Source organism: Solea solea, chromosome 19, assembly GCF_958295425.1.
Source record: "Solea solea chromosome 19, fSolSol10.1, whole genome shotgun sequence".
In the NCBI taxonomy this organism is placed as follows: Eukaryota; Metazoa; Chordata; class Actinopteri; order Pleuronectiformes; family Soleidae; genus Solea; species Solea solea.
This window is the reverse complement of record NC_081152.1, coordinates 9,787,620-9,913,613: the sequence shown is the minus strand read 5'-3', so window position 1 is coordinate 9,913,613 and position 125,994 is coordinate 9,787,620. Positions and strand designations below refer to the sequence as shown.

At 39.3% G+C, this 125,994-nt stretch overlaps 4 protein-coding genes and 16 non-coding genes across 33 annotated transcripts; 17 read left to right on the top strand and 3 right to left on the bottom strand.

Annotated features, from left to right (window-relative positions):
• Positions 1-39,052: 39,052 nt before the first annotated feature.
• On the top strand, positions 39,053-39,134 carry trnas-uga (transfer RNA serine (anticodon UGA)). Its single transcript has one exon. It is a non-coding gene; the product is annotated as a tRNA-Ser (tRNA).
• Positions 39,135-41,063: 1,929 nt separating this feature from the next.
• trnas-aga (transfer RNA serine (anticodon AGA)) lies at positions 41,064-41,145 on the top strand. The gene has a single exon. It is a non-coding gene; the product is annotated as a tRNA-Ser (tRNA).
• A 1,340-nt stretch (positions 41,146-42,485) lies between these two features.
• On the top strand, positions 42,486-42,567 carry trnas-uga (transfer RNA serine (anticodon UGA)). The gene has a single exon. It is a non-coding gene; the product is annotated as a tRNA-Ser (tRNA).
• Positions 42,568-43,036: 469 nt separating this feature from the next.
• On the top strand, positions 43,037-43,118 carry trnas-aga (transfer RNA serine (anticodon AGA)). The gene has a single exon. It is a non-coding gene; the product is annotated as a tRNA-Ser (tRNA).
• Positions 43,119-44,458: 1,340 nt separating this feature from the next.
• Positions 44,459-44,540, top strand: trnas-uga (transfer RNA serine (anticodon UGA)). Its single transcript has one exon. It is a non-coding gene; the product is annotated as a tRNA-Ser (tRNA).
• A 1,340-nt stretch (positions 44,541-45,880) lies between these two features.
• On the top strand, positions 45,881-45,961 carry trnas-uga (transfer RNA serine (anticodon UGA)). Its single transcript has one exon. It is a non-coding gene; the product is annotated as a tRNA-Ser (tRNA).
• A 2,537-nt stretch (positions 45,962-48,498) lies between these two features.
• Positions 48,499-48,583, top strand: trnas-aga (transfer RNA serine (anticodon AGA)). The gene has a single exon. It is a non-coding gene; the product is annotated as a tRNA-Ser (tRNA).
• Positions 48,584-49,204: 621 nt separating this feature from the next.
• trnas-aga (transfer RNA serine (anticodon AGA)) lies at positions 49,205-49,286 on the top strand. Its single transcript has one exon. It is a non-coding gene; the product is annotated as a tRNA-Ser (tRNA).
• Positions 49,287-50,134: 848 nt separating this feature from the next.
• trnas-uga (transfer RNA serine (anticodon UGA)) lies at positions 50,135-50,216 on the top strand. The gene has a single exon. It is a non-coding gene; the product is annotated as a tRNA-Ser (tRNA).
• A 392-nt stretch (positions 50,217-50,608) lies between these two features.
• Positions 50,609-50,690, top strand: trnas-aga (transfer RNA serine (anticodon AGA)). The gene has a single exon. It is a non-coding gene; the product is annotated as a tRNA-Ser (tRNA).
• Positions 50,691-51,799: 1,109 nt separating this feature from the next.
• On the top strand, positions 51,800-51,881 carry trnas-uga (transfer RNA serine (anticodon UGA)). The gene has a single exon. It is a non-coding gene; the product is annotated as a tRNA-Ser (tRNA).
• A 1,073-nt stretch (positions 51,882-52,954) lies between these two features.
• On the top strand, positions 52,955-53,036 carry trnas-aga (transfer RNA serine (anticodon AGA)). Its single transcript has one exon. It is a non-coding gene; the product is annotated as a tRNA-Ser (tRNA).
• An 805-nt stretch (positions 53,037-53,841) lies between these two features.
• On the top strand, positions 53,842-53,923 carry trnas-aga (transfer RNA serine (anticodon AGA)). Its single transcript has one exon. It is a non-coding gene; the product is annotated as a tRNA-Ser (tRNA).
• A 1,356-nt stretch (positions 53,924-55,279) lies between these two features.
• trnas-uga (transfer RNA serine (anticodon UGA)) lies at positions 55,280-55,361 on the top strand. Its single transcript has one exon. It is a non-coding gene; the product is annotated as a tRNA-Ser (tRNA).
• An 850-nt stretch (positions 55,362-56,211) lies between these two features.
• Positions 56,212-56,293, top strand: trnas-uga (transfer RNA serine (anticodon UGA)). The gene has a single exon. It is a non-coding gene; the product is annotated as a tRNA-Ser (tRNA).
• A 1,963-nt stretch (positions 56,294-58,256) lies between these two features.
• On the top strand, positions 58,257-58,338 carry trnas-uga (transfer RNA serine (anticodon UGA)). Its single transcript has one exon. It is a non-coding gene; the product is annotated as a tRNA-Ser (tRNA).
• A 4,828-nt stretch (positions 58,339-63,166) lies between these two features.
• LOC131446129 (NLR family CARD domain-containing protein 3-like) lies at positions 63,167-72,182 on the bottom strand. Of its 4 annotated transcripts, none has more exons than XM_058617148.1 (10): positions 71,939-72,182; positions 70,104-70,274; positions 69,722-69,841; positions 68,721-68,840; positions 68,410-68,558; positions 66,221-68,024; positions 65,242-65,415; positions 64,887-65,057; positions 64,513-64,686; positions 63,167-63,978 (listed from the first exon to the last, which is right to left on the bottom strand). In XM_058617148.1, the coding sequence occupies exons 2-10, from the start codon at positions 70,250-70,252 to the stop codon at positions 63,966-63,968; spliced, it is 2,874 nt and encodes a 957-aa protein (XP_058473131.1). In that variant the 5' UTR covers positions 70,253-70,274; positions 71,939-72,182; the 3' UTR covers positions 63,167-63,965. The 4 variants fall into 4 exon arrangements, with proteins under 4 accessions (XP_058473131.1, XP_058473132.1, XP_058473133.1 ...); XM_058617149.1 differs by having other exon boundaries at positions 70,104-70,269; XM_058617150.1 differs by having other exon boundaries at positions 70,104-70,253.
• Positions 72,183-77,306: 5,124 nt separating this feature from the next.
• On the top strand, positions 77,307-85,318 carry LOC131446130 (alpha-synuclein-like). Its single transcript, XM_058617152.1, has 5 exons — positions 77,307-77,573; positions 77,701-77,730; positions 79,957-80,093; positions 84,143-84,232; positions 84,689-85,318. Exons 1-5 carry the CDS (start codon positions 77,453-77,455, stop codon positions 84,704-84,706), a joined length of 396 nt encoding a protein of 131 aa, XP_058473135.1. The 5' UTR covers positions 77,307-77,452; the 3' UTR covers positions 84,707-85,318.
• A 2,258-nt stretch (positions 85,319-87,576) lies between these two features.
• nop14 (NOP14 nucleolar protein homolog (yeast)) lies at positions 87,577-98,181 on the bottom strand. The gene is made up of 19 exons (XM_058618197.1): positions 98,012-98,181; positions 96,876-97,058; positions 95,801-95,935; positions 95,245-95,386; positions 94,504-94,643; positions 94,167-94,295; positions 93,949-94,071; positions 93,728-93,859; positions 93,244-93,613; positions 92,963-93,093; positions 92,785-92,870; positions 92,517-92,652; positions 91,902-92,003; positions 91,527-91,680; positions 91,284-91,443; positions 88,494-88,641; positions 88,293-88,411; positions 88,025-88,180; positions 87,577-87,930 (listed from the first exon to the last, which is right to left on the bottom strand). Exons 2-19 carry the CDS (start codon positions 97,056-97,058, stop codon positions 87,834-87,836), a joined length of 2,643 nt encoding a protein of 880 aa, XP_058474180.1. The 5' UTR covers positions 98,012-98,181; the 3' UTR covers positions 87,577-87,833.
• Positions 98,182-98,882: 701 nt separating this feature from the next.
• Positions 98,883-122,972, bottom strand: add1 (adducin 1 (alpha)). 11 transcript variants are annotated; one of them, XM_058616698.1, is made up of 18 exons: positions 122,829-122,972; positions 115,486-115,693; positions 114,556-114,718; positions 114,095-114,246; positions 113,773-113,853; positions 113,496-113,645; positions 113,252-113,395; positions 113,002-113,100; positions 112,468-112,641; positions 111,400-111,750; positions 108,454-108,549; positions 108,278-108,370; positions 107,888-107,905; positions 106,760-106,846; positions 106,015-106,171; positions 105,161-105,517; positions 104,158-104,250; positions 98,883-101,147 (listed from the first exon to the last, which is right to left on the bottom strand). In XM_058616698.1, the coding sequence occupies exons 2-18, from the start codon at positions 115,681-115,683 to the stop codon at positions 100,867-100,869; spliced, it is 2,694 nt and encodes an 897-aa protein (XP_058472681.1). In that variant the 5' UTR covers positions 115,684-115,693; positions 122,829-122,972; the 3' UTR covers positions 98,883-100,866. The 11 variants fall into 11 exon arrangements, with proteins under 11 accessions (XP_058472681.1, XP_058472669.1, XP_058472670.1 ...); XM_058616688.1 differs by lacking the exons at positions 106,760-106,846; positions 107,888-107,905 and adding exons at positions 101,577-101,630; positions 102,601-102,616 and having other exon boundaries at positions 101,042-101,147; XM_058616695.1 differs by lacking the exons at positions 106,760-106,846; positions 107,888-107,905 and adding an exon at positions 102,601-102,616 and having other exon boundaries at positions 101,002-101,147.
• Between the last annotated feature and the right edge of the window lie 3,022 nt (positions 122,973-125,994).

Genomic DNA, 125,994 nt, shown 5'->3' with positions numbered 1-125,994 from the left:
GTTGTCCTCATCATCGTTCACCTGTCCTCATCGTTCACCTATCCTCATCGTTTATCTGTCCCAATCATCGTTCACCTGTCCTCATCTTTCACCTGTCCTTATCGTTCATCTGTCCTCATCATCGTTCACCTGTCCTCATCATCATTCACCTGTCCTCATCGTTCACCTGTCCTCATCATCGTTCACCTGTCCTTATCATTCACCTGTCCTCATCATCGTTCACCTGTGCTCATCGTTCACCTGTCCTCATCATCGTTCACCTGTCCTCATCTTTCACCTGTCCTTATCGTTCATCTGTCCTCATCATCGTTCACCTGTCCTCATCATCATTCACCTGTCCTCATCGTTCACCTGTCCTCATCATCGTTCACCTGTCCTTATCATTCACCTGTCCTCATCGTTCACCTGTCCTCATCATCGTTCACCTGTGCTCATCGTTCACCTGTCCTCATCATCGATCACCTGTCCTCATCATCGTTCACCTGTCCTCATCATTCACTGCCAAAGTTTCACCCATTTTTTAATTCAGATCAACATTTTTGTATGTGGTGATGTACAGTACTTCCAAAAAAACATACTTAAGTAAAAGTAAAAATACAAATTCTCAAAGTAGACAACAAAACCTTCTCAATTACAATTCATTACTTTCCACCTCTGCACTTTAATTTTGGTATTTTCACACCCAAAAACGCTTTCCGAGGATCACTGAGTTTACCCACAAACACCCTGCCTATGTGAAGTTATGATAATTATGATGATATAATGTGCTAACCACCTCCAGTTTGTTCTCCCCTCGCACTGACAGATTGATGTTGGCCAGCGAGACTGTTCCCCACGGAATCCTTTCAAAACCATGAAACAATGTTGATATAACAACAATTCATTATGACTTTTATAAAATAAGTTGTCCAATAAGATTGGGGAGATGATTTACAATCTGTTGAGGAGAACATTCCTAATTCCTAAGCTGCAATATTTTCAGAGCCATCGAAATCACTTATACTGCACCAGACACACTGTCTTTTACTTGCTAAATGAACGAGCATGTGTAAACAATGATTTTTGTCTGAGGGCTTTGACCACAGGAATTTGTCAAACTCCAGCTATTAATCCTGGTTAAATACCAAACTTAGACAGCACAAATACAATCGTAAGCCAACATAGAACGCCTTAGCCTCACACTTTTTTATTGTGTTAATGTTGCAGCATCATTTCTTTTTACATCACTGCATTCTTCGTTGTCCGTGTGCGTTAACAATTAAAGTTTTCCGTAGCGAACGTGTTGCAGAGAATCAGTGTTGATTGCGAGGAATTATTTAATTGGGTTCCTTAGGAGTGGTGTTGTTGGATCAATATCAACATTTTAGCAGGAAACCGCATTCCAGAAAACATCACATCTGTCTACACTGTTTACATGTTTGTGTGAAACGCAGCATTTCCTTCCAGAAATCTGATTAAAAGCTGAAATTGAGCGGTGACTCATCAGAGGAATCCGTCTCTCTGTGACTATAATCCAAGTGTTGATCCGATTCATCACGGGCTTTTAAATCAACACTCGGATCCGCTAATTATTCACCGTCACCTTTGCTGTGGTTCGTCGGGCCTTCTCAGAAAAAACAAATCTCCCCAGTTGAGTGAAACGTGGTTTAAATAACAACGCTGTGATGATGTGACACTCGTCACGAATGCCAGTTGAGCACATTCCTGACACGATGCGTCACCTCGAGGCAGCTCCGAGGAACGCTTCACAAAATGAAACTTCTTGTACACTTAGAAAACCCAGAGGGGAAGCTCTGGAGATACTGTTTTGCCGTGAGCAGTTGATTGGACATTTGACCAATAAAGATGAGCTCATCATGAAGCAACATCTGTGGTGTAATGAGCGACTGCAAAGGTTCTGCTGGAGAAACAACGAAAAAAGTTGAGCCACTTTGATAACGTGGTTGCAGATTTGATGTGTTTCTCATTGCATTACCTTTTTAAAACTATGCTCCCTTCAAACCAATGGGATTAAACAGTAACCCTAGATTTTGTCTGCTGAAACAGCCACACATATGTTGTCCTCATGTCCACTTCATGCTTAAGGAAATGATGTTATTAAGACTGAATTCAAATCCACTGTAGCTCATGATATTAATCTGCTATAGAAAATACTATGTTTATTGTAATGTCCTCATGTAAGTACCCCGAATATTATTTATATTCCTATTTCTTACTCTTATTTTTACTACTTTAAATGCATGTACGGATGAATTCATGCGAAAGCTCTCCAAATATTTTGTTGCACCATAAACATGTGTACAATGACAATCAAGAATCCAATCTAATCTAATCTAAAACACAAAGTAAAAAAACAAAATTAAAAGTTGGCTGAAGCTTAAAGGAGCCAAAACTCAAAATGGACAAGATGTGGTTGCTTCTCTATGGTCGAGTAACTAATTGAAATAAAATCAAGGACGGATAAATAAACTTTCATTTTCATCCTGTACTGTGTGCATGAAACCACTTGTAGAATCACGCCTATTGTCAGAGTTTTTCTAATATAGTATTACAAAAGCCCAAAATGACCACAAACCCTTGTAATCAGGTCAAACCATGAAAGTAATATTTATGAACGAATCATCATGCCTGTCTACGAGTGTCGACAAACTGGACTCACAGCACCGCGTCATGACAACGTGCTGACAAGAAAAATACGTAATGTTTCTTTAACAAATCACGAGAAGAATGTGTGTGTGTGCACAACAATTGTGCAAAACTCTGTTGCCTGAAAGCAAAGCAGAGTCGGGGGCCGACCTAACAGAGTAAACAGCAGGTTTTTACTGTAGGTGCCATGAAGAGAGGAAAACAAATAACACACACACTCTGCTGTTAAGAAAACATATTTGCTCCTTTGTTCTTATGCCATGTAATAAAAGCCCAGTTGATTATTGTGCGTACAAAAAATTAAATAAACCTTGAGCTGAAGTTTATGACTCCAGACTTCCTGCAGTTTGGTAAGCAAACTGGAGGTGAGCGTCAGGGCAAACCCAGAGGATGACCTCACGTCAAACTCTTGTGTTCTTTTATGACACTGCATGGCTATTTCCTTTATCTTTATCAGTGAGGAGTGGCTCCATAGTGTTTCTCTCTGTCCTTTTTTCACTGGATTTCAACAACAGTATTGTACTCAGCAGTGCAGCAGAGGGATACTTGGTTGTGCATGACTTAGTAGTGACTGGAAACAGTGGGAGGCAAAAAAAAAACCCAAACATCTGTCATGTCATTAATAAATAGCTGTAACTGTATTGATGTCCTGTAGCAAATAGCAATATCACACTCCTTCGTGTGCTGTGGTAGTTGCTGCAGCAGTTGTATTTGAGCATCAACAGAACACATTTGTATATTAAAGGAACACTTCACCGATTTGCATTTGGCTTTGTATTACGAGAATAGGGCTAGTATTTTTTAGTATTCATTCTTTTCTTTGTTGTTGTTATTGTCCCCAATAGTTTTTCAATTTGGGGGGGGGCGTGAAAACATTTCTGTCCTCTAGGGGGAGCATGACAGAAAATAATTGAGAACCACTGTGTTAGCGTAACTGTTAGTAAAGATGTCGGACATTGTTTACGTTCTGGGATTGAGGTGTAAAAGAGTGGGTCTAAAAAGTGTGGAATTAGCGTTGTAGTTTCAAGCCTCGGAGAAAGTGTCACTGGTGGGCACGTAACAAAAAAAAGAATGAAGATATTTCTCTACTCAGGACAAACTGAGGTTGGGAAGCACAATTTTTCAAAAAACGCGACCCTTATTCTAGTAATATAAAGCTAAATGCAAATCAGCTACATTTTTCTGTAATTAAGTTGTGCTAGAATGCAGCAATAGACACAGGTAACTAAGTGCTAGTGACCAAGAGCTGTTTAACTGGGCAAAGAATTATATTTGGTAACTTCCGCAGACATTGAAAAACCGCAAGGTCTTGGAAACCAATCAGCCAATCAGCAGAGATCCAGCTATGTCACAGAAAGGATCTTCATGAAATTTGACCAATCAGTGGAGGCCTGTGACACTCGAAACATCAGTGCAGTTCCGGAAGGCAAAAAGTATGGCCAATGAACCATATATGGTACCTTCATGGGCATTTTTTAAATGAAAATAAATACATTTGAAAAATATCATGATATATTATGATTGTCCAAGCAGTTAATGGTGATCCTCCAGCTTTGCTTCCAAATAAGGTCGTTCTCCTCGTGGACACATATAAGTATAAGTACAGTAACTTGATGCATAAATGATGCTTTTGTTATATGACGCTTTAAGGTTTTCAGCACCTTATAGTGGGAATAATTCACAGTCTGATCTTTAACTTCAAAACCTAGCAACCCTGAATGCTTTTAAAGCTCTGGGGAAGACTTTGGAGTCCAGGCCAAGTGTTTCTAAGAGCAAGCTTTAACCCTTTACAGAGCCTCATTCAAATACTTATTAATTAAATGATTAAGAGTGTTATTGGAGGATATAACTTTTTTTCCTATATTCTTATATAAAGTGAAAGAAACATTTTTTTTTAGAACTTTATAGTACATTTTAGAACAGTGTAGAACAGCCTACATTTTGCATTTAACACCTAAAACTGTCATTATTTGGCGACGACTTGTTTCAGTGCACGCACACAAATGTTGCTTCCAGCTTTTCATGCCAAACAAACGTTGGCCTGAGTGACTGAGTGTCAATCTGTGTAATTTGTCTGACCCTCAGTCTGCTCTTACGTGTCACAAAACGTCACATGCATCATTGTCAATTATCGTTGTTTAAATATAACATATATACAGAGGGATGATTCAGCTCTGTTCTGCAGGAGAGAGAGAGAGAGAGAAAAAACATTTTATCGACACGTGTACACCCTAATAAAATGATGCAAAACTGTCAAGAGTGAGCTAATTTTAATGTTCAACTTGCCAAATCAAGGCACGTGGTTTTATTAGCACGATAAGACTCGGCGGCTTAATACAGTTTGACAGAGATTAGATTCAGGCCAGAAAAATGGGTGCAAACTAAGGATATCCTCACCGCACCCTGCTTCAGCCTGCTGCCTCATGGTCATCGCTATGCTCGCTATTTTTCCATCATTCAGCCTCATTCCAGGGAGAGAGAGAGAGAAAAAAAAAACATATTTATTTAAAACATGGAGGCCAGTTTGCACCTCCTTCACAGTTTTTAGCACATTTCACTGACTTTCTACTCTCCTCTGCCTGTTTTTGGTCTTTCTTTCTCACTTTAATCTCCGGCATGATGCCCCCTGTCCTGTGGTCTTTCTTCAGTGTCCATATGCTCGTAGAATTAAAAAAGAAGGGAATAGAGGGAGGGAGGAGATGGGCAGCTCAACCCTCCTCCTGAGGGAGCATCTGCTTCTCTCTTTCCCGTTGTTCAGTCGTTTCTCTCTCTCTCTCTCTCTCTCTCTCTCTCCCCCTCCCTCTCTTTCTCTCCCTTTCTCTGTGGACTAACGAACAGCTCTGACCTCAGACAGATGGATACATTACAGAAGAGCAACATGATATCAAACAAAACATGCAGCCAAATGACAAATCAGGTTAGGGACGTGGCCAAACTCCAGTATGGCTCAAACATTTGCAGATAATTGATACAACAATTGCCTTTTGCATCTTGTAATCTATCAAAAACATCTTTTCAACTCTGATTTCCTCTGATGTTGTGTTTAGGAATGTTTGAGTTAAAGTAAAGGTCATGCTCAGCAGGTGCTCCTCATAACGTAAACCGTGGAGTTCTGGTGCAATTTAACTTTTTCCTATATTTGGGGAAAGTTTTATTTTGGATTTTGTGCACCGGCCCCATGACCTCCATAGGAGGATCGTGAAGGGGTTATGGGTAATCTCCAACTCCATGTTGTTATTATTATGAGTCTTGTATAAAGTACCTTAACCCTTTAACACCTAAGTCTCAAAATGTACATCTGGACTTAACCATAAAAGGGCCAGAAAATGTCCTGTAGACTTAGTGCTTTTGCCAATTTTCCAGAATAATTTCCAATAACTGGCAGGTTTTTACAATTTACTAAAGTAGTGTATTAACAATTTAAAATGAAGAAAAACTAAAAGTTTTATTTAGAAAAAAACACTGCAGTTGTACATGAACACCAGATTTTGCATGTTAAATTTGGAATTTGAACAGTATAACACATATTTAAAAGGACATTTGTTTGAGTCTTTGTCTCCCTTGTGCAAAAACAGGGCCAAAAAATGGAAACTATGTACAGGCGTTTTTCCAACTCTCTCCTCTGGTGACAAAGACGCTGATTCTCCAGCTTCCTGCAACAGTGCAAGTGAAATTACCGTAATATCCACATGTTGGCTTTGACCTGTAACTTCTCAGCTTTCAGAAACTATTGGAAAAGTAGAAGTACAAGTATCAATACAAGTAAAAGTCTTAAAGTACATGATATTTACTGTACTTAAGTATCAAAAGTAATTTTGTGAGGAGCTATGATTGAGCCATGGTGGCTCTGTGGTAGGGTGAGTTGTCGTTCAAATGCGGGGCTGGGGTTCAATTCCTGGCTAGTCTATATATGTCCTTGAGCGTGTGAATGACAAAACTGTAGTGTAAAGCGAAGACTCGAAAAGCTCTATATAAATACAGACCATTACCAATTCTTCTTCTGATTTTATTTGGTAGTAACGAGTAACAAAGATAGTTAGAGGAAATGTAATGCTATGCTGTCATGTTCCAGCTGTGATCAGTGGCATAAGTGACGCGTAAGACATAAATAAAAATATCAGTATAAACTGTGGTTGGGCATTATGGCATTTCAGCAGTGTGTGTGTGAATGTCTTGGGCTTTTACTCTGCCTGCTGCCGAGGCTTTAACTCAATTGAATCATGGACTTTGACTGATGTAATATGTCTTTGCATTTTTTTTTTGTTTTTAGACGCATGTTTACTTCTAAATGCCAACCTGGATGCATGTAAGTTCTGAGTAATCTGATTTACAATCAAAAGATCAGATTTGAGACATTAGCTGCGTCTCATTCACTTGGAGTTTATTCTATAGAGAGCAGTAAATACTTTGTTTTGTCACTGTGGCGTGTGTGTGCATGTGTGTGTGGAGGGAGCTACTTTTTTGTTCCACTGTGGGAATTTTTGAGGGCACTAGTGGATGAAATTACAAAGAGAAAATAAACAGCACCATGGTAGGGAGTTATTTTGGACATCGCCGTCGAATGTGTCTCAGCAAGTCAGTAACATTTAACCCATGATTACTATCAGTAATCGGACATCTGGTGAGCAGGAATATGTTTATACTTTCACTTAATCCTTTAGCTAAATGTGAGCCTCGAGGAAAAGTTCAACAAGGAGGGAAGTCTTTACTAGAAGGCTGCAACTGACAAACTTAGCTTAGCATAAAGACAGGAAAGCAAATAAAACATAAATCATCTTTACCTTTTGAATAGAAAACATTTGAAATGTTGTTTGACTTTTGGAAAGAGCCAAGCAAATACTTCACTCCTGTTCTTATAGGGAATTATTTTATTTCTGGTAAGTTATTTTTACATACAAGATTATTGTATTTCATACTACGACGAAGTATTAGGGCCAAACTGAAAAGAACAAAAAAATGTAATCTTTTGAGAATAAAGTTGTAACACTACGAGTATAAAGTTGGAACATTACGAGAATTAAGTCGTAATATTATGAGAATAAAGTTGTAAAATTACAAGAATAAAGTGGTAATATTACAAGAATAAAGTCGTAATATTATGAGAATAAAGTGGTAATATTACAAGAATAAAGTGGTAATATTACAAGAATAAAGTGGTAATATTACAAGAATAAAGTCATTAATAAAGCAAAGACAATCAGGTGCAACAAGATGAGAAACGCAGAGCAATTACATTTTGAAATTTAATTAAATAATGATACAAAATCTCGTAGTATTACGACTTTATTCTCAAAAGATTTTTTTTTTTCTTTGTTGTTTGCCCCTAATACTCGTATATATACAACTACGTAGACTTACAAATAAAATAACTACTGGGGCGACTATCATGGCATGTTTTAGTTAAACCTAAATCTATATTGTCATTACTTGGGACAAACGTGGTGTTATATGGTGGCTTTGACTTTATAGCTGCTTACAAGTTGTTCACAGGACATTGTTCAGATAAAGATCAATCCTGTTTCTAACAAGTCTTCAATGAGTAACACTACATTTTCCAGATATCCATCAGTGAACAAACGGAGCAGCTGGAGTGTTACACATGCACTCAATATGTCCATAAATTACCCATGAGCCCCATAGCGGGCAGTTTTCCATGAGCTATCCCCAGAAAATGACTGATATAAAATTTCATATCTCTAAACGATGCTTTGAAACGTCCCGTGAAATGCATTATAGACTCGAGTTGCCCACGAGAGACCGAGCAGCTGTTTAACGTGAGCCAAGTAACAAATTCCACCACGAAAGCGCAGGCGACATGTAGTGTGAGTCTCCACGGGGGCAATAAATACTGTCATAAAATTATGGTAGTGTCAGTGTTTCCAACCTCCATGAAGAGAGAGAGAGAGAGAGAGAGAAGTGGCCTGAGGTCCAGGCACTTATGTCAGAGACAAGGACTTTTCTTATGTGACACATAAATTCATGTCATGTTTATATGCTTTTTAAAGCAGTTTCTCAAACAAATTCATCCACATTAATGGCTGCGGTTTATGGAAGAGTATTAGGGCCACATGTAAAAAAACAGAAACAACTAAAACAAAATCTGACTTTAATCTCAGAATTCTGACTTTTCTATAATCTCAGAATTCTGACTTTTTCTATAATCTTAGAATTGTGAATTTTTTCTCATTAATCTGACTTGAATCTCAGAATTCCCAGAATTCTGAGTTTAATCTCAGAATATTTTTTTTTTATATTGAATTTTTTTTTTTACATGTGGTCCTAATACTCTTCCGTAGTGGTTGGTGATGTTGTCATGCTTTTATTTTGCCCTCCTGCCAATTGTAAGAAATTATTTCATGTCATTTGAAGCCAGATTTTATTTTTTCACTTGTAGAGGATCTGAGCATACATTTTAAATTTCTGCTCACTGACTCCGCAAGGCGGGCTATTTTAATATTTAATAATATGGGACACTGGAAGTCACTTTATTGTATTGCAGTACAAAAGAACCAAACCCTGTGATCTTCAGTCATTATGTAATTACCTCTAAACTACCTTTACACTCCTCCTTTCTGACGACGTCATCACAGTTGCCCAAAATACAGCTGAGCGCTTGCATTTCATGTGTACAGAATTACTTCTGCAACCCCAGACTCCAACCCCCACCACCACCACCACCACCATGTCTGTTCTGCCGCGCTCACACAAACATGGAGTAAAATCTGCAGGGCACCATCCCCACTCTGCTGACTCAGGCCCACTCAGACCAGCTCCAGGGATGGGGAGTCGTCTTTCTGGCACCGGGGCGGGAGTGCGGATCTAAGATTGCTGGGCATCGCGCCACATGACCGCAGTATCACGCTCGCTTTTCTGTGTGTGATGCAAATGCACGTTGGTGAGATTTATTATCACTAATGTGACTCAAAGGACTTTCCTCTCCATGTGCTGGAGGTGCAAACAACATGTCTACTCTTGATTTCCACGTGCAGCCTCAAGGTGAAGGGTTTGGTCCGTTTCGTGAAACCATAAAAGCTGCTGCAACGCTGAGCTGCAAGCCCGATGCAATTGCATCATAGAAGAAAACAGATGTTTGTAACGTTTTACATCCAAACTATCTCTCCCTCATGATCCCTCCCTATGAGTTTGCCTCACTCCATTTCTTTCCTATGCACTCTAGTCTCGTATAAACCCCCTTCCCCCCTCCCCACCTCCATTTGATGTCAGCGTACCTTCTGGGCTTTCCCATGAAGTCGACTGAACGCACAGTGATGACGCACTTACCTAAGCATGATTGGAGGACATATAAACAAAGCAACATATCACAGCAACCACTTTCAGTGTGTTGTATATTGGGGAAAATGAGAAGAGGGAAAACAAGAAATAATGGCAAAATCATGCTGTTTGCTTGGCTGCAACGCTGAGCAGCACTTCAGAGGGAATCCAAGGAAACTCAGTAAGCATATTTGCTTTTCTCTCTAGAGGGCCCTTAGCATGTATTGAGAGGGGCTGGGGATTTTTGGCTGCTACGTGTTATCAAGTTTTATATTCAGAATTGTGCATGACAAGTTATCTGTCTGTTTTTTGTTTTTTTCGGCTCCTCATGTTCCACTCCTTCTCCTCTTTGCCTGCACAGACACAAGGTACATGGTTCATTACCAGTGTGAGAAATGGGAGCAGATCTCAGTGAATGGCTGTGTTTTGTAGTGAGGACTATACCAGATTTCTACTAATTACAGGCCAAAGGGGGTACAAGCTCAGCCCAACGGCTTAGCACACATCAGAGAGGAGAGCGCTCCTGCCCTTCAAAGGCTCATGAATGAACGTTTCCCTTAAACCGCAAGCTGCTAATATACTGTAAAGAAAGCTATATTAAGTGAAATATGAGGCAAATAGTGACTGTCAGACTTCTCTTACACAAGCCCCTGCATGTTCATGCTTTATCTGCTTAATGCTTTTTTTCTGTCTTACAACAGCTTTGCCTAAATCCTTCTGAAATAGCTGAGGACGAGTAAATACAAGACAGTTTTCTTCCTTTGTGTTCCTTAAAAGAAAAGTTATAATTCCACATTTTTAAAGCACATGTATTGTCCTTCTGCGATGTGCATCGCTTAGCTTGGTATAAACACTGGCACCAGGAAAAGCAGCACGGCCTTATGCACAAAAAAAAACTTAAAAGTAACACAAAAAAAACATGACAAACATGTAATTATGTTGCTGTTACAGTCGCTGATGAACAGACTTCTGTTGCCTTTGAACGGCACTGTGCTCGTTGTTTCCCATGTCTGCCTTTAAATCACAAATATAAGGTGCTTATTAAAAGTCAAGGAAGGATCCTGGAACTGCTGGATTTCAAGGACTGTTCCAAATTGCAGAATCCTTCATGGAGCGACTCCTTTTGCACAGAGACTTTACCAGGATGGGCCACACGGTGGTGTAGTGGTTAGCACTCTCGCCTTGCAGCGAGAAGACCCGGGTTCGAGCCCCGGTTGGAACAAGGGCCTTTCTGCATGGAGTTTGCATGTTCTCCCCGTGTGTGCGTGGGTTCTCTCCAGGTACTCCGGCTTCCTCCCACAGTCCAAAAACATGCAATGTGGGGATAGGTAAATTGAACACTCTAAATTGACCATAGGAGTGAGTGTGAGAGTGGATGGTTGTTTGTCTCTATCTGTGTGTGGCCCTGTGATGGACTGGCGAACTGTCCAGGGTATACCCTGCCTATCGCCCGATGTAGCTGAGATTGGCACAGCACCCCCCGCGACCCTCTGGTGGAGGATAAAGCGGTAGATGATGACTGACTGACTGACTGACTTTACCAGGATGCTGTGTATGCTACAATCCTTTAAACATGCATGTTTTATCATGCAAGATTATGTTTCAAGTTTTCAGCTACTCATCAATTCCAATCATTCAATGTGACTTGTGTTCCCAGAATGCTTGGAAAGAGTCTGTGGAAGGATCCTCTCTACTCCGGAAGGATCCTTGTATCTCATCACTTCTCATTTTGGGCACTACCTTCCCAAATGAGCAGCTGTTGTAACTGTATGACGTTGTCCAGGTGGTTTTGGTCCGCTTACGTGTGGTGTGAAAGTGAACCAAACCAAATGGAGGTTTGACGATCCCAGTGTGAAGTGCCCTTAATTCATATTAACCCTTAGTGCTGCACCCATGGTAATTTGCCGCGGGAATAATTCCGCAGAAATCACAAAATAGAAACTTTTTTCTTTGCTTTTTGTTCATAAAAACGAGCCAAGTGAACTTTGAACTGTGACGTATTTCCAAATTTCACAAATTCAATCCTATTTTTTGCTCAAGTGTGTTTTTATAGTTGGTGAAAATGAAAGAGATGTTTGTGCCTAGGCTGTACTGAAAAAATGGATATAAGACACTCAATATTGCATGTTCTTATTCTTATAGCCTCTGTATATACTGTATGTTTAAACATAGTCAGTGTAAAAGCAGCCAAAATGCTCTGTGTTCTCAGGGTTAAGCTATATTTTCCCTTGTAGAGAAAGCACGTGTTACTGACGACATCAACAATAGTATTGTTCAGTTTATGTAAGTCAGGACATTGTGACAGCAAGTCAGCATGTATGTACCCTGGATCTGAGGAAGCTGAAGGAACCAAACCATCATTTATTAGATCATTTACACCTATGCTCCCATCACCTATCAGAAGAAAAAGGCAAATGCATTGAAGTAGAGTCTTTCACCAATTAAGTATTGCCCTAATTCTGTACTGTCAGAAACCATATATGCAGTCTCAGGTGTTTTTCCCTAACAATGAGCAGTGAATGTAGTCCTGTAGTCCGGTCTAGTACGCTCACTTCCTCCTAAAGGTGCAATCAGGTGCTCCTCAGATTGTCCAGTTTCCCATGTTGGGAAGTACTTTTTCTATGTTAAGAGCATGTTTCTATTTTCAAGTGAGGGATGAAAAATAATGGTATATCCAGCATATTTGTGTATCCATTTACCTTTTTGAAGTCAATCCCCTGAGCATGCCCCCCCATCCCTCACCCCCCACCCTTTTTCTCTTTTCTCTCTCACACATAAACACACACCACGTACAATCTCAAGTACACACAGGTTGAGCAGAGTGGTGAAAGCCAAGCTTTCGGTGGGTTTCTTTGGGAAATGCCAGAGTTTCGGCAGAGGAGACTTGTCCATTTTTTTTTTTCCCACACCTGCTGCTTTGTGTCACTTTATCCCAGGACATCATCGGTGGTCACCTTACACTGAGATTCAGGATGTATAGGATGACTGGCAGGACGACCGCAAGTGCTCTAAAAATAGCAATAATAATAATAATAGAAAGTTAACTTGTAGATTCTGTTTGCTTGTAAATAAATAAATATAATGACTTCCAACAGAGGTACAGTGTTGCTTACATTTAATCAGGGAGAATGTTTTGTATTGTACATGACAAATATGATTCATTCTCTTTCAGCTTTCCCTCATATTACATCTACATAACCAGAGCAGCCAGTGCAGAAAGTGACATCTGACACCACCGAGGAGAAATGACCCTTTTCTCTGAGCCACAGGAAACACAAGGTACAATCTAGGCCTCTCACAGTCAGGCACGCTATCAAGCAACACAGCCCAAAGCTTGGGTTACCACCTTACCCTCCTCTCTTTGTGCATCTCTCCATTCAGAGGAAAGAAAGATAACTAGAGCTGCTTTAGGCCCTGGGGTGGGATTAATGCCTTTTACACTCAAGTGGCTTGTTGTAGTCGTTAGGACCATCGACGAATTAACAGGGAGGAGCTTAAAAAAAACCTTTGTTGATATTGCAGCAGAACACACTGGCTGCTGGTTCCCACACGGTTTCCTCCACTTTCGTATGGAGGAAAGGTCTACGCGACCAAATTCATGGACATTTACTCAAGCACGCTTGGGAAAACCAAACTTAATCTGAATGATTCTCAGAGCATAAATTTGTGACATAATTAAACACTTCTGAGCACATCACCAAAGAGGCGACTGATGCTGGAAGAACTGTTTCATCTATCTGTCCCAACTGGAGCTGTAATGTTTGGCCGAATAAATAGAGCTTACCACAAGCCCACTAATTAAACATGGAGACTTTTTCTTTTTTTTTTCTTCTTAGTGCAGCAGTGATTTGAATCATATCAGCATAGGTTAGATAAGGCTACATTTTTAATGTGTACGGCACAAAGAGCCCATGCAAACAGTTTGGAACGTAGAGAAAAATGTGTGAGAATTTTAATGAGTTTTGTTTCCAGTAAAAAATGTGCACTCAATCAATCATTTCCCCTTCGGAGAGCAGGACAAACAATCATCACACCATGGATCATTAGGAGAAATGGGCACTCGTCTTTGCCCGGCGAACCAGCTAAGTGTGGCAAGACCAACGCTTTCCAAGACCAAGAAGCTCTCATTAACATGATTTAATAACTAGAGGCACCAAAAATGGTGTCTGGGAGACAATGGCCTCAGGCTGAATTTATACAGAACTGTGACGGGCATCTGATTGAAATGTTGGGCAAAAAAAAAGAGGCCGTCAGCATGTCGCTAAAAGTCAATTTGCCACCGTGTTATTACAGTATTTCATTGTCAGCAAGCATGGCACGAGTGGGAAGAGTCAAACAGAGACACACACACAGAGGACGGATCATATATATATATATATATATATATATATATATATATATATATACACTACCGTTCAAAAGTTTGGGGTCACCCAAACAATTTTGTGTTTTCCATGAAAAGTCACACTTATTCACCACCATACGTTGTGAAATGAATAGAAAATAGAGTCAAGACATTGACAAGGTTAAAAATAATGATTTGTATTTGAAATACGATTTTTTTTACATCAAACTTTGCTTTCGTCAAAGAATCCTCCATTTGCAGCAATTACAGCATTGCAGACCTTTGGCATTCTAGCTGTTAAATTGTTGAGGTAATCTGGAGAAATTGCACCCCACGCTTCCAGAAGCAGCTCCCACAAGTTGGATTGGTTGGATGGGCACTTCTTGCGTACCATACGGTCAAGCTGCTCCCACAACAGCTCAATGGGGTTCAGATCTGGTGACTGCGCTGGCCACTCCATTACCGATAGAATACCAGCTGCCTGCTTCTGCTCTAAATAGTTCTTGCACAATTTGGAGGTGTGTTTAGGGTCATGGTCCTGTTGTAGGATGAAATTGGCTCCAATCAAGCGCTGTCCACTGGGTATGGCATGGCGTTGCAAAATGGAGTGATAGCCTTCCTTATTCAGAATCCCTTTTACCCTGTACAAATCTCCCACCTTACCAGCACCAAAGCAACCCCAGACCATCACATTACCTCCACCATGCTTAACAGATGGCGTCAGGCATTCTTCCAGCATCTTTTCATTTGTTCTGCGTCTCACAAACGTTCTTCTTTGTGATCCAAACACCTCAAACTTGGATTCATCCGTCCACAACACTTTTTTCCAGTCTTCCTCTGTCCAATGTCTGTGTTCTTTTGCCCATCTTAATCTTTTTCTTTTATTGGCCAGTCTCAGATATGGCTTTTTCTTTGCCACTCTGCCCTGAAGCCCAGAATCCCGCAGCCGCCTCTTCACTGTAGATGTTGACACTGGTGTTTTGCGGGTACTATTTAATGAAGATGCCAGTTGGGGACCTGTGAGGCGTCTGTTTCTCAAACTAGAGACTCTAATGAACTTATCTTCTTGCTCAGTTGTGCAACGCGGCCTCCCACTTCTTTTTCTACTCTGGTTAGAGCCTGTTTGTGCTGTCCTCTGAAGGGAGTAGTACACACCGTTGTAGGAAATCTTCAATTTCTTAGCAATGTCTCGCATGGAATAGCCTTCATTTCTAAGAACAAGAATAGACTGTCGAGTTTCAGATGAAAGTTCTCTTTTTCTGGCCATTTTGAGCGTTTAATTGACCCCACAAATGTGATGCTCCAGAAACTCAATCTGCTCAAAGGAAGGTCAGTTTTGTAGCTTCTGTAATGAGCTAAACTGTTTTCAGATGTCTGAACATGATTGCACAAGGGTTTTCTAATCATCAATTAGCCTTCTGAGCCAATGAGCAAACACATTGTACCATTAGAACACTGGAGTGATAGTTGCTGGAGATGGGCCTCTATACACCTATGTAGATATTGCACCAAAAACCAGACATTTGCAGCTAGAATAGTCATTTACCACATTAGCAATGTATAGAGTGTATTTCTTTAAAGTTAAGACTACTTTAAAGTTATCTTCATTGAAAAGTACAGTGCTTTTCCTTCAAAAATAAGGACATTTCAATGTGACCCCAAACTTTTGAACGGTAGTGTATATATATGGTTGGAGTGAGGGAGGACAGAGCTGTGGTGGAATGAAGGTCACACAGCACCTGTTTAACATCAGCAACTAACACCAGGAATATGAATTAAACCATCTGGGTACAGCTCTGCCCATCAGATTACTGCTTGGCATGCAGCTGCAGAGTGTATGTGTGTGTGTGCGTGTGTGTGTGTGTCACAGAGAGAGAGAGGCAAGGGCAAAAGAAGAGAAGCAAAAAGAAGAGAAACTAAATTTAAAAAAAACCAGCACTAATAGTAGGAAGTTTGCAATTATCATGTCTGACTAACATGACTCTATGGTTTAACCCTTCTAGGACCTTAGACCTCTTTTTTGTGTTTTCTTTATGGACGTCTTTGGCTGTTTTGATCCAGATTGTTTAGAATTTGGCAAGGTTGTGTATTTTGGGATGCATTTTGATATATGTCGTTGTTAATACAATGCAATCCGTTACACAATTCCTTTTTTTTTTCAATACACTGCCATTTCAATTTGATTTCAATATTTATTAAAAAATAAATTATTTTTATTATTCCTAGGTTTTGAAATCCCTTCATAGAATTTCATGTTTTATTGTTTTCCACTAGGTGATCTTATTTTTTTTTAATGTAATCTTAATCTACGACTGACAGGAATATTTGTTATATATGGTGAGGACTGAAGTGAATGATTCCATTTACCATTTGGAAAATAAAAAGGTTTTGTTGTTTTTTTGGGGGGGACACAGGAGGAGTAATGTTTACAAACTGACTTCTGCCCATCTTTGACACTAGTGATGCAGTAATAGTAAGACACCAGTAAAGACATGGGTCACTTCTGCAGTGATACAGAATAATGCAGTTCTTTTCTGCTGTAAAATTGCAGTTTTTCCACACAAAAAAACCCTCATCCAAGTCAAATAAAGGGCTTATCGGGGATCCATATACATGCATTGGTGTCATTTTTCTTTTTCCATTACCCTGTGTAATTAGGTTCAGTATAATAACGATAAGTTCAACCCAAAAAGTTGTCAATTTCAGCTTCATAGTGCACAGCCTTTCTGCTCAGCAGCTGTCGTTGATTTCTAACTTGGCACAGATAAACTTCTAATTATCTGTCCAAAAATGTCGATTGCTGGACCTGCTGCTTTTGTTATACTTAAAGAATGTAAGGACTGCAAAGGTTTATTCTTCCAGTTTCAACCATTGTGGTCCTCGATGACCAGTTTTGATTATTTCCCAGGAGACATTACTGTCAGTATTACTTTGCCAGTGAAAGTGGGCGGAGCTCTGCAGAAACACAGGCATAAACGTTGACTCAATATAAAAATGGACATGGTCTTCAGCTCCCGTTGTGAAGCCTCAAGATTTTAGATGTCACCAGGTGTGAATCACGCTGACGATTCACTCATATATGCTGTGTTTTATTAGCAATTTTTCTCAAAATGAGAACATCATTTACAAATTGACTTCATGTGCTACTGGATGGAAACACCTGAAACACATTAGCTCCTCAGAGAAAATGCTTACTGATGCTACAAAGCAGAGGACTCAAACTCGTGGCCCGCAGGCCATATGCGGCTCCCCCAAATCACTTTCTTGTGGCCCGCCAGTTGATATCAAGTTATTTCTGTATGATTTTTTATTAATATATTCAATTTGCATCATACATAGATTTATGTTGTGAACTATTTATAGTCCCATATAAAAAAACTTTTATTTTGATATTTTATTTTCTTGCTTCCAAAAAGGTGGACTTTTTTTTTCTTATTTTAACCATAAAAGGACCAGAGAACGTCCTGTAATTAAGTGCTTTTTTTCCCCCAGAATAACTTCCAGTATCTGGCAGTTATTTACAATTTACTGCATGTTTAAATACTGTCTTAACAATTTAAAATGAAGGCAAAGCAAAAACAGATTTTGCGTGTTACATTGAAATTGGAACAGTATGAAACATATTTACAATAACATTTTTCTCACTGTGCAAAAACAGGCCAAAAAATGGAAACTATGTACAGGTGTTCTTCCCACTCTCTCCTCTCTGGCGACAAAGACGCTGATTCCCTGGCTTCCTGAAACAGCGCGAGTGAAATGACCATAATAAGCACATATTGGCTGTGATGTGCTCTGTGTTAAAGGGTTAACTATATATGGTTATGGTTAGGGATAAAGCTTTGTGTTTGTGTGTGTGTGTGTGTGTGTGTGTGTGTGTGTGCGTGTGCCAGAGGGCGAGCAGGGCATTTTGAAAACAATGCTTCAAGTTTCTTGTTGTGTCACCCAATCTAATGTAGGCTATGCTATTTTAGCTAATCCCTTCTAAGATGATCCCCCCGGGCAACCATATGTAGCCCAACACCTGTTGTTTATCTCTCAGTCACCGGGGCACAAACAGCCGGTGAAACCCTGACAGTCATTCTCCAGGGAGTCGCGAGGAAGAACATGGAGGGTGACATCTTCTCTCCCCAGCTCTGTAGCCCACTCCCCACCCCCCAACCCCCCTCCATCTCCCTCCTTTGGACGCCACCACCGACAGCTGTGGAGTGGAGAGCGAGCCAATGACATCCTCAGGGGTAATTGTGCTGCGTATGCAGGGACTGAGGGGAGTAAATGAAGACGTGTGCAAGACATGACCAAAGTAACCTGGGGACGCAGAGCTCGGGAAAAAAAAAAAAGGTAAGACAGGGAGTGAAGTGAGGAGTGAAACTCAACACCAACGCTACCTCTATTACAGTCAAAGCAGCATCACCAGCTCCACATCTGCCTTTTAGCTTTTGGGTTGCTTTCGGTTTCAGTTTTCCCTCTCTGTGTTTTCCGTGTGTCCATGTGACTCGTGTTCATTTTCACTCGACAGCTCCCACCCCTGTGAAGTCACTGCCCAAAAACTATCTGTCAATCACAGTCCATCCATCCATTTTGCATCACTTTAAACTCCAAATGAGGATAAGCTGGAGCTGGAGCTGAGCCCAGTTGACATCGGACGAAAGGCAGAGTACACTCTCGACATCCAGAGACGAACAACCAACAACCGCTCTCACTCTCACACTCCTACGGTCAATTTAGAGGGTCCAATTAAACTAATCCCCAACTTTGCATGTTTTTGTACTCTGGGAGGAAGCCAGGGCCACACAGTTGGTGTAGTGGTTAGTACTCTTGTCTTTGCAGCAACCTGGTCGGAACAAGAAAACCCCATGTGTGCGTGGGTTTTCTCCCGGGTTCTCTGGTTTCCTCCCACAGTCAGAAAACATGTAGATTTGGGGATTAGGCAAATTGGATACTAGTGGATACTAAATTGACCGTGAGTGTGAGAGTGGATGGTTGTTTGTCTCTATCAGCCTGTACAGGATGTTCCCCCTCTTTTGCCCTATGTCAGCTGGGATTGGCACCAGCAACCCCCGAGACCCTCATGTGGAGGATAAAGCGGATGGATGGATGGATGGATGGATTATTTATTTATTTATTTATTTATTTATTTATTTATATATATATATATATATATATATATATGTATATATGTATATATATGTATGTATATATATATATATACATATATATATACAGCTGCATTCCAGTATGAAAGAGTTGGAGAATGGAGGATTGATAGTTTTGCAGCAGCTCAGTGAAGGCGTCACAGCAGAACACAGTGTGGCATAAAGTCAGAAGTCACAGTGAGTAGACGAGAGGGAAATATGAAAGTGGTTTGAGTCTTTATTTTCCCCCTCCTCTGTTGCCAAGTGCTTGCTCATTGTTTGAACTATTGTTTTGTTTGTTCCTTCTTCTTCTTCTTTTTTTTAAGATCTGGATCTTATGATGTTAAGTATGTATTTGCGACTCGATGCTATACCAAATAAATTGATTTGACAAAAAAACAAGAAGGTATCTTAATAATCAGTAAGCTAAACCAGGGGCAGAGTCTTGGTGGCCAAATCCTCTCATGATATGCAGCTCAGTTCAACTGGAGAGTCTGAACTATAACCAGTTAAATCTAGTATAGTCCAGCCTACTCTACTACAAAATGTAGTAGATTCATATATTATTCATTTGTAATGCAATTAATAACATTTGTGTTCTGTGACAGACTGATCAGCCAGAACAAATCACATAAAGCAGTGGTTCTCAAACCTTTTATACCAAGTACCATATGAGAAAACACCATGATCACCAATGTTAGAATACAGTGGCAGGAGACAGATTTATTCCCAATAAGATCATTTTCTCTCTCATCCTCCTCCTCCTCCTCCTCTTCACATGTACTTCTCACACTGGTATAGTGGAGATTGGATTAAGATGGAGAGAGAGATAAGGCGACTCTTATTATTATTTAATTTATTATGACATTTTTGTTAACTGTTTCATTTTCAGAGGAAGCTTGCGTACCACTGGTGGCACACGTACCACAGTTTGTGAACCATGGCCATAAATCTTTAAATCCCACCATTCTTGTATGGTGCTGCTGAAAGTGTTGACGGTTCACCCTAACATCAGCTGGTAAACATCCTGGCGAGCACCAACTCTGGCTGGATGATTTTCCCTGATACGCAGCACAACTGTTGCTTATTCTATTCCAGTGTGACGCTCGGAGAGACACGCAGACGGTTTCCTGGTTCCTTGCGGTTCCACCGTCAGCTCCGAGTGTGAGTGGGTGGCTGACTGATTGTTCGCCTGGCATTTCCCCAGAGACACGAGGAATGACAAAAACTTAGGAAAACAAAGGCACACCAAAAACCCCAATTGACTTGGACAATAAAAAGTCCCAATTAGCTACTGGCAATAATGATAATAAAAAATATAGTCTAGACATGCTGTATTGAGTAAAAATGCGGGGATTTTATGAGAGTGTAATGCACAGTTACAAAATAAAGAAGGAAAAAAAAGGCCTCCATGGCATTGTCTGTGATGCCAGTGACAGCTTATATGATCTGGTTTTATGAATAATAAAAACAAAGCTTTGCAGTTTTCGTGTTTGCTGATGAAGGGGAAAGTATGTTGGTGGGTGTGAGTGAAGTCTGGGTCAGAGTCACACGCTGGAAACACTTCAGCGTTTCATTACTGTGCCTACTGTTGTTTTATTGATATTGAAGTGGCTGTTCATTTAAGCTAACTATAATGAAGAGCCAGTGGATTTCAGGGCTGATGGTATAGTCTTCAACTGTGATTCTTGCTATGGGATTGTGTGAGAGTGTATCTCACATCTATGCATCTATGCATTAAAAAACCCGTGATTTTGGATGAAAGGAATATCTGGAGCTACACAGTAACAGCTAGTTGGTGTTGCATCAAGTTCTGAAATAAAGGCAAACAAGTTCTGTCTAAAAGTTAAAGGATCTACTCATCATATCTAATTGAACTCACTTAATACTGTTCCATTTTATGTTAAATCCAAATTTCATTTCTGCATGGAGTTTGCATGTTCTCTCCGGGTTCTCTGGCTTCCTCCCACAAGTCTCAAAACTTGCTATATGGGGATTAGATAAATTGGACACTGTGGGTGGATAAACCAGTTGTTGGCCATGGTTTAACTAACTCGAGGACTTGAGACGTGCTTGACTAACGACTTCAGCCTCGACTTACACTTGAGTAAAATGACTCGAAATGACTTTGACTTACGGGGTATTTACATGTTCTCAGATATCTAGGAGTCACCGTTACAATTTGTCGCTTGAAACACGGAAAACAACAAAGGGTGTCCGCTTTTGCAGACTTCCGTAACAAACCTGGCAACCGAAATGCAACAAAGGCAGGTAAAATGGGGGAAACAATCTTGGAGGGTCAAAAGCTGGTTGCCTAATATTTAACATGCATTTCCATGGTTTAATGTAGGCCTAATGTCAGTATTGTTTCCATGTTTATACGTTTCTATTTGTCTATTATTATTGTTTTTCTACAATGTTGTTCTAATTGAATCTATTGTATTCTATTCTATTGTGCTCTATTTAATTCTCTGTCCTTTAACTGCTGCAACATGTGAACCAGTGTGGGATCAATAAAGTCTAATCTAATCTAAAATAATCTAATTTAATCTAATTTTAGGTTCTGTAGTTTTATTTACTTTCATTTTTATTGATGTTAATTATGTCTCTTTTTTTTTATTAACAATTCAGTTGAATGGGAACATGAAGCAGTCCTTAAATCGTAACACAGTAACACAGTGTTTCTGTTACAGATAAAACTGTAGCAGTCTATTTCTTTAGCATATTTAAATGTGGAATATCTGGGAAATCACCTTCTATTTTCATATATTCATTGTGACTTTGGACTTGCTTGTGACTTGCATATCTATGACTTACTGTTAACTATTCCTTTGTCTTACCTGCGTCTTAAAAAGTGACAGCCTCTTTAAACAATTACTTATTTTAATTTCCTTTGTTGTAAAGTTGCCTTTAAAATCAAAATCACTGCAGGAGTCATTGAACGGTTTCAATGAATTGGGTCAAAACATGTGCATTAGTACGGAAGATTAATGAGTGTACTCAGTCTCCTGTTTGGAAATTTGTATCAGGGTCATCTTTGTAACAATGACTGTGAGCGGAGCTTCTGTCACATAACTCACTGTCTTTGTGTTTTAATGTGTAGAGACAGTGTGGCGATACTGGTTGTTGCCACAGCAGACACACATAAAACAAGTCATTCTGTAACTCTGTTAATCATTTACAGCATGAAGCAGATGTTGAGAAAAAAGGAAAAAAAGAAAACCCTGCTCTCTATCTTGTTCATTGTATATGATATAGTACGCTGAGGTGGCTCCAATGATGGAAATGTGCTCTGTTTTTCAAGCGCGGTCAAATGTAAAAAATCATCTATTTTTGTCGACCTCTGGTGAGGAGCTTTTCCTGATGTCTGCACTGTGCGGCTTCCCTTCGGCTGTCTTTGATCTTTTTCTGGAATCAAATGTAATGATTGTGGCAAACTTTGAAATCTGGAAACACACTTGCTGTGTCTCGTTGGAGCGTCTCCTTTGCACGACTTTCATTTCTCCCCCCCAACACGTCTCACTTGCTTTTTTTACTGCTGTTTGAAATACTGGAGAATTATTGTCATTAAGATATTATTCTTCATGTTGCTGTGACATTGTGTCTACATGTGACAACAATACTTTTATAGGTTTCTTACCTTAGCATGTCATAGATACTGCAAAGGGGGGGACACAAGCTCAGGACTGTACCAAACTTTAAAAATAAATCCACCCACACAAGTATTAGTGCTCCTCTGCTGCCGTTTCTCATGTTTCTCAAATGAGCAGCGTTAATTAAGCTGTGCCACACAGCAGCTTCCTCTGTGGAGTCCAAAAGTTAACGCTCTACTTCAACTCAGTCATTTAGATGCAGTCTTGATTGAGGTACCTTAAAGGGATAATGTCTTACCAGAAAATGACTTTGGGAGACATTGAAGTTAAAGTATAAGTCATTTACCGTACTTAAATATCAAAAGTAAAAGTACTTAAGTTTTAGAAGTAAAAGTATTTAAAAGGCTAGTCTATATGTGTCCTTGAGCGAGACACTTAACACCATGTTGCAGCATGTGAATGAGTATGAAAAATGTGAATGGGTGAAAACTATAGTGTAAAGCAGCTCATCAAGACTAGAAAAGCCTTATAAACACAGACTGTTACCAACTCTTCTTCTGACCTTTTTTTTGGTAGTAACGAGTAACAAAGGTAGTTAGAGGAAATGTAGTGGAGTAAAAGTTCACAATTTATTTAGAAAATGTAGTAAAGTGAAAGTTGCTAGAATTTTAATTAAAGTAAATTATTGTATCGCACTTAAGTGCAGTAACAAAGTATTTGCACTTTGTTACATTACAACACTCTTTGGATGTATTTTCTGTTGACATCTTGAATGAGTCGTTTGCTGGATATTGTTTCAGATCACCTCTCCCACCTGCTGTGTGTAAAGTTTTGCAACGTCCTTAAAATCACCATAGATTTGTGCACTTTTTCATTTCAAGAGTTGGACTTTTGTTGCTGTGTTTGTTGTTGTTTTTTTTCCCTTTTCATCAAACACACTCGTCAAATACCCGTCAGTGTACAAGGAAACGCTGATAAACACAGTCCTCGGTCCCAGCTGGGATTTAATGCATGTTAGGCTATAATGGCACAAGGGATGAGAGCAGAGCGTGTCTTTCATGTGGCAATATGTTTATTTGTTGGCGTTTAAGGGGACTATGCCTTTATGTTACTTAAATGGTTTTATGGGCCAATATTTCTATATATAAAAGAGATCCCTTTTTTTTTTTTTTAACCACGTGCCATGGAAGGGTTCTCTTTCATGTGCATTTTCCAGCATCAGTATTATTTGAAAGTTAATTGTCTTTCACCATCAGTGTATGCACAATTAATATTTTTATAACCTCTTTATTGATGGCAATGTTGAGCCGGTTCATCATTTTTGGTTACTGGTTGGTTTGTCATCAAAATCTTCAAAGTTTGCTTCCTCTGTAAATGTTTTTGTCTTTCCTTTGTGTTTGGTGCCAGTGGACAGACATTAGTGCGCTGATACATTAGAACCAACGCGGTTCATGTGGTGAACATTATACCTTTTTGGCATCAGTACGTTAACGGTGTCAGTGTGAGAGTGTGTCAACCACCACTTTGCCTCAGTCGACCTCAAACAGCCACAGTCAACGCAGCCACAAATTTTTTTATTTCAGTGCCACGTACAAGCACACCTCAACTTTGCCAACTGATGCTGCATCTGGTATCTGGTTTCTCCGACTTGTATGATGATCTTGTAATCTGATCATAACTCTGCCATGACAGGTAATAAAACCTTTTATTTTTATTTTCTTTTTTTAACTGATGCTCTGTGAAAGTGTGAACAAAAATGTTGTTGAATCTTCTGGGGCCGACCCATCTTTACAGATGTGTTATGTTGAAATCTGCATAGAGGACAAAGCAGCTGTCATAAATTATGACGCACACAGCACCAGTTGATACATGCATAAAAGGCCCAAAATAAGAGTTTATAATTTCAACTGAACAAAGAGTCTATTATAGCTGACACGGGCAGAGAGAAGACGCTGACTGTTGATATTTCTGTTTGCTTAAACTTTTTTTACTCGCAGTGAAACAACGTTAATTTTGGTCTGCGGGATGTCGGTGGTCTGGGATTGTAGAGCAGTGTGAAGAACAGATGTCTGAATAAAAATCTGTCCGAAAATGTGCAGCCCAGTTGAGACCATTGTGAATTTGTTCCCCAAAAAAAGGACAGCAGCTGTGTACTTTAAGTTTTTTTTTTGCTTCTGTATATTCAATAGAGCACAGTCATGACAGAAGAGGAGCAGCTACAGACACCAAACCTATTTAGCAATCAGCGAGTGCAAGAGGAAAAGAGAGAGCGCCCCATTCCCAGCCATAGCACACACATGGGAGTCTGTTCCCACTAGTGTCTTAAAATAGTCTCCAAGGGCTTTTCAATTATACAGGCCACGCTGTAAGAAGGGGCCCAATCATAAAACCAGAGTGTTTACCTCCTCTCTAAATCTTGCTGTGCTTTGATTAAGGGGACAGAAGACAGCTGGGAAGCCGGGATAGAAAGAACAAGACCGGGGGACAGATACAGTACCAAACGTGTAGGAAACACAATGAGAGCTGTAATTGTCATTCATCTGTGACCTGAGTCCACCGTAATAATGTCACCTCAGAAACCAGAACACTGGAAATACTGAGTGAAAACATGAGTGGGGAAGTTCATGCCACTGAGCAGTGTTGCCATGTAACAAAGTCATTTGTTACTGTACTTCAGTACAAACTACACATATCTGTACTTCACTCTGTTATTTAGATTTCTAACAACTTTTGCTTTTACTCCACTACATTTCCTCCAACTATCTTTGTTAATCGTTACAACCAAATAAAGTCAGAAGATAAAGAAGAAGCGTCGGTCTAATGGTCTGTTTTTATATATATAATCTAGATGAGCTGTTTTACACTACAAGTTTTCACCCATTCATACTCTGCAACTCCCCCTACCACTGAGCTACCATGGCTCAATCCTAACGCCTTACTTTTTAATACCTTCACTTTTACATCTAAAACTTAAGTACATTTTGTATCAGATAATTGCTTTTGATACTTAAGTGCAGTAAATGTCATATACTTTAAGACTTTTACTTTTACATTTACTAAGTTATATTATAAATAAAAATTAACTTCAACTGCTACCAAAGTCAATTTCTGGTCAGATACTCTTACCTTTATCACTTTAAGGTACTTTATACAAGACTGCCACTGAGTATAATATAAAGGAGCCTCACCTCTATTTAACTCGACAAAGTCAAGTTAACAAAACGACGAAGAACTGAGAGAAAGCAAAAAGGAAGGATGAAGACGCCGACTGCCGTTAAACACCATTACTGTTGGTGCTTTTCCATTCAAACAGTTCTAGCACAACTCAACTCTGCTCTACTCGCTTTCCAGAACTTCATAGTACGTCCTCAACGTGGGCGTGGTCGTCATGGAAACACAAACGACACAAACACACTGGATCCTCTCGTCAGCCACCAGACACAGGAACGTCTGCACCTCGTCAACGGTCCTCCGCGTATGTGTGCGGACAGCAGCCGTGTGTGTGCTCGCTGTAACACTCTGGCCCGTTTGATTCTTGTGCCGGGCGTCGCGCTCGCAACTCTTCCAGTGACGACACTCTCTGACCAATCAGTGGCCGGGGAGTCTGTCCACGTCACACGTTAGTATCGGCTCAGCTCGCTTGGAACCTCGCCAAAGTAGGTACCAAAAAAAGTGCCAGGTAATTAGGGTTGCCAACCGTATTTGAAAGATTTAAGACGCGTTCCAGATATGGAACAGATACGGAACACACGTCAAGTCAGTACAAAACCATGACATCTGTCTGTCAGTCTTTCCTATCCAACAGAAAATGGACACTTTTCCATTGGTTTTTCCGATTCACTGCGAGTCCTGCGTATCGTAGCAACGGAGACGTGGCGAGATGTAAAGGTAAAATGGCAATGGCAAGAGGAGGATACTGCGCAGGCGGAAAAAACAGATGACAATATAATTATATGAGTATATATTTCAACTCATATTTGGTTGATAGAAACCTACATACATAGGAGCACTATTGTTGAACTGTGAAAGTGCAACTTTCAACTGCCTCGTAAAGGCCAATATGTTCCTTAGTTTCTTATCAGGAACTATTTTCCTTAATGGAAAAGCAAAAAAAGAAGTTGTGCCAAACCTGTATAATGGAAACAACGCTGATAGCATGCAACAAACATCACTGTTAAACTTGAAATATGTAGGATCCAGCTCATTTATTATGATTTAAACGTATATAAACTATTATAATAATACAATTATATCAGGTTTCTATGTATTTACATCTACATTAAGTCCATCTTGTTGTTTATTTAAAAACTTATTTACGGTTTACACATGTTGTACACGTATGTTGTTTGAGTGCGTGTTTAACTTTTGGATTGTCAGTTGTCAGTAATAATGATCTTTGTGTGCAGGTTGATTCTTACCCAATTAGAAAAAAATGCCTGCAAGAAACTATTATTAGATGAAGAAGATGAGGAAGAAGAAGATCACGTCCTGCAGTAACCCATGGACGTGAATTTGCATGTCACACTCTGTGCCTTTAGTTTAATGTGTTTTTTTTAGTCTTTGCTTGTGTTCCCAAGAAACAAGCTCGACCTGTTTGGACAGAACTGCGTCTCAAACAAATAGGACATATTTCTTTTAGCACACGTTTTCATTCATGTTGAGATCAAGTGAGTTCGGTTGAAGGACTGTAGATTAATCCTTTATTATTTTATTCAGTTTGTTCATTAAAATGACGTTCGATCGTTTAGGTCGAAAATCATATGGATATGCATTTTTGCACCTCGGACACAAGATTGTGTCCATTTTAAATTTTTATTTATTTTTTGTCTTTAAATGTGGGACTTGGTCATAAATCATTGATGCTCATTTAAGTGTAAATCAGATTTTTGTTGATCTTTAATTCAGCAGGTCAACCTCAGCATAAACACCCAATCTGATCTTTTTCTGCTGGCTGGATGCTCGGGGGGATTATTTTTAACGAGCCTCTGCTCACAGGAGGTAGATCATCCCTGATCAATATTTCAACGCATAAATTAACATTATCCAAATTGATTAACTGCTGTAGGAATCCTTTAATGTTGTTTATCAAAGGAAAGGTCATTTGAAGTATCTGGCTGTCCAACAGGGTCTCTTCCTGAGGACTCCACAGGTAGACACGGTGTAATATTGATCAATGGTTTAGCTTAGCATAGGTTTATGATCATTAACGATTTGTAAGTAAATGTTTTCTCATCCCTCCTGGGACACGGTAGAGCAAACGTCAGCGCTTGTGGGGGGGGGTTCAACAAAGAAGAGAAACATGGGTTTCTATTAGAAAAAAAAAGAAGAAGCAAAAACTGAACCGAGAAAAAGCTTAAATCATCAAAAGTGCTGCATGCAAATCCAAGATCGCATCGGGGAGAAAAACATCAAATCTATCTGCAGAGCTCGAAGACTCACGGCTCACAACACGTCTCGCCCCTGCAGCTGAGTAAATCCATTGCTTTGACTGTGCTGATGTGAGGTTCTGGAGGGTTTTTATACACTTTTGATCAGTGCAGTAACGTTAAAAAAGACGCATTACGAAGACGCTCCAACACATAGGACAATTAAAGATCTACAGCGTTGACCCAAACCTAAATGTTTAGTGTCACATCATGAGAAACACAGCATGATCTTTTGGTCTGATTGTGCAGAACTCGCAGAACATATGCTTGATTTGTGAACATGGACATCAGCAGATGTAATCTGTAGATTATTTTCTTGATTATTGAATCAGTCGGTGGAAAAAATTATGAAAGATGTTCAGCCATTTTCCCCAAACCTCAAAACGATGTTTCGATGTTATCAATTGTCTTGTTCTGGCCACAAACCTAAATTATTCAGTTTGAGTTATTTCTTTGTTATTATGGAGCAAAGAAACACAAAAATATTCACATGCAAGAAGCTGGAAAACCAGAACGCTTGTTTTCAGCTCCTCTTCAACCACTTTATCCTCCACATGTGGGTCGTGGGGGGCTCTGGTGCCAATCCCAGCTGACCTAGAGCGAAAGACGGGGTACACTCAGGACCGGTCGCCAGAAAGGCTGCATAGAGACAAACAACCATCCACTCTCACATATGGCTAATTTAGAGTCTCCAATTTGCCTAATCCCCAAATCTGGAAACCAGAGAACCTGGAGAAAACCCACGCACACATGGGGTTTTCTTGTTCCGACCAGGTTTCTGCATAGACAAGAGTACTAACCCGGGGAGAACATGCAAACTCCATGCACAAAGACCCTTGTTCCAACCGGGTCATAAACCCAGGTTTTCTTGCTGCAAAGATTATTAAAAAGTTATCAAAATTGGTGACGGTTATTAAGTAATCAATTAATAATCGGTGCAGGCGAGACCAGTTTGTACAACAGAGCATGATATCATAAACCATGGCAGTGACCGTGACTGTCAATAAAGAAACATATGATGCCTGCCTGCTGCTGCATTTGGCACATAGGAGGTAAGATGACGCCGCAGAGTGAAACACAAGCATGACATTATTTTATAAGACACTGGAGAAGAGAGGAGTCGCCTGAAGCAAATCACAGCGATCCTCAGTCGTCCTGCCTCTAGTGGGCAAAGTGAGGGACAGTTGTCAGAGAGTTAATACAGCCAAAACATGTTTAGTTTAATTATATGTGCATGAATCAGCACCCTGAGAACTGTTTTTTTTTTTTACTGATACCCTTAAATCAATAATGCAGCTCATGAGTGGAAAGTCCCCGTCCTGAATGATAGATGTGAGAAGACAATAAAGTCATCTGAATAAGCATTTTTTTAACAAACAAAAAAAAAAATATCCCACCAGCTGACAAGGATTGTTCTTTTTTGCTTTTCAGGCCAGAGAACCTTCCAGTCTGTGATCCATCGAGGAAACATGGTAAACCAAGGGCAGAGGCATTTGTGATTTGTTTTTCTGAGCGCAGTGACTGCAGTGACTGAAGTGACTGAAGTGCCATCAGAGCGCTGACACAATCCTTACCATCTGTGTTGTGTGTGTGTGTGTGTGTGTGTGTGTGTGTGTGTGTGTGTGTGTGTGTGTGTGTGAATACAGAAGACACGAGATTTGATGTGTTTTGATATGAGGTCATGCAGGGTTTTCAGTTTTCTGTCTGCAAATGCAGTGTTTCTCAACTCACCGGCCTCTCATTTCATCTGCTGAACATTTGTTATTTCACTCCACAGCGCCTGTCCACTGGGATTAAATATTGATATACACCCACATTCATATAAATCTGATATGTAGGGTTAGGTAAACACATAAAGAAGATTTGTGTATGGATGACATTGTATCCCCACACTATGATATTATTCAAGATTTGCTCAATCAAACTGTAAAATGTTTTTCTTGTAATAATATATATATATATATATATATGTGTGTGTGTATATGTATATATATATATATATATATATATATATATACATACAGTAAAAGTTGAGAGTAACTCTGATGCGTCAAAAATGCTCATATTAAAGCACAGGCCAGATCTGAGGTCATGAAATTCACAAGGCACCGCACAACACTTAACATCACAATGAGAGAGAAAACTGTGTCGCAATCACATTCCGCGTTGCGAGCGAGGTTTTCAAACACAGTGCAGCCCTCCTTGTCTTTCACAAACATAAACAAGCCTATGGTTTGCAGCTCATTCATGAATCTACGTCTCCCTGCATGCAAGCGTAGGTCTACCGGGTCTGACTCAAAGCCAAGGGACGCCCTCTTTTCTTTTTTTTTCTTTCTCTGTCTCAGCTTTTGCACCCTGTGGAACACACACTCCACCCAAACAGTATCACCATGGCGACACACATAATGTAAGCCTTTAAGGTGTGTGTCTGTGTGTCTTTTTTCCTTTTCTCTCTCTCTCTCTCTCTCTCTCTCTCTTATTTTTAGCGTCTCCACCTCTACCTTTGGAACATGACAACGTTTGTACGACAACGTCAGCAGATAAGGGGTTCCCCCCCCACCCTCCAAGGCCTCTGGTCACCCAGGCAACATTCCTCACAAACATCAGCCCAGACATGAGCTTGCATACCAGAGGATCTCCCAGGAACTCCGAGAGGCTTTCCTGACATGTTGTTGTTGTTGTTGCTATAGTAGTGGCGGCCAGCCAGCAAGTGCGCACAGGTGAAAGCAGGTACAGCCAAACTGCACCTACACCTCTCCCTGTCACCATCCCACAACACACTTATATATATATATATATATATATATATATATATAGCGATAGACAAGGACACACCTGAAGGACGTCACATCTGATATGCCTCTGTGGGCTGGTACCAAACATTACAACCTGCTTTTATGTTTTTGTTGTAGATATAAACAACGCACCAATTTGGCACCTGCGCTGACTTTATAAAGAATCGTTTCAAACACAATTCACTTGCAGCATCAGAAGAGCACTTTGGAAGAGTTGAGTTTTCTGGCCTGACCCTTGAGAAAAGTGCACGCTTGCGTGTGTGTGTGTGTGCATATATGATTTGTCATAGTCACTAGGGAAGCAAGAGGCTCGCAGTCGTTCTGTGCAAACACAAACCAGGGCCATCTGCACGCCTGGATTCCCTCCAACTGCAACACTAGAACACACACGCACACACACACACACACACATTACATGATATCATGAACTGGGTGTCAGTGGCTGTAGCACCTCATCCTTTTCGGTGTAAACGTATACGGTTTGGGACTGGAGCAGATGGAGGTTGTGTTCCATTTAAAGAAATGAACAGCAAATGAAATCATTACGGTGGAAATTAAGCAACCGCTCCTGCAGTGTTTATGATTATTCTACACCACAGAGATGGCGGATTTGATATGTTTCGCCTCGAGTCTTGGTTTCGCTGTTGTTGGGTAATGTTGAGAAAACAAGTGAAACATGTTGTTATGAAACAGTGACTGATGCTGTGTAGCAGCAGGCCAAAGTGAAAATGCCTCTTTCCCTGCCAGAGATTTGTATTGGAAACCACAGATCCATGGCAGAGGACTACACACAGGCCTTCCTCGCTGCACTGCACAGATCCAGTTCCACAGAAGAATGTGTGTATTGCGTTTGATTATGTGTTTGAGTATGTGCTTTTGCATGTGTAATGGCACGCCCAACACGATTTTGGGGCCTAAAACGACCTTGTTTGGTTTTCAGTCGCGGCCTGAACTGTGGCTGTACCTGTGTTGTCTTGTCAATTTCACAGCGAGACATTCGAGAAAAGAACAAAGACAAATGACGTGCAACAGGTTGACATGTGACGAACACGCTGTCATGGTGGAGACGTGTGAGTCTCCACTCCAGATGACGGTAATTCATTTGGCAAATGCGGGGCAAAAGTCGGATAATTTTTCCACTGCGAGTCTAAAGTCGTCGCATCAGTCAAATGTAAGCCGCTCTGGAAATGTCAGGGAATTCTTTTTTCAGGCATGGACTCATCCCAAAACACCAACTTGAGTCTTCCTCCTACCATCCACTCCTCCTTTGTCTTCTCTCATCTTTAATGGAAATCTTTTAAAGAAGACATCCCTAACTAATTAAGACCTCAAGGTTGGGCTCTTGGTCCAAGTTGCTGGGATACACCAACAACAGCAGTGGATTTCCCAGCTGTATATACTGCAGTCAGCCATCCATCAAGCCCATCTCCTCCAATCTCAAACTTGCACAGCGTCTCTTTGAAACGATGGCTGTAGACGGAGAAAGAAAAACATATTTGATAGTCACAGAGTGCGAGCGAACACTTGATTCGAGACAGTCTGCTGTGTCTTCTCCTCAGTCATCCAGGCACCGCATGGATTATTAGTCACTGTGTGTCCAGATTGTGCTGCAGCGTCTTGAGCTGCGGCTCAGACTGTCATTTAGTGCAGAACTCGTGTTTACTCAGAAAAAAAAGCCTTTTACTTTGTTAATAGCAAAAACAAACCCCAAAGGAAACACTTGTCGCTTTCTGCGAGTTTACAGAAAGGGCTGCCTCCTTAATGTGACACGAAACCGAGAGCTTTTAATTATTTTTGAGCAGTTGTGTGAACACTACACGCCTATACGTTAAATGGTATAGGTACTCACACAACAACAGATTATCTTAGACTAATGTTTGTCTAGACTCACTTTTGTACACTTGGGTGCAGGAAGCTCAAACAGCCTGAATGTATACTTCACTTTTACTTCTTCACCAAGAAGATATAACAAAGAGATGCAATTTTAACCACATAAAAACACTACAAAACACCTGTAATTGAAGGTGACATAGACCGGAAGCTCCAATTAACGCTGCGTTTTTGTGTGTATCTGCGTCATTACCTCGTTTATGAAACCCTAAAGTTTCAGAACAAACAGTTCAGCCACTGCTGAGAAAATAGTGTTGTATTGTTTTCCTGGGCTCTGCGAAGCGGATCGACACTTCCTTAATTTGATGTCGTCATCAGAAATCCTCACCACCGTAGCGCCTCCCGGTGCGGGCACTAGTCCGGGCACATCCGGTTGCGTACATTCAACCGCAGAAGAAGAAGAAGAACTAGTCTCGTTGTAGCTGCTGAGATGCAGAGCATCCACCGTGCCAGAGGGGGAGCTGTGTATCTGAGCGCTGGCCTATCTATTACGTCACTTCCAGGTACCTGGCCAATCACAGGACAGTAGGAAAGCTCTCGTTGGCTGGCCAATCACAGCAACTGTTTGGTCTGAAACAGCGCGGCTGACGAGAGCGTCAGCGAGGAGATATTTTGATCGGCTCGTTTGCAGCGATTAGGAGGTTTTTAATCATGAAAACAAGTTAATATATGTAAGTAGACCTCCATAACTAACATATATGTGTGATACAAGCATTCTATGTCGCCTTTAAGCACTTTTTAGTCCAGAGGAACCGATTACATCCATTCTTTGACTTCAATCTGATCTTCAGGTGTCTGTGTTTTGCCAGGTGCGTATTTAGACGAGGGTTTTTGGGCTTGCATTTCATTAAATGCACTAAATAACCAACCTTTTCCAGTCGTCAGATATGATGATTCACTGTTTTCATTTTAGTTTTTCTGTGGAATATTCTAAAAACAAAGTGTGATCCATTTCCAGTTGACAATTATTTTTGTTTACTCAACCTCCAGAGTGATGATTAACACACGCTGTACTACTGTCATGAACCTTTATTGTAAATCAGTACATTCAGACATTTGAGGAGCCTTCCATGTTCTCCCTCACTCGAGATTGTGAAAGAGATTTCATCCCTTTCATCATCTCATATCATTTTTCATCCTTTTTTGTCACACTGCCATAACAACATGTGCAGTATACATCTTGACTCTCCGCATCAGTCATTCAGCTGTATGGAAACCGTACAGAGGTAGCATTCCTTTATTGAATTCCTGCTCTCTACAGTGGACTCAGTGACCATACCACCTGCCCAGGCTGGTTTTTTTTGTTGTGTGAAGCCCATCACAGCTGCAACATTTCACTTTTTTTTACCCCTGAGATCTGTTGCAGAGATTTAAAGCATGTTTATTTAATGTGTGTTGTGCCTTTTTCTGAACTTTTACTTCCACCAGCATTTATATAAAAACTCTATGGTCAGTTCAACTTATTAAAAGAAAATATGTGTAAATTACACAATAATCTCAAGAGTAACAAGACAGCTCTGTTTAGCCTACATCAGTTTACATATGGAGGCAAGGCTATGACATTAACCACTGTGTTATTCTAATATGTTATGGCACCATCTAGTGACAATTCTGCAGCAGTTGCAGGCACTTCTTATTACAAGAGTGCATAGATCATGCATTCATCCATTGTCTACCGCTTTATCCAACACACGGGGGTCACAATCCCAGCTGAAACAGGGTGAAAGGCAGGGTACACCTGGGGGAGAACATGCCGAAAGGCCCTTGTTCTGACCCCAGCATAAGATCATGATCTACTTAAAATGCAACACAAGACACAATATTGTTTTATCTTCCATCTTCTACCACTTTATCCTCCACATGAGGGTCACAGGAAGGTGCTGTAATATTGTTTTATATTATATACCTCAAAATGGAAAATAGGTCAAGGCCCTGAAAGAATTCTACACCGCTTACAAAACATCTGTGAGACTGTGAGAACATCCAGGTGGGAAAGTTCAGGCAGTAACTGACGTTGGTCAAGTGTCTAAAACTCACGGGGGGGAAGAAAACTGCTGTGATCTTGAAAAGTATTGAGTAAGGTAAGGTAAGGGTTGAGCTGTGTAATCAGGTGTCACCCCACTTATAATTACCTTAGTCACAGAGCTCACTCCCTAAAAACAATCACCGTGGGTGAAATTCAGCAAACCATCCCTTATATCCGGGCATGACTCATTAACACAAAGGCATTGTGTAAACTCTCAAGTCAAGGCAAACGAATCTATAGAGATGAAAATGAGTCGCTACTCGACTTAGACCTCACCTCAGGTGACCCTGCAGAGCTTTCTGATTGGACGACACTAAGTCCATATTCCAAATGTTCTCTTTAATTCCTTAAACAATTTCGATTTCACTCATGTTTAAGATAACCAGGGATAATTACTTAATCCCAAGTTTGTCGCTGCCTCACTTTACGAGCGTGGCTCTTATGCTTCCGCCTGTGTCGCCACAGACACAAGTATTTCTCACAGACAGAGAGAGTCACATGGAGCAGATAGACTTAATCAGAATTACACATTAAGGCTTTAATAAACTATAATTTACAAAATACAAAACCAAAAGTTTGAGATCGATGGTTTTCTCAAACCTGTTCTTGAACAAAAACAAAAGCAGAACATAGTACATTTTAGACAACAAAAATACTAGCAGCAGAATTATTATATTATATTATTAAATAATAAAATTATTAAGTAAAATCAGGTAAAACATCACACCAGGTTAAACAATCTGGAATAAATACTAGATACAAAACCGACACAAAACCAATCTAAATGTAACTCCTTTAAATCAACAATCGTCATCTGCACGGTAACCACAACAAGACATTCAGGACACATTCATTGGACACAACAAATGAGCAAGCGCAACACAAATGATCACGTCTTCACCTTTTTGCAGCTGCACCCACCCTCAGATCGGAACATCCACCAACGCCTAAGCAGTGACTAATTCACTGACATGCAGCCATCGCTCGCTCCTACTCGGCCTGCCAAGTGTCTGATGATTCAAAGTGTGGACGACGTCCAAGCAAAGGCAGTGAGAGTGAGAGTCTGTGAGCCATTATTGGGATGATGCATCATGAAAAGAAAACAAAAGGATAATGATAGTGGGATAAATGAAGAAAGACAAGTGTTTCCCTTGTTTTTGATTAATATGTAAATACTTAAAAAGCAAACAGGGCAGATTCCAATAATAACAATGATGATTATTGCTCTTTGTTTACATAAATATTAAGGAGATTAATCCATGCGCCATTTTAGACACCTAGGATAGAACAACAGCACATACAGTATTTTCTACAGTTTTAACACCAATAATGATTTTCCTACTCAGGAAGTCCTCTTGTAAAAACACAGAAGGTCAGTGATGGTGACAAGCATGTTAAACAATTAAAAGTGAGTCAAAATGTGCATTTTATGCTGCCCTCTCAGAGACAGACATGTATGAACTGACAGTGTGACTGTTAAGACACTGTTAAGTCAATATACTAAGAGTGATCACTGGCTTTTAAGGTCTCATTCATCTTGGTGAGTTGTTATGACCCACAGGTTAGTATGTCGTCCAAAATGTGACAAAAAACTCATACTATAGTATGTCGTCCAAAATGTGACAAAAAAGTCATAGGTTAGTATGTCGTCCAAAATGTGACAAAAAAGTCAGAGGTTAGTATGTCGTCCAAAATGTGACTAAAAAGTCATAGGTTAGTATGTCGTCCAAAATGTGACAAAAAAGTCATACTATAGTATGTCGTCCAAAATGTGACAAAAAAACACAGTCAAAAGTGTTGTTGTGGCCACTGCTAAGCAGGTCCTAACACAATCCTAACAGGTCCTAACAAAGTCCTAACAAGTCCTAACAAAGTCCTAACAAAGTCCTAACAAGTCCTAACAAAGTCCTAACAAGGTCCTAACAAGTCCTAACAAAGTCCTAACAAAGTCACACCTCCTCCAAGCACAGAAAAGAACGTTCCTAACCAGAGGGGCAAAAGAGCCAATCAGATTCTGAGAAAACTCTGCATGGGCGGGATTGGACGGCTACAGTGTTGTCAACTGCATTTGAAACTTTTGACACTCATTCATCCATTCTGTGCTGGAAAAGCACCTTGTAAAAAATGTAAATAATTTGTAGAATTTACAGTATTTGTTGTTAAGATTTTTTTTTATTTATGTGAAGTGTTAAATCATTTACTTTAAGTGTTTAATCATTTGCAAAAAAAAGTCAAAAAAAAATCAAACAGTTGCAAGTTCACAACATGTAAAAATATAGTTGAATTTTGCAGCTTTTTTTAAAAAAAAGAAAAAAACAGAAGTGCAAGCAGTTGCAAGTAAAATAGAGTTGATTTGCAACTCTAAGAAGCTAGGTACAAATCCAGGCATTGATTCATTCTGTTGAATAATTTTGTAATGTTGCTATGGTGAGTGATATCTAAGCCAGGTCCCCCACAATAAAAAGAGAAACCTCCTGGTTAAATAAAGGTTAATTAAATAAAGAAGAGGATGACAAGTCCTGACATGCACACATCGTTCACACCCACACATACATCACTAATGTTGATATTATCTTTTTACGATTTGAACCAAGTCACCAAGTGCAAATCAAATCAGTCAAAAGGTCATTTTTTTATGGATTAATTTTACTTGTTTGCTTTGACATTTTGGTCATTTTATTATTTTTTTATAGCATTTTGGAATGCTTTGAATAAAGTATATTTTTTTATTTTTTTAAAACTACAATGCAAGAATATGAATTTTAGAAATAAATACTAATTTTGTGATAGATCATCTGATGGTATAAGAATTGAAGCTGAAATTTGAAATATAAATAGTGATTTTTGTGATCGAACATCTGATGGTGTAAGAATTTAGGGTGAAATTTCTCTTTTTTTCTCCTTTTGTATGTCTTTTTCTCTCTTCCCCCTTTCCCTTTGCCTACAACGATATTTAACAAAGAGAATAAATGGCATAAGAAGTTATAACTATAGTATGTCGTCCAAAATATGACAAAAAAGTCTCAAATCTGAATAAAAAGTCACACTATAGTATGATGTCCAAAATGTGACAAAAAAGTCATTCTATAGTATGTCGTCCAAAATGTGACTAAAAAGTCATAGGTTAATATGTCGTCCAAAATGTGACAAAAAAGTCATACTATAGTATGTCGTCCAAAATGTGACAAAAAAGTCATAGCTTAGTATGTCGTCCAAAATGTGACTAAAAAGTCATAGGTTAGTATGTTGTCCAAAATGTGACTAAAAAGTCATAGGTTAGTATGTCGTCCAAAATTTGACTAAAAAGTCATAGGTTAGTATGTCGTCCAAAATGTGACTAAAAAGTCATAGGTTAGTATGTCGTCCAAAATGTCACTAAAAAGTCATAGGTTAATATGTCGTCCAAAATGTGACTAAAAAGTCATAGGTTAGTATGTCGTCCAAAATGTGACTAAAAAGTCATAGGTTAGTATGTCGTCCAAAATGCGACCAAAAAGTCATGCTATAGTATGTCGTCCAAAATGTGACTAAAAAGTCATAGGTTAGTATGTCGTCCAAAATGTGACAAAAACATCATAGGTTAGTATGTCGTCCAAAATGCGACTAAAAAGTCATAGGTTAGAATGTCGTCCAAAATGCGACAAAAAAGTCATACTATAGTATGTCGTCCAAAATGCGACTAAAAAGTCATAGGTTAGTATGTCGTCCAAAATGCGACAAAAAACTCATACTATAGTATGTCGTCCAAAATGTGACAAAAAAGTCATAGGTTAGTATGTCGTCCAAAATGTGACAAAAAACTCATAGGTTAGTATGTCGTCCAAAATGTAACAAAAAGTCATACTATACTATGTCGTCCAAAATGTGACAAAAAAGTCATACTATAGTATGTCGTCCAAAATGTGACATAAAATCACTGTCAAATGTGTTGTTGTGGCCGAGTGGTTAAGGCGATGGATTTGAAATCCATTGGGGTCTCCCCGCGCAGGTTTGAATCCTGCCAACAACGATGTCATTATTCAGCGAAGACAAAAATGGCATAACAAGTCATACTTTAGTGTGTTGTCCAAAATGTGACAAAAAAGTCATCGGTTAGTATGTTGTCCAAAATGTGAATAAAAAGTCGTACTATAGTATGTCTTCCAAAATGCGACAAAAAACTCATAGGTTAGTATGTCGTCCAAAATGCGACAAAAAAGTCATTCTATAGTATGTCGTCCAAAATGCGACAAAAAAGTCATACTATAGTATGTCGTCCAAAATACGACAAAAAACTCATTCTATAGTATGTCGTCCAAAATGTGACTAAAAAGTCATCGGTTAGTATGTCGTCCAAAATACGACAAAAAACTCATTCTATAGTATGTCGTCCAAAATGTGACTAAAAAGTCATAGGTTAGTATGTCGTCCAAAATGTGACAAAAAAGTCATACTATAGTATGTTGTCCAAAATGTGACAAAAAAGTCATAGGTTAGTATGTCGTCCAAAATGTGACAAAAAGTCATAGGTTAATATGTCGTCCAAAATGTGACTAAAAAGTCATAGGTTAGTATGTCGTCCAAAATTTGACTAAAAAGTCATAGGTTAATATGTCGTCCAAAATGTGACTAAAAAGTCATAGGTTAGTATGTCGTCCAAAATGCGACAAAAAACTCATACTATAGTATGTCGTCCAAAATGTGACAAAAAAGTCATAGGTTAGTATGTCTCCCAAAATGTGACTAAAAAGTCATAGGTTAGTATGTCGTCCAAAATGTGACAAAAAAGTCATAGGTTAGTATGTCGTCCAAAATGTGACAAAAAAGTCATAGGTTAGTATGTCGTCCAAAATGTCACTAAAAAGTCATAGGTTAATATGTCGTCCAAAATGTGACTAAAAAGTCATAGGTTAGTATGTCGTCCAAAATGTAACAAAAAAGTCATACTATACTATGTCGTCCAAAATGTGACATAAAATCACTGTCAAATGTGTTGTTTGGGCGAGTGGTTAAGGCGATGGATTAGAAATCCATTGGGGTCTCCCCGCGCAGGTTCGAATCCTGCCAACAACGATGTCATTATTTAGCAAAGACAAAAATGGCATAACAAGTCATACTTTAGTATGTCGTCCAAAATGTGACAAAAAAGTCATAGGTTAGTATGTTGTCCAAAATGTGAATAAAAAGTCATACTATAGTATGTCTTCCAAAATGCGACAAAAAACTCATAGGTTAGTATGTCGTCCAAAATGCGACAAATAACTCATAGGTAAGTATGTCGTCCAAAATGCGACAAAAAAGTCATACTATAGTTTGTCGTCCAAAATGTGACTAAAAAGTCATAGGTTAGTATGTCGTCCAAAATGTGACAAAAAAGTCATAGGTTAGTATGTCGTCCAAAATGCGACAAAAAAGTCATAGGTTAATATGTCGTCCAAAATGTGACTAAAAAGTCATAGGTTAGTATGTCGTCCAAAATGTGACAAAAAGTCATAGGTTAATTTGTCGTCCAAAATGTGACTAAAAAGTCATAGGTTAGTATGTCGTCCAAAATTTGACTAAAAAGTCATAGGTTAATATGTCGTCCAAAATGTGACTAAAAAGTCATAGGTTAGTATGTCGTCCAAAATGTCACTAAAAAGTCATAGGTTAGTATGTCGTCCAAAATGTGACAAAAAACTCATAGGTTAGTATGTCGTCCAAAATGTGACTAAAAAGTCATAGGTTAATATGTCGTCCAAAATGTGACAAAAAAGTCATAGGTTAGTATGTCGTCCAAAATGTGACTAAAAAGTCATAGGTTAGTATGTCGTCCAAAATGTGACAAAAACATCATAGGTTAGTATGTCGTCCAAAATGTGACAAAAAAGTCATAGGTTAGTATGTCGTCCAAAATGTAACAAAAAAGTCATACTATACTATGTCGTCCAAAATGTGACATAAAATCACTGTCAAATGTGTTGTTGTGGCCGAGTGGTTAAGGCGATGGATTAGAAATCCATTGGGGTCTCCCCGCGCAGGTTCGAATCCTGCCAACAACGATGTCATTATTTAGCAAAGACAAAAATGGCATAACAAGTCATACTTTAGTATGTCGTCCAAAATGTGACAAAAAAGTCATAGGTTAGTATGTTGTCCAAAATGTGAATAAAAAGTCATACTATAGTATGTCTTCCAAAATGCGACAAAAAACTCATAGGTTAGTATGTCGTCCAAAATGCGACAAATAACTCATAGGTAAGTATGTCGTCCAAAATGCGACAAAAAAGTCATACTATAGTTTGTCGTCCAAAATGTGACTAAAAAGTCATAGGTTAGTATGTCGTCCAAAATGTGACAAAAAAGTCATAGGTTAGTATGTCGTCCAAAATGCGACAAAAAAGTCATAGGTTAATATGTCGTCCAAAATGTGACTAAAAAGTCATAGGTTAGTATGTCGTCCAAAATGTGACAAAAAGTCATAGGTTAATTTGTCGTCCAAAATGTGACTAAAAAGTCATAGGTTAGTATGTCGTCCAAAATTTGACTAAAAAGTCATAGGTTAATATGTCGTCCAAAATGTGACTAAAAAGTCATAGGTTAGTATGTCGTCCAAAATGTCACTAAAAAGTCATAGGTTAGTATGTCGTCCAAAATGTGACAAAAAACTCATAGGTTAGTATGTCGTCCAAAATGTGACTAAAAAGTCATAGGTTAATATGTCGTCCAAAATGTGACAAAAAAGTCATAGGTTAGTATGTCGTCCAAAATTTGACTAAAAAGTCATAGGTTAGTATGTCGTCCAAAATGTGACTAAAAAGTCATAGGTTAGTATGTCGTCCAAAATGTGACTAAAAAGTCATAGGTTAATATGTCGTCCAAAATGTGACTAAAAAGTCATAGGTTAGTATGTCGTCCAAAATGTGACAAAAACATCATAGGTTAGTATGTCGTCCAAAATGTGACAAAAAAGTCATAGGTTAGTATGTCGTCCAAAATGTGACTAAAAAGTCATAGGTTAGTATGTCGTCCAAAATGTGACAAAAAAGTCATACTATAGTATGTCGTCCAAAATGTGACAAAAAAGTCATAGGTTAGTATGTCGTCCAAAATGTAACAAAAAGCCATACTATACTATGTCGTCCAAAATGTGACAAAAAAGTCATAGGTTAGTATGTCGTCCAAAATGTGACTAAAAAGTCATAGGTTAATATGTCGTCAAAAATGTGACTAAAAAGTCATAGGTTAGTATGTCGTCCAAAATGTGACAAAAAACTCATAGGTTAGTATGTCGTCCAAAATGTAACAAAAAGTCATACTATACTATGTCGTCCAAAATGTGACAAAAAAGTCATACTATAGTATGTCGTCGAAAATGTGACATAAAATCACTGTCAAATGTGTTGTTGTGGCCGAGTGGTTAAGGCGATGGATTTGAAATCCATTGGGGTCTCCCCGCGCAGGTTCGAATCCTGCCAACAACGATGTCATTACTTAGCAAAGACAAAAATGGCATAACAAGTCATACTTTAGTATGTCGTCCAAAATGTGACAAAAAAGTCATAGGTTAGTATGTTGTCCAAAATGTGAATAAAAAGTCATACTATAGTATGTCTTCCAAAATGCGACAAAAAACTCATAGGTTAGTATGTCGTCCAAAATGCGACAAATAACTCATAGGTTAGTATGTCGTCCAAAATTTGACTAAAAAGTCATAGGTTAGTATGTCGTCCAAAATGTCACTAAAAAGTCATAGGTTAATATGTCGTCCAAAATGTGACTAAAAAGTCATAGGTTAGTATGTCGTCCAAAATGTGACAAAAACATCATAGGTTAGTATGTCGTCCAAAATGTGACAAAAAAGTCATAGGTTAGTATGTCGTCCAAAATGTAACAAAAAAGTCATACTATACTATGTCGTCCAAAATGTGACATAAAATCACTGTCAAATGTGTTGTTGTGGCCGAGTGGTTAAGGCGATGGATTAGAAATCCATTGGGGTCTCCCCGCGCAGGTTCGAATCCTGCCAACAACGATGTCATTATTTAGCAAAGACAAAAATGGCATAACAAGTCATACTTTAGTATGTCGTCCAAAATGTGACAAAAAAGTCATAGGTTAGTATGTTGTCCAAAATGTGAATAAAAAGTCATACTATAGTATGTCTTCCAAAATGCGACAAAAAACTCATAGGTTAGTATGTCGTCCAAAATGCGACAAATAACTCATAGGTAAGTATGTCGTCCAAAATGCGACAAAAAAGTCATACTATAGTTTGTCGTCCAAAATGTGACTAAAAAGTCATAGGTTAGTATGTCGTCCAAAATGTGACAAAAAAGTCATAGGTTAGTATGTCGTCCAAAATGCGACAAAAAAGTCATAGGTTAATATGTCGTCCAAAATGTGACTAAAAAGTCATAGGTTAGTATGTCGTCCAAAATGTGACAAAAAGTCATAGGTTAATTTGTCGTCCAAAATGTGACTAAAAAGTCATAGGTTAGTATGTCGTCCAAAATTTGACTAAAAAGTCATAGGTTAATATGTCGTCCAAAATGTGACTAAAAAGTCATAGGTTAGTATGTCGTCCAAAATGTCACTAAAAAGTCATAGGTTAGTATGTCGTCCAAAATGTGACAAAAAACTCATAGGTTAGTATGTCGTCCAAAATGTGACTAAAAAGTCATAGGTTAATATGTCGTCCAAAATGTGACAAAAAAGTCATAGGTTAGTATGTCGTCCAAAATTTGACTAAAAAGTCATAGGTTAGTATGTCGTCCAAAATGTGACTAAAAAGTCATAGGTTAGTATGTCGTCCAAAATGTGACTAAAAAGTCATAGGTTAATATGTCGTCCAAAATGTGACTAAAAAGTCATAGGTTAGTATGTCGTCCAAAATGTGACAAAAACATCATAGGTTAGTATGTCGTCCAAAATGTGACAAAAAAGTCATAGGTTAGTATGTCGTCCAAAATGTGACTAAAAAGTCATAGGTTAGTATGTCGTCCAAAATGTGACAAAAAAGTCATACTATAGTATGTCGTCCAAAATGTGACAAAAAAGTCATAGGTTAGTATGTCGTCCAAAATGTAACAAAAAGCCATACTATACTATGTCGTCCAAAATGTGACAAAAAAGTCATAGGTTAGTATGTCGTCCAAAATGTGACTAAAAAGTCATAGGTTAATATGTCGTCAAAAATGTGACTAAAAAGTCATAGGTTAGTATGTCGTCCAAAATGTGACAAAAAACTCATAGGTTAGTATGTCGTCCAAAATGTAACAAAAAGTCATACTATACTATGTCGTCCAAAATGTGACAAAAAAGTCATACTATAGTATGTCGTCGAAAATGTGACATAAAATCACTGTCAAATGTGTTGTTGTGGCCGAGTGGTTAAGGCGATGGATTTGAAATCCATTGGGGTCTCCCCGCGCAGGTTCGAATCCTGCCAACAACGATGTCATTACTTAGCAAAGACAAAAATGGCATAACAAGTCATACTTTAGTATGTCGTCCAAAATGTGACAAAAAAGTCATAGGTTAGTATGTTGTCCAAAATGTGAATAAAAAGTCATACTATAGTATGTCTTCCAAAATGCGACAAAAAACTCATAGGTTAGTATGTCGTCCAAAATGCGACAAATAACTCATAGGTAAGTATGTCGTCCAAAATGCGACAAAAAAGTCATACTATAGTTTGTCGTCCAAAATGTGACTAAAAAGTCATAGGTTAGTATGTCGTCCAAACTGTGACAAAAAAGTCATAGGTTAGTATGTCGTCCAAAATGCGACAAAAAAGTCATAGGTTAATATGTCGTCCAAAATGTGACTAAAAAGTCATAGGTTAGTATGTCGTCCAAAATGTGACAAAAAGTCATAGGTTAATTTGTCGTCCAAAATGTGACTAAAAAGTCATAGGTTAGTATGTCGTCCAAAATTTGACTAAAAAGTCATAGGTTAATATGTCGTCCAAAATGTGACTAAAAAGTCATAGGTTAGTATGTCGTCCAAAATGTCACTAAAAAGTCATAGGTTAGTATGTCGTCCAAAATGTGACAAAAAACTCATAGGTTAGTATGTCGTCCAAAATGTGACTAAAAAGTCATAGGTTAATATGTCGTCCAAAATGTGACAAAAAAGTCATAGGTTAGTATGTCGTCCAAAATTTGACTAAAAAGTCATAGGTTAGTATGTCGTCCAAAATGTGACTAAAAAGTCATAGGTTAGTATGTCGTCCAAAATGTGACTAAAAAGTCATAGGTTAATATGTCGTCCAAAATGTGACTAAAAAGTCATAGGTTAGTATGTCGTCCAAAATGTGACAAAAACATCATAGGTTAGTATGTCGTCCAAAATGTGACAAAAAAGTCATAGGTTAGTATGTCGTCCAAAATGTGACTAAAAAGTCATAGGTTAGTATGTCGTCCAAAATGTGACAAAAAAGTCATACTATAGTATGTCGTCCAAAATGTGACAAAAAAGTCATAGGTTAGTATGTCGTCCAAAATGTAACAAAAAGCCATACTATACTATGTCGTCCAAAATGTGACAAAAAAGTCATAGGTTAGTATGTCGTCCAAAATGTGACTAAAAAGTCATAGGTTAATATGTCGTCAAAAATGTGACTAAAAAGTCATAGGTTAGTATGTCGTCCAAAATGTGACAAAAAACTCATAGGTTAGTATGTCGTCCAAAATGTAACAAAAAGTCATACTATACTATGTCGTCCAAAATGTGACAAAAAAGTCATACTATAGTATGTCGTCAAAAATGTGACATAAAATCACTGTCAAATGTGTTGTTGTGGCCGAGTGGTTAAGGCGATGGATTTGAAATCCATTGGGGCTTCCCGCGCAGGTTCGAATCCTGCCAACAACGATGTCATTATTCAGCGAAGACAAAAATGGCATAACAAGTCATACTTTAGTGTGTTGTCCAAAATGTGACAAAAAAGTCATCGCTTAGTATATTGTCCAAAATGTGAATAAAAAGTCATACTATAGTATGTCTTCCAAAATGCGACAAAAAACTAATAGGTTAGTATGTCGTCCAAAATACGACAAAAAACTCATTCTATAGTATGTCGTCCAAAATGTGACTAAAAAGTCATAGGTTAGTATGTCGTCCAAAATGTGACAAAAAAGTCATACTATAGTATATCGTCCAAAATGTGACTAAAAAGTCATAGGTTAGTATGTCGTCCAAAATGTGACAAAAAGTCATAGGTTAATATGTCGTCCAAAATGTGACTAAAAAGTCATACTATAGTATGTCGTCCAAAATGTGACAGAAAAGTCATAGGTTAGTATGTCGTCCAAAATGTGACTAAAAAGTCATAGGTTAGTATGTCGTCCAAAATGTGACAAAAAAGTCATACTATAGTATGTCGTCCAAAATGTGACAAAAAAGTCATAGGTTAGTATGTCGTCCAAAATGTGACAAAAAAGTCATAGGTTAGTATGTCGTCCAAAATGTGACAAAAAAGTCATACTATAGTATGTCGTCCAAAATCTGACTAAAAAGTCATAGGTTAGTATGTCGTCCAAAATGTGACAAAAAAGTCATAGGTTAGTATGTCGTCCAAAATGTGACTAAAAAGTCATAGGTTAGTATGTCGTCCAAAATTTGACTAAAAAGTCATAGGTTAGTATGTCGTCCAAAATGTGACTAAAAAGTCATAGGTTAGTATGTCGTCCAAAATGTGACTTAAAAGTCATACTATAGTATGTTGTCCAAAATGTGACTAAAAAGTCATAGGTTAGTATGTCGTCGAAAATGTGACTTAAAAGTCATACTATAGTATGTTGTCCAAAATGTGACAAAAAAGTCATAGGTTAGTATGTCGTCCAAAATGTGACAAAAAAGTCATACTATACTATGTCGTCCAAAATGTGACAAAAAAGTCATACTATAGTATGTCGTCGAAAATGTGACATAAAATCACTGTCAAATGTGTTGTTGTGGCCGAACAAAGTCCTAACAGTTCCTAACAAAGTCCTAACAGGTCCTAACAAAGTCCTAACAAGTCCTAACAAGTCCTAACAAAGGTCCTAACAGGTCCTAACAAAGTCCTAACAAAGTCCTAACACCTCCTCCGAACACAGAAAAGAACGTTCCTAACCAGAGGGGCAAAAGAGCCAATCACAGAAAAGAACGTTCCTAACCAGAGGGGCAAAAGAGCCAATCAGATTCTGAGAAGACTCTGTGTGGGCGGGATTCTGCTTTTGAAACTTTTGACACTCATTCATTCATTCTGAGGTGGAAAAGCACCTTGTAAAAAATGTAAATAATTTGTAGAATTTACAGTATTTGTTAAGATTTTTTTTTATTTATGTGAAGTGTTAAATCATTTATTTTAAGTGTTAAATCATTTGCAAATAAAAAAACAGTTGCAAGTTCACAACCTGTAAAAATATAGTTGCATTTTGCAGCTTTTTAAAAAAAAAAGAAGAAAAGAAGGGCAAGCAGTTGCAAGTAAAATAGAGTTGATTTGCAACTCTAAGAGGCAACACTATTATTGCCTACTATTATTATTATTTAATAATAAGAGAAACCTCCTGGTTAAATAAAGGTTAATTAAATAATAATTAAAGTCCTGACATGCACACATCGTTCCCACCGACACATACATCACTAATGTTGATATTATCTTTTTTACGATTTGAACCAAGTCACCAAGTGCAAATCAAATCAGCCCAAAGGTAATTTTTTTATGGATTAATTTTACTGTTTGCTTTGACATTTTGGTGATGTTATTTTTTTTTTAATAGCGTTTTGGAATGCTTTGAATAAAGTTTATTTGTTTGATTTTTTTGAGAATAATATGAATTTTAGAACTAAATAGTGATTTTTGTGATAGAACATCTGATAGTATAAGAATTAAAGCTGAATTTTATGTATAAATAGTGATTTTTGTGATAGAACATCTGATGGTATCAGAATTAATGATGAATTTTATATATAAATAGTGATTTTTGTGATAGAACATCTGATGGTATAAGAATTTAAGATGAGTTTTAGTAATAACTCGTTATTTTTGTGAAAAAACATCTGATGGTATAAGAATTTTAGATGAGATTTAGTAATAACTCGTGATTTTTGTGAAAAAACATCTGACGGTATAAGAATTGAAGCTGAATTTTAGAAAAAACTCGTTATTTTTGGGATAGAACATCTGATGGTATAAGAATTTAAGATGAGTTTTAGTAATAACTCGTGATTTTTGTGAAAAAACATCTGATGGTATCTGAATTGAAGCTGAATTTTAGAAATAACTCGTTATTTTTGTGATAGAACATCTGATGGTGTAAGAATTTGGGGTGAAATTTCTCTTTTTTTCTCCTTTTCTTTTTCCCTTTTCCCCCTTTCCCCTTTTTTTTTTTTTTTTTCCTTGCCCCCCTCTAGCAGTCCCTTTTGCCCCATCCTTGGCCGAGTGGTTAAGGCGATGGATTAGAAATCCATTGGGGTCTCCCCGCGCAGGTTCGAATCCTGCCAACAACGATGTCATTATTTAGCAAAGACAAAAATGGCATAACAAGTCATACTTTAGTATGTCGTCCAAAATGTGACAAAAAAGTCATAGGTTAGTATGTTGTCCAAAATGTGAATAAAAAGTCATACTATAGTATGTCTTCCAAAATGCAACAAAAAACTCATAGGTTAGTATGTCGTCCAAAATGCGACAAATAACTCATAGGTTAGTATGTCGTCCAAAATATGACTAAAAAGTCATAGGTTAGTATGTCGTCCAAAATGCGACCAAAAACTCATAGGTTAGTATGTCGTCCAAAATGCGACAAATAACTCATAGGTTAGTATGTCGTCCAAAATGCGACGAAAAAGTAATTCTATAGTATGTCGTCCAAAATGTGACAAAAAAGTCATAGGTTAGTATGTCGTCCAAAATGTAACAAAAAAGTCATACTATAGTATGTCGTCCAAAATGTGACCAAAACATCATAGGTTAGTATGTCGTCCAAAATGTGACAAAAAAGTCCTAGGTTAGTATGTAGTCCAAAATGTGACAAAAAAGTCATACTATACTATGTCGTCCAAAATGTGACAAAAAAGTCATACTATACTATGTCGTCCAAAATGTGACATAAAATCACTGTCAAATGTGTTGTTGTGGCCGAGTGGTTAAGGCGATGGATTAGAAATCCATTGGGGTCTCCCCGCGCAGGTTCGAATCCTGCCAACAACGATGTCATTATTTAGCAAAGACAAAAATGGCATAACAAGTCATACTTTAGTATGTCGTCCAAAATGTGACAAAAAAGTCATAGGTTAGTATGTCGTCCAAAATGCGACGAAAAAGTAATTCTATAGTATGTCGTCCAAAATGTGACAAAAAAGTCATAGGTTAGTATGTCGTCCAAAATGTAACAAAAAAGTCATACTATAGTATGTCGTCCAAAATGTGACAAAAAAGTCATAGGTTAGTATGTCGTCCAAAATGTGACAAAAAAGTCATAGGTTAGTATGTCGTCCAAAATGTGACAAAAAAGTCATAGGTTAGTATGTCGTCCAAAATGTAACAAAAAGTCATACTATACTATGTCGTCCAAAATGTGACAAAAAAGTCATACTATACTATGTCGTCCAAAATGTGACTAAAAAGTCATAGGTTAGTATGTCGTCCAAAATGTGACAAAAAAGTCATAGGTTAGTATGTCGTCCAAAATGTGACTAAAAAGTCATAGGTTAATATGTCGTCCAAAATGTGACTAAACAGTCATAGGTTAGTATGTCGTCCAAAATGTAACAAAAAGTCATACTATAGTATGTCGTCCCAAAATGTGACAAAAAAGTCATACTAAAGTATGTCGTCCAAAATGTGAATAAAAAGTCATAGGTTAGTATGTCGTCCAAAATGCGACACAAAAGTCATACTATAGTATTTCGTCCAAAATGCGACAAAAAAGTCATAGGTTAGTATGTCGTCCACAATGCGACAAAAAAGTCATAGGTTAGTAAGTCGTCCAAAATGTGACAAAAAAGTCATAGGTTAGTATGTCGTCCAAAATGTGACATAAAATCACTGTCAAATGAGTTGTTGTGGCCGAGTGGTTAAGGCGATGGATTTGAAATCCATTGGGGTCTCCCCGCGCAGGTTCGAATCCTGCCAACAACGATGTCATTATTTAGCAAAGACAAAAATGGCATAACAAGTCATACTTTAGTATGTCGTCCAAAATGTGACTAAAAAGTCATAGGTTAGTATGTCGTCCAAAATGTGACAAAAAAGTCATACTATAGTATGTCGTCCAAAATGTGACAAAAAAGTCATACTATAGTATGTCGTCCAAAATGTGACAAAAAAGTCATAGGTTAGTATGTCGTCCAAAATGTGACTAAAAAGTCATAGGTTAGTATGTCGTCCAAAATGTGACAAAAAAGTCATAGGTTAGTATGTCGTCCAAAATGTGACAAAAAGTCATACTATACTATGTCGTCCAAAATGTGACAAAAAAGTCATACTATACTATGTCGTCCAAAATGTGACATAAAATCACTGTCAAATGTGTTGTTGTGGCCGAGTGGTTAAGGCGATGGATTAGAAATCCATTGGGGTCTCCCCGCGCAGGTTTGAATCCTGCCAACAACGATGTCATTATTCAGCAAAGACAAAAATGGCATAACAAGTCATACTTTAATGTGTTGTCCAAAATGTGACAAAAAAGTCATCGGTTAGTATGTTGTCCAAAATGTGAATAAAAAGTCATACTATAGTATGTCTTCCAAAATGCGACAAAAAACTCATAGGTTAGTATGTCGTCCAAAATGCGACAAAAAAGTCATTCTATAGTATGTCGTCCAAAATGTGACTCAAAAGTCATAGGTTAGTATGTCGTCCAAAATGTGACAAAAAAGTCATACTATAGTATGTCGTCCAAAATGTGACTAAAAAGTCATAGGTTAGTATGTCGTCCAAAATGTGACTAAAAAGTCATAGGTTAATATGTTGTCCAAAATGTGACAAAAAAGTCATACTATAGTATGTCGTCCAAAATGTGAATAAAAAGTCATAGGTTAGCATGTCGTCCAAAATGTGACAAAGTCATACTATAGCATGTCGTCCAAAATGTGACAAAAGTCATAGGTTAGTATGTCGTCAAAAATGTGACAAAAAAGTCATAGGTTAGTATGTCGTCCAAAATGTGACTAAAAAGTCATAGGTTAGTATGTCGTCCAAAATGTGACTAAAAAGTCATAGGTTAGTATGTCGTCCAAAATGTCACTAAAAAGTCATAGGTTAATATGTCGTCCAAAATTTGACTAAAAAGTCATAGGTTAGTATGTCGTCCAAAATGTGACAAAAACATCATAGGTTAGTATGTCGTCCAAAATGTGACAAAAAAGTCATAGGTTAGTATGTCGTCCAAAATGTAACAAAAAGTCATACTATACTATGTCGTCCAAAATGTGACAAAAAAGTCATACTATACTATGTCGTCCAAAATGTGACATAAAAGTCATACTAAAGTATGTCGTCCAAAATGTGAATAAAAAGTCATAGGTTAGTATGTCGTCCAAAATGCGACACAAAAGTCATACTATAGTATTTCGTCCAAAATGCGACAAAAAAGTCATAGGTTAGTATGTCGTCCACAATGCGACAAAAAAGTCATAGGTTAGTAAGTCGTCCAAAATGTGACAAAAAAGTCATAGGTTAGTATGTCGTCCAAAATGTGACATAAAATCACTGTCAAATGAGTTGTTGTGGCCGAGTGGTTAAGGCGATGGATTTGAAATCCATTGGGGTCTCCCCGCGCAGGTTCGAATCCTGCCAACAACGATGTCATTATTTAGCAAAGACAAAAATGGCATAACAAGTCATACTTTAGTATGTCGTCCAAAATGTGACTAAAAAGTCATAGGTTAGTATGTCGTCCAAAATGTGACAAAAAAGTCATACTATAGTATGTCGTCCAAAATGTGACAAAAAAGTCATACTATAGTATGTCGTCCAAAATGTGACAAAAAAGTCATAGGTTAGTATGTCGTCCAAAATGTGACTAAAAAGTCATAGGTTAGTATGTCGTCCAAAATGTGACAAAAAAGTCATAGGTTAGTATGTCGTCCAAAATGTGACAAAAAAGTCATAGGTTAGTATGTCGTCCAAAATGTAACAAAAAGTCATACTATACTATGTCGTCCAAAATGTGACAAAAAAGTCATAGGTTAGTATGTCGTCCAAAATGTAACAAAAAGTCATACTATACTATGTCGTCCAAAATGTGACAAAAAAGTCATACTATACTATGTCGTCCAAAATGTGACTAAAAAGTCATAGGTTAGTATGTCGTCCAAAATGTGACAAAAAAGTCATAGGTTAGTATGTCGTCCAAAATGTGACAAAAAAGTCATAGGTTAGTATGTCGTCCAAAATGTGACAAAAAAGTCATAGTTAGTATGTCGTCCAAAATGTGACAAAAAAGTCATACTATAGTATGTCGTCCAAAATGTGACTAAAAAGTCATAGGTTAGTATGTCGTCCAAAATGTGACTAAAAAGTCATAGGTTAGTATGTCGTCCAAAATGTGACTAAAAAGTCATAGGTTAGTATGTCGTCCAAAATGTGACTAAAAAGTCATAGGTTAGTATGTCGTCCAAAATGTCACTTAAAAGTCATAGGTTAATATGTCGTCACAAATGTGACTAAAAAGTCATAGGTTAGTATGTCGTCCAAAATGTGACTAAAAAGTCATAGGTTAGTATGTCGTCCAAAATGTGACAAAAAACTCATAGGTTAGTATGTCGTCCAAAATGTAACAAAAAGTCATACTATACTATGTCGTCCAAAATGTGACAAAAAAGTCATACTATACTATGTCGTCCAAAATGTGACATAAAATCACTGTCAAATGTGTTGTTGTGGCCGAGTGGTTAAGGCGATGGATTAGAAATCCATTGGGGTCTCCCCGCGCAGGTTCGAATCCTGCCAACAACGATGTCATTATTCAGCAAAGACAAAAATGGCATAACAAGTCATACTTTAATGTGTTGTCCAAAATGTGACAAAAAAGTCATCGGTTAGTATGTTGTCCAAAATGTGAATAAAAAGTCATACTATAGTATGTCTTCCAAAATGCGACAAAAAACTCATAGGTTAGTATGTCGTCCAAAATGCGACAAAAAAGTCATTCTATAGTATGTCGTCCAAAATGTGACTCAAAAGTCATAGGTTAGTATGTCGTCCAAAATGTGACAAAAAAGTCATACTATAGTATGTCGTCCAAAATGTGACTAAAAAGTCATAGGTTAGTATGTCGTCCAAAATGTGACTAAAAAGTCATAGGTTAATATGTTGTCCAAAATGTGACAAAAAAGTCATACTATAGTATGTCGTCCAAAATGTGAATAAAAAGTCATAGGTTAGCATGTCGTCCAAAATGTGACAAAGTCATACTATAGCATGTCGTCCAAAATGTGACAAAAGTCATAGGTTAGTATGTCGTCAAAAATGTGACAAAAAAGTCATAGGTTAGTATGTCGTCCAAAATGTGACTAAAAAGTCATAGGTTAGTATGTCGTCCAAAATGTGACTAAAAAGTCATAGGTTAGTATGTCGTCCAAAATGTCACTAAAAAGTCATAGGTTAATATGTCGTCCAAAATGTGACTAAAAAGTCATAGGTTAGTATGTCGTCCAAAATGTAACAAAAAGTCATACTATACTATGTCGTCCAAAATGTGACAAAAAAGTCATACTATACTATGTCGTCCAAAATGTGACATAAAATCACTGTCAAATGTGTTGTTGTGGCCGAGTGGTTAAGGCGATGGATTAGAAATCCATTGGGGTCTCCCCGCGCAGGTTCGAATCCTGCCAACAACGATGTCATTATTTAGCAAAGACAAAAATGGCATAACAAGTCATACTTTAGTATGTCGTCCAAAATGTGACAAAAAAGTCATAGGTTAGTATGTTGTCCAAAATGTGAATAAAAAGTCATACTATAGTATGTCTTCCAAAATGCAACAAAAAACTCATAGGTTAGTATGTCGTCCAAAATGCGACAAATAACTCATAGGTTAGTATGTCGTCCAAAATATGACTAAAAAGTCATAGGTTAGTATGTCGTCCAAAATGCGACCAAAAACTCATAGGTTAGTATGTCGTCCAAAATGCGACAAATAACTCATAGGTTAGTATGTCGTCCAAAATGCGACGAAAAAGTAATTCTATAGTATGTCGTCCAAAATGTGACAAAAAAGTCATAGGTTAGTATGTCGTCCAAAATGTAACAAAAAAGTCATACTATAGTATGTCGTCCAAAATGTGACAAAAACATCATAGGTTAGTATGTCGTCCAAAATGTGACAAAAAAGTCATAGGTTAGTATGTCGTCCAAAATGTGACAAAAAAGTCATACTATACTATGTCGTCCAAAATGTGACAAAAAAGTCATACTATACTATGTCGTCAAAAATGTGACATAAAATCACTGTCAAATGTGTTTGGGTGAGTGGTTAAGGCGATGGATTAGAAATCCATTGGGGTCTCCCCGCGCAGGTTCGAATCCTGCCACAACGATGTCATTATTTAGCAAAGACAAAAATGGCATAACAAGTCATACTTTAGTATGTCGTCCAAAATGTGACAAAAAAGTCATAGGTTAGTATGTCGTCCAAAATGCGACGAAAAAGTAATTCTATAGTATGTCGTCCAAAATGTGACAAAAAAGTCATAGGTTAGTATGTCGTCCAAAATGTAACAAAAAAGTCATACTATAGTATGTCGTCCAAAATGTGACAAAAAAGTCATAGGTTAGTATGTCGTCCAAAATGTGACAAAAAAGTCATAGGTTAGTATGTCGTCCAAAATGTGACAAAAAAGTCATAGGTTAGTATGTCGTCCAAAATGTAACAAAAAGTCATACTATACTATGTCGTCCAAAATGTGACAAAAAAGTCATACTATACTATGTCGTCCAAAATGTGACTAAAAAGTCATAGGTTAGTATGTCGTCCAAAATGTGACAAAAAAGTCATAGGTTAGTATGTCGTCCAAAATGTGACTAAAAAGTCATAGGTTAATATGTCGTCCAAAATGCGACAAAAAAGTCATAGGTTAGTATGTCGTCCACAATGCGACAAAAAAGTCATAGGTTAGTAAGTCGTCCAAAATGTGACAAAAAAGTCATAGGTTAGTATGTCGTCCAAAATGGGACATAAAATCACTGTCAAATGAGTTGTTGTGGCCGAGTGGTTAAGGCGATGGATTTGAAATCCATTGGGGTCTCCCCGCGCAGGTTCGAATCCTGCCAACAACGATGTCATTATTTAGCAAAGACAAAAATGGCATAACAAGTCATACTTTAGTATGTCGTCCAAAATGTGACTAAAAAGTCATAGGTTAGTATGTCGTCCAAAATGCGACGAAAAAGTAATTCTATAGTATGTCGTCCAAAATGTGACAAAAAAGTCATAGGTTAGTATGTCGTCCAAAATGTAACAAAAAAGTCATACTATATAGTATGTCGTCCAAAATGTGACAAAAAAGTCATAGGTTAGTATGTCGTCCAAAATGTGACAAAAAAGTCATAGGTTAGTATGTCGTCCAAAATGTGACAAAAAAGTCATAGGTTAGTATGTCGTCCAAAATGTAACAAAAAGTCAAACTATACTATGTCGTCCAAAATGTGACAAAAAAGTCATACTATACTATGTCGTCCAAAATGTGACTAAAAAGTCATAGGTTAGTATGTCGTCCAAAATGTGACAAAAAAGTCATAGGTTAGTATGTCGTCCAAAATGTGACTAAAAAGTCATAGGTTAATATGTCGTCCAAAATGTGACTAAACAGTCATAGGTTAGTATGTCGTCCAAAATGTAACAAAAAGTCATACTATAGTATGTCGTCCCAAAATGTGACAAAAAAGTCATACTAAAGTATGTCGTCCAAAATGTGAATAAAAAGTCATAGGTTAGTATGTCGTCCAAAATGCGACACAAAAGTCATACTATAGTATTTCGTCCAAAATGCGACAAAAAAGTCATAGGTTAGTATGTCGTCCACAATGCGACAAAAAAGTCATAGGTTAGTAAGTCGTCCAAAATGTGACAAAAAAGTCATAGGTTAGTATGTCGTCCAAAATGTGACATAAAATCACTGTCAAATGAGTTGTTGTGGCCGAGTGGTTAAGGCGATGGATTTGAAATCCATTGGGGTCTCCCCGCGCAGGTTCGAATCCTGCCAACAACGATGTCATTATTCAGCAAAGACAAAAATGGCATAACAAGTCATACTTTAGTATGTCGTCCAAAATGTGACTAAAAAGTCATAGGTTAGTATGTCGTCCAAAATGTGACAAAAAAGTCATACTATAGTATGTCGTCCAAAATGTGACAAAAAAGTCATACTATAGTATGTCGTCCAAAATGTGACAAAAAAGTCATAGGTTAGTATGTCGTCCAAAATGTGACTAAAAAGTCATAGGTTAGTATGTCGTCCAAAATGTGACAAAAAAGTCATAGGTTAGTATGTCGTCCAAAATGTGACTAAAAAGTCATACTATAGTATGTCGTCCAAAATGTGACAAAAAAGTCATAGGTTAGTATGTCGTCCAAAATGTGACTAAAAAGTCATAGGTTAGTATGTCGTCGAAAATGTGACTAAAAAGTCATAGGTTAGTATGTCGTCGAAAATGTGACTAAAAAGTCATAGGTTAGTTTGTCGAAAATGTGACAAAAAAGTCATAGGTTAGTATGTCGTCCAAAATGTGACTAAAAAGTCATAGGTTAGTATGTCGTCCAAAATGTGACTAAAAAGTCATAGGTTAGTATGTCGTCGAAAATGTGACTAAAAAGTCATAGGTTAGTTTGTCGAAAATGTGACTAAAAAGTCATAGGTTAGTATGTCGTCGAAAATGTGACTAAAAAGTCATAGGTTAGTATGTCGTCGAAAATGTGACTAAAAAGTCATACTATAGCATGTCGTCCAAAATGTGACAAAAGTCATAGGTTAGTATGTCGTCAAAAATGTGACAAAAAAGTCATAGGTTAGTATGTCGTCCAAAATGTGACAAAAAGTCATAGGTTAGTATGTCGTCCAAAATGTGACTAAAAATCATAGGTTAGTATGTCGTCCAAAATGGGACAAAAAAGTCATAGGTTAACAAGTCGTCCAAAATGCGACTAAAAAGTCATAGGTTAGTATGTCGTCCAAAATGTGACTAAAAAGTCATAGGTTAGTATGTCGTCCAAAATGTGACTAAAAAGTCATAGGTTAGTATGTCGTCCAAAATGTGACTAAAAAGTCATAGGTTAGTTTGTCGAAAATGTGACTAAAAAGTCATAGGTTAGTATGTCGTCGAAAATGTGACTAAAAAGTCATAGGTTAGTTTGTCGAAAATGTGACTAAAAAGTCATAGGTTAGTATGTCGTCGAAAATGTGACTAAAAAGTCATAGGTTAGTATGTCGTCCAAAATGTGACTAAAAAGTCATAGGTTAGTATGTCGTCCAAAATGTGACTAAAAAGTCATAGGTTAGTATGTCGTCCAAAATGTGACTAAAAAGTCATAGGTTAGTATGTCGTCCAAAATGTGACTAAAAAGTCATAGGTTAGTATGTCGTCCAAAATGTGACTAAAAAGTCATAGGTTAGTTTGTCGAAAATGTGACTAAAAAGTCATAGGTTAGTATGTCGTCGAAAATGTGACTAAAAAGTCATAGGTTAGTTTGTCGAAAATGTGACTAAAAAGTCATAGGTTAGTATGTCGTCGAAAATGTGACTAAAAAGTCATAGGTTAGTATGTCGTCGAAAATGTGACTAAAAAGTCATACTATAGCATGTCGTCCAAAATGTGACAAAAGTCATAGGTTAGTATGTCGTCAAAAATGTGACAAAAAAGTCATAGGTTAGTATGTCGTCCAAAATGTGACAAAAAGTCATAGGTTAGTATGTCGTCCAAAATGTGACTAAAAATCATAGGTTAGTATGTCGTCCAAAATGGGACAAAAAAGTCATAGGTTAACAAGTCGTCCAAAATGCGACTAAAAAGTCATAGGTTAGTATGTCGTCCAAAATGTGACTAAAAAGTCATAGGTTAGTATGTCGTCCAAAATGTGACTAAAAAGTCATAGGTTAGTATGTCGTCCAAAATGTGACTAAAAAGTCATAGGTTAGTATGTCGTCCAAAATGTGACATAAAATCACTGTCAAATGAGTTGTTGTGGCCGAGTGGTTAAGGCGATGGATTTGAAATCCATTGGGGTCTCCCCGCGCAGGTTCGAATCCTGCCAACAACGATGTCATTATTCAGCAAAGACAAAAATGGCATAACAAGTCATACTTTAGTATGTCGTCCAAAATGTGACTAAAAAGTCATAGGTTAGTATGTCGTCCAAAATGTGACAAAAAAGTCATACTATAGTATGTCGTCCAAAATGTGACAAAAAAGTCATACTATAGTATGTCGTCCAAAATGTGACAAAAAAGTCATAGGTTAGTATGTCGTCCAAAATGTGACTAAAAAGTCATAGGTTAGTATGTCGTCCAAAATGTGACAAAAAAGTCATAGGTTAGTATGTCGTCCAAAATGTGACTAAAAAGTCATACTATAGTATGTCGTCCAAAATGTGACAAAAAAGTCATAGGTTAGTATGTCGTCCAAAATGTGACTAAAAAGTCATAGGTTAGTATGTCGTCGAAAATGTGACTAAAAAGTCATAGGTTAGTATGTCGTCGAAAATGTGACTAAAAAGTCATAGGTTAGTTTGTCGAAAATGTGACAAAAAAGTCATAGGTTAGTATGTCGTCCAAAATGTGACTAAAAAGTCATAGGTTAGTATGTCGTCGAAAATGTGACTAAAAAGTCATAGGTTAGTATGTCGTCGAAAATGTGACTAAAAAGTCATAGGTTAGTTTGTCGAAAATGTGACTAAAAAGTCATAGGTTAGTATGTCGTCGAAAATGTGACTAAAAAGTCATAGGTTAGTATGTCGTCGAAAATGTGACTAAAAAGTCATACTATAGCATGTCGTCCAAAATGTGACAAAAGTCATAGGTTAGTATGTCGTCAAAAATGTGACAAAAAAGTCATAGGTTAGTATGTCGTCCAAAATGTGACACAAAGTCATAGGTTAGTATGTCGTCCAAAATGTGACTAAAAATCATAGGTTAGTATGTCGTCCAAAATGGGACAAAAAAGTCATAGGTTAACAAGTCGTCCAAAATGCGACTAAAAAGTCATAGGTTAGTATGTCGTCCAAAATGTGACTAAAAAGTCATAGGTTAGTATGTCGTCCAAAATGTGACTAAAAAGTCATAGGTTAGTATGTCGTCCAAAATGTGACTAAAAAGTCATAGGTTAGTATGTCGTCCAAAATGTGACTAAAAAGTCATAGGTTAGTTTGTCGAAAATGTGACTAAAAAGTCATAGGTTAGTATGTCGTCGAAAATGTGACTAAAAAGTCATACTATAGCATGTCGTCCAAAATGTGACAAAAGTCATAGGTTAGTATGTCGTCAAAAACGTGACAAAAAGTCATAGGTTAGTATGTCGTCCAAAATGTGACAAAAAAGTCATAGGTTAGTATGTCGTCCAAAATGTGACTAAAAATCATAGGTTAGTATGTCGTCCAAAATGGGACAAAAAAGTCATAGGTTAACAAGTCGTCCAAAATGCGACTAAAAAGTCATAGGTTAGTATGTCGTCCAAAATGTGACTAAAAAGTCATAGGTTAGTATGTCGTCCAAAATGTGACTAAAAAGTCATAGGTTAGTATGTCGTCCAAAATGTGACTAAAAAGTCATAGGTTAGTATGTCGTCCAAAATGTGACAAAAAAGTCATACTATAGTATGTCGTCCAAAATGTGACAAAAAAGTCATAGGTTAGTATGTCGTCCAAAATGTGACTAAAAAGTCATAGGTTAGTATGTCGTCCAAAATGTGACTAAAAAGTCATAGGTTAGTATGTCGTCGAAAATGTGACTTAAAAGTCATACTATAGTATGTTGTCCAAAATGTGACTAAAAAGTCATAGGTTAGTATGTCGTCCAAAATGTGACTAAAAAGTCATAGGTTAGTATGTCGTCCAAAATGTGACTTAAAAGTCATAGGTTAGCATGTCGTCCAAAATGTGAATAAAAAGTCATAGGTTAGTATGACGTCCAAAATGTGACACCAGGAGGCGCTACGGTGGTGAGAAGAGTGGTGAGGTTTTCTGATGACATCATCAGCATAGGGAAGTGCCGATCCGCTTCGCAGAGCCCAGGAAAACAATACAACACTATTTTTTCAGCAGTGGCAGAACTGTTTGTTCTGAAACTTTAGGGTTTCATAAACGAGGTAATGACGCAGATACACACACAAACGCAGCGTTAATTGGAGTTTCCGGTCTTTAACAACATTAGGTTATTTGTCAGTTTGTTAAGTCCAACCACTTATCTTTAACTAGCTGACGTATATGCATATTTTTTTAAAACATTTTTGATTTTTTTCTGTGTTTAATTAACCTCCAGAATCACTTGAAATTCAAACACAAGGACACTTGTTCTTCTCAAAATAGAGTTCTTTATATTGAAAAACATGAATACCAGCAATAAAAACATGTACAGACTAATAAGCAGTATTAGCTGTAATCATGTATCAATAACATGGGAATAAAAACTATATAGTACTTTATAATCTATCTATTATACATATACACACACACATACATATATACATATATATATATATATATATATATATATATATAGTATTAGCTGTAACAATAACATGAGAATAAATAAATACTATATATATTATTTAAATCATTTCAGCTTTAAACCATAATTTTCAGATAGTAGATGATGACGAAAGTTTTACTTGGCAACATCAGGAAACTGTTTTTCTGTGCTGCCCTAAGACACATCAGACTGGGCTCTTCTAGTGTTTGTTTTACCTTTGCTTTGGCTGAAGGGCCAGTCTGTTTGTGTTGCTATGGAGACACAAAACCACACCTCAGTCAGTTTCTCTGGGCTCCTCAGCAGGTTGAGGAGAGTGGGTCACTGTGTGGTCTGGTGTTTGTTACTGGACATCAGTGATGGCAGGAGCTTCATCAGCTGAGGACACAGGAGCTGATGTCTCAGGAAACAGGTCAGTGTCTAGTTCAGGACCGGATGCAGGTTTTTCCTCTGCTTCATCCAGACTGTCCTCCAGGTCACTCTGGATGGCCACAGGTTCAGCGGAGCTGGTCAGAGAAGTAGAGTTAGTGTCTGATTCTTTGTCCTCCTGCAGTCCAGACTCCTCATGAACATCTTCAGCAGTGGTGACGTAACTCTCTCCGCCCTCCACAGGTACCACAGTGACAGACTGAGGCTCAAACATTTCACAGATTTTTGCTGCTGCTGTCTCTGCGATGGTGCTCAACAGTTCAGCGTCAAAGGACAAGAGCTTTTCCATCAGGACGTCTTCTGTGTAACGCTGTCTAACTGTCTCCAGGATGAACAGGACCATGTTGTCTCTGGTGGAGCGGGAGAAAGGTGCGAGGAGGAGCATGGAGGACAGAGCAGCAGAGACCTGGTCCTCAACTGCTTTGGTTGCTCCTACAGCAATTTTGCTCAGTCCCCTGGAAGGCATGTTGAGAGCGGTGTCTTTAGGAAATTCCCAGAAACCCTGCAGGACTTTTGGAACCACTTCCAAGACGACCTCCCGTGGACCCATCGCTTTGGACTGTAGGGGCTGCTTCTGCCGCTGCTCTCTCAGCCTCCTGGCGTAACTCTGTGCCTCGCTGACGATCTTGGGGTTTCGAAACTGAAGAGGGACGTCCTCGGGAAAGTCAAGCAGCCGTTTTGCTTCGGCCGTTACGTCCCTCATCTTCATACTCGTGTTCACGTGCCACACAAGCTTAATGAGAGGCTGCACGTCCTCGTCGTAACCCTCCACTTTCCACTCCCACAGCTGCACTCTCATGGTCTGGCGTGTCTCCTCCGCCAGCAGTTCACACATGTCTTCATCAGTCACTGCAGCTGTGAGCTGATGTTCCTGCTGAAGCCTCAGTAGTTCAAACATCATGGCCGTTTGAAACTTGTAGGAGCAAATGTACCAGCAACCGTCCACAGCCTGCTCGTATATAGGTGTTTCAAACAGCACACGGATGGGCTGGTAGGTTCCTCTGCTACCTTCAATAAAAGTCATGGCTGAACGGTACAAACTATGATTGGTTTATCAAACAGGAACGAGCGAAGTTGCAGGTGTTTTTTGGAAAACGTCCACAACAGATGAGGAGTAACCGCTGCTGCTAGTCGCTATGGTCAGCAAGTTTATATTCGAGCGGATCAAAGGACACTTTACGTCACACAGTGTCGCGCAGTCTGATTGGTTGTCCGTCGTCACGTGAGTGAGTACAGCCAACCGTTGCTGTTAGCTAAGCTAACCTTAACCTTAACTTTAATCGTTAGCCACATCGCAACTAAATACATCATGTTTCAAACAAAAAATGTAACCCCTACCTTAAGTATCCCTTCATGTAGAAATGCTAACACAGAATAATTTTTATTATTGTTTTAACCGCTTTCCGTTCAACAAATTAAACATACGAATTAACTTTTACAGACTGCTCCAGAACTCCAGAACTTTCTGTATTTCAACTGCACTCGGGTACTTCTTGTAAACACAACCGACCGAAAAAACTGGAGCACGCTGAGCTTGCAGTGATTCTTTCGGTGATGTATAGTGAAATACAAGGTGGTGTCAACACGGGATCTTTTATTCTGAAACGTAAACCGGATGTTTTATTTTCCTCATTTCTCTCCCGCTCGTGCTGAATTCATGCGGTTGTGCTGCGGCATCCGCGAGAATAGAAAACCTTCCGCTACATTTGATTCATTTGTCTTTTTTGTTCTAAAAGGAAAAAATAAACAACTTATTTGATGTAGTGAAATTTTAGATGAACATATTATCTTCAAACACTATAGCCAACACAGGATGGGCAATATTGCAAAAATTCCAAGTAAATACAGAGTCAGTATTTGCAGATATCACAGCTGTTACTTTTTACATAAAAAGCAGCATTTAATATGTTAAATTAGAATTTTGAGATTTTGTGAATTAGGATCATAATAAAACACAGGACGAAGGATGTTAGGCACATAAAAATACTTTTATTAACTAACTCAATATTTGCAATTTGAAATTGGACACTTTAAATTGACCATAGGTGAGTGTGAGAGTATATGGTTGTTTGTATCTATGTGGCCCTGTGATGGACGAGCAAACTGTCCAGGGTGTACCCCGCCTATCACCCTATGTCTGCTGAGATTTGCACAGCTCCCCCCGCAACCCTCATGTGGAGGATAAAAGCGGTAGAAGATGGATGGATGGATGTTTGCAATTTTATCAACAAACTCAATTTGCGAACATGACACAAAAACACAAAATTAGTGTGGTTTAAATTTTAAAGTTTTGTTTGGTTTTTGTTCAGAAACAATTTAACAATTTATAAATATAAAAGTATATGGTACCAATAAAAAAAAAGTGCAAAAAACTAAACAAAAGCAAACAAGCTTTACAGTACAGGTTACTACTAAGAATGCAGTACTAGCTAAGCTACTTTTATTGATTCACCTGCAGGTTGTAGCTGCACATAGAATGTTTCTTTGTACTGGCAATATTTTATGTTTTGTATGCTAATGTTTTCTTTGTTTTACAAAATCCTGTGTATGACAACTACCTCAGAAAAAGCAAGAACAGTCAAGCCTTGTGTACTTATTAGGACTAATGTTTGCTGGCTGTCTAGCGCTGCACAAGTTCACGCACTACAAGGACAGCACAGCGACAGAATAACGACACCATCAGCGTTTGTGTTTGCACTTCAGATGACTTTTGTCCCAGATCTGCTGAACCTGCAGCACAGAGCAGGACTCAGGATGAAGAGCATCTTCATGAAGATTACCACTTCCACCTGTTGGGAGAAGAAGACAGAGGAGAAGAGCAGTAAGTCAATGAATATGTCATTGTTTGTAACTTACCTCGCAAAGTCTTTTTTAACCCTAACCTCACTAACACTCACAACAAATACCAGTGTTGTATCTCTCCTACCGCTGGGGGCGGGACATAAGAAATGCTTCTGTGGGTCATATTTTGGGGTTCAGGTGAGTTAGTGCCTGTGTGTTTTTGTATTTGTTGCTTTCTGAGGACCATTTTGTCCTCGAATCTTTAAAGGGTTTTTCAGGGTTAAGTCCTGGTTTTCAGGGTTAAACATTTAGTTGTGAAGGTTAAAGTTGGGGCAAAGGGAATGCATTATGTCTATGATGGTCCTCACTATGAATGCTGCACGTGCGTGTGCCTTGTCTGATTGGCCGACTGTTGTCACTCTGTGTCTTTAAGTCCAGCCATGAAGCCTGTCACTTTTCTGCTCTCACAGCTTCACTGATGAAACACTGAATCTTTGCTCTGACACTGATTAGTACAACACTGACTCGAACACTCTACTGACCTCACAATGTCCAGTCTGTAGTCTGGACTCTTCACAAGATCAGACAGAGGCTTCACTCCTGAATCCTGCAGATGGTTCTCACTCAGGTCCAATTCTCTCAGGTGGGAGGGGTTGGATTTCAGAGCTGAGGCCAGAGAAGAACAGCCGATCTCTGACAAACCGCAGCCACTCAACCTGAATAAAGAATAAAACATGAGACTTTAGACAACAACTGTTTGTTTGTGTGCATATGTGTGTGAGTTTGTGTCTGGGAGTGTATGAGAGAGAGTGTGTGTGTGTGAGAGAGTGTGTTTCATTTATTCATCAGTGAATCAAAGGAGTTTAAACGTTAATGAAATTAAAGTTAAAACAGCAGCTTCAGTGAGTGAACTCACTCCAGAGTCTCAAGTCTACAGTTTGGACTCTCCAGTCCAAAACACAGCAGCTTCACTCCTGAATCCAGCAGCCTGTTCCAGCTCAGGTCCAGTTCTCTCAAGTGGGAGTTGGACTTCAGTGCTGATGCCAGAAAAGAACAGCAGCTCTCTGACAAAATGCAGCAACTCAACCTGAATAAAGAATAAAACATGAGACCTTAGACCACGACTGTGTGTGTGTGTGTGTGTGTGTGTGTGTGTGTGTGTGTATGTGTGCATGTGTGTGTTTATTTTATTCATCAGTGAATAAAATTAGTTTAATGTTAATAAAATGAAGGTTTAACAAAACAACAGCAGCTTCAGTCAGTGAACTCACGTCAGAGTCTCCAGTCTACAGTGTGGACTCTCCAGTCCAGAACACAGCATCTTCACTCCTGAATCCTGCAGGTTGTTCCAGCCCACGTCCAGATCTCTCAGGTGGGAGGGGTTGGACTTCAGAGCTGAGGCCAGAAAAGAACAGTTGATCCCCGACAATCTGCAGCGACTCAACCTGAATAAAGAATAAAACACAAGGAGTTGCTCTTTGAAACCAGTCAGTGTTTGATCATGTGTTCAGAGCTGAGACCATGATTTCACACCGAGTCTCTGAGAGTTCACAATAATCCAGTCTGTGATTATAGAAAAGTATCAAACCTGAAAAAACAGGAGAAGATATGTTTTCATCAACATCTTCTCTTGTTTTGTTTGACATGAAATATCTTTCATGCTCTTCATGAACATGGAGTCACAGTGAGGTGTCCATCATGTCCACAGTCTGAGTGTGTGGAACAGACCTGGGACCTAGACTCATGACAAACTCAGACATGTTGGTTCGACCCAGCCCAGAAACACAGACCCAATCAGCACTGACTTCACAGCTGACGGCTATTAACAAGCTAACGTCACTTTCATACTTTGCCTACTCTGTGTCTTAATGTAAAGTCAGCAGACTTCTCTGGATCTGATCAGGTACTGGTTCTAGGTCATTGGGTTTGGTTTGACCCGTCCACAGTGGAGTCTAATCAGGTTTAGGTGAAACCAAGAAGAATCAAAGTCACATGAAGTAAAAGGTTAACAATGAAACATTAACAGTAAATAACAAAATCAAGACAAGTGTTTTCATTCAGTTCAAAGCAACAATCACAACCAGCTGACAAATCTTTACTTTGAACTTTCCTCATTTAAAACATCTCCAGAAAAACACAGCTGACTCACAAAGTGAGAAACATTTGAATAATTTAATAGTGGCTATATGTGATAAACCAAACCATTAATCATCACTGTTTGATAATGTTATTGATCATGTCTGAACTTACCGAGCCTTTCTGCAGTTCCTCACAGCTGCCATCAGTCTGTGTTTTCCCTTGTCTGATGAGCTGTACTTGTCCAGGTCCAACTCATCCAGAACCTCCTCAGACATCTGCAGAACGTAGGCCAGAGCTGAGCAGTGGACCTCAGAGAGTTTCTGTCTTCTGTCCTTTGACTTCATGAACTGTTGGATCTCTTGATGCACTGATTGGTCGTTCATCTCTGTCAGACAGTGGAAGATGTTGATGCTCCTGTCAGGTGAGATGTTGTCTGTGTTCATCTTCTTCAGGTTCTTGATGACACTCTGGATGATTTCTGGACTGTTCTGAGTCTGGCCCAGCAGACCTCCTACGAGTCTCTGGTTAGACTCCAGACAGAGTCCATGAAGGAAGCGAACAAACAGGTCCAGGTGACCATTTTCACTTTGAAGTGATTTCTCCGTGGCTTCTTTCAGGAAGTCGTCAAGTGAGAAGTTTCTGCTAAACCCGTTTGAGTCCCTGTCTTCTTGTCTGAAGAAGTCCTGCAGTACTTCTGTCTTCCTGTTGGTGAAACAGTGGAACATGTAGACTGCAGCCAGAAACTCCTGAATGCTCAGATGAACAAAGCAGTAGACCGTTTTCTGGAAGATAACACACTCCCTTCTGAAGATCTCCGTACAAACTCCTGAGTACACCGAGGCCTCCGTCACACTAAGACCACACCGCTCCAGGTCTTCTTGGTAGAACATGATGTCTCCTTTCTGCAGATGTTCAAAGGCCAGCCTCCCCAGCTTCAGAAGAACATCCCTGTCAGCCTCCATCAGCTCCTGTGGACTCGTCTCACGTCCTTTATCGTACTTGTTCTTCTTCCTCTTTGTCTGAACCAGCAGGAAGTGTGAGTACAGGTCTGTCAGGGACTTGGGTAGCTCTCCTCTCTGCTCTGTGGTCAACATGTACTCCAGAACTGTAGCACTGATCCAGCAGAAGACTGGGATTTGACACATGATGTGGAGGCTCCTGGATGTCTTGATATGTGAGATGATTTTGCTGGACAGATCATCTCTGGATCTCTTCCTGAAGTACTCGTCCTTCTGGTCGTCAGTAAAGCCTCGAACTTCTGTTACCCTGTCAACACATGTAGGAGGGATCCGACTGGCTGCTGCAGGTCGGGAAGTTATCCAGATGAGCGCTGAAGGAAGCAGATTCCCCTGGATGAGGTTGGTCAGCAGCACGCTGACTGATGACCTGTGTGTGACGTCAGAAACAAGCATCCTGCTGTTGAAGTCCAGTGAGAGTCTGCTTTCATCCAGGCCGTCAAAGATGAACAAAAGTTTACAGACAGCGAGCTTCTCTGCTCCGACCTTCTGTAATGTTGGATGGAAAACATGGAGCAGCGTGAGAAGACTGTGCTGCTGATCTCTGATCAGGTTCAGCTCCCTGAATGAGAGCAGAATCAGCAGATTCAAATCCTGGTTTTCCGAACCATCGGCCCAGTCCAGAGTGAACTTCTGCACCAAGAAGGTTTTTCCAACACCAGCGACGCCATTGGTCAGGACAACTCTGATGGGTCCCTGCTGGTCAGGTAAGGCTTTAAAGATGTCGCAGCACTTGATGGGAGTGTCCTGGATGATCTTCTTCTTGGAGCTTGTCTCCAGCTGCATCACCTCATGTTGAGTATTGACCTCTTCACCCTGTCCCTCAGTGATGTAGAGCTCAGTGAAGATCCTCTTCAGGAGGGTTCTACTTCCTCTCCCCTCAGTTCCTTCAGTCACATGTTCAAATCTCCTCCTCAGACTGATCTTATGTTCATCTAGAACCTCCTGCAGACCATCTGCTGAAAGACAAGATACAAAGTCAGACTGAAGAAAGAATCTGAGCAGCTGATGATTATTTTCATCATTGACAGAAAAAAAACAAACTGACAGTGCCATGTTTTTCTGTGACATTGTTGGTTTGTTGTTTGTTGTCAAATGAAAAACTACAGTGATTTTCACTGTAATGACTGGAACAACTTTATTCTGAAAGACTGAATAATTCTATAATAACTGTGATGATTGGGAAGAAAAGAGAACAACAATTATATAAAAGCAGGGAAATGAAACCTTCATTACTTGAACCTGCAGGGGGCAGCAGAGAGTTAAACTTCATGAGTTAACAAGAGTAACATTTTTAACCTTCAAACATTTTTCTCCTGTTTTTCCATTTTGTAGGAGTCTTACTCTGTACACTGATGGTCTGTGGTCCACATCCTGTCCTGGGTCTTTTCCCATAGCAGTGACTACATCTGGTGGAGACTGGATCCTTCAGGATCTCCTGACACACAAGACAGCAGGACGTCTGGTCGTCCACAGAAACAGCAAACTTGTGTCTGTGAAGACATTTCTTTATTACCAACATGTCAGTGACAGGTGGACATGCGTGTGGCTGAGACAGTGAATGAAAACCCAGTTTGTTGACTGATGCAAATGTTGAGCATGCGTGTGATTGTGAGGACACAGATTTGGTTGTGAATCTACAAACCGTCTCTTACTTTGTCTCTGAGGCTCCAGGTTCACGACTGAAGCTTATAGGGTTACCCATGGACTGGTCACTCTTCACAGACAGACAGCTGGGTCCTGCAGACTCAGCTCTCCGTTTCTGGTTCTGACCTCTGCAAACACAAACAGGTTTTTATCCACATCACATCCATCACTGATGGTGGTCTTAGACACTTTGATAAAAAACAAGCCTCAGTGTGACTTCCAGAGTATGGAGTGAAAGGAATGATCTCGACAGAGTCAAAGAACTGAATGATTTCATTTCTAGATTTGATGATACACATCCTACACCTTCATTGACTGATTTACAGCTTGTGGCCACTGATCTTTGTGTAAAAATTGCTTCTAAAAATGGGTGTAGAAGCAGTAACTCGGTAAAATTACATATATATGTTCTGATGGCACGACAATTCTGAGTCTTTTACATGCCGATGACAGTACCTACCTCTGTTACAGAGAGATTGACTTGTTCAGGTCGTGGTGTACAAAGCATCATCTCGTGCTTAATACTAACAAACAGTCAGGTTTTAATTTGTTTTATGTAGCTGTAGACCTAATCATTGTAATCTTTGTAGTAGAGCTGCAACTAACGATTATTTTCATAATCGATTAACCTGTCGATTATTTTCTTGATTAATCGTTTGGTCCATAAAATATCAGAAAACCTTAAAAAAATTTGATCGGTGTTCGTCAAGCCTGGAAATGATGATGTTCTCAAATGTCTTGTTATGTCCACAAACCAAAATGATTCACTTTTAATGATTTCTTTGTAATTTAATTAAATCTTCTGTTTGTATTTGTTCATATTATGTCAGATTTTGCATTTGTGTTTAACACACAACCAAGTCTGTTGTTTTGTTGTAGGTGCATTGATTGCAAGTTTTCTCCTGACAAATGTTTTTATTAGACGGTTGGTAAACCAGCTGACAGGTACATTACTGCCAGCTGTAATGATCTGCTGCTAACACGCTTCACTGGACAAACTGTCTCTTACTTTGTCTCTGAGGCTCCAGGTTCACGACTGAAGCTTAGAGGGTTACCCATGGACTGGTCACTCTTCACAGACAGACAGCTGGGTCCTGCAGACTCAGCTCTCCGTTTCTGGTTCTGACCTCTGCAAACACAAACAGGTTTTTATCCACATCACATCCATCACTGATGGTGGTCTTAGACACTTTGATAAGAAACAAGCCTCAGTGGTCAGTGTGACTTCCAGAGTATGGAGTGAAAGGAATGATCTCGACAGAGCCAAAGAACTGAATGATTTCTTTTCTAGATTTGATGATCCGCATCTGACACCTTCATTGACTGATTTACAGCTTGTGGCCGCTGATCTTTGTGTAAAAATGGACTAAAAATGCTTCACCGTCTCTTACTTTGTCACTGAGGCTCCAGGTTCACCACTGAAGCTTAGAGGGTTACCCATGGACTGGTCACTCTTCACAGACAGACAGCTGGGTCCTGCAGACTCTGCTCTGTCCTTGTCTTCCTCCACACAATCACTTATCTGCTGGACTTCAGTCATCCTGACAAAGAAACAGACTGAGCTGACACACAAAGAAAAACAGGAGAGTAAACAAACATGAAAATATCCAGAGTTATAAAAAAAAGATCTGGGCCCTGTTGCATTAGAGTAGAATTAAATTATCTGGTGAAAGTGATGAAACAGTTGATATGTGAAAAAAGCAGTAACTTTTATTAAGATCATAGAAAAAGCCTGGCAGATAATTGCAGACAGACTGAATGTATAAATAGTCCCAATTTAAATACTTGCAATATTTGAGCAAAATAACTTATATATATATAAAAACGCCCTTTATCTTCATTGTTCTTATTAGTTTTAGCAAATGATCTGCTTACCTATCACTACTCATATTTGCAAATTAGTTACCTCTCAGTTTGATTGAAAGTCTGCAGTGGAAAATCTCATTCACATTTCCTGGAGGACGTTTGATGTGGATCTGTGTTCAGTCCAGTGACCAATCACACGAGAGAAAACTGTAACACTACATGAGTTCAAGCTGTTTTATGAAATCTGCAGTTCATGTAACTTGCATGAAGCATAATCTTCTGTGGCCACTGAAGGTGACTGAGTGACAGATTTGTGTGCTACAGCAGCCTTTGACCAGTAGATGGTGCTAGGCTACTCTGCTTGTATGTTATTGAAGGAGTGTCCCCGGCATTAAAGTCAGCTGACAAGTGTCCATTTGAAGATTAGAAAATTCCACACAGTAAAAGTACATTATTCTACTTGTGCATTTCATTACTCAAAAAGTACATACTTCTTGTGAATTAAGTACAAGAAGTACCAAGTCCAATAAAAGTGGAAGAATAAACTACAAATTAAATTTAATTGTGGATTTTATAGTACTTAAAAAAAATATAGACAAATATTTATATTGCAAGTGCGGACTTTGACCCTGGATTTCTCCAGAGTCCAGAGTAAAAGTACTTCATAGTACTTTCTGCATGAAGTAAATAACTACTTACTACTTTGTCCAATAAAATAGAAACCATCAACTATGAATACAAATTGTGGATTGTATCCCTCATCAAATTTAGACAGACAGTGTGAATCTTGTTAATTCTAAGGAACTTTGACCCTGAATTACTCTAAGTGATAAAAGTGCGCAATAAAATACTGAGTCCAATAAAATTTAAACCATAAACTACGAATGAACATAGTGCATTTTATACACTACTTCAAAAAAAGACTGAAGTCCTCCTCAGTTTTGATAAAGTCAACTTTGACCCTGGATTACTAAAGTAGTACAAAACTTTTGAATTAAGTACTAGTACTTAGTCTGATAACATTTAAACCACAACCTACTAAATATGTAATTATTTTCAATTCAATAATGTGTTACTTGTTTTATTTATTTTTTTATCAAAATGCTCATTTATAATCGTTTGTGTTGCTATTTTAACATCTTGTTCGCTTTTGATGGGGCTTGGCCTGGACCGCGTTAATACAGTTACGCCAGGTACCGCCAGGTGATCTTATCAAAAGCGACTGCATCTTCTTTTTTCAATGACCTATCCCGTGTTTCATCACTTCATAAATTTCAAGTCAGGACGAATTTAGTAGCCCGGGTTAAATCTCGCTTTCAGCCTACGTTCGGGCGAGAGGGATTAATGTTTGTTCAACACACAAACACACACACAAATCATGATGTATAGTCATATATTATCATCATAAACCCTCACTCACCCGTCCTTCTGCTGCGCAGTTAAAAATGACGACGACGACGAAAAACAGCCAAAGAATAGTTTCACTTTCACTTCTCCTCCCTTTAGATTTCCTGGAAACCACACCAATAGTTTCCTCTGCGGTTCGTCACTAAACTGGAACTGGAGCTTCCTCAGTGAGAGAACTCTGTCTTCGAATCCTAGATATTAAACGAGGCTTCATGAAGCTTTGACCCCGTCTGGGCGTCAACAGGCACATTATTGAAGATTCATTGAGCACTTGGGCGACCTCTGCTGGCACAAAAGGTGGTTGTACAGCCTTGGAAAAGTGAAAAATGACATAAATGAAGCTGAAGTCTGCTTATGTGTTCAGTCAGCTGATTGTGTCGGTTGCTGTTCTTCCTTACTTTGTAAGGTATCTTAAATTAAATGTTCACTTTACCTAAGTAACTTAAATGTGCGGGCCCAGGAACCATCAGAGGAAGTGAAGTCTACAGTTCCACTCAGGTCCAAACTTTCAGTTCTGCTATAAATGAGTGGGTTGATGACGTTTTAAATCATAAGACATACAGTAAATCTACTTTCATTACTTAATTAATTAATGGAGTGGAGGATTATTTTACCCACTCTTCATATTATCTACCACTATCATCGTCAATACTGCATTCAGTGATTCATCACTATTACTGATCATTTCTGTTCCAGTGCACCAATTGAATGTTTTCATTATGTATTCCATGTTAATAGTTTATTTAACAAATAACCATTTTTATACCTAGTAGTTGTTGCCTGTGTGTTCCTCTGAAGTAGAACATTGAGACTCAGTGAATGATTATGATTGAAAAAATAAATATCAAAAGCTGGTTAATTGATTTGAGTAAAATCAAAGAAATGAAACATATGTTAAATAAAAGGACAGTCAATTCTTTAAAGGATTGTGATCTGTCTGCTCAGGATTCAGTAACCAAGCAGAGAATTGGCCTTTGACCTATTCCATTAAACTGCTTTGTCCGATGAAATCAAAGAAATAAAACACAAAACAAACCAAAACAAAATGCTTAAATGTGCCCGAGAAATTATACAAACATACAAAGTGATGAATGTGCAGAGACGGTAAAGTATCAAGGAGTATCAAAACTAGAGCTGCAGCTAACGATTATTTTCATAATCGATTCATCTGTAGATTATTTTCTCGATTAATCGTTTGGTCCAAAGAAAACAGAAAACCTTAAAACATGTTGATTGGTTTTCGTCAAACCTGGAAATGATGATGTTCTCAAATGTCTTGTTTTGTCAAGATGATTGTCAAAATTTTTGTCAAAATGATTCACTTTTAAGGATTTCTTTGTTATCCAGAGCAAAGAAAGTAGGAAAATATTCACATTTAAGAAGCTTAAACAATCGGAAATGATGTTTTATTAATGAAAAAAGTTTCGAACCGATTAACCAATTATCAAAATAGTTGTCGATTAATTTAGTAGTCGATTAATAATTGATTAATTGTTTCAGCTCTAATCAAAACCAAACCAAAACAAACTCAAGGTACCACAAACACAACTAATTCCATTTCCACTCATGACATAATGATGTGCGATAAGTGTGATCATGTTAGTGGTTACCTTTTTTTAAATGTTAAGTGCTGACGTCTTCTGGGAGATGTGTGTCATAACAACTCACCAAATGGATGAGATATTAAAAGCCAGTTGTCACTCAAAGTAGACTTAACAGTGTCTTAACAGTCACACTGTCAGCTCATCCATGTCTGTCTGTGAGAGGGAAGCATAAAATGCACTTTTTAGACTCACTTTTAATTGTTTAACATGTTTGTCACTATCACTGACTTTCTGTATTCAAGTATAAAAAATCAGTATTGGTGTAAATACTAATAATATTTACTGTATGTCTTGTTATTTAAAACAACAATAACACACTTATTAATAGCAAAACTGAATTTTTTATGACCTACGTGGAACTGAAGACTTCACCTCTGATGCTTCCTGGGCTGCAAAGTTCAAGTCAAATTCAGGTGGAATTCTCCAGAAGCATCATTTGTTGCCTAGCAACCACAGTTCTGCTGCTCTCTCTCTCGCTCTCCCTCCCAGTTGTTTTGGTGGTAATGATCAAATAATCACGGGTTTCCACATGTCTAACCTGCTGCCCTATAACAGCTAATACTGACTTTCATCAATTCAAACAGCCTTAATAAAGTGTTATAATGCCTAACCTTAACCTAACGGTAATTCAAGTAATAGGCCTAAACTTAACCAGTTCCTCAGAAACCAGACCAGGTTTCTGGTTCCTATGAAAATGCCAGAAAAGGTGAGTGAATGAATGATGGATGAGCAACATTAATTAACTGAAAGATACAAAATGTCTCCCATGAATAATAAGGGATGTGATTAAACATTTGTCCTATAGGCCTGCTCACGATGAGATGAGCTTTTAACGCAACTGAGAGAAAATATATGACTCACAAACAGAATAAAGTGTGTATGAGTAACACATGAACAATATCAAAGTGTGCAGATACTGAAATGCTTAGAAGTATCAAGAGCATCTTCTATTGTAACGTCCGGTTCACACTCAGTAATGCTGGCTGCCAATGAGCATCTGTGTTCTGTGGAATTCTGTGTTGGTGCCTGCTGACCCAGTTTACAGGTGCATTACCACAAGCTACTCGACTGGAGTGTGGATCAATAGTTAAGGCAGAATACAATGATTTCAAATAAATCTCGAGAGACCAGAAGACTCGCCATACTGCCAAGATACTGTGACATGAGCTCTTACCACACCTCTGATGAATGGCAGTCACTGGAGACATTCTCTAATTGTTGTGTATCCATATTTTATATTTAACTTTGAATCAATATTGTAACCGGTACCTATTCACAATAAGGGTCATCATGTAAAGGTCATGCACTTCAGTGCACTAAAGGCAATAGAGCACACAAAATGGTGAATTAATTTTGCAATTTGTTTTGTGTACCATTGAAATGGGACCCAAAAAAGGGTCCCAGGAAAGTATTTTATCTTATAGGCGTTCTTTGCTGCGAAGAAATGATCAAGTAAGAGTCAATAAATGCTTCAATACTGTTTTGTTGACACAACAAATACCATTAACATAACAACATCTGTATTATATTGTATGAGCTATCAGCGAGACTCACGACTGTACACATTCATAGCATGACTCACTTCCACTGTGGCCTTTTGATGCTCAGCGCTAAAGAGAACAAATCCACACAGACCTGCTGCGTAGCTGCCGTTTACATCTCACTCACATCAGGGGAACACTGGGCAGTCCACCACTGTGGTGCTCTGTGTAATTACTCAGCTACTAATTGGTGGTTCTTCAACAGATGCATTCAGCTGAGTGATGATTGTAAAGACCTTTCTGCACCTACACACTGTGCACAACCTACGTACAGAGAGCGCTACGTCATTTGTGTGTGTGCTGGTATTGTTGCCACTGTAGGCATAAACACTGACCTTGTCAACACCATGGTGACCAAAACCTGGTCCTAATGAGGCAGAATCTCATTTCTGAGGGTAAAATTATAGCATTTAAATGTGCATTGTGATTGTAAGATGAGGTTAAAGTTAGGTTGGACTTGTTTTGTACGTTTTGTAAGTACGGTATGGTACAAAAATACAAGGAGGGAGGTAATGAAATAAATCATAATATAATATCATATCAATGAATGTACGGCAAAGTTACAGGCCACTTCCTGTTTGTGGCAAAATGGCGGCTAAATCCAAAATAGCTGTCTTCCTATTGGGTAAAGTTTGTAGATCAAACTAGATGTTCAAGGTCAGTCTCTTGTGTCAAGTATGAAGTTTCGAGCAGATTATTCTGCTCAGATGAGTTTGTTAATTTACAAAATATGCAAATGGCTAAGATGGACATCAAATGGCCGACTTCCTGTTGAGTTGAGGCCATGGACCCAATAGACCTTTTTGTTCATCTTAGGTTGTTTCCACCAAGTTTTGTGAAATTTGGTGCAACTTAGTTTCGGCTTTGTCCTACCAGGTTTCACCTTTGGGGGCACTTTGGGGGCCATTTTGCACCACTTACACTTACATATTTTACAAATGCCATTTCTGATTTTCAGTCCGCTTTCACCAACATTGGGATCCTTTCGGAAAGAGAAAAAAAAATCAGTGTTGTATGTACAGAAAAGAAGGTATTGGAATTCTGAGAATTCTGATTGTGAGTGCTCAGGTCTTAAAGGAGACATATTATACCCTATTTCCCCAAGTTAAAATAGTTCCCTGGTGTCCTAATGAACATGTCTTGAAAGAATGGTGTCCACGGTTCAGAGAAGCGATCCCTCCATGCTTCTCCCAATGGTTAATTAGAATTAGAGCCAGAACAGTGAATAGGACACATAGTGTTCGGGTGAGGCTGCAGTGTCCTAACAAGAATAACTGCTCAAACCTGAGGAGCAGCTATTCTTCAAACTTGAGAATCATGAGGAACAGAAGTCCTTAAAAGACAGGTGACACAAAATGGCTGATTTTAGGGTTGTTAGGGTTAGAATTAGTTTTGTCTGAACTCTATACAAAATCTTCCCTTTTTTTGTGAAGATAAATAATTTAAGGTCAAATTTGTTAAATCATCTCCTGGGCCAGATACTGATACTGGCGGGCCACTTTTGGCCCACGGGCCACCAATTGCTGACCACTGGTTTAGGTTAATGTGCAGGGGAATGTATTCTGTCTATGAGTATACTTTTGAACATAGCTGTACAAGGATACGCGCGCGTGTGCGTGTGTGTGCTGTCTGTGCGCGCGCTCTCTCTCGCATCAGCAGCATCACTGACTATCGTCGCTCCTTCTCTTCTCCAGCACGGAGGCGTGGGTCGTGGGAGGAGGCGTCTGTCAAACCCGTGGAGCGTCTGTCCTTCTGTCTGTGTGTCCGTGTGCTTGTTCAGAAGAAGACACACACACGCACACACACAAACAATAGTAGTTTGGAGACAATAAACCGGTTTAGCAGCTCTTGTGACTGACTCTAATCCCCGCTGTCATCCCGGAACACTCGCACAGTCTCGCCTCATTAAAGGAAGTTGGAGCAAACAGGTGCGTGGACCGCGAATCTCTCTGATTTATTTCTTACTCATTTTCCTTCACTGTCTATACGTGTACATTCACAGCAGAGATTTTATGTCATGTTCCTTCTCGCACTGGAAGGCAGTGCCGCCTTTTATTTCATTTTTTTGTTTTTAAATGAGTATTATTTTTGATTGTAACCTAATAGTAAAAACCCATTCATCCCATTCATGCATTCATTCCCAGCTGTGAGCTGTAATTCCTACAGGTGGCTTTAATCTGTATAGGAGCAGCTTCTATCAGCAGCAGCTCACATGTTCCAAGAGACGGTGATAGTGGTTTCACGAATGTGTCAAGGAGAGAAGTAGGGCGGCGGCGTCGTTTAGTGTTTGTGTGTGTAAGTCGTTTTAATACCGAGTCTCCTCTTTGTTCCATCCTCGCAGCTGCGTGTGTGTGTGTGAGCGAAAGTGAGGGAGCAGCAGCCATGGACATGGTAAAGAAGGGTTTTACCAAAGCCAAAGGTGGAGTCGTGGCAGCGGCGGAGAAAACCAGGCAGGGAGTGACCGGAGCAGCTGAGATGACGAAAGATGGGGTCATGTTAGTCGGTTAGTAGGTACTGCTTCTGCTGCATGGCAAATCATTCGATGCATAGTTTTTGTCTGGGGGAAAAAAAAAAAAGTTGAATAATTATAATGGACTAATCAAGCCTCATCTGCATTCCCCCCCTTTCAGGCAACAAAACAATAGATGGTGTCTCAACAGGTAAGAGCATACTTTTCTATTTCATATTTTTCTTCATTTCAAATTGTATTTGTACATCACCAAATCTCAACATACTAGACCTTATTATGTCAAGGCATTTTCCACCTGGTGTCACTGGAGAGAAAAAATAATGAATGATGAGAGGTGGAGGACTTCAAAAAAAGGGGGAGGAGAAAAGAAAAGTGATTGAGGTAGAGATAGAAGAGAGCAGGAGCAGATTTAAATTCCGTAATATTATTTTTTGAAAGCCATTTCTAGGTAAAAGAACCACAATTTAAGTGAATGCATGTCATTAAAAACATATACACGTAGATCTTAAAGGTCCTGTGTGTAAGATTCAGTCAGTTAGAATTTCGATTTTAGTCAGACTAAGGCAATCCTAATGTTTTCCTAATGTCATGTAAAAACACGTTAGTCTGACTAAAATCGGGCTAACATACCTGGATAATCTGATTCATAGTCCGATTACTCCTGTATGTATACGCTTAGTCAGACTGGAGTTGGACTTGGTGTTCTGTGCATGAACTAAAACTTCCTCCCCGGTCTTTGACCCAGATAAGGTAGTAGGAGACGGCGTATAGAGTGCAGTACTGATGCCGGTAAGGAACAAACAACGCAATGGCGTCGATGAGATTTATGCTTTAGAGCTACAGCACGATCCATCTCGTCGTTTCGCCGTTTGTTTTTCTGATGATAAGGTCAACAGGAAACTGATTTAATGCACACTAGCTTGTAGCGAGATACAGCGCCACCTATGGAGGCGGAGTCAGACGTACATTGCCAGAAATTGTCCTCTACATATATACTCTGCGAGTTGTTCTTAGTCAGACTACGGCCTTAGTTTGATTAATTCTAACAAATGACATCACCACAATGGCCTTCGCGTACCAGAGAGGATGCTTTTCTTCTTTAATAGCACTGTACACTGTAAATACATGATGGATCAAGATGGTGGCCTCCTTAAAACAAGGCTCTTGCCTAAGGTCCATAATGAAGCCTTACTTTAAGGCTGTGAAAATAAAAAAAGTATTTTATTTTAAAGCATTTATACACATATACTATAATACTGATTTAGCATATCGAATTTAGGCAAATAAACCCATATGTGTTACACTCTGGACCTAAATTTGGAACAAAATGTCAAAAATATTGTTATTTAGTCTGAAAAAATGGTCTCTGCTTGTGTTTTTTTTTAGTTACGACTTGTATACAGACACAAAAGCAAAACGCGTATAATGTCACTGGGTTCTCCGGAGGTTAGAAACTGAGAAGCGATGTAACTCTGCAGGTGAGAATCCGTGTCATATTTCACCGCCCTGCTCTGCCTTACTCCCCGTGGGCCTCGCCATTCTTCACACACAACAAGCAGAGAGAGGCCAATGGAGACTGTGCACTGACGGCATCCAGGGAAAATGGTCTGTGGTATCCAATTCATCACAGTCAGGGATTATAAGAGAAACACAATGGCGGAGCGTCTGATTAAGTCCTCAAAATAGGGGAGAACGGACGAGGGAATGTTCATGTCAAAGGTCTGTTACACCAGTGATGTAGGACATTTAAAATCAGAGACGTTCCATAGCAAGGAGCAGCCAAATTAATCGTTTTAAGTCTACATTGGCTTGTTGAGCCCCTTATGATCCTATATCACCATAGTCCTGCCTCCTGTATCTATTTAGTAAATCATGAGGAAAAACTACAAAGATAAGTGGAGAATCATACAAAATTGAAGATTATTACTGGCTGTGATTTCTTGGTTGAGAATAGGCCAAAACGAAGCATTAGATTAGGCTAGATTTTAGTGATAATAATAACAATAGTAAACACCTACATGTACAGTAAAATGCTGGGAATTATAACAAAGTGTTCGGATAAAACTCACTTCAACAAATGTGAACCAAATTCATTGTTTAGACAATTGGAGGGTGAAACCGTCAAAGGCTTTGTTCCTGATTACATTTAAGGTGTCAACCCATTTTTCCTGTTTCAAACAGGCAAAACGAGAACAAAACAAAACTCTTTGTAACGATCCCCACTTAAAGAACACAGCTTGTAGTTAATGCAATTTCTGTAACCTGTTGACATCTATCCCAGACACTTCACTAAAGGGCAGCGCCACTTAAATTACATTTCCTCCTAATATCGGTGTAAAGTTGTCCTCACAGGTAGAATAAACCCTCCTGAATTCCCCCTCCCTTATTCTCCTCCTCCCTTTGTTTGTACATGCAGTTGCAGGTAAAACTGTGTCTGGAGTATCTCACATGGGTGGAGCTGTGGTTACCGGGGTTACGGCTGTGGCCCAGAAAACTGTGGAGAGCGCAGGCACCATTGTCACCGGACTGGTCAAGAAGGATCCAGCCAAACCGGTAAGACAGCGACATCTGAATGAAAAGGAAGAAAAAGCATTAAACCATGTATATAGAATATTTGAAAACAAAAAGACGAAATGTTCTATATATTTTGAGTACTTATATAACGCAATGCATTTCCAACACTTCAAACCCATATAAAGCTGTCGTCCTATTCGAGGAAATTGATTTGGTTTTAATGATGTCATCTACCTTTTTGGACAATTCTCCAAAGCATGAGGAAGGAAATATTCAGTATTACTACTGTAGTGAGCCACTGTGGTTGTTTCAAATATTGCATTGCGTCTATTTGACTCTAATGGATCACAATTAGTCAGTGCCGTTTGCTGCACGTTCTGCAAACGCACAGGGGAAAAAACAAACCATAATGAGAAGACAACAATTCCCATGATCCCTCACGAGTCTAGTCTGGTCAGGAGGGAGATAAAGAGTCCAACATTTAGAAAAAATGCTATGATTTTTAACATTACATCACATAACTATATTTTTTGGCCATTATTTCACAGAATGCAAGTGTCTTGCATTGACATGGATCAATGTATAGTTCAGAATTTAGACATAATTATGATACAAAATGACCTACTTCTTCAAAAACATATACTGTAGAAGTAGCCTCATTATGACTTAATATTAGAGCATATTAGAGATTGAGACCTCTGCTAAGGAGTATTTGTGTTAATATTTGATTTTGATGTAATTAACGGTGAGAGTGAACATGACTAGAGTTTAAGTGTAAAGGTCGACGTCTAATTCTAGCTCACTATGATCTGTCAGTGACAGCAGGTGTAACGAGATCATCACCCAGTGATCTGAGATTATCAAATTAGATTGAATCATTTCCAAAGTGTTTATAAGTCAAATGTGACGCTGCCTCGTCGTTCAAACTACCAAACGTGATATATTGTAGGTCTCGTCGGGACTGTCACACTGGCAACACTGACCCCTTACATATTCATACACTGTTGCCATGGTAACACACTCACCCAGATGCTCACTGCATATACACTTTGTGCACAAATGCAACCGTTTCATCCACATTGTGCTCCTATTTCGTGATATATTTCTTTCTCTTAAGGGTGAGAGAATTTCGCTTCAAACTTAAATGACTCAACATGACGGACACAAACCCATTTGGAAATCGTACTTTAACGCTCGTTGATCGATTTGCTGCCACTGGCTGTCGGCTATTAATCGCCGCGGTGTCACGTCGGCCTCCTGACCTTGAGTTATTTTCATCACTTCTGCTTTGAAATGAAAAAGCCATGATGTAACCTATCGTTGGTGCGACAGCTCGGCTGCTCTTTTGTCTTAATGAGCAGCCGTTGAACGTTTAGCAAATGTGAACATATCTTTCTATTTTACTCTAGATTTTGTAGCCATAGTCCAGATTAGGAAATGTGGGCATCCGTCAGAGTGGAGGACTTATATAAAAAAAAAAAAATAGGAGGTCTTGTGGTTTTATCTAATGCACACAAAAGGACGGTGAGGGGGGGAGAATGTGCCAATGGATAAAAAAAGGGAACAAATGAAACATTCACAATCATCTGCTAAAACAATACAAAGAAAAATAAAAACAAAAATGCACCCATAATTCCACTTTGATTATCACACCAGTGAAACATTCACACATTCATAGTCATATTTCCAGATTGATAGTGTTAAACTTGGATTTAATTTGATTTCCTGTAATAATGAGCTGCTCGTCTCATCACCTCGTTCTGTGATTAGCAGGAAATAAGTCAGTCAAACGTTTCCTTTGGCTCGTCGACTGTGTTTGTTTGCGACGCTCTCGCTCTCCTGTTCTGTTATTAGCAGGAAAAACATGGGGGGAATGAAGGAATCAACAAAATCAGCAATAACGCACCGATGTGTGATTCTAGACAACAAATGGTCCTGGTCATCCTGGAGTGTGAACAGCCTCATTATGAGTAAGACAAACTGGTTCGGAAGAGCAGATAAACAGGTGGACAAACGGAGAAAATGATGGTCTGATTAAAAAGGGGGAAATCGACTAATATGCGCACACAAAGTAACAGACTGTCCTTATTTAACCATTGTTTCATGCCACTAATAATAATTAAATTGAATTAAATTGAATTGAAAATTGATGCCAGGCTTAGAGTGTCCATCATAGATTGTTTCCTGTATCTGACACACACACACACTGGCATAAAGGTGGAAAGGAGGACGCAGGGTCGTGATTAATCTCGTCATCAGTGTCAGTGATTCATCTGCTGCTGGTGACTCATATCAGGAGACGAAAGATAGAAAGACAGATGAGAAAGTGACCTCAGCAAACAGGTCTCACTGCCCCAAGTCCTTTCAGAAGCGTGCGATAACAGAGGCTGCTGCGTTTCACGTCCCCCAGGAAGTCACCTGTGCTTAGAAATCGCTCTGAAACATACAGACGACCAGCGACTGGATCACACACTTAAAAAGTACATCTTCAACTTTTAAAAATGAGATCTGACCTCAGTAGAAATTGTGTGTATCGACACATGAACGCGACTCTGAGTAAACAGGTCTACAGAGACAGAGAGTGAGTGCAACATCTGCTGTGAGGTCACATGTGCACATCAGTGCACCGTGGCTGCGCTCCCCATTAGGAAAGGTCACATCAGTGGCATCAAAGCATCCTTTGAGCTCAATAGTCAAGTCAACATTAGTTCTAGAGCACATCTAAAAACGACCAAGTGCTTTGCAGAGGTAAAGGCGCGGCAACACAATAGGCATAAAACATAAAATCAATAAAAAAAAAAATAGTGACATAATAAATGGGGGCCGCTACAGAAAATGCCCGGTTCTTTTTTAGTTGGGATTTCGTCAATCTAAAAGCAGCCTGTTCTTAGACCTCAGAGCTCAGGGATGGGGCGTGAAGATAAAGAGGGTTCAGAGAGGTAAGATGATGTCAAACCATTAAAAAAAAACAACAATAATATTTTAAAATCAATCCTAATAGGAATAGGAAGCCAGTAGCAGTAGGAGCAACACAGGTGATGTGATGCGCTCTCTTTTCTTTTTTGCCTGGACGAGCTGGAGTCGCTGCACAGATGACCGGTCTAAACCAACATGGAGAGAATTACAATAATCCAGCCGATAAAAGCATAGATTAGAGTCTCTAAGACCTTGTGAGGGAGATGGGTCTTCACCTTGGCGACGAGCCCTAGTTGAAAAAAGAGGGACTGAGATTATATAGGAGAGCCATCACCCTGACGTCATGCTCCTTCATTAGCACTTCCAGCCTTTCTCAGCAGCCCACTCGCACCAAAGTGACCGTCAGTTATCATAATGACTGTTGTGAAATTATTGTAATTAGGTGGTAAGAGCGCAGTGAAGTGTGTGTGCATTTGTGTTTGTTTTTCCATCACTGCTTCCAAGTGTGTGTGCTGTGGCCAAGTGGACACTGGTCACACATAATAACAAGCTGAGCTCACATGTTGAGCTTCACAGTTGACAGAGGTCACCTGTAACCAGGATGATAGCAGCTGTCACTGACAGCGGTGTCTAATTATAAAATCATTTACAATATAGAGCTACAGACGTCATGTGACTCGGTTTCTATCCACTAGAGGATGATTGGACAGATAGATTTTTTTGTCCCAATCTGGTCCTTCTGACAATCATGGGTGCTTCTGATTTGAGGCCGATATGAACAGATAATCTGGCCTAATTATCCTGTAGTGTAAGGGATTAAAAGACACCCAAGTCTTCCTGATTTCAAATCCTAGGTATGGCTGTGGTTCACTGTCTGGCCTTAGACAGGGACATACAAATTCTCCCATTTACCAAACTCATCATAACATTATTCTAACTCAAACATGACTTTCGACAGGATTTGATGATCAATCATAAATCACATCTGTATCTAGGCGTCACAGTGGCGAGGAGGTGCATCTGTGTTTGTTCTGCTGATTATTTCCTTGAGTAACTGTTTATAAAAATGTCCTTTTTACTGATGGACAGTCCAAAAACAATGAAATATTCAGTTTGCTGTGTAAGAATAAGAGACATGTAGCCGACCTGCTTCGTCCTTTTTTCCCCCCCAGACTGATGACGCTGCCGCTGCCGCCGCCGCAGTAGAGAACGTGGCAGAGTCACCGGTGGATACTGAGCCTGCTGACGCTGAAGCTACTGAGGTAAGACAATAAATATGTAGCTGCAATTGATCACTTCACAGACAGACAGACAGACAGACAGCGAGAGAGACACGTTTGTTTTTCACAGGTTGTAAATACTATATATAGTCAAATCAGCAATAACAAGACTGAAGAATTAAGGGGGAAACAGGAACCTTTATCATTAGATTGTTGAAATAGTTATCTATACTGATGTTTTAATCTATAATGCACATATAATGGCGAGATTGTCCAAAAATGTTGGGAAACAATATAAAAAAAGCCATAATTCTGAGATTAAGACAGGATTCTGACCTTAAACTCAGAATTCTGGTGTTTTTTTCCTGAATTTTGGTTACCAAAACAATGTTCATGTGTGGCCCTAATCTGATCCAAAGCTAAAAAAAAATGACCAAAACTATCTAAATGATCACATGACAGTGAGTTTCACACAGTGTCCCCTCTTCTTTTTCTCAGGAGGACTCCGACGACTGAGAGCTTCACAATCAAAGATCAGCGAAAAACATTCCATGTCGCTCTGCCAAGTCCCGTCGTGCCTCGTTTTGGTCCTTTATGGAGTCTGTGCGTGGTGTCTGTGTGTGGTTTGTTCTGTGTGTGCGTGCGTTCAGCGGAGTAAATGTGTAACTGTTGTATGGAAAGTGAGATTAAGTGTGTGTGTGTGTGTGTCATTTGAGACCAGCTGTCATTTACAGTGACTCCCTCCCACTGAGAAGGCCACCTGGTCACTGCATGCGTGTGTGTACGTGTGTTTTCTGTGTGGTCAGTCGCTGTAACGTGGAAAAACCACCACGATTTACCACTTCAAAACACCTAAGTGTCTCAAAATAAATCAAATATTTCCAGAGATCTGGTTGAGATTAAATCAAAAGGATATTCTCTCTTTTTGTTTGTGAGCTGTCACTGTTTTTGTTTCTTGTTTGTTTTTTTTGCGGTGGAACAAATTTTGTGCGTTCATACTCTTTAAGCTATTGCTGCTATAAAAAAAATGAATGAATAAATATATATATATAGATATCATCATGACTGGACTTTTGAAAAACAAGAGCATGTAAACTATTAAGTGTTGAATAAAAAACGTGAAAAATCCTTGTTTTTCTTGACTTTTTTTTTTTCTTAAATCGCTGTGTTGACATGTTTGCAATGCGACCGATATCCAAGGTTATTATAAAAGTAATGAAATAACGTAAACTAGAATTGGAAAAAAACATTTTCAATAACTGAAATAAAGATAAAAACTACAGTTTATGAAACAAACAAGATAAACAAACTGAATTGTGTTTATAAAACTAAAACTAACCAAAATTGTAGCAAAAAATGTGCTTAGTTTTCGTCTTTGTAAATTAATATACATAATCGCATAATATATTATGCGATATTGGTCGCATAATATATATAAATTAATATACATAATAATATACAATTTCATCGCAGAACAACACATTCTAAAGTGTTTTTAAACACACCACATCCAAATATCTTCAATCTCTGAATGTAGGGAGCTTTACTAGAGCCGTACCAATTCTGTTTTTTTTTTTAAGAATGAATATGTGTTGACATAAGCCGACAACATGCAGCAACACAGCAATAATCATGTATTGAGCATGTGCTTATGAACAGGTTGTGGTTTTAAAGATTTCATTATCCTACATGGATGGGTATTTGTAAAATATACTAGGCTACATTTGTTTTTTTGGTGCATTTTCATTAAAGCAAAATGTCTTTTGACGCTGGATTTAACACAAGTTATTATTATTATTATTATTATTATTATTATTATAATAGGCTCCAGTATGTAATAAGACAGAGGAAATTGACACGGATCAAAAAATAATTTGCAAACTCCCATTGCATCCCTCCACCTGTGCTGCTCCCTGAAAACAAAAGTTTGGTATTTTTGCTCATTTATTCTCAAGTAAATTAATAACAACATGAAAACCTCTTGTGTAACGAGTGTCACATTTCAGTATAAAAGAACTGTGGAGTATAATCCATACCTGTGGAGCAGCTCCAGATAGGAAACAGTGGAGACATACAGGATTGTTGGATATTAGGCCGTGTAAGATGAATAAGTTGAGTGGAGGCTCATCAGCAGAGGAATGCTGCTCTTCAAGGCGGACGCAAGGCCCCGCAGGCGTTAAATCACGAGTGTGAGCTTGAATTAAAGAAATTGTTGACGCTCTACCTGCTGAGAAAAGGAGAAGCTGAGAACCACATCATCTAAAGCAGGCGGAGGAGATTTTGACTTTTAAATGCAGAGTGGGGGATATTTCAATACTTTGTTGGCTGTTCCAACACATCCACACATTTACCAGCACTAGAAACTAAACCATTCAAGTTTGAGCAGCACTTCCTGTCAGACTAGTCAAGCCATTCCTTTTAAAGTCTATTTCCTGTTTAAATCACACATGTCATGTGAGCATGGTATGACCTCATAATACTTACTTGGCCTTAATACAGAACCCAACTGTAGATTAATGTATTATCCTTAATGGAACTATTAATGTATTAAAAGGTGAATTATAGATTAAGTCCATAATAACTTTTCATCATAATGAAAATCAGGTGATTAAGAGACAGAGAATGACACCTCTGCTCCTTGTCTGCGCTGTTTACAGCAAACTGGGTCCCCTTGGCGGAATGATTGCTACTCCAGCACCAGCAACAACTGCCTGAGCTGCAAAGAAAGCTAAAGACAAGAGAGTCAGACATTAAACGCATCAGCAGAGGATCAGAGAGAGAAAGATTACCTCAGGTCGTCCATTCCGTGCTGATCAGGCGAGAGGACATTCCCATAACACAGGTATTTTAATCATCTGTGGATAAAACTCAACAGGACACCACACACACCCACTCAACCATCATTTCCAACTCCTACCTTCACAAAGGAGATTCAAAAGTATGAAATGCAATAAAGCCCGCTTCAGCAAAAGCCTAATACCTTTTGCTGAATCTCCACCCTAAACAAAACAAAGCCATATATGTCATGTACATTGTGTGTGTGTGTGTGTCTGATCTTTTCATGTTCTGCAACATGTACAGAAATTGTGAAAACCAATTTCACCAATGGGACAATAAACGAACTAATCTAACTTTTTTGCAGCTTTAAAAGATGCTGTTGGTCCATTTTCGCTTTAAATTCATCTTTTGAAAAGAAAATCATATGCAGTGTTCCAAGAAGAATAGCCATGCAAACCTGTGTGTCTTTGTTTTGTTTCTGCCTGAACAGAAATCCCAGTTGTACATAAAGAAATTACTTTTAAAATTTAATTAGATTTGTAAATGACTTTGTTTCTTCCTTGAGTTTGTCTCCTCACATTTTTATCACGACTAAACATCGGACACCATTAAAGATAAAAAGACATTTATTTTTCTGATGGAACAAAAAGGGAACTATCTGCAGTCAAATGTCTACACCAGAATACTTAACAACTCGATCCCGACAGCTAGTATTTAACTGTATAAAATGCATGTTAACAAGTTGAGTTTGTCGTCATGATCAAACTGGATCTACACAGTTCCTCACATTTGAACCTTGCACACGCAAAGCTGAACACGAGTCTGTATGACAGGGAAGAGAAGACGGAGAAAATCATCCCCCTCTTCACTTCCTCTTCCTCTTCTTTAAGGCCTTCCACTCTCCCTCCTGAGTGGCCAGGCTGCCCATAAGATCCTTCACCTTCCTCTTTCTCTCAGCATCTCTAAAACAAAGGAAGTGGAAAATGGTTAGAGGCCTTTTACCACAAATACTATAATTCGCACACATGTGTGAAAACTTTCACGTTTCATCTGTACCTGCTCATGACTTCATTGAGCTTCTCTGTGGCCAGGAAGCGCGAGTCCTTCCTGATCTCCCTCAAAGCTCCTTTGAACTCCTTCTTGTATTTGTGTTTCAGTCGCTCCTGCTCTTTCTGCTCTTTGGTGCTGCCACGCTTCTTCCCGTAGTCCAACCTAACAGATATGAAAAAGGCTGGTGAGATATCTTTTAAAAAAAAAAGGAAATACGTATGTTTAATTCTTGCTTCTGGATTTTGACACAGTCTTAAAGCACATGACTGCTTACACTTCAACAATCTTGGGAGTGAGCAGCTTCAGAGGGATAGGTTTCTTCTTCTCAAACACTAGTGGATTGTTAGTGACTGAAACACTGCTGATGACCTCCAGGATCGTACTGTGAAGCTCCTGCCACAGCAAACAACAAACATTAATGCAACTGAAAAAAGAAAGACTGGGACAAATGAGTCTGTGATAGTCTGTTACAAACCTGTAAAGGCTCTGGTAACGTTTGAGCTAAAAGATGTTTGAAAAGCAGCGTTCTGATCGGTTGGAAGATGTGTGGAAAGGATGTGAGGTCTTTGTAAAGCAGGCAGCAGCGCTTCACCAAGTCCAGGCAGGTGGACAAACACATCAACCTGTGGAGAGAGAAACAGAAACACAGATTCATTTTATTATTAGATCACCTGGCAAACTAATCAGTGCCCATATGTTGGAATACGTTAGCATTAGAATCTAAATTTCATGTTACAGCAGTGCAAGTAGTGCTTTTGTTCACTCTAACCCGCCCAGACTATTTCTCTCTCTCCAGCTATGGCTTCTACCAACACACTGACAAAGGCATTGAGGACAATCACATCTGTACAGCATTAAAAAACATGTTCTCATGAACAGACATGACATTTGTGTGTATTGGCATAGCACGGAAAAATTAGATCTAATCGTCAGCGATGGCCACTGAGAGACCAAATCTCTCAGAGCAGATGTTAATACATAAGCGACACTGATGAAATAACAGTGAGGTACATTGACTACGTCTTTTATCAATATCTTAATATTCAGTCTTTCCCTAATATCAACTCTGCTATATACTATATGGATGAAGAAACACAAACTGCATATAAACGTGGACGTAGCCGTTTTAATGGATGCGATGAGCAAACGTCTGATTTGATTTATATCGTCCGTGCACATTTCTCTGAGCAGTAAATGGTCTCAATCTACTAGTTTCAGGTCTTCTTACATACAACATGATGTAAAGTATGTTCCCATTTAAAAGGAAAATAGACAATAACACATAGTGCATATGAGCGGACACCATTGGGATTGACAACGAGCACTGGTGGCTGGTTTAAAAAACCAAAATGACGCGAATCAAATTGCTTCACTGCTTCACAATGGAAGTCACTGTGACTGTGAGGATTTCAAATCCAATCCATGTATTCATCTTAACACATTGAGACACACTTCTGCCTTAGAGCATTGTTTGCACTCCGTCATCCCCTCTCTCCTCCCTGAGGCCTCGCTGCATCACCCGGGCACTAATTACCACAGCTACCACACATTGTTTACAGCTCTGTCTGTCTGTGTGTGTGCGTGTGTGCGTGTGTGGGGCCTGGAGGAAACGCAGATATTAGAAACTGGCTGAGCACCAGGTGCAAGGAACACATGTGTCACTATGTTCCCTTAGAGTGTGGAGGAGACTGGACTAGATCAGGCCACAACATGTAGGGGGGGTTTATTGGCAGAAATGTAATACACTACCTGTATAAGTGTACGATCACTTCAGTACAAAAACAGTTCACCGTATTTCCCTGATGCTCTTGGGAGAGGGGAGCGAAGGAGTCGTCTGTTTGTGACAATCTGAAGTCTCATTAGAGGTCATTAATTCTTACAAACTGGTCCTTTAAGATGATTAACAAAAAGAATATTTGGGGCAACAAGACCCAGTCTGTGTCATGAGTTTAAAGACTGTATAGATAAAGTTGCTTTTAAACGAATGCCATGGATACATTTAAGTTTATAAGTATTAAAATTTGTTGACTACAAATAAAAACGTTTATTCTCACAAACTGTGCACAGCCACGGTTCGGTGCAGCCTGTTTGCAAGCTCTGCTTTGTGCCCACACACCACCTGCTGTGTGAAACCAGGCTGGCCGCTCATCACAGTCACATGAGGAGAACGTTTACAGCTTAACCCATTAAGTCTGTACAGGTACTGTAATAAAATGTAAAATGAGGTAAATGTGCTTGAGGTTTGCCTCAACAGAAACACAAATAAGTCTTTTTCTTCACGTCTATAAATTAATAATTCCTCTCACTTCGTCACGTGTCATCGTGAGCTAGAACAAACACGATGAGACAAAGGCTTTTCTCACACTTCGTGTTCCTCCCTCTCTTCCTACTGTGCCTATAATTGTTTCCAGGCAGGTGGTTCGTCCATTTATTATTATATGTTGTTTTTTTTCCCACACATACATCCACAGATCAGATTTAAATACAAATGTGTACACAGATCATGTTTTAATTCTAAAATCATTTTGAAGTAGTAGTGACCTGATAAGAATTCAAACGTGAAAACTGATCTATCAATGTTGTCATCGGACTGTTTGAAGGACAGGTCCAAAACATAAACTTGTTAGTTGCTGAAATGATTACTTTTGTCTGTGATGACTGACAAATGTTTTTTTTTACATACAGTTGAAGCTAATGACCTAATGAAACTTGAGCAACTTGGGAAAAATCTGGCTTAAAAGGAGAAAGTTTCCACAGAGTGTATTTCACTGCTTAGCTCTGGTATGATATGAAGATGTGTGTCATGTTTTTGGAGTTAATAAGAATTGTTTTATATTATGGTTAATTTAGTTCATTTCTTTATTCAAAAAACTGAAGTGTAAAAAAGAGAGCCAATTTCACACATGAATTCCAGAGAGTGGTGTCCAGAGAATTGGGTCTGGAGATTCTCCACGGTTTCTAGTTTGGATCCGACAAACACAGCAGGACATTTTGTGGGTGAGACACTTTCACAACAGCAGGAAATCTTTAGAGAATCCAGATGGGAGGATGACGCCTGGCTTACCAGGAACCAAGACATTTTCACTTTCACATTCACTCACTTTCCGCTGCTGCGCTCACATGAGCTCACTTAGACCTTATCCAGACATTATACTAGAGAGCTGGCAAAACAATATGGAGAATGTCTGGAGCCACTTTTGCAGACATTCGTGAAACTCTGGAGTTCAACTTCCCTATGCATATTTCCCATCCACTATTTCCTTACCTGTATTGGTCTCTGTCCAGGTCTGTTTTGAGCTCCAGGTGTTGGGTAGCAGACAGTGGCAGTTCCTTCTTGCTCCATTTCTTGCAGGACTCAACATCCGATAACACCAGCAGATCATTTTTCTTCCCAGACGACCTGAAAGGCGGCACCACGGCGTAACCTGCAACATGACGTCGATGTCTGTGAGCTTACAAATAAATACAATAACAATAACATGACAGTCTTGAGGAAACATGTGGCTACCTAGAGAGGACTTGTCCTTGACTGCCAGGTGTAGCGTTCCAGCCAGGAAGTTAATGAGCTCAGGTAAGAAGCGCTTTGAAAAAGAGACGTACTCCACTGCCAGACAGCAAAGCACTAAACCAGATGTAACGTCCTGCAATGACCTCACTGGACACTGAGGATTCACAATCGGAGGCAAAAGCACACAGAGGTATAATTATGGCAACTGAAATATTACAAATAAAGCACAGGAAAAATTCTGTTATAAATCACTTAAGTATATATTCCATGAAAATGATGTTGTATTTCAGTATAATAAATAAGTGAAACTGTCTGAGGGATGTTTTAGGAGAAAAGCACTGAATAGAATAATGATTACTAAGCCAGATTGTATACCTTGGTAAGAGCCTGGCTAATGTATAGCAGCGCTGGAGTTGTGACAGGGTGCCTGAAGTCAGAGGTAGGAAACAGCAGCGCCGTCACCTTCAGGTAGATCAGCTTGAAACGCACAAAAACACAAACATTAAAAAAGACTGTGTTAATCATATTAAGAGAGAAGCTGATTTCAAATTTCCCCCCGGTGGGTGGCGGAGAATCATCTCCCTCAGCTTCATAATCCACACAACTCCATGTGGCACGTCAAAGAGTTATGACGAAAAAGGTTTCAAAACTGAAAAGTATAACCTTGATGAAGGGATTTTTGTTGTGAGGCCACTGGACATGTATAAATGAATGTATGCATAAAAAAAAAATCTCCTTTAACTTTCAAATGCTGACTGACTATTGGACAGTCTATGGATCAATAAAAACAATGAACAACACAGATCACACCATCTAAACATCAGCAATATTCCATATACCATCATTAATAATAGAAACAAACATCAGACAATCTTTCTATTTGTGAATAGCTGCAAATTACATAGCTCATTTTTTGCAAACCTATTTTAAATCCATGCGCATAAACACTCTTTATCCATGTTTATAGTCCTAACAGCAACTAATCCATACCATGTCTAGGGCTGGGAAAGCACCATGCCCTTTGACCTCAAGCTCTTCCTCCAGGCTGTGACCAGCATCTGCAAAAAAGCCCTGCATGGACGTACAGGCTGCTTCAGGGAACATCTGACAGAGGGTATACAACTCTCTATGGAGAAATAATAAAAACAGTATCATAACAGTGAGTATAAGAGTTAAAGAAACATTGAAAAAAAAAAGGAAAGTACTAAATATTAATATTCAGATTTGAGGAAAAACATAAATCACTTTCTGGACTCACGGTATGAGTTTATCTATGGTGCTGAGTTCAGGTGGACTCCAAGTGGCCAGTTCTCCAACGTACTCCAACAGAAAGCCAAACAGTTTCTACGACAGGGCGGACATAAACCGTTTGCATATTAGTTGACCACAAGTGTACCTCTTTCATTTACAAATGTAAGACCCATTTCATATTGTACCTGCAGCTTAAGCTTGTTGCCGACAGCTAAGCTCGGGTGGTTGCACTTCTGAGTCCTGGCCACAATGAGGCGCTGGTTGTCTGGGGTGTGGCCACAGAGCAAATCTTTCAGGTCGCTGTAGCTCTCTGGAGCTGGAGGAACATATACAGTATTATGTACACGGAGAATGATGAGAATAAGTACTGATCTACACAAAGGCTGTAATCAAGAAAGACCTTTTTTGAAAGAAAAAAAAAATCCAAGTCGACTTTCTTTTTAAATCCACTTCAGTCTATATTTACCAGTGAATGTGTATGGGAGCTCTGCTTTAGCTGCCTCCTGTTGAGCCTTCATCTCCTCTTGGTTCAGGCTCTTCTGCTGTGTGGCATTGTTCTCTTCATCATCCTGTTTTCTCCCGTCATCCTCACTTTCTTGCTCAGAGTCCAAGTCAGAGTGGCCATCTTCTCCTTCTTCTTCACTGCTGCCCTCCTCCTCCTCCTCCTCCTCCTCGCCCTCTTCCTCCTCATCCACTTCTTCCTCTTCCTCTTCTCCTTCTTCGTTTTTTTCTCCATCTTCATCTTGCTCCTCTGCCTCCGATTCATCATCCTCACCACTCTCTCCCTCTTCTCCATCTTCACCTCCGCCCTCTTCTGCAATGTTCCATAGACCATCCTAGAGATACAAAATGAAACACGCTCTGGATTAAACTTTCAATCATCGAACAAAGTGAAGAGTATTAAAGAAGGAAAATAACTCACACAGCCATCACACTGTGTTGTCTTATACCTGATAAGCCAGAGTCTTCTTATCATCTTTATCCAGAATGAAACCGTCATTAAGGTCATCTGCAGACATGTGGATCTGTGTTGGTGCACTGCTGCCAGCTTCCTCGCCCATCATCCTCCTCAGACGGTCTGACTGGAAAAGCAAGGAACAAAAGAACATTACAGCACACAGATAACAAAAAAAAGAAGTTAAATCTGTACAGCTGCACACAGTAAATTTACCTCCAGCTTCTGCAGCTTCTCCCTCTCCTCCCTGGCAAGCTCCTCTGGGGTCTTCATTTTCTCTGAGGGCTGAGCCTTCATCTCAAAGCCGAGTTCCCTGACCCTCATGTCGTACTCTTCCAGCTGGAAGCCACAGAAGAGGAGAGAAAAGAAAAATCAACCTCTCTCACTGGTTTAAAAAAATTCTGCTTTCTGCTGACTTATTGGGGTGTTTCTACCTTGGGCTTCTCCTCCTCTTTTTCAGCTTTGGGTGTCTTCTGCACCATCAGCATCTGGATGCTCTTCCAGTCCTGATCCAGCTTTTCAGTCAACTCCTGTGCCTCCTCTTTCTGCGCCTGCCGTTCCCGCTGAGAAAGAAAATGTAAAAGTTAACCATCTGGAGTCAAAACATTTTGCCACAATGTGACTACAACCACAACAAAAACACCAGCCTAAAGCAAGATTATCACATTTGTTAACTTATACTGACTCATTACAATAGAATGATGACATCAGTGTGGACCCAAATACATGTGATAAGGAGTATCCATCTACAGAAGCATGTTACCAGCTCACCTTCTCCTGCTTGGACTTCTGGATGAGCTCCTCTATGAGCTCCTGTCTGGATTTGGCTCGCTGGATTCCCTCCTCGTCAGGCTGATCACTTTTCCTTCGAAGGAGGCCTCCTCCTCCAAAGTGGGAGGCAGTCAGCTCAGCTGGGTGAGAAAAAGAAACACTTTTGTCACCATAATGTTTCAGCTCATTTTTAACAATAGTGGTGACAGTATTTCAGTGTCCTGGCCCTGTCCCAGTGGCCAAGAGAATAACAAGGGTCCAAGCAAGGCTTACAGGGGACAAATGTAAATATTTGTCGGTAACTCAGTATTGGTACAATTCTGGTCAAAAATCACTGGATCAGATATCAGAAATAGAGGAAAGTTAAATCTAATATTATCTTTAACCTTTAAATATCACTTGACTATTTCATTAAGGAACACAGGTGGTAAACGCATTGACACATTGAGTGTGTATTAGTTTTTGTTTAGAATTAGTAAAATAAAGACCATATTGATTGGTACAATATCACAACATTGCTTATCTACTGATACTAAATATCAAACAGGAAAAAGTGGTGTTTAGCTTCCCTGAATATTAGCACAGAATGTGTTCTTCTTCTTTCACGATAAAACTGTACAATTTCTCTTAACATCATAATGAACTTGAAGCCAAAATGCTATTTCAGCTTCAAGTAAACATTTGCAAGCCAAACCATATTTGGCAATTTTTCAAAGAGTTAATAACGTGCTCTATACTCACCAGACAAAAGTCCTTTCTCTTCTGACTCATCATCACTATTCAAATTATCATTGAATTTCTCCATTTCGGCCAGCGACTGTCCGTAATGAGTCAGCTCCTCCTCCTCATTCAGGTTGTACATGTCCTTCTTGTCATGGGCACGCTGAGAGACGATAATATTACAGGCCGTTAACCGATCATACCCCATTTTAGTTTAGTGGTTACAGATCAGGATAAACAACCACATATCTCAGACACGAACATTGCTTGTGTTAGCTCTCGTTTTCTTAATGTTGACAGGGTGACATTTTCTGTGTTCAAAGGGTTTTGTCTCATTATTTTTTTTTTAATTTTAGAGTTGGTTCATTAATATGGCAGGAAAAGCTGATGCAAAGAAAAAAAAATATTAAAACAAGATTAAAACTGATAAACAACATTATTTATTTATTTTTATTTTATGATTTATGAAGGCCAGAGCTACAGAATGAAGTCAAAGCCTCAGATAGTGCTTACTACTGCTGCTGTCTGGGCTTTATGTCGACTGTGCCAGTAAAAATGTTTTGACAACATCACTAACCTGTCTCTCTATTGCAAACCTCTGTAGAATTTTGTCTTCTGGTGCCATCTTGGTGTCGTACTCTCCCAAGCGTCTGTCGATGAACTTGCTGGACTTGTTCTTCTGTTTGTATTCTTTCAAGAGGGTTTCTTTTCTCTACAAATCAAAGAGCAACACTTTGTGTGATTCCTGTGCACCCCCTCGCAAACATTATCCTTAGGTGTAACAAGAGAAAAGTCAGGGCGTCTGCACAGATCACAAATGTATACAGTACATACAGTGAATACATAATCATAAATCATTAAGTCATACCATAAAAGAAAACAATATTCATATGTGCTTATTGAACTTGTGCCTTGTACTTTTTGGTCATGTTCTCTTTTGGTCAAAGTTCTCAGTCCCTTCTGCAGACATTCTCTCTCACAGCATGATGCTGTGAACACTGGACTTCTCAGCACAGATAGTGTTAAATTAGTCGTGAGCTGTGACACAATGCTGCCAGATATAGTGCTACAGAGAAGAGAATTTATTTTTTATTTTTTGCAAACTGTCAAATATTTTGTAATCTATTTACAATATTAATAGAAGAGGAGACGTTCCTCTTCTATATTCTGCAATACTGACAGAAAATATTCAAATTCAAAAGGGGCCATATTTGCAAAACATCCTCAGAATCTCTTCTCTTCTCTTCAATGTATGAGTTAGAAGAAAGAGAAACATGTCAGTCTCAAAGTCTGTGGCTCTGGAGTATTTCACCAAGACTTTTAGAGGTAAAACCGGGTCTCTTCTACCTGTGACAGGGAAGAGCTCATGAGGATTTCTACATCACCTAAACCTTCACGATTACTGGTCAGCTCCTACAGGTAGTTCAAGCTCATCACAAGATGAATATCTTGTAAGAAATAAAGATAAACTTTATTAAAAGCATGAGCTTTAAAAAATCATTTGACGACTTTTAAGTTCATTAGAGTGAACTCAACATATTTCAATGTTTTTGGAAATGGCAGCTCACAGAAATGTTCTTGTTGTGTGATTGCTTGCAGAGGAAAGATGGTATGGCGGGGGTGAGGTGTCAGGGCATGAGATTTTCTCTTACCTTATTAATGGCCTTGGATCGAGACACACCAGGCAGACCCACATCATGCTTGGATTTCCTCCCCAGAACTTCAAACTTCTTCCTGTTAATTTTCACCTCAAACGGGTTGTTTTTGATCTCAGTAGAGGTCTTGGTCTTACGGACCTTATCGGCAAGGCTCCTCTTCTTCTGTGGCTTCCCCATCTGTGGCAAAGTGGTAGACTATTAAGCCAACAACACTGATATTCTACAGTCATCTATAATCATGTAACCCATTGCTGCCCATTCAACCTGAAACGCATTGTACAGGATCTGAAGTTGTTCAACACACAACAAATCTCTGGAAACTTGTTCCTGTTCTTAGCATTTTATTATTGAAACAGGTCTCTCTTGAAAATGAGACCTTGTGCGTCTCAATCAGACTACCTGTATAAAAATCGATTATCTTGTTGTTCGATGATTTTCCCTTCTGACAGGACGACTCCTTTAATAACTTAAAGGATTTTTGATCTATCATGTTTTAAGCGGTGTATAATTCATTCTCAACAACATGGATCAGTGATGGACAATCCTGCATCCTTAAAGACTGGTTATGCCTCATAGACTGGGACTTGCACACATACTGTTCCACTGCCATCTGTTTTTCAACATTGCTGCTGACAGGTATTGTACATACTTTTATTGTACAGTTTATTCACTTATTTGTGTACTTATTTTAACTATTTATAGTGTACTTGTTCCCAAGATATTGTTCCCTTTGAAGTAGAGAGTTGCCACACTAAATTTCGTTATGTGTATACAATACATAATGGCAATAAAGAATTCTTGAAACCCACTGGTGTATAACAAATCAAATTATAACAGTCTGGTTGAAGGATCATCTACAGACTGAATTGTATCCATTTACCTATCCATCTATCTAGTTTCGTCTAAGAACATGGAATAATAGTCTACAGACATATATAAATGCAACGAACTCTATATATTACCTCGGTTGCACCTGCTTTAAAGCATTTATCAACACATTGATCATCAGTTATTAAAAATACACACAGCCAAGCCAAGGCAACCAGCTAGCTAGCTAATTTTAGGCTAAGTACCTTCAGTACAGCGACATTTTGTAAACAAACTAACATTATGAACCAGTCCGTGTTTACCTTTGAGTCGTGCTGACGAGTCGACTTAAAAAGTCCAGGCGGAATGTGACATGAGACACTTAGTCTCTGCCACAATCAATGTACCCTAAAATAATTAAGTTTTTACAGTAACAGTTTCCACGTTGGTTCACTGACGGTGACCAACAGCGTGCACTGCCGCGGGTCAAAGTTCAAAACAGAGACGTAGACATCCCTGGCTTCCGGTGACAAGATGCCTACAGCGCCTCTAGATGGTCATTTCTGAGTACAGCGAATGGATTACACTGAAAATATGTTGCTTTTTTTTTTTTAACAGCCACAACAACAACACACGAAGGAGTCTTCATTGGTTTATGCAATAAGAAAATATAACACGTTTCACAGACACTAAAAAAACTCTGTTAACCATGACTGAGGCTGTAAACATGTGATTGTTTGATCCAGAATCCAGAGAAAGTATACAATTACTAAAAAACTGTATAATTTCCCTGTTGTTTCCTTTCAGTAAGTGTATTCTTTATTGTGAAATAAAATAGAATTAGTGCCTGAAGTGTTTTGCATCCACACAAATAAAAATGCCCGTTTTCCAATTCTGTATTCCAAAACAGTCACATGTATCTCAGCAGTTACGATAATCTGTGTGGTGTATTGTGGGAAAAAAAGTGACTGCTTTTCCCAGTGCCATCAAATACCTGTAAAAATCTAACACTACCATCCTCCTGTGTCAAAAAACATTACTCTTATAACAGATACAGATACTACAACATAACATACATTTTTCTAAATATAAAACACTGAACTATGAGTAAAGATCTGGCATTTATACAAAATATACATGCGTGTATAAATATGGTCACAATCTGATGTATGTATGAATGCTAGGAGACAAAAGTGATTTTAAAGATAGTGTTTTTATTCATGGTTATAAAAGAGGCAGAACCATGAGAAAAGAGAGGTGGAAGTTTTAGGTATGTAAACAGAATAATGCCGTGATTTTAAGTGGATGCAGTCGAGACAGAGAAAACAAATCAGAATATCGAAAAGAAAAATAATGTATGGTTGACTGAAAAAAAAAAACAGATCACCAAAAGCTAATGTAAATAATGTAAATTAAAAGGATAGTTAGTCATGTAAAGGACAGTATACACTCTATACATGCAGTCCTTAAGGAGTTAGATAATCAGCTTGCATGTAGCACTGTAGGTAAAAAACCACCTGCAGCGAACAAAGGCCGACTTTGTTAAACGTCTCACACAAGGTGACGCTTCCTGTCAATTTTGCCTTTTTGTTCATCGTGAATTAGACAAAACCATTCACAACAACAGCATGGAGAAAAGTTAGGAAGCAATGCACGGGTGGGTGGCCTTGGTATTAATGCCCTTTAACATCAAGCGCTGCAACACCAACAATTGATTACACACGAGTGAGGAAAATAAACATGTACTGTCTTCTCCAGTGTACAACGTGTCTTTACTGGAACTGGAAACACACAGGTGTTCAGCGACACAAGTCTGTGCACTCAGCGCGACACAGAAAAGTTCAGTTCTGAAGGATGATTAATCATGCAGCTTTGCAACAGTGACGTTGTTGTTGTTGTTGTTAAGTCCTCGTCTGTATCTACTTGGACTATGACGATCTAAACGACAGTGGTTAACGAACGGGAAGGTTCACAGTGCTCTCTCACAGCAAGACGTTATGCTCCATCTACTTTGTGAGGAGGAGGAGGAAGAGTGAGAGACTTCAAAAATAAAAACAACAAAATGACAAATGTATTCTCACACAATACACAGCATATTTGCCTTTTTAGGACTTTCACAGAGAGACGGGAGAAATCAAAGGGTACATTCAAAACAAAGTCACAAACTAATAATTACAATAAATGAAAAGATAAGATGAAAATCAGGTTTTTTTTTATACATTCCTTCATAGCAATTACATTATCTACCTCAGCGAGTACTGTGCTTTACACCTGTACTCCCACTTTGCTGAGTCATGCCCAGTATCCCCATGTTTCGCAAAAATGTACAGTGTGATTTAAATGAATCTGATTTGTTTTTTTACATTAAAAACCTGAAGCACTTAACGGCACGCCTGTTAAGTTAAGGCTGTGCCAACTGATTGTAGGTGAAAGACTTTTTTAGAGTTTTTTAAATGTAAACAAACCGTGGATGAGATTAAGCTTGAATACAGATGATCTGGTCAAAAGACTGGATTACAGACAGGATATTATGGACTCTGTGCGACTCCACAAGTACAAAAATCTACGGCGAGTATCTGTACTGTATTGCTCATTGGCCTGCTAACGTGACATGGTGTGGTTTGCTCTGCTTCACAGGTAAAAGTAAACACAATGGAATTGGTAGTCCTGTCAGAATTGAATTCATCTCCAGTTAAATACGAGGACAAAAGCTTATCGGTCAGAGTTCACTGTATTTAAAAGACACTTTGACATTTTCATACAATCCCAATACATTCTAGTGGTTACATCAGTTTAGTAATACTCCGTTAAAAAAAATCAAAATAAAAAAAGAGGATGATTATGTCCTTAATCCTCACATTAAGCCAGTGGGCCTGTGGTAATAGACATGCATGAAAGGCCAGGCAGAAGACAGACTGCATCACTCACTCACAACTAAAAGCCTCTAATAATAATAAAAAAAAAGCTTTTATGCAATAATTGTTGCACTGTATACACAATTGGCACACACTAAAGAGGAAAAATAGGTTAATAAGCCAACGACAAATGATATCAAAAAGGGAAAAAAGCGCAACTGTGTGTGACTGTGGCTTGCTCGAAGGGTGCAATGATAGCAGACAAGAAGCGAAATGAAACGAGGCGGACGCCAGCCTTGAGGACCAATCCAAAATTCTCCAACCTAGGACTCTGTCTTTTTTTTGTTTTTCTTTAGGAAGGAAGGGGTGCGGAACTTCTTTTTCTTCTTGGAGGGCGATTTGCCCGGGGACTCGTCACCGTCCTGGTCACCAGCGTCGGCCGCTTCCTCCCCCTCGACTACATCTGCGGTGGCAGGGGCAGAGGCGGAGTCTTCGACAGGAAGTGCTGGGGCTTCGAAGGGGTCGTCGGGTGTTAAATCTGGAAGGGTCTGTCTCAGGGTGGCAGCATCGCTCTCATCCTTATAGCTCTGTTCAGGGAAGGACTCTGGTGGGAAGGGGGAGATGAGGATAGTTATTGATCTGAGGGGGAGAAAGGGAAGGATCTGCACTGCTGAGCGTTCACATCCGCCAATACAGACTGATGACTGGATAAACTGTGAAAATCCACATGTTTATCTACTTTAAAGCCTCCATTTTTCCACAAGCTGGTAGCATCTATGAGAATGGTGTAAACAAACCACTTCAAAGGCAGATTCAGTCTTAAAAGCCAATAGAGGATTTGACATGATCTGAGATCGTACTTTTCCCAAACCAGCCGGTGTAATTATTTCTATTGCAGTGCACAACACTAACGACTGACTTACTTCATCAGCTTTGCCTCTTACCTTTGAGACAGAAAACGAGCAACATATAATGAAAATCTGATCTTGACAATCAGGATTCATTCTTCCACCACTGACTTTTTTCCTTTTACCTTCATTTAAACAGGGAAATCTTAATGAGTGCAGTTCCCTGGTTCATTTGCACCCTGTGTACAAACAAACAAACAAACAACAAAAAAAGAAGTCTACAAGAGAACACAATATACTGCAATGTTTTCAGAGATTCTGATTAAATGAGAAAAGCCACACGTGAGGTTGCATAACAAGTCCAGGGAGGGAATAATGAGTAATGAATTCAAAGCTGCTACAGCTCTAAATCACTGAAATTAGTTTGGACTAGTCGTCTGTACTCAACCAAACATACAAAAGCAAAACTTGAAAGTGATTCAGCTTTATTACCAATACTGATTTTATATATTTGAGCCAGACTGCAGACATTACATACTTATCTAGTAACCATTAGAGCTGAACAATGTGGAAAAAAGAATAAAATTAAAATTTTAAAGTCAAGCTTTATGTACTGTTAAGAGATTTAAAACAAGATGAAGCAGTACCACATATGATACCGTATCCAAGCATGAGAATTTGAAGGTGGTTTTTAACTTTTATGTATTGCACTTTTTTTTAACTGGCATAGAACAATTAAAACGTAGTTGCAGCCTTTGCAGTTTGTTAATTGCATAGTTTCAAATGGTGACTTATTCTTTAGACAGATTCTCAGCAGAAACAGCCGGTTAGAGAAGCAACAGGAGCTTGTGCCGATCCAGACTCTGAGGCCCACTTCAGCAGACCTTCAGGGATCAGTGGCCCAACACAGCATTTTTAAACCATACTGCAGCCTCACACTGTCCAAAAATAAAGCCTAAAGCTCTGTTCCAAGTGTTATTCTGCTCACATGCTCCAGAAACCCGAGAACACCACACAGCAGCAGCAGTCTTCATTTTACATCTCATATCTGCGATAACAGAAATGAGCCCCGACAATGTACCACAGACAAAATGGAGAATAAACACCACACAAGCCAAGCTTTAGGCTTCATCCCCTATGAAGCTAAACCACCAGTGAGTCCCAGCAAAGCCAGTCAGAAGCCACACTAAAATAAAAGTATCAATGTACCTGGTGAAATTCTCGTCTGAAAGACAAACAACATTCAAAAATGTTTTCAGAACATTACCTGAATTCTTTTTTTCCATGAGAACAAAAACATCAACAGTCATATAACATTGAAAGAATGAACATATGTGAGGTTGGTTACTTCGACTGTGAGTCGTTGGCAGGAAGAAAAGAGAGGTTAGGAAACATAAAAGGTCTGGCAGGTCATGGGGTTTACTTCAGAAACATCCTCCATTTTTCATCCGTACCATTTTGGTGAATGGGACGCACAGGACTTATATCACATCTCAGAAAAAGGCTGTGAGGAAAATTGTGCCAGTTTAGCAGCTTGTTTTTGCAATTATTTGCCAAGTTGCCATGGTTACTTTATTTTATTTTAGTAGAAATGGTGACACGTGACTAATAGAGGAGATGTGTGGTGGAGGAGCTCTGAAATAAGCCCTGTCAACACAGACCGATTGAGAAAAGCTCAAAAAGTTAAAAACAGTTCAACAATCCCCAGCAAATGGATTAGTTTGGACGAAATAACAGCTCGGCTACTGAGGTCATGCAACGGAGAAAAAAAAGAGGGTATATGTTCAAATACAGGCGTGGAGGAGGGTGATGGGCAACTGGGAGGTGGTGGCAAGGAGGTGGAACTGTACGTACTTACTATGGCAACAGGTACTCTTTTGTATTTCCATCTCCTGATTGTAATCGCAGCCACAAAGAAGAAAAAAAGCACAAGTAGAAACAAATGTCTATGCAGATCAAACCACAGGCACTGAGTTCAAATAAAAAAAAGAAAAAAGAAACAAATATGGAAGAGAAAAAAAAAACCACCAGAAAAAAAGAATGGTTGGGTACCATTCTTAGTAGACCCCCCAAAAAAAGATGTGGCAAATGTGAGGGAATGGGTAAAGGAGATACTGTACACTTAGAGACATGTTATATAAGAACATCTTGCATATTAGATTACACCTGCGATCAAAACTACTCATCCTCTCCCTCCCTCCCTCCCTCATGCTGATGATACCGTCACTGTCTGCACACTCGTTTAAGAAATCTTAATTATGCCAATCACACTTTCCTGGTTGTTTCTTTTTAGGTTCAATCCAAGTATCATCATCATTGGTGATATTGCTGGTACATAGGTGTAATCCAATAGTAATAAAGACCAAGAGGGATTGAATAAAAATAAAGAAAGCAAAAATAGACGGAAATGTCTGCACTGGGGTCGAGTAAAGTAGATAAACGGACACATTTTTCTATGACACTGAAACATGTCCTGAAAATAAGCCCAGAGAGTAGTTTTGTTTGGATTATCTGCCCCGACAGTTGTCCATCTCTTTCCTTAAAACCTCTTGGCCTCTTATTACAGAAGACACATCACAGCAACTGTAGTAGTATTATTTAAGACCACAAAAAAACAACAGACCCCAAGACAGACAGGCAGATGTTGAGGCAGGAGTTTATGCATTTTCCTGCGTAGATCCTAGAAAAAAAACAAACTCCCCAGCCATGCAGAACCAGATAGAACTGGACCGGGCCAGTTTAACCGATTGTATCAGGCCAACCTACCTTCTTCCTCTGCTCTGACTGGGGTGCTGGGTGGTGTAGAGGTGACTTTCTGGCCTTTTGGCTCCTCCTCAGGTTCTACTAGTTGATCTGGGTCTGAAAGTAAATCAATATAAATACAGTTTTAAGAATCTCTTTACCTCAACTAAACAGGTGAGATAAAAAAAAAATAATAATAATAATAAAATAGATCAAGAAGTGAATGAATCTGGATCATCTGGAATATAGCCATCTTTTCTCCCTACAAATGAATTTTTTTCTTTTTTATTAATACTGAATGATTCAATGATTCATTGATAGTCATATTTTAACTCAGACAGAGATCACTGCAAACAAGTCCCATTAAATATCAACCTTATAATATCCCAAACAAACCAAAATTACCTTTAATATTAATGAAAATCATGGAGACGCACAAGACGGACAGTGTACACCAAAAGATATCTTTTTTTTTTTTTTTTTTTTTAAAGGACAGGTTAGGAGGAAGAGAAGGATGACACCATTTTTCATATCCAGACATGGGATGCTCTGATTGGATGATTGAGCTCAGACTTAAGTTTCATCAAATGTTAGCACAAAACTCCACTGCAAAAGTGATTTCATTTGACACGATGACTGAGTGTCCTGGAAGAGAGGGGGGTGGGTCTGAAATCTCAAAGTGAGCTCCACCGCTTATCCTCTCTTCTCAGCTACTCGTCCAATCAAACTGCAGAAAGGTATCAGATCTGCCAGAGCTCTGATACCTTTGGACAAAACATCAAAGAGAGGGAATGGGAGGGAGGGAATAATCAAGCAGAGGCTTTAGAGACTGAAGGGTGCTTGCACATCATAAAAAAACTGCAGCAGACTCCAAAACCCCCAAGAAAAAGGAAAAAGGACACAGCAGGCAGGGATGCCCAGACTCCTAGTGTAGCGGTATGTTGACATGGACCAGGGCTGAGCTGAGCAGGGAGAAGGGGAAGCGGAAGGCCAAAGTTAAGCCATGACTCCACTTCATCTGCTGTACCTGTGGCTGCCTCTACCACTGACGTGTCCTTGCTGAGGGCTCGCAGCACGGCACAGTGGAACTCCTTATGCGGAGAATCTGGAGCCAAAAAAACTTCATCTGTGGTGGAAAAAACGTCATCAGCTAGTGTCCCTGCAGAGCCGGCGACATCCTGAGCCAGCTCTGTCCTGCTGGAGACGCCCGTTGACAAAGAACTCTGCTCAGAGGCCGGCGTCGGCAGGAGTTTCTGTGAGCTGGGCGAGTCGGCTGCAGACCGCAGAGGTGTGGAGCCCGAGGACCGACCTCTCTGCAGTGTAACCGCTTCAGGACAGGTCACGCTGGAGGTGGATCCCTCCCTACTAGCATCTTGTCCCTGCACTGTGAATCCATGAGTATGTGTGCGTGTGTGGAGAGATAATAACATCACAGTGTAGCCATGTTCAAGTTTTAGATCATTCTTGAGGATTTTCTTCCCCCTCTTTAATCCGTTTATTTTTAAAAATACCTGTTCTATATTATTGTAGTTTAAAACAAAGCATAAAATGACCTCTATAGCTCCAGTATGATTACGTATTAAGACACTCATTATCTAAATTTTCTTCTCATGGGACAAAACAGATGGAAGAAACCACTGACATGAACTCACAACAGTGTGAAGAAATACAGAGGAATTTCACCACAACTCAATCCATGACCATGGGTTTAAGTATCTGCCATGTTGACTGTGTTTTTATGTGTCATTTATGTGACTATGTGTTGTATTTCATACATAAATATGTCCCAGATGAAAACAGAGCAGTGTCTGGAAGTCTGTGCATTATGTTCCCATCAGAGAGAGTTTGTTTAACCATCTCTGCTCCTCTCATCATCTTTACCTTCAGGCCCTTTCTGATTCTGCTCCACTTCCCGGCGGTATTCCTCCAGCTCCCGGTCGGTGAGTTTGGTGAAAGGGTTGGGACCCTGCTTGCTGACAATCACCTGGGGCTGGTACTCCTTCTCAATGATGGCCTTGGACGCGGTAACAAGCTCCCCCTTTAGGACAAACAGAAGACAGTTGGGAGAAGATGAGAAGTCGAAACATCTTGAAATCTAGCTGCAGTATGTTAAATGTCAGGTCAAATGGCAGATAATCTCACATAGGTCTCAAAAGGGCTATCATATATCTATAAAGATTAGATGCATGAGCAGAAACACAAGCCATAGATAAAAAGTTCAACATAAGCACAAACATTTCATGAGAAGTCAAAACCATCAAGTCATTTCAAAATATAAGAAGCACAAATGTTTATTTACAAGTACTGCAAATTTAAAAAGCCAACAGTAGAGTTTACCACACAGAAATAAAACAGACAAAGTTAACAACAAAAAAAAAAGTGGTTTGTGGCTCAAGATTAAATAGAGCTACCTGACGTGCACTGGATCTCAAACCTGATCTCTTAAGTGCACCTCAACTTAAGCCTCCAGACAAAAATAAACAGCTGGATATGACTATCTTAAGCCTCACTGTTCAATACATCTGTACAGTCCCCGACATCAAGTGCCCATTTTGAAGCTATGAAATGACTTTAGGGATGATGTAACGTATGAATGAAAAGGATTTGTGACTGGATCATTAAGTACCTTTCTAATTGATTTAGCAGGACTATAGGACCCCTCGGACACATCGAGGCCGTCAATAGTGTCTGTACAGTCAGACAGAGGGGCGTCCTGCAATAGCAAACCCAGTGAGGTGGGTGGAGGCACAACCCAGCTCTCAAAACACCAGCACAGTCAAAGTTTGCAGTCTGTCAGGCAGGCGCGAGTGTGTGTGTGTGTGTGTGTGTGTGTGTGTGTTTGCAGATGTTCACATTGTACCACCTCTCACGCACGGACGCACAAAAGGTGGAAAGACATTGTTCTCTGAGAAAAAACTATAACATTAACTCTACTCAAACCTAAACACATACGTAATATCTTTACAATCACTCAATCGTCTTAAATTAGAGTGAATGCAACAATAGCACCACAAGTGTAGACTGATTTGTAAAACCCGCCTTTTCAAAAGTAGATGCACTCGTCCTGTGCGATATCTTGATCAACTATTGCCTTTAGTTACTTTCCACCTCTGTGTACACACACCAACAGACACACACACACCACAAACAGACACAAGCATTGGCGATACATGCAGAGAGATTGTTCTGGAACATGATGTGGGGACTGAAAGCAGAGCAGTGTTGGAGGAAACAGCCAGACGCATGCATTGTAAAGCCTCCTATGGTCTTACCACTGACACACCAGGGTCAGTTTTAGGTACGGCTAAAACTCACAGTAATGTGCAATATGGTATAATTAATAGCTCTGTTAAAATGTGGATATTTCTCCCGCCTCTAATGCCATTTGTGTCCATTTAGCAGAAGGTGAGCAGAGATATCCAGCGAAGGATAAATAAACCATGCAAACTGAACTCAAGAGACATTTTAAATAAGGCTTAACACCTGAATGTCTAAGAGAGGACAAAGAGCCCATGCACAGACAAAAAGACATCATTCTCCACCGTTATGGGTGTTTTGTTGGACATTTTATAAGAGAAAAAAATGCCTACAAATGCTGAGACAGGTAACCATGATTCTGAACTACTGAACAGAAGGAGGGGTAAAAAAACCAAACAAAAAAACCACAATCATGTATGAAAATGGAGACAACCCGAGGCTGGAGCTGGCAGGTCAGGAGAGCAGAGTGAGGTTACCTCGCCTACATGCTACTCACCTGCCAGATTGAAAGTCTCTGTGGTTAGAAAATAATGTCACAGTTACAAAGTCACCCCATGCTCTGGGAAACAACATGGAGGACACATGGAGGTGGTGAAGTTTCTCCTTCAAAACTGGTGCCTCAACGGATTCCATAATATTCACAATTTAGAGCAAAATGTCTTTCATCACAGCTCAGTGTTGAGGAAAACTTCACACGAAAAATATTCACACAGTTCAGGGTTTTGGTTTAAGGGGGCGTCTCCAGGCCTGGACAGAATAGTTACACAGTTTTCTTTGAGCTTTACAGAAGCGATTTCAATTATTAATCTGTGTGTGACAAATATTCAACTCCAGGTCAGGACCACTGTAGAGGGGAAGTGTGTATGTGTTAAGATGAGAGACTGACCTGAACAAAGCTGCGTTCCACAACAGAGCCAGCACACAGAACCTGAGACTGGGGCCCTGCTGTCTTTATGTCCTGCAGGTTCTGCTCCCGAATCTAAAAGCAACAACATTCCATGTCACAAAGAGACGATAACTACAGCACCACCATGTCTTTGGGTTATAAGAAACACGTAATACCTTATTCCGCATTTCCAGGACGTCCTTTGGGTTGGTGTTCAATGGGATGAACTGATTGGCTACGGCAGCCTGACGGAGGCCATCTTCCTTTGTCCACTGTAAATAGCACATGACGTGTTAAAACCATCTGCAACCAGATGCGTTGACTGACATGTAAACCCAAGCAAACAAAGACATAAATACTATGCAGGCTTCACAATACAAACACATGCTGAACTGAAACGGACAAAATTGGATGACAGTAAAAACGTCTGAATGGAAAAAATGAGAACCAATGATGATGAGGAACACTGAGGGAAATACGTTTAATTTTAGCACCCATAGTAGACAACATCCTCTCTTAAGCTTTTTCCTAAGCACATAATATTGGATTATTGTCTGCGTCATTACATAATCTAATAATAGAGTGAAGCATGTATTGTTAGGGCACTAGTACTGAATGGAACAGAACTATAGGATATAAGGTGAGAGCATTAGGTGTGATCATAACACAACATTTACATGTGTGGAGTCAAATACTCATAAAAATAAAGAAATGCATTAAGAACACTTAAGGCAGGAGATAATGCCTGTGTTAATGTGCATTGCAAACAAGATTCCATCACTTTTTGAAACACACACAAGCTATTCATTATTTTGTAAACGAGTCAAGGTTAAATCAAGACAAAATTCAGAGCAGAGCCTGCACAAGCAGCGGCAAGTGACATTTCAGGGGAGATTGTTAAAATCAAAACAAGATAAGAAAAAGGTTTCTGAATTGTAACCTTTAGTACTTTTCCGTGCAAAGGTGGTGCAGCATGTTTTATGACAACATCAGACATAAGGGAGGTTGATGTTTATAAATTCAAAAAGCAGCTTAACACCAAATCTTAAGTGCCCTCCGCAGTTCTGTTGTGCTGTTATTCTCATGTCTCTTGAGCACAGCACTTTCTTCCACAATTTTGTGAATGAAAATTAATGAGAAGGGAAGTTTATATACAGAAAAGGCTATTTCAGGGTTAGATTAGTAATATAATGTACTATAAACATACAATAAGGTATCAAATGTGGCTTATTATGTTTTAAACATCCTTCAGATAAATACAGGCCCCTTTGGTGATGTTAGAACGACCTTTTGTCATCATCATTGATAAGCTATAAGAATTTTAAAAAGGACAAGCACACAAGAGATGAACTGAAAACTGAGAAGAAAAATCACAATATGAGGCAAAAGGGGGAGAAACAGTACGGGAAGGGAGAGGTGAAGTGGTTAGCGAGAGGAGAGGGAGTAAGGGATGGCCGGGGTGGTGGTGGGTGGGTGGGATGGGTGAGACGATGAGGCTGGCTTACGAAGCGAGAGTGGCAGTGAGGGGTGAGCTGGCATCACCAAAGTCATTTCCCAGGCTGATACACAACAACAAGGACGACAGAGATGAGAGAGAAGACACACCCATGGACACTCGTCCACGCTGAGACAGAGACGTAAAAGCTGCTGTCACAAAGCTACAATCGTATACGTCAACAGAGTGTCTGTCCCGCAGAGGATGAAACCATTTACTGTCTTGTTGGAAAGAATATCCCATCTACTTTTCATAAACCTGGTAATGCTCAGCATGACTTAAGGAGGGGGGGAAAAAAAAGAAGTCACCCATTTCTTGCACCAGAGTGAATGAGCAGCGCATGACGATAGAAATCAAATTTTTAGCTCCCATGCAACATGTTTTAATCTTCATAAACTTAGCATGTAGTTTGCAGTGGAAAGCATAAGCTCATGACTTCATTCTTGTGTTTACTAAAAGCTTTACTGGTTAGCTGCCAAACCAGAGGCTAGATGAGGAGGGGTTACTGGATGGAAGCAGCTGGGCTGGGTCGGTTGAGTATGAGATGAACATGTAAACACGATATACTCACTGAGATCGAGTCTCACAACACAACATTTCCTACTTTCCCAACAGAAGATAATCAGTATAAAGTCAGGTCATATTCCATAGCTTTTGGTCATTCTTTTTTCTTTTCTTTCTTCAAACAAAATCCACTCATGCAGGCCTTGAAAATTTCAAAACCATTTTCAGAATCAAACTGAAACCAGAAATTAGGGAGAAACTGAAATATAGTATAAATAAAATTTAAAAAGCGGGCTGCATAACTCTTTCTGCCAAGGATGTCCTCACTTTGTTGTGTGACCTTTAATACTTTATATATCAAAGTGTCTTTAAAGTATCTGGCATTATTCTGGATAGTAAATCAGGAAACAATGCCACCTCCCTTTATTTATTAGATGTGAAATGAATTCAGTTTACTCACTTCGAAAAGATTTTGATCGATTTTCTCTTCAAATCTGACTGACTTTTCCCCCTTTCCTTGATCCACTCTCCTGACTCTTTCTGGGAATACTCTTTGCCAACATCAAGATGCAGAGACCAAATTAAGGGGTGTATATTACCGAGTGAGCAACAATGTGGTGTGTGTGCAGCGACACGTTACGTTGTTCTGTCCACATTCGCCTGCCCACTTACTTGAGGACTCATGCCACACCCCTGCTGCTCGCTCCTCTGGGAAAAACATCAACAGCAACAATGCATTTCACTACTACACATGCAGTGGGGCATGCTGTGGGCAGCTGGCCCGGCATCATGAAGCATTAGGAGACCAGAGGGGTGAAAGAGTAAAGAGGGTCAACAAATACTCACAGCTATGCTACAAGGTAAGCGAAAGAGCAGAGGTTACTGGAAAGGTGGGTTAACAGGACACTTCAAATTTGAGTTTGAGACTAAAACTTGTGAAATGTAATATCTTTAGCTTGTGAGCAGGCCCAAGACAAGATTGTCTAAAGACAAAGACCGCAGCTTTGTACTCTTAGTTAAACTCCTCATTTTCCCCAGGAGCTCAGAATGCCGTCCACCTACCCGTTTCCACCAACAGGGTAGCTGTAAAATCTATACTATGAACAATAAGGTAGGCACAGACCAAGCAGTTGGTTATACAGCTTGGCACGCAGACACCGGACGAGAGAGACTGCAGCAAGGGTTTGACGTGATCGTGTGTTATGTTCGTCCACACCTTAGGCTTCGACTTGGGGCTGCCGCCCTCGGGCCCATCCTCGCAGGGCTCATCAGACCGGCTGCCGGCATTGAGCCAGCGGGTCTTGTCACGCTGACCGCGCTGGAAGCTGTGTTTCAGCGGGGAGCGAGCACCTGAGTCGCTGTCCTCCCCATATGAGTAACCACCGTAGGCAGAGGGAGCATTCTCCGCATCACTGTACTTTTTACCTTTGTCTCGCAAGGACGGGCAGCGGTAAGGATAGCCCGTCCTATAGCCCTGGAAGACAAGACAGCAGACGACAAACAACGGGGGTTTAGAAATTGGTTGGTGCACAGTGAAGAGGGTCCACTATGTAACATTGAGGAGGGAGTAATATACTGTACAACACATTAGTACGTTTGCCTTCAAAAGAAAATCGTATTGGTTTTCGTAGCCTTAGGATAAGCATTTGTATATGTGCTTCAGGCAAGGGCCTTGCTTTACGAAAGCCGCCATCTTGAACCACAACTTAAGCAGACTGGCATGTTGCATTTTGTGGTGGAAGCTTCGCAATGCAAACAAAACTGAATGACACATATACATACACCAACATAGGAGAAGGAGGAAACCACAGAGAGAGTGGTTAAATGGCGAGACGGAAAGAGTTTACATCGTTTCCGGAAAACAGAGGGGTGATGAGAGGATTCCTCCTTTTGTTGCCGTTAGATGTCACCAATTCTTAAATACAGGGCCTTTTAAGGATCATTTCACCCAAACAAAACATGTCACAATATAAACGTAAGCATTTGAACATATACACTCATTTCTGTTTTTGAAGACTGAATGCTTCTTTGGTTGCCAATCCTACTACATTCATATGTGCAATAATCACAGTTTTCTTAGTAAATCTTGAGGGTCCAGTAGCCACAGCATGCTAGAGTAAATCCTCACTTCAGTCTGTCGCTACATTCTTCAGCAGAAGCTTGAAGTGTTTCCTCTTTTCTTAGTACCTACCAGGTTATCGAGCATTCTCATGAGAGCTTCAAACTCCTGCTCCCCGATTTGCCACTTGGGGTGTGTAGAGGACCCGTCACCGACTGGTTCAGGGACCTTTGGACGCGACTTGTATTTCTCTGGGTCCAGAAACACCAAATTATCAGGACCTCCAGCGCTGGCCAGTGTTCGCACCTGGGAGCACAGGCGGAGAAAGAAAGCACAGACAGAACCAGAAACACAGGGAAAATAATGTAGACGTGAGGACATACACAGATATACAGACATCCAACAAAGATGTGGAAAGACAAGAGATGGACAATAATGAAATATATCAACAAACATCAGGGACAATATGCCACAAAATGTATGTACATCCGGATCCACAGTATGGTATACTATCAAACAAAGAGACAAAGTACTAACAAGTGCAAAATATATTAAGGCTTAGTCATGCTGAATACAAAAAAATTACAATTTATATTTAAATGAAGACAAAAAACATCACAGTAGGTTTTTGCTTTGACAAGATTAAGGGCTCAGTGTTTTCCCTACCTGGATCTCACAGGCAGTGACCAAGTTGTGGATGTAAAAGAAAGCTTCCTCCACCGTTTCACCAACAGAAACCAGCCCATGGTTCCTCAGGATGAGCACCTGCAAAAGAGGGAATTACTTAACAACTACCAACCACACACAAAACACTTATGTTGGTTTAATCAACTAAATAAAACTACAGGTTTTTCATGAATTTATTAACTATCTAATTACATTTTCACACATATTCACACATTCACTCAGCTATTACCTTGCTTTTTGGCCCAAGGTTTTTCTGTATAATTAACTGTTCGTCATTATCCACCACGATGCCCTGATAGTCATGGTAGGCCACCTCACCCAAAGACAGTGCCTCAGGTGAAATGGGCAACAGACCGCATTTCATGGCAGACACCTGCAAACAAAGTCCAAAAACATGGGGTCATTAAGTTTTGATGCCTTTGTTTGCATGGATGGATGGCATAGAATTTCCATGTGCACACACTGTCCCTTACCGCAGCACCTGCAGATGTGTGTACATGTACTATACACTTGACATCGGGCCGCGAAGCAAAAATGGCAGAGTGGAGGACGAAGCCGGCCTGGTTGACCCCGAGGTTGGTGCTGCCCCTGTCAACGATCTCACCTTCAATGTTTACCTTCACCTGGAGGACATAGGGGGGCAGACGACAGAGCATTAGCCAAACGACAACATATAATCACAAACGAGGTGGACAGTAAAACATGAGAAAATAGAGAACTGTTCCATTGGAAATCAGCACAGATTCTCACCAGACTGGAGGCAGTGACTTCACTGAAGAGGAGACCAAAAGGGACAAGAAGGAAATGATCTTTGTCTGAATTCAGCCTCACCTACAGACCAGGGGGAAGTCAGGCTTGATTACATTGTGACATGGAAATAGGCTCAATTTGTTTTAACAATAATCACTAATAATGATAATAATAATAATAATCACAACAGCCAGTGTCATTACTTATGGTTCAGAGTTGCAACTAAACACTTTCTGGGAGACATCATCGTTTTGCTTCATCTTTATTTAATAGCTGGACAAAATCAGTTGGCATGGTATACTGTAATTTATAAGAGTCTCACAGTGAGGTGGTTGTAGATGAGCTCCGACCAGCCAAACAAGTCAGCAAGCCGATAAAACGCAGCCAGCTTGCAGCGAAGTAGCTTCTCTCCTTTGTCATAGGAGATCGAGTCGGAGCCCCGCAGATCATTCACGGGAGTCACCATGCCCAAGCCTGAGAGGAAAAGATGAAATAAACAGATGGGGTTCGCATACTGTATATTATCTCGCCACACTATTATACTAAGAATGCTGAGAGAACTGACAAAAATAAACTGCTCTCTGCAGAACCAAACAAGAGTCTCTAATGACAGCAGCAGAAAAAAAAAAACATCTCACTTAGGAATAAAAACAATTAGATGAAATCAGACAGGACTCTTTGTCCAGAAACTCATGAGTCATGCGCTGCATTATTCATTGTGAGCATGAACAGAGAAGGCCCGAGGTCAGAAAGTCACACACACGTATTCTCTTTTGTGCTTACTCATGTTGAGTGCTGCCATGCCTCCTTGTGGTGCAGCGGGATACATGGAAGGCATGCTGGTGGTCATGAAGTCTGCGATCTGCTGCAGGGCCAACAGGCTTGTGGGCGTCTTCCCCTTCTTCAGCTGATCCTGGATCATTGTCTCCAGCTCCTCGCAGAACGCCTGTCAGTTGGAAACACAGACACAAAACATACAAACAATGTAAGGGGCACATGATTAGTGCCAAAACAGAAAGGAAAACAAGAAGAAGAAGATTGTTTGACATGTTAGGTGTAACTTCATCACGATCATTTCATCATCATTACTGCCAGCATTTTAAATATAGCAGTTGGCAGAAATAGTACATGTACCATTCAGGGCCAATTTTGCGGGGGATTAAACACATCAGTGCTTTTCACACATACGATCGGCCTTCACACAGCACATGTCTCTGTCCTGGTTATTCTAGGACACTGTTGATGGAGAATAAACTGGAGCCATCATGTGTCACTGACAGGTATACCGTCTTTACACTGAAAGGAGCCTATTCACATGTGAAGACAATAGGTATGGCTATACACACCAATCAACTGCGCCTAAAAAAAATAAAAAAATCGCTCACTCGCAACTTAGTTAAAATGACAGATCGAAGTAGAAATAAAAATAAAGTACAAAATGGTAACAACTGTGGCATTGCCACTGAGCTCTGTTGTGGTGGTAATGTTGGTATTTTCTTCTTCTGCCAACTTGTTTCGTTTCTCTTCACATTTCACAACCAGATGACCTACAGGTGAAAAAACACCACAGGGAAGACCAACTTCTGATAATGGAGTTATGTTAATAGCTATTTTAAGAGGGTTCGCCCAGGTTCAGAAATCGCAGGTATACCCACACATTTATGGGCAAAAAAGGCTATTAACACAAAGAATCAATATAGCCGTTCCACTGACCGGGCTTTGTAGAATCATTGAGACCCTCTTTCTCTGCTCCATCATGTTAAAGTCCTGCCTCAGGTCAGGCGCCATGTTCCTCTCCCTCTGATACTCCGGACTGCTTTCATCCACTCGGTCGAAGTACCGCTCCTTGTGGGGGGCTGTGGTGGGAGGGGGGACCGTCACAACTCCGGCTCCTGAATCGCCGTTCATCATGGATGGACTCCTGCACATGAGAAGGGAAAATGTATCTTTTGTCAACTAATGCACATCACTTGCCCAAAAGGTCAACTTTCCACTCCCTAAATCTGTGTGATTCCACTGCACAAACAGATATCCCTGATAAAACTAAGCAGGCCTACTACTAACTGCTCAGGTGAATTATAGGTTTTGACTTTGAGGCACGCTTCAAATATTTGCCACTTTTTTCTTACACATCTTAAGTGTTAAGACTTATCAAAACAAAACATCTGTGGGATGAGGCAATGGTGGTTTCGTCATTGCCTCCACACGTCCCCTCAAATGTCCAACCATAAGAATTAAATTAAACTATTAAATAAACTATTTATGACATGATCATGTGACTGCTCTTCCCAGCACAGAGAGGTTTGAAATTATCTTCCACAATGTGTTTCCTGTAATCACAACACCACTCAGCTAAACTGTCAGGGCTGGGCAAAGGAAAGGAAAATAAAAACTGGATAGTCACTCTTTAACCATTGAGCTTTATAATATTAGAAGCAAGTGTTACCAAGACACTGGTTGATTATTCAAGTTACTTTTAGAGGTTTAATGGAATAATAATTTTATAAGTTTGTGGTATATGTAGCAGAGCTTTATATAATACTTGATTTAATGACCAAATTTGATACATAAGAATTAATTAATAATTCTTATAGAATTATAAGAAAACACCCATTAATTTAATGGGTGTTTTCTGTCACTGTTTTTCTGCCATGGGACTAAACAGAATTGTGTTAAAACTTATTTCGATTGTTTTAAAATCATTTTTGGATTGGTTAGACAAAAAGAAAAGACATTCCAATACTTTATTCTGTACAATACAATAATGAGCATTGAGCATCTCTCCTATCTGGAATTTTTAGATAAAACAAAAAAACACAAACCTTGCCACTAAATCCCCACACTTTTCATTAAACTGTGGTACCAACAAGTTAACTGACAACAGGGTAAGTGCTAGAGCCACAAAGAAGAGAAAGAGAGACTTCATATAGATCCATGTCCACCATCTATGTGAGGAAAGAGCCTCCAACCGTCAGTCACAACACAGACACCCCAGCTCTGACTCGGCAAGACACCGGTGGATTGACAACCATGGATAAATGTGAGTGTGCAGTGCAACCATGCATGGGTAATAAAGAGCTGATCCAGCTGAAACTGATGCAGAGCCCATTAGCCTGCATCAATACAAATGTTCAGCCAAAACTGCCATAGCAACTGTAGACCAAACCTAAAGCATTCAGTATCACACTGAGAGCAGACAGACCCTCTCTCTGTTCCTGTCTGCTTTCATTATTACTGTGAGATTTTCCCCAAAATCAACCCAACCTTTTTAAACCAACTCAGGTCACCTACTCTAGTCAAGGTTTCTGTGTCATGCCTTTTAAGTTGTTATAAAAGGTGCCAATTATTGGTCTGTACTCATTACATAAGGGGAGGTGACATAATTAACTAAATGATTAGGGTGATAAGAGCATTCATTTAAAGTTTAATAAATGACTGGTTTAATTGTGTGTCACTCTGACAGGATGTATGACATTCTGCAATGAAGACATGGCGCAAAGGTAAGACTGGTAGTTGTGGGCCCTAAAACATTTGTGGACATGTAGTCACTATAAATGCTAGATCAGCAGAATAAGAAAACTACTGGGTATCAGTACAAATAAACATTAAACCTTTTGTGGATTAACAATTAAATCAATTAACGTTAAAGTTTCAGTCTATTAGATGGGGCCAAGTGTTCCCTCACACTCGAGCTGTTTAAGTATATTGCAATACATGTATATGATTTCGCAAATACTCAGTATATCGCAATATTGTGATAATATTGTATCATGGTATCTCTGGCAATTCTCAATCCTAGAAAATATAGTGTAGGCTCTATTAACTATATATATTTGGTTACGTGTCTCCAAGGATGCATGACGATAAAGACAAAAGGATGAGGTACTTTCAAATGTTCTTGTTTGTTGCTTGGTATTATCAGCAACAAAAACTAAACAACATCAGGGACAATTAAAAATACAGGCTGTATATTTCAATAATAATGGGGTCACTTCTAAGGTCATCTAAAAAGGAACAGCTTCAGTTAACTCATTTCCTGCTGCACCCTGCCTAACCACAGATGTTAAAAGAATCGTCCAGCTGTGCAATACTAGACACCACTCAAGTGCATCTTTTTCACAGCTGTGTATTTCTTAAGGATAATGTAGCAATAACAATGGCTCCCCTGCCTCACCACACGTATACCCCTGCCTCGCTCCTCTTATCAGATCTGTAGGTGCAGAGGCTCAGCTAGCCTGCGCTCCTCCTGTTAAGAAGTGCAATTGCTATGGAAACCAAACATGTTGTCATGGTGATGCGGGGAAACCTCAACAAGATTATGTAATAACAGCTGTAGGCCATCATCACACTGCAAGCCTGTCAATGTCACAAGATGCGCATCTTCAAACTGTAGTGTTACTCATTTTACACTGGATTCAAAGAGCTCTGTGACTCTGTGTGGGTCTAATGTGCTCGTGCATTTCTAGACAACTGAGCATTGAGCATCTAAAACTAGAAATTGAACAATAAACTAACCAACTAACTAACAGATATAAAACAATGCGAGTTCCAAAGGTTCCAATCTTATAACCTTGTTCTAATGACACATGGACTATGAGAGGCATGCAAGGAAAGCCATATGCCTAACAGTTGACTACGGCAGTTGATCTATTTACTCAACTTGATGTAACAATGCATAAGAAGCAGCTATCTATTAGTGTCAGTAAGTTAATGTCATATGATGTTAGGGCAAATAGGGACAACCAGAAACTCCCCAGCCCTTCCCCATGACGATGTTTTGGAGTGAGAGAAAGAAGGAGTCACCCTTGCTTTCATAACCATGTTTATTAGATAACCTGTATTGGAAAGTAATGCATCTCCCATGAGCGTAACAGCGGCGCTGCAAATTACAAACCACTCTGCAAATGGTGGGTTACATGGTAACGTTTCTTAAAAACAGAGTGACTGGAAATGTTGTGACGATGAATCCAGGATCACATCCATTTATTTTACAGTACAGGACACATGCTTTAGTGGGAAAAATTGACATTTCCAAAGGATCAAAGGGAAATTGTCTCCTACATGTGCTCATTGAGACAACTGGCTTCACCAAAAACAGCACAATGAGAGCATCACTTACAGGATCTCACCCTCAGTAAGTCTCTGCATTCTTCTGCTTTTCTATTGGTTACATGCAAACTAAAATTATGTCCATTCAGATTGGCTGTATGGCCATGTCACGACAACACTTTGCGTTAACTGCTGCTAAAGTTGTAACCGAGGATAACCAGTCAGGAAGCAAACGCAGGCAGCCAGCAACTACATTATCTTTTATAAAGGTCTCAATTTGTGCCCATCCAACGTAAAACTCGACCCTGGGGTTCTTCAAAGTCAAAGAGAGTTTGCGTAGGGTGTGAATGTAGTAGAGGTGTTTTAATAAATAGAATGCTCCATTGTCATCAAAACAAAGGAAATCTCAGATTGTGGCAGGAGAACAGGAACTGGAGATGCGGTATTTTATCAGTGATTTTATCAATGTGCATTAGAACAATGATCGAAAAAGTGTGTGTGATGCTATGGTTCACATCTGGTTTGACTGATGGTCAATAGTACAGTGTGTTATCTTAAATCCAGTAGTCATCACTGTCAGTTGAGTGCAATAAAATCCAAAGCAGTGGGTTCACTGACTGACTATCGCCTCCATCTGTGAATTGATTAGCATTAGCCTGTCTGCTGCTGGGCAATCAACGATGGACAGCTTAGAGTGTCGGTTCACACTTTTAAACATTGTCCCCACGCATTTAAACTGACCTCTTGTGATAGAAATCACACTTCAATAGACAAAATGCAAATAAGCACATACATCATTTCCATTTGTTAAGGCCAGAAGTGCTGTTTTTAACCATCAGCGTGACACAATACACAGAAAATTTCCATGCACAGTTCAATTGGGCTACGGTTGTTGCTCAACTATGCTTTTCAACTGGACCACTGCCCTTGTCCCGGTATACAAGCACTAGTGGGGAATTGATTCATTAAATTAAATTAAAAGTGTCTGCCTCCACTGTGCCAGGGGGTGTTGCTTGTGACTAGTTGTTGGTATCTCAATCACATTATTGAAACACATCCAGAAAACCAACTAGGGTAATCCAACACAAATTTGACCATTACCTATAATAAATCTCAATGGGATTTTTCAGAGTTTTATCTGTGATCAGATCACCCAGGCCAGGATTAATAGCAGGTGTGAACAGAGCCACCAAAGGAATGCACATTGGATATATCCTAAAAAGGAAAATGAACAAGATAATATTGTTGTATTAAGCAGGGCAGGGTTTCCTCCAGATGACAGACTCTTATGAGTTGCACTTTCAATGACACCATCTGACACAGATGTTTTCATTCTCCACAGAGGCACAATGTCAAAAATAAAAACCGAAGCATCGGACTCTGCTCTCTAATGGTGTGTATCTTAGGAAACAAAAATGCTCAGCATAGGCCTTACATATTCTAATGATATTGTGATCCTCTTTTGTGAGACGGAAGCTTTGCATTCAAATCAACTTTTCAGTATATGCTCTTCAATAAAGATCCATTTAGTCCTTTCCAATAATGTGCCAATCAAGAAATTGCTAATGAAAAGATTGATGTGCGTGTAAAAAATTGAGATGGACTCAAAAAAGAGTCTTTAACAATCTCAGTATGTGTGTGTGTGTGCAGTTGGTGTTTCAGGCATTGAGCCGTCATTAAATAGCACTAGACGGGGCCTTTTATATCTCAGAGCTGGATGCCTGTCATTACTCAGGATAAAGAATCCACAAGCAACTGCTCTTTAGAGTGTGTATGTGCATGTGTGTGTGTGTGTGTGTGTGTTACAGGCTCTAACTACCATGACTAGTTGGAATGCCTTTGGTGTCCATTTAGCACTGTCCCATATATAGACCAGTGTGCCAGATGGTAACTAGCAAGCATAGATGTTAATTTGTGATGTTTTCATATGTGAAAATGTAAAAAAATTGTCAGGCAAAGCCGCTTTGTTGTGTCAGCGTGCAACTACAGTCTGTGGCCAGAGGTTTATCTGGCTGTCGCATGCCATACAGGACAGAGTGGTGGAAGATAGCATCTGAAACAACACACCCCTTGCTGTACAGTTTCCCTGCACTCACAATCCGGCTTTGGCTTAAAATTTGACACAAGCATAACATGACCCTTAAAGACCTGTGAAGGGTGAATGCACCCTCACTTCCACCTTTAATTTAAAAAACAACAACAAAAAAACTCTGCTAAGTGATGAAATATGGTAGGGAAGGGAGAAAAGAGTGAAAAAGAGAAAGGACTTGAAATGAGGAACACATTTTCAGCTGCACTGCAGTCAAGGGTGTGGGCGTGGGGAGTGGGAGTAAAACAAATACAGAGCTCTGTATCTAGATTCAGTGTGTTTGTATTTGTGTGACAAGGGTGGCAAAAATAGGGCCAGACTGACACGAGCAAGACAGCCTCGTTTTTACTCATTCCAACAGAATTTCCAAATCTACGGAGTGACCGTCAATTTATACAAACACAGAAACATTTGGCAGTTTGACTTGGCATGATCATGTACCATGTACCATGTATCAATAGGCAAGTAGAAATATAGAAAGGCACACACAGCAACAGCTTTGGGGTATCTTAAGTAGTTAAGTAGGGCCTGAAAACAAGTTAGTCAATCAACAAGACATATTGAAGCAGTAAAACCACTGAGTTAAATACATGATCTCCCCCTAAAATATCATCTTTTAGGCCTAATCCACAATGAAACACAACTTTCCCTTCACAACCTTTTCATTTTTGGCCTTTAAAAATTAATTCACCCTCACATAACTCCCCAGAAAGACTCTACACGCTGCAGTACATATGCCAGGCCTTTATGTGGCGCTGTAAAGCTGCTTACAGAAATACACCAAAAATAGAAGAGATGTAGAAGAATGCACAAGGTGTACAAACATTTAAAAATAAATAAAATTTGGTTTTTATTGAATGATAAACATGCATTACAATGTAAGCAGTCACAGATCAGGATGAACCAAGCCCAGGGAACTATGGTGGGGACCAAGTGATCATAAAGCAAGACCAAACAACCTCCAAGCACAAGGAGAGGAAGATGATTACAATGGTGATAGTGACAGCCAATGTGAGAGCAAGAGAGAGGTGGGACTATGACATCATTGTTTTTTAGTTGTTTTTTTAAGTAGTGCATTTTTCCTAAACTTGTTCTTGTGTGCACAGGCCATAAGCCTGTTAGAAAACATACATATGTTCCCTTATCCAAAAAGTCATACATCACATCAGGATTGTTTGTATTCATCAATGTGTGTTTATTGCAGTAAGGTCAATGTCTGACCATGACTGATTTATTGTCTTTCTGCTCGCTTTAAAAACCTGGAACATTTGTCTTATACTTTAAAAGTGGGTACCGATAGCATGTATTTTATATGTTCACAATAGTGATAATATCTAAAAGAATCACAGCCAGATCCTTCTCTTACTGATGCAGCTTGTGTCTGACCTCGTACAGGAAATGACTCCATCACTTCACAGAATACAGAACAGATTTCCATGCTTCAACACTAGCCCACACCACAAACCGTACACTAGCCTGTGCAGAAACATTAATAAAACCGAAGTAACTCATAAATCCCGTGGCTACAGCACCAGCAAAACAATCCAACACATACACGGGCCTGAGAGCTGGAGCAGCGGGCTAACGACACTGGAGGCAGGGAAGACAGACACACCCGGGTACAAAACAAACTGTGCGTAGCTCTGGGCTGCTTTTCCTCTATACACAAGACATTGTGCATGCGAACGTGAAATGATTAAGGATCCATTTTAATGCACTGAAATGTTGCTTTTACCGGTTGAAAAAACACCTCTGTCGACAAACACCCCCGCAGCACAGGCACTACATTAGCAAAACAGGGAGCCCACCAGTCTACGGAGAAAACACTATAGCAATAAAACACACAGCGATAAGCCATATTGAAACGCACAAACACCGACTCTGACAAGCAGAATACACACACTGTTTCACAACTTACCCTCTCTGTGTAGATGCGGTAGAATATAAACAGTGCTCGATGAAACGTGGACGGTGGTTTTCACTGTTTTTATTTTTACCCTACCCTGCTCCAGAGCGGGTTTGTCTCTCTGAGTTACTCGTCTCTGTGTGGTGACTCCGCCCATCCGCCATCATCCTATTTGGGTGCGGCAAAGAGGATAATGTGGGGGTTGTCATTGGTCAACTGGTGTCACGTGACGACACCGTGGTTTTATTGGCTTGAAGTGGTTGGAGGAGCAGCACGAGCTGTGTCCCCGGTGCTATTGCTAAGGGCTAAAGCGGCTAAAGTGCTCTGATTACTACATCCATGGACTACATGCATGGACCCATGTGGGCTTAGAAAAGGAGTATTGACTCTTGAGCATCATGCTAGATAAATACATTATTTTGCCCACAACTTCCCAAACTACAGAGTTTTGTGGGCCCCAAACAATTTGGCAACGGCTAACGTCCAGATTTGATTCATTTAGCATGTAACGTTGAGGTAAACAAAACATTAGGGATGCATGATACTATCAGCATGATATCTGTATCGGCAGATAGTGGTTTTTAAAATGTATTAATGTATATCGGCAAACACACCGAGATCTGCCGATATGACTTTTGATTACAGCAGTAGGCTAAATAGGTTGCTACCTCCTTGACATCTACGCCATAGCGGAATAAGATGAATGGATGGATATACTGTTAAAATGTGTAGAACATATCACGATGTACATATTTTAATATCCAGTGATTCCAGTATTTAAAAGGCTTTGTTGGGACGAATTGAATAAAACTTCAAAATGAAACATACTAGTATACACAAGTAGTGTTTTGTTACATACATATTTTTGATTTAACCAATTCATCACAGCAAGCACTCAAGTGCAAAAATAACACTTTTTGTCTGATTTAATTTAATTTAATTTAATTTAATTTAATTTAATTTAATTTAATTTATGCATGCAGTTTCTCTTTGGTTTAGTTTACAGACTAGTTCACACTACAGTTACCTTTGCTCATTATTAGTGCAGCAGAATTCTTTGTAAGCTCTTGGGTACATGTCAGATAGGCTAACTCTTCTCATGGTTAAAATTCTGGCCCCCATAATAAGTACACCTTCTTTCCTGCTGAAGGCCTACAGTATATTGCACAGTCTTAAAAGACCCACTAGAGGGTGTGGTTGATTAATTTGAGTGAGGAGGTGAGGAGGAATTTTCAGATGAAATCTGCCTTTAGAGTAAAATACAGTCATAGCCTCTTGTGCTGGAGCACAGATACATTATTACATAACTACAGCACATAACTACACTAATAGAGATAGTTAATATATAGGATTTTACACAACAGCGATAACATATTTGGTAATAATCACCAATAGATGGTGCTCTATGGACACCATACTGTTAGTCTTTAACAGCAATGAAAGTTCCAGTACCAGTTCATTATCAGGCACACTATAGTTAAAACTAATGCAGTCTGATGTTACAGTCCGACAAGAAAACTTCAACCTCCATGAAGGTTATAATGTCATTTACTGTACTGTCACTGTTAGTCAACTTTTTACACTTTTTAATGTTTTAAATATATATGATTCATGCTGGAACAATCTTCATTAAGTGGGATTTAAGCCGGCTGTTAAACAGCAGGCATGTGGGTGGGAAAAAAAATCATATGCATAGTTCTGCTGCAACCACTTAGCAAACTGTGTTGTCTGTTACCTTTTGAATTCTTCAGTGGAAACACACACATGCGCCCTGATCTTACACCAATACTGGCCCTTCCGGTGTTGTGAATAATTGTGGCCTGCCTTGTCACATGGATACACCAGCTAGGGACTCTAAATATATCCAACTGGTGTGTCTGAAGAGCCCAGGCATGAAGATCATATACTTACACTTGAAATCAACACCTTACTGTGTAACTTGCTTGTCCATTGTGTGTGTGTGTGTGTGGGTTTCTGACTCTGTCCATGCTCCATTTACATTTTGGTAATTAATCTGCTGCTCTTATCTGAAGCAGTATTAAAATAAGGTTTATTGCAAAGTGGGTTTGTGCCCCTGTTCGCATGTTCCTTTTTTTCATTTAACAAATAGAAGTAGAAGTTGCATATCCACCAAAGGTAGACAAATAAAAAATACATTGGCTACACCAACAAGACAAGGGAAACCTAAAAAGACAGAGAAATTCTAAAAAACCAGATACTACGGATCTGCCTAAGTGGCAACAAATCATTTTAGCTCCAGTATTATGTTTGGATTTCAACACACATTCCTTGGTCACCTGTTTTCTCTTAGCAGCACATGTCAGAGAGTGAGTGAAGATAAACCCAGCTGCTTTTCGTATTCATTTCAGGCAGCACTTACCATCCCCATTTAACTGCAGCCAGCCTTCAGCTAAGCTCTCAGATCACCAAAGGTTGATATGAATACAGACAATTTGTACCGTATCCGATGATGCCCGGGAGTATTAGCATATTCAAGGGCATGGTTCGATTTTTCTTTGTGGACGGAAAATGTCCACAATGAGAGTCTTATTCATTTTTGAAATGAGCAGGTAAATTTCTTCCTATTTGCCATTCAGTGAACTCACAAAGCAGCCATGCACAGAGGTGCAGTGACGCAGTTCTATCTTAGACCAGCAGCAATCAGTCTTTTACTCAAAGATGGTATTGTATTTGGCCTGCTGTGCCATGGAAAGCCCCACACCCTCCTCCTCCTCCTCTGGCCTGCACAATGAGACAAGGGTCACCCTGTCCTTTCCTCCAGTGTGTTTTTGATTCACTTCTGCTTTTGGAAAATGTTAAAAAACCTTTGACCTCTTGCAATGATGTTTTTGCACCCACTGGCTCCACCTATAGAGTCTCCTCCAGCCAGCATTTCAAGGCAAATGATCCCTCATCATGATTGTGGACACTGGGGCTGTGCCTTCTGTCCTGTTTCTACATAGTTAGGACTTGTAGTCATGTGTAAACATGACTTTAAAGTCTATTTTAAGCTATTTTTTCCATATTAGATTAACTTTTAATGATATAAAAGAGACCCAGTTTTCTTCAATCTTCTTCATATTACCATAAGTCATATTCACACGTGAGACAAAGGCTTAAAATAACATTTGCACACACTTGTTGAATGCAATTTAATTTCTTAATTGCTTGTTTACTT

Coding starts and splice junctions, on each gene's coding strand:
- nop14 (XM_058618197.1), bottom strand. CDS start 97,058: ATGGGGAAGCCACAGAAGAAGAGGAGCCTTGCCGATAAGGTCCGTAAG. Junction 93,094..93,243: donor GCTCCCATACACATTCACTG/GTAAATATAGAC, acceptor ATGTTCCTCCAG/CTCCAGAGAGCTACAGCGAC. Junction 92,004..92,516: donor CTTTCCCAGCCCTAGACATG/GTATGGATTAGT, acceptor GTGCGTTTCAAG/CTGATCTACCTGAAGGTGAC.
- LOC131446129 (XM_058617148.1), bottom strand. CDS start 70,252: ATGACTGAAGTCCAGCAGATAAGTGATTGTGTGGAGGAAGACAAGGAC. Junction 68,559..68,720: donor CCTGGAGCCTCAGAGACAAA/GTAAGAGACGGT, acceptor ATGTCTTCACAG/ACACAAGTTTGCTGTTTCTG. Junction 64,687..64,886: donor TGTAGACTTGAGACTCTGGA/GTGAGTTCACTC, acceptor TTCTTTATTCAG/GTTGAGTGGCTGCGGTTTGT.
- add1 (XM_058616698.1), bottom strand. CDS start 115,683: ATGATGAACGGCGATTCAGGAGCCGGAGTTGTGACGGTCCCCCCTCCC. Junction 111,751..112,467: donor TGAGAATGCTCGATAACCTG/GTAGGTACTAAG, acceptor CTTGTCTTCCAG/GGCTATAGGACGGGCTATCC. Junction 105,518..106,014: donor GAATCAGAAAGGGCCTGAAG/GTAAAGATGATG, acceptor ATGGATTCACAG/TGCAGGGACAAGATGCTAGT.
- LOC131446130 (XM_058617152.1), top strand. CDS start 77,453: ATGGACATGGTAAAGAAGGGTTTTACCAAAGCCAAAGGTGGAGTCGTG. Junction 77,574..77,700: donor AGATGGGGTCATGTTAGTCG/GTTAGTAGGTAC, acceptor CCCCCCTTTCAG/GCAACAAAACAATAGATGGT. Junction 77,731..79,956: donor AATAGATGGTGTCTCAACAG/GTAAGAGCATAC, acceptor TTGTACATGCAG/TTGCAGGTAAAACTGTGTCT.